We start from the raw sequence: 144,179 nt of genomic DNA, 5'->3' as shown, positions 1-144,179 counted from the left end.
GATGATGAAGTTGATAGACTCTGCTAATAGTAACGTTTTGCCTGATTGGATTCCATTTTCATTCAAACCCCGTTTGCATTATCCAAATTAAGAAAATAGATTGCCGGATACAAGAAAACTTTTGCAGATTGCAAACGGAGAAAACTACTAAACAATAAAATTAGGGAAAATTGAAACTGATTCAAATTGCAGAAAACAAAGGTGTGGCAGCAGCTCGTCAATAAAGAATTCTTCCGAACAGATTTTTACAGGGACCTAGGGGTGTTCATGAAAATTGAAAAATCGAGAAAACTAAATCGTAAAATGCGGTTAACCAAACGATCAGTCCAGTTTTGATTTAAAATTTTTGAAAAATCGGTTGAGTTTTCGATTAACCTACAAAAAAACCAGTGGTTAATCGAATATATGTCACATATTTTCTATATTATATATAAATATATATTTATATTATATTTAGGATAAAATATAAAATCCCCCCTTGAGGTTTCTGATAATCGACAAAAACCTCCCCTCCGTTAATGAATCAGAAAATTACATTTTTGTCCTTATAGATCATCTAAGCTATTTGCAAAATACCAGTTCTACCCTAAACCATAACATTAATAATTGCAAGCAACATAGTGGTTGTGTTCGGAATAGTTGTTGGCCGCTTTCTTCACCAAAGTTCGTTTTCTCCACAAGAGTTCATTTTCTTCTTCACGAGAGTTCGTTTTCTTCGTCCTTTTTCACTATAGTTCGTTTTCATCTTGCAGTGGTTGTGTTCGGAATAGTTCGTTGTCTTCTTCACTGTAAGTGGGTGATAATGGAGTGATATAGATCGACGCTTAGGAAACATTGGACGGTCGCTTAGGAAGAAAACAGGGTCAGGTCCGATCCGACCACAGATTCCAAAAAAATAGTGTAGTAATTGAGTTGAGGTTGCGATTGAGGCCATCAGAACAGAAGATGAGATTTGGGAATGGTAAATTACAGAAACCTAATCGGTTGGAAATTGTGCAATCTGATTGGTTGGAAATTACAAAAACCTAATCGGTAATCCCCGCTTTCTGAACCACTGGTAAATCATTGGTAAATCAATCCTGCATGAGAACCTTAAATCAACATTTCTGACGATAATAGAAGGAAGATAGACCAAGATTGCCAAAATGACAATGATTTACCACTGTCAGAACCTTCAATCAACATTGCCAAAATGACAATGTAAATCAATCCTTCTATTATCGTCAGAAATGATTTACTAGTGGTTCATCGTCAGAAATATTGGTCTGTGTTCATTGTCTTCCTTCTATTATCAGAACCAGAACCACTGGTAATTCATTACATTCATTGTTCTACCACAACCACTAGTAAATCATTGGTAAATTAGAACCAGAACCACTTTCAGTTGTGCTCCCTGAGATTCGTTCTCCTGTTGTGAAGAAGGGAGGATTTTGCACTTCCCGGAATACCCGAAGTTCGTTCCTTCTCCAATGAGACCGAAGCAGAGTTCGTTCGTTCGTTCTCCAATGGGACCGAAGGCAGAGTCTAGCCCAAGTCATTTTCTTCTTCACGAGAATCATTCCACTTCCCGAAATATTTGCTTCCTGGTTCGTTCTCCTGTTGCCCCTTTTCCTTTCATTTCTTACCCATTCTTCATGAACCAGGATAATAAGAGAGGGAAAGGGTATTTTAGTAAACATGGATACACAATAACTCGTATAGGGGTAAAATGGGTATTTTGAAAAATTTATCATCGATTTAACATTTTTCGTCTGATTCATTAACGGAAGGGAGTTTTTTGTCAATTTCTTTGAAAATAGAGGAGAGGATTTTGTTAAAGTTAAACTAGTGGGGAGGTTTTTATGATTGTCAAAAACCTTAGGGGAGGTTTTTGTATTTTACCCTTATATTTATAATGATCTATTTATAAATATATTATATATCATTTATTATTTATAATATAATTTTAAAATATATTTATATAATATATATTATAAATATAAAACATAAAAAAACCGAAGAATCGAACCAGTCAAAAATCAAAACCGACGGACCGGTTAACTAGTGGTACTAGTTCGGTTTCGATTTGGAGAAATGGAAAAATTGGTACCACCGGTTCAATTTACAAAAAAAGGCCAAAACATGTAATTTGTGCCATTTTTACAATGGGTATTGTAAAGAAAATTAGATAACATCTGTTAACGTTTTTAGATTACGTTGACAGTTTTCGAAAGTTTGACTACTGCAATCACACCTTTTGAAGTTCAGATACTAACTTGACATTATTAGAGGTGTAAAATGGGTTGTGCCAAGCCTGGTACGATCGAGCGGGTTGTGCTGAGCTTGGGGTTTTAGGTCTACAGGCTAGCATGTGCCGGCATGGCCCATATATATTTTATATATATTTATGTAATATTATATAAATTATAATTATATAATAATATATTAATAAAATAAATATTTTTTTTATTTTATTGTACTAATTTATTTAATATTGTATATATAAGTAATTTTATACATCAAAATTCATATAAAATTAAAATTTTAAATATTTTATTAATTTTTATAAATAAATAATTTTGGCCCGTTGCACGGCCCAATCTGACCCAAGACTTGACCCATGGCACGGCACGACACAACACGAGCCTGGGTCGTGCGACCCCCAAGCTATGCCAAGGGGGAGCACGGCCCATAGACCAGCATGGCACAGCCCGCACTTTGCACGGGACGCCCACGAGCGTTCCCGTTTTACACCTTTAGACACTACTCCTAAAATTCAGGTATTAAAAGTGAAATTTTTCTTATTTTATATATTTTTATTTGACTTGACCATTTGACAAGTTATATGTCAGATCAGGTATTAACGTTCAAAGCATTTAAAATCTGGAACCTGAAAATCAATCTGCATCGATCAATGGTCGATACACACCAATACATTTCTGTATTTGGAAACTTATGGACAAGGCAACCCAAAGGGGATGTTGGATGCATTCACATTGCTCATTGTCTACAGAGGTAATAATATAGGTACGTTTGATTTAGTGGACCATGCCGATAGAAACTGCTTTTATGCTGCTGCAAATATAACCTTCTGGGCTAAGGATTTAAACTATGGAAGAATCTGAGGCAATTTTATTAAAGGGACAAAATGGGATCACCGACTGGAATCTAAATCAATTGTTGGGAAAAGGCCTTCAAATGATGAAGTTTATTCTGCGAAAATAGGCATTCCCACTTGAGTTATGTTGTGACTTAATCAATTACTTGGTTGTAATAAGCTAATAAAACCCAAACTGAAATATATTACACGACAAACGTCGAAAATAATTTGGCCCCTACCTGGTCGGAAGAATGCATGTGACAAAAATATCTTAATATATGAATTTTAAGGAAATTGTCTAAAACTCATCATGACTTTTCAGTATTTCTCTTAAACTCATCATAACTTTACAAAATATGAAGGAAACCCATGTTAATAAGTCGATCTTAAATAGACTAATGGATGTTGGTAGATTACTATTTTACCCTTTGTTCTATTGTAAATAGAAAACCTATATATATATATATATATATATATATAACAAAGCATTCAGGAAATTTTCTCCTTTTTTTTGAATTTTTTTTTTTTATTCCATGTCATTTTTTAAACAACCAACGAGATGTACTTTCCTAATAACCTAAATAATCTCTTCTCCTAAAATTTCTCCTATACTACCTCCACCACTATCGCCCACTTTCTCCAAAATTATCTCTAATTTGTATTTATCTTCTAAATTATCTCTAATTCCTATTTATCTTCTAAATTATCTAATTCCAATTTATCTCCAAAGTTATCTCTAATTTAGTAGGGAGTTTCTCTCCTAAATTATCTTTAATTCCTATTTATCCTCTCCCCTAATTTTTATCTATATCTATCTAAAGAAAGTTTGGATTCAAAAAATTAAGAATTATTTAAATATTCTAATAAAGTTACATAATAACTTCAAAATATTTATTAAAAACACAAAAGATAATAACTTTATAATTTTACAAAATATATCATGAAATTATGTACTAACAATTTAAATTATGTTTTTTCTAGATTATCAATTTAAATGTTTTTCAAATATATAATAATATGAAATATATTTAAATAAATAAAATTAAAATAACAAAAAAATAAATATTTTTTAGATTATTTAAATGTTTAAATAACTAAATATTTATCATAACTAGATTTTAAATAGTTAAAATAACAAAATTATGTAATAAATTTAAAAAAATTCTTCAAAATAGAAAAATGATTATAACATAATATTCAAATTAATAATAACTTAATATATTATAAAATTATGTAATTTATATATATATATATATATATATATATATATATATATATTAAAACAAGGATCTAGAAATTTTCTCCTTTTTTGAATTTTTTATTTTTTTATTCCATGTCATTTTTTAAACAACCAATGAGATGCACTTTCCCAATAACCTAAATAATCTCTTCTCCTAAAATTACTCCTAAACTACCTCCCACACTATCCCCTACTTTCTCCAAAATTATCTTTAATTCTTATTTATCTTCTAAATTATCCTTGATTCATATTTATCTCCAAAATTATCTATTCTTATTTATCCTTTCCCCTACTTTTTATCTATCTATATAGATATATTAAAACAAGGAAGTCTAGAAAAACTAAATAATCTATTTCTCCTAAACAACCCCCCTATCCCTAACTTTCTCCTAAGTTATCTCTAATTTAGTACAGAGTCCCTCCTAAATTATCTCTAATAATTCTTACTTATCTTCTCCCCTACTTTTTATTTGCATCTATCTAAAGAAAGTTTGAATTAAAAAAAATAAGAATTATTTAAATATTCTAACAAAATTTATAATAAGTTTAAAATATTTATTTAAAATTCAAAAAAAAATTAGAATCAATTTGATAATATTCATATTATTAATAATTATATATTTTTACAACATTCCTTACAAAATTATGTACAAACAAAATAAATTATGATTTTCTAGATTATTCAATCTAAATGTTATTCAAATAAAAAAAACTTAACATTAAAAATGAAATATTATTTAAATATTTCAATAACTAAATATCTTGAATAACAAAATACTAAAATTAATATTTAAAATCATTAAATAATATCTTTTAAATAGTTACTAAATAACTTTCAACTATAGTAAATAGATTAAGATTTTAAATATTTAGTTAAATAATGAAACATTTAACTTAACTAGATTTTAAATAGTTAAAATAAAAAAATATATATGTATTAATAATACTATAATTTTATGGATTATTAAATTCAACAAGTAATTAATAATTTAAATTTTAAATAATGATTTTATTTTTATAAATAAATAATATTGTAAATAACTAATTTATTTATACCAATTAATAGTTCTAGAAAATAACTATTGAAAAAATTAATGTTTATTGATAATAATTTTAAAAACTTAAGCTACATTTATATATACTAAAATTAATATTCATTGTGTTTTAATAATTATTTATTGTTTTTTGTGATAAATATATTTTCAATATGTATATATAAATCTATTTTTACTTTGTTATTTAATAGAAAATTTTAATAATTATTATTGTTTAGCTTTTTAAATTTAATTTATTGTGTTTTTCTTCAATAAATTTTTAATAATTATTGGATATTAAACTATAGTTCACGGGTTGTTCGGTTCAATTGTAGGTTGTTTGGCCAACCAAATCGACCTGGTCAGGTTGGGGAGTTGGTCACTCAGGTTATATCGATTTGGGTCAATTTTCAGTTTGATCGGTTGGTTCAAAAGATTTAAACTTAAAAAATTAAGTTTAGAGTTTAAAAAAGTTACAATGACATTATTAAAAATATATTTTAGCCTAATAAATATTTTAATTTTCCCACTTTCTCGTATTAAAAAATATATTTAAAATATAAAATATTAATATATATCTTTGGTCGAGTCATTCGATTTTAGTTAGTTTACACATGGAGAAAATGAAACAGATCCAACCGAATTGGGTTGGGAAATTGTTGAACCAAAGCCAATTGGAAATATTAGAAATCAGGTCTGTTAATTCCATTAGTTTGATTAAGAATGGCAACAGGGTAGGGCGGGGACGAGGAGCCTCCCCCTATCCCCATGCCCGTGAGAATCCCCATCCCCATCCCTGCTAGCGGGGACAAAGTTATCCCCATTCCCGTCTCCACAGGGATCCCCACACACCGCGATTCTTTATAATGTCAACAATTATGTTTTTGTCTTATATTTTATTTAAAAAATAAAAATAAAATATTTAAAATTTACAATTCTATTAGAAAAGATTCAAACATACTCAACCATATTTTTAAAAATATTAACGTATAGACGTATGTGTACATATATATACATATATAAATGTATGCATATATATACACGTATATTAGCAGGGATCCTATGGGCAGGGATCGAAGTCCTCGCAAGGCAGGGAGTGCTCTCCGTCCCTGCCAACGGGGATGAAAATTTCCCCATCCCTACCCCATTCAGGGCAGATACCCAATGGGGATTGGGGAAATAGGAAAAATTGCCATCCCTATGTTTGACAAACAACATTATCTAAAATCATTTATTGATATTTTTGTATTGTAAAAAATTATTAAAAGTAGCATATAAAATATAAATGATTATTAATTATTATATAAAACAATTTTATATTATTACATATTTCTATTGTTTATTTTAACTAATCAAATCCTATGCATCACACGGGTCCCCTTTGTTAAAAAACAACAAAAATATTTCAATCTTAAAAAAATTCTACCCATTTTACTATATTTAAATAAAAAAGGGAGCTTCAAATAAAGAAAAAGAACGCTTTTGATTCAAACCAAACTCATGTCCATATCTAATTGCATAGCACAACTTTCACTTTACCCCTTTTTATTTCAAATGCAACAAGAACTGAAATCAAGAAAAGATTTATGGTCAAGAAGAGGACACGTGACACTGTACGACCCAACATCCACTTCTATCAGATGTCAGTTAGAACTAAGGTGTACTAAACAAAAATTAGACTGACAAAATATGTTTAATAAGTCTGGCATGTCATTTAGGTCATAAAAATTGGACTCACGCTAACATATACAACTTCTATCAATGAACACTAACAGATGGTTGTTTTGTAAAACAAAAAGTCATGGAATTCCGTGGACGTTTTGAAAAATTATGGTGGGGATATTGGTGGGTTTAAGAGAAATGCTGGGGTCTAGGTATGAAAAATACTTTTTTCTTTTTTTAAGAGGTGGTCGGACACATTAATCCGACCATAGAAGGAGCGAAATAAAGCCTGTCAAATGCCGCAATTATGATGACATCATATCTTTTCAGGAAAATCAGTTTTATCTTGACAATAAGGCTCATTTGAAAAATACTTGAGAGGTGAAGTTATGCAAAAAGGAGAGTTGTTGCTGCATTCTAGACAACATGAATTGTTCTCTCTTTTTTTTTATCAGTAAACATGAATTGTTCTCATTTCACAGTTCACACATTACCCTACCTACTAGCCTCCTAGCCATTAGAAGAAAATTCATGTTGGGAGTCTTGGGACTAAATGAATCCAAGTTTTAGATGCAGACGAAAAAAAAAACAGATCCAACTTAGTCTTTCTAGAGCAATTATCCACAAACTAATTCAGTATTACTATTCTGACAGAAAAGCAAAACGTTTAAAATATGGAACATTTAATTAAAACTATTAATGAATATTTTACACAACATGCTTTCGGCCCCCGGAGACAATAAAGAAGAAAGAAAGGGAAAAATTAAGGGACCCTTGCACCTAGTTGGATTCCCTTATTTTCTGTGAACTACCATCGTCAATAATAGTGATCAGGTACCAAATATATGTCTGTGAACAGGGGCTATGTCAAAAGACCTAACTACTTCCATCCATGGTTTTTCAATGACCAAGATGGAATTTTCAGATAAATGTGAAATAAACAAAACAGGGTCCCTGAAAGCAACAAAATCAAAATTCCTTCTAGCATTAAGTTTAAGATCTACAGCAGATTTCTCCCGTTTCCGCTTTGCTTTTACTTTACTGGGAGAATCTACTAACTTCTGTGAAAAATCCAAGCCATTGCTCAAGCCAATATCACCATCTAAATCTACTGGCATCCCAAAGTCGATCAAGCACATTGCCCTACAAGTAAAAATCAAAGTCAGCAAAAACAATACTCAGTAAAAATACTTTGGAAACTTTAACTCTATCGAGACCTACAAGAAAATAACACTTCCAGGCTTGAAATACTAATGTTGTTATAAAGTATGGTACAGAAGATAACACCATTTTTTATGGGAAACGGTACCTTTCTTTAAAAATAATAAATAAAGATTACAACTGCCACCATCCAAAGGCAGAATGGAGAACTCTTTGACAAACACTGTCTCATAAACAGGCCCAAAACAACTCTTGCATATTGACTCCTTGCTTTGCTAAAGCATCAGCCATACCATTTACTGATCTTCATGCCCAATTAAACCTCACCCCAGCGTCTTGACCAATTAAACCTCACAACACCATTATCAATGTCCAAAACCCATTGTGCATGTATAGCATGTAAAAGTTGTCCATTTTTTTCTTAGCTTTCATATCTTTTATTTTTACCCCCCTCCCCCCAATTATAGGCTGTTGTCCACTTTCTGGCGACTCAAGTTGGAATTGAACCAGCAATAATGCAATCTTACAGTTGACATGAATATTTCTATCAAGTCAGCATGCTGAACTTGATAGTCCTCTCTTCACACAAACTTCCCAGGGTCAAATAAGTGTTATCAGTTCTTTTGACAGCAATAACCTTCTCTATCCAGTTATGCAAAGATACATATGTCGGGGCAAAACCAGAAAATCAACTATGTGACTACAAACACAAAATATCTTGCATTCCCTATTGATTTTGAAGGCACAATTAGCGATTCTAGCTTATTTGCTTTCCTTGGGCTGCATTTGGCATTCCTTATTTTAAGGATGTATTTCCTTTTGCAGTTAAAATGCCCCTATGAACACTGAGTTTTTAACTGTAAAAAGGAGACAAGTCCTTAAAATAAGGAATGCCAAAATGCAGCCTTAGTCTATCAACTTAATAATATTAGAGAGCTGATCCCAAAAAAAAAAACTTAATTGTATTATTACAGATGCCAAAGCAAAACTAAGGCAAGATTCACAACAAAATGATGGTGACAGCTATGGGTGAGACGATTCATGGTTCCCATGACATTATTTTTTAATTTCCAGTTTGGTCAAGCAAGAAATCTGCATCTCCACTGAAGAGTGCCTCATCAGGCAGGTCACAAGTCCGATAAGTGATTGTAAGTTGAGATTGAAGTCCCCGTTCCTACAAGCTTATCTTAGCCGGCTAGGCCACATTTGGTTCAGATTTTTGTTTTTGTTCTGCTATTTCCATCCCCATTCCTACAGGCTTATCAGTCAGCTAGGCCATATTTGGTTCAGATTCTCATTCTGCCATTTCCTTCCTAAAAGTTCTATTTCTAGATGAAAAAGTTGTCAGAAATGGTAGGAACAAAACAGGGAATAGTATTTTGTTCATTTTCTCATGAAATGAAAGCTCTCTCAAAAAGACAAAAGAATGAGTCATCTGTTTCATTTGAGAAAAACATATGATACTAATAATATATAATCTTATATTATATAATGTGTTTTTAGTATAACATTTATATATTTTCTATAATATATTATACTACAATAAGATAATATTAGATATGGCAAATGCTATGGTGCAGTTTCTCCACTGTAGTCACACACTCTTAAGTGCCCTGCTATTGTTGTACAAGGAACTATATAATATTTTTTTATTTTCTAAGATTATATGAATAAAATAAGACATTAGACTAAATTATTTATTTTATGGGTTTATGTACTAGTTTTTTTATTATGTTCTTATTTGTTAGTGTTAAATCAACACTCATTGGTGTTTGCTGTCTTGAACCCTTGAAAACTTCAAAACGTGAACTAAGCAAATAAAAAAATTTTGAAATTTTGTCCAATCAACACATTCTTCTTCCTTACCCTAGAATTTAGGTGTTTATTTAAAAAAAATAAAAAGAAATCTGCTTGTCAATGCCTAGGCACCCCACTGTTGCCTAGCCTCACTTGGACAATCATTAATATCATCCAAGCTTTATCTAAAACTATAACAGGTCTGCTACATGAATCCTGTTTCACCATTCCATTCTGTTTAATGCCACATTCATTGTTAAATTGTGGGCACTTGAACATTTTATTACTATTTCAACCCAAGTCCTTTTAATATATAGCATAATTATATCACCTCGTTATTTTAAGGAACCTAGGAGTAGCTCCAATAAGCGATAAAACGAGCGAAGTAAACCAATATGTTTTGATCACTTCAAAACAAGACCATCTAATGTACCAAAAGAAATGCTCTGTTACAAGTTTAGGGGCTAAAAGAATTAGGATCAGATTAAAAAACAATGGGTTAAAGTAATAAGAAATGATTAGAAGGGTCCATAACTTAATAATGGATTTTTTTGAGAATAATGGATATGACACAGAACAGAGTGGAATGGTGAAATGGGATTCATTTAATCAATCCATATGGTTGGGGATATCGTTTTTGAAAAGCTTTGAGGTGAAGCATTGAGGCACAAGCCAGTCAAGCCTCAAGGTAAATCAGAAGCAAAAACACCTAGCCTCAAGCACCTTAATGCTGTAATAAGAGGGCTATTGCCTAGCCTCACTGCCTTGTACCTCAAATTGGTGAGGCATACACCCCATCAAAAATTAAAAAAGAAAAAAAAAGTTAAACCGTATTAGTTATAGTACTCCAAAATTTCAAAGCATGATTTTAAGCAGTGTGCATCAAATTGGTATTACAACAACTGTGGACTCCCCCACTAACAGAGATTGGCTTCCTCATGTTCTCTCTCTAAGGTTTCTTTTACAGATTGATGATGACCAATGTGTAACGTGTGGGACAGCAGGGGAATCTGCCAATTACCTGCTTGTCCGTTGCAAAGTGCCCAGTGCAATTCGGGAGGTGTTCAAAGGTTTCATTGGGGTGAGTGGTTGTCTTCAGCCACTCTGGAACCTCTGTTGCAGAGATAGAATAAGATTAATCCAAGAAAGGGAAAGTGGTCTGGAACAAATGAACAGAGACTCCTTTGTATCAAAATGGAGGAAATAGGTGTCAACTAGCAGTAGAAACCGAACACCATCCCATGGGAGACTTCCAATCAGGAAGTCTATGGAATAATTGGATAGCAAACACACCAATGTTCAGGCATCAATAACCAAGTACTTGATGAAAAACTTACGAGTTTTTGAAAACAAGCATTCTGAAATAGACTCTGTAAAAAGCAAGTTAAATGTTCTTTGCTAAGCATTAAAACTCCTTTTTCAGGGGGGTCAGCCTAGTAATTTTTTTAGGCTGGATCCTTGTTTTCTTAATTTTGTTCTTTTGCTTTCATTTTGTATATTCCCATTGTACAGCATCTCTGTGTACATGAGCTAGTTGTAATTTCTGCTTTAGTTAATCAAAGATATTACCTCATCTGTTTCAAGAGAGAGAGAGAGAGAGAGAGAACGAGATGAGCAGCGTAATAATTTGTTTGAATTTTGAAGTGTTCATGCAAATTAAGAAAATTTTCAACATGTTGAAGCAGTGAATCCTGAAAATGTGATTCTTAATTTTAGTGCCGCAGATTTCTTCATACCTACACTTCTTACTTACATCAAGCTTATTGTTCATGAACTGGATAAATTAATAATTCCTCCTTCAAAAGTCAAGGATGAGTTTTTTTTTGAACTAGGGAAGAAAGATGCGAATATGGAAGCAAAGAAAGAAATGGAAGACAAGAGGTATGATGGTAACTTGCAGAATGCATTGTCAACAAGAAAATAAGCAAATTATTTAACCAGTCGAACCTTGTTTAATTTGGCTGAAATTTGATGGCATTAAAAATTAAAATACAGTTTTAGTACTAAAATACTGCAGACTTTCAGCTTAGTTTGACACGAGGAATTGCCTCGATTTAAGACTTCAAGATGACTGATATTTGGATTCTGAAAGTTGTAGTCAAAGTCCTACTCAACAGGTTGACCAGTAGACCACATTAGCATTTATAGTATTTTCTATCATAGCTATTTACAGCAATTGTCTACATTACTACTTATAATAAAAAAACCTTGCTACTTTTAGTAATTTCTGGTTTCTTATATTTAGTAGAACTAGAGAGTTTGTGTCCTAGTTTGCAAGGGTAGTTTCTACATTCTGCTTGGAGTTTAAATACACGGACTAAGAGTCCAAATATGAGTTGTAAGTTGCTACTTTGGTCTATGAAAGAGTGTCAAGAAGCCTTGTAGAGAACAAACCATTCTATTATACCTTTTTGTCCATTATTAAGGATCAAGTAAAGAATTCCTTTTCCTATTTTTACATAGCTAGCAGCTATAGAGTTATTATTGCTTCTTCTTTTTTTATCTTCTTTATTAGCTTTTAATGCTTGTGGCAGAAGCCTATATTGTTGCATGGTAGAAATGTCTTGCTTCATGAATCTCATCAGATTGTATGTTCAGAACTTGTTGCCTGTCAAGATATTTCCTTTATACCTTACAGAAATAACACCTGCACCTTTGATCACATATTCTGATGGACAACGAATATAAATAAAGATTCTATATAATTTAACATACTAATAATGCTCCAGAAAAAATTTATCAAAAAAAATAATACTCCAGAAAAACCAAATGCAACATTTCAACCAAAATTTTGAAAAAAAAAAAAAGCAAGGGAGGCGGAGTTCACCTGGTACTGTAGATAATCACAGAAGTTGAACTCAAAGAGGGCGGAAAGGAGAGGCCAATAACCTCTCCTGGAAATTCCTGAAATCTTCTTGGTAAAACAAACGTGTGGCGCCTTGACCATTCCCCTAGCTGTTTGGCCTCTACATCAAATGCATAAACTTGATTTGAAGAGGTGGTTAGAATTAGCACGTTACTATTCCTGGGAGGAAATCCACCAGCTGTGACAGAAGCCCCATCCAATCTGGATATGAACCAGTGCTGCCTGCTTAACAGAACTTGGGCATATTAGGTCATGACAAAGCTGAAGAGAAAAAGAATTATTAAACTAAATATATCATGATTCTGATACACAAAAGCTAAAGTTACAGGTCAAACATTAAATGTCAACTCATATGAAGAAGTAACCATGAATTTTACAACATATACATGAATTCCTAATTTCGCAATTTGTTACAAGTTGAAGGGGAATGAAGGGCTAGGGGCAGACCAAAAAGGATATGGTTAGAAAGAAATGAGTTAAGTGCTCATAATTTAACAATGGATGTGGCATTAAATAGAAATTACAGAACAGAATGATGAAAAAGGATTCATGAAGCCAACCCCATATTGTTGGGATAAGGCTTAGATGATGATAAACACATTTCTAATCATGGATGGCAGAATATAGATTAAGGTGGTTCTTTCCGACTTAGACACTGCATGGCCAAACTGCCATCAATGACAAGTCCTCCAGGCTCCAATGACATTTGAGTTTTAGACAGATTTGATTCAACGTTCCCATTATATTTTTATTTGATGCTTTAAATTCATCATGTTTATCACAATAAAATAGTGATAATAACTATTAACCTACTCCACGTTGTCAACGGTACAATTATATTCCTAGTCAATGATCCTTCTACAGATGAGGGTGCTATATACTCGTATTCAAGTTTTTATTGGTAACTGTCTATAATTTATTGATAATTAATAAAAGAATTTGAATGTATAAAGATTTCTTCCAGGCACCCCCATATCGTTGGTAACCTATTACTTCACCCCTTGTTACATATATGCTGTCATGTAAAACCCTAGGAATCAGTCCCTAGTAGTCACCCCCAAAAACTGTTCATTCCTGCCTACCCCAAGTTAATACAACTTGAAGTCTTACCCCATTGCTAGCTGTCTTCTCTCATCACATGTCTGTACTACCATGATCCTGGGTTATTTTGTGTGATCCAGTGCACAACTTCATAAATAAATGTCATTTTTATATCAGACTTTCAAGAAAAAGCACAGCTTCTCAAAGTACATGCATATATGCAACCATAAATTAGAAATTTAGGTAACCAAGCTCAAATTCCATTACTTGTACCTCTAGGTACAACAGAAAATGGATACTGTCTCCCATGGTAAATAGATACATGTACCTCAAAAAAAATCTGTTATTGGAAAACCATACATAATTCTTTTTTTTCTTGATAAATAACCATGCATAATTCTTGGATGACAATCGCATTTACCCAACATCCAAACTATGGCTGCCTTCTGCAAATTGGGTTGCAATTTGAAGAATTTCAATTACACCAGGCGCATGTCAGGGTTTTAAAAACACAAGGGCATTTTACGCCAAAGCTGTGCACCTTATCAAAGCAAGGAGCAAAATGCTAAAAAATCAATAAGATTCCAAAAAATCAAAATGCACAAAATTAAAAATACTAAACATAATACTAATTAAAAATATAAACTTAAATTTTAAAATAAGTATTTTAGAAAACCTATTATTTCAAATTAAAATACATAAACGTAACATGTAAAACATATTTAAAATGAAAGCTTAAAAATAAAATCAACCAGAACATACAAAACATGTTCAAGCATGTAAAACTCTCACTATTTTTTTTCCCAATTTCATTACTTCAAATAGCTAACGTGATGCTAAACATTATGCATTCCCAATTTCGTTACTTTTTTTTAGAAAAGGTGAAGTATAATCATATTAATCAACGGTCCTTTGTACAAAGAGACTGTACAACACAAAAGCAAAAGGACCTCAAAAAAAGGCCACCTTCAAATTTTCATTACTTCAAAAGACTTTATAATTTTTTTATCAATAAAAAGACTTTATAATTTTAATTGTCTTTTAAAAATATATTTTATTAGGATGAATAAATGAACATTAGCAAATAGGGTTTTTACAGATCTTCAGTTAGAGCTAATATGGAATTGCTTGGGCTTGCCTCGAGGGGCAAGTGCCTGGGCTGAAGCGCAAGGTGACCTATGCAAGGCACATACCCTAAAATGAGCCTTGCCTATATGCCTAGGCACACCTTTAAATCACTAGCTCACGTTAGGTTTCAGGCTCATTGAAAAATTAATTAATTTCCGACCAAACCTGGTCTAAATTGCACCATAATCCTTACTTCATGGGAAGATAACTTGTGATGAGTAACCAGCATACATTTATGAGGCTTCATGCAGTAAGAGAAGTGAAGATATTCTGTTCCCAGTGATGCCAAAAATGAGGTTACAAGGAAGAACCTTGTCTTTGTTTGATTACTATCAACATATAAACAACGGAACAAAGGAGAAATTCATTAAAATCATAACTTTCTCTTTGACGTCCTTTTATACATTTGTTTAGGATCATCAAAAGCAAAACCTAGACATGAGAATATGGTTAAAATACTTGAAAAGCAAAATATATCACCTTTGTGTCTCTAGATTGAAGATGTATATATCTCCAAAGCAGTTAATGGCAGCGAGCCATTGCCCATCTGAACTGGTAAACATTCTTGTTATGGGAGGCTCACTAGGTGGCAAATCCTCACCATCTTCCTTGCGGCAAGGTGTAAACGTGTGCAAAAGTTCAGTGGTTACCACATCCACAACCTGTGTCACCAGTAAAATATGAAGCCAACAAACTACTTATCCACAATAAAGTCACACAAATAGCACTGTCACATAAGTCTTGAATAGAGACAAATATATGATTTGGGCGATCTATGACTTCCTATTATGAATTGAACAGTAGTAACCATAAACAAGGGTCATCAAGTCTTATAGGTATATGTATGAGTACGTATATACATACATATAAATATAAATAAATATGGCAGTGGGGCATATCATTCTGTTAAATTTCCTTGTGCAAGTATCAGTTCAGTGTAATTATCCGACCTATAGCATTCTTTTGAACTATTGCTATAGAGAAATTCTATCAGTTAGATGGTTGCCATATACTAATTAGACCAACCTTTGACCAAAAAGCCTCACAGGCAAAACCTACCAAGGGAAAGGTTCCTAACCACAGAACTACTGCTAGTTCCCAAGTAATGGAAATTACAATATCAAACCGTAACCATATATATACCCCCAAAAATATGTGTTCTATACTTCTATGACAATTAGGTATCACTTAAAATAAATTAGATTCAAGCATGACCAAAGAAATGCAAAACAAAAGAGAAGGAAAGCAGGAAGTAACAACCAAGACAGATGGACTCTTACATATATCTTTCTATCATGGCCTGCTATCATCAAACGAGAAGAATCAGAACTGAAAAGCATGCAATGAGCAAATGGGAGTTGTCGAGGTAGTTGCCTTTTATTGACTGCCCATGCACTCTTTCCACTTTCACACCTTTTCAGTTCAAATAGACTAGGTTTTGCATGGTCAGAATAAGCAAATAACACCCCCGTATTTGAGATGGTGCTGCAAATAATCTTCCGAGATGCCTTACTTTTAACTCGAGCCAGCAAGTCAGTGGTTGCAAGCCCTCGAGAACCCTTGCTAGGATTTGCACCACTCTTTACATGAACATACAAAATATCCAACCAGCTTGAGCACTGGATTAGAATCAAAGGAGATCCACTGAGTAGAGTATTAAGCACTAACTGAATCGACACTCTCTGAGGTGCAGGGCAGATATCATGTGGAGAGAACTTGGTGAACTCCTTGGCAGAGTAAGCAAAGAGCTTTGTGTCATCACCAGCTGAGATAAGCATGGGTACTCCCAGATGGGCCCATTTTCGGTAACTGAAATCAGTGGGCTTATCTCGACCACGAATCCTTCTTACCTTTTCACCGGGCAGTGGATCTACGAAGATGAGAAAGCAATTAGAAAAACTTCAAAAGACTACTTAAAAAAGGACTCTTACAACAATCAGTTCATTCCAAAACACTCAAAACAATTGCTGGCGGACAAACCTTCTTTGCTAATAGGTACCGCCACAGTCAAGGCCCTCACATCATGGGTATGAGCTCTTAGATAACTAACATAGACCCATTTCTTTCTTACTTCAGTAGAGGACTTCTCATTACCAGATCCAACTGAGTCAGCAGAGAGCTTATATAGAATTACCTATAACAGATAATGCCCAAATAGAAATTACTTTTACAGCACTAACCTGAGAAATGTAATAGTTAAGAAATATTCATATTGCAAGTAAATATCAGCAAAACATTTGAAGCATTGATCTGTTCATTCATAGAATATGATCATGGTATACAGCATACAAGCCCCACTTATTTCAGATTTGAGCATCCTAGAAAGTGCGCCAGCTTTTTCACCAGATAGTGAACAACTGGATAACTTTAACCATAACTACAACAGAACCAAGGTTATTGTAAAGCAATAGGTAACTCAATACAAAGAACCATCAGCTCAGCCAGACAAACCAGTAGAAGCAACCAGATTTATTTTCATCTAATTACACAAAAAAAAAACTGATACTGTATTCAACCTTTCAATACTCTTTCACTTGGTCAACTCATTAAATCTACAATGATCCTATTATAAGCCAATGTCAAAAATTGAATTTTTGTAGAAGGTTTCTGATCTATATAGCAAATTATAACTTTCTAGTGATGGATAATATACTGAGAAACATGGGTCAATTCCAATTTGAAGAAACATGAACAAAAGAGACCATATATGGAAGAGGAAAAGTTTCTTTTTCTTCATATACAATATCCCTACCCAACCTTTCATAATCTAGTGTGAAAATGTCTTGGATGCCTATGTTAGTTTTGCTTGACAAAACAAACTAGCTTGACAAACCCAAACAAACCTACTAGTTAGTTATTTTGCCATAATGTGCAATGTTTCACTTAAAGATGCAAAAACCCTCAAAAAAGACAAAAACAACAGAAAAATGCACTTATGTTTCCAAAAATTGCAAAACAAAAGCATAGAAATTTGACTCAATGTACAAAATGATTTTTCTAGTGATGGACAATATCTAACCTGAAGCATATAATAACAGCATAAAGTCATACTTACACTAATCAATATTTTTAATAAATAAAAAATATATATTTCATTAAATTGATTAATACTTGCACTGATCAATATTCACATGACCCACAATAGCAATTGCAGACACTTTGAAACTAATATTGTATACTGTTTGCAAGCAGCACAAGATGCAGAAAAAATAGAAGTGTTAATGTTGTTTTGGTTTTCGCAATACTTTGTGTACATCAAATATTTAAATAAAAAGACTTATTTTTTGATAAGTAAATAAAAAGACTTATTTTATAAGATATTATTTGTATTTTGATGTTAAGAGGTGTGAAACCATTCTGCTTGGATCAAGATGGTCCAAACAAAAGACAGAACAATTAACCATATATCTAAAAATAAAAGAACTTTTTTGGATGGAAGAAATGGACTTGGAATAGAATTGCATTCCTGCCTCATTTCTGTGAAATCCAAGTGAACACTCCCACTAGTAATGTCAAATTCTGCTAAAGCATGCAAATTGAGAGCTACAAAACCACATTCTTCCGATTTCCACTCTGGTGCAGAAACAGACACAAGGGATGGAATTTGGAGACTTGAGGAATTGACCCCTCATTTCCACCACCAATTTTAGTTCTACCTTGATCCGAACACAACCTGACAATTGTCAAGGATAATTAAAAATGTATAGCATCTTTTAAAGTTCAATTGATATATATAGTTGCCGTGAAAAACTTTAATAACACATTCACAGGTATGAAATTCTAAGAAGTTCTTCAGTAGATACGCTAGAAATAAACATGATCTCATGGTTCCAATGCAATATATTTTTCCTATATGTTTCAAATAATAATTTGAAAGCTTTACAATTTTCAAGAATTTGCATTAAAAATACAAATGAAAATATACACCAATCCAACATATTAGGAAGTAGGAACATAGAACACATCAGCAGACAAATATCATCATGTATGAGTCAAAAGTTACCTAACTCATTACCTGAGAAAATAATAAGAAAAGAAAAATGGATGAGAAAAAAAACAAACAGTTGCCAATTTCCTTAGATTAAATAAAATAATATGTTCATGACCCAAGTTACTCTGCAACTGCACCTTTGGTTAATGAACCACAGAAATCCAGATCATAACAAAATGGTCTAAACAGAATGGCAGCCCTTTCAGTCATCCAGATAGAGATGATAACTTTTCTGGTTGCTAGCTCAGAATTATATATAATGCAAAATAGATACCAACACTTGATGCAATTTATATCAATTCTCATGCTACTAGATATATCTTAACATGGCTAGTTCATGGCATCAAAAGCACAATGTACAGATCAACTCCCAAGGCTGAGAACACATCCCAGACAATAAAATACCAAATTACCCTCAGCCCCCTCCTCAAGATTTCTCCTATTGATTATCTCAAAAAATTAAAAAAAAAGGATCTAACATATGAGCATGTCATCATAAAACCGTATAATAAACCCCCGCACCTAGCCAATCTTGTGCAGAAATACTTTTTTTGGATCTATCATGCGTGCATGCATGAATAAATACAATATACATAACACTAGTTTCACAAAGTAATAAATATCAAGCTACCACCCAAGTTCTACATTCTAAGGGCATCCATCAGTGAGTCGGTGATTTCCCTCTTTGTTATTTCTTATGCCCTGTATTACCCATGTAATATCCAAAGTTCCAAACTCCAATTCAGACTCTTAGTCAACAATATGATAATACTAATTGAATTCCAGCCTTTGGCCTTATTAGTTCAAACAACCAAAAATAGTCATAATATGTCTCACAGGGGGTTGATAGCATGATCAGAAACAGCCTTTTTTGGTAATTATGATCAAAAGCAGCTTAATTACATCATTTGTACAACAAGAATAACAAACACAGAACTAAGCTTCTTCTGGATACAAATACATCCACAAATTTTTCTTATGTATAAACTGCCTATAACAAAAAGGGAATGAGTTGTATTGCTAAAACCTATAAGTAACCTTAGTTATAAATACCTGGCCATCAGAACCAGCAGAGAACACCCTGTTATGCCTAGGAACTGTTGCCAAAGCATTGACATCCCCCTTATGGAAAGAGTGAGCCTGCAATAGAGTTCCATGTTGACTGTCCCAAAACTGGACACTACCAGTACTGTCAGCACTAACTAGGGTCCCACACCTGAAACCATCAGTTCAATAGTCAGCAACAGTTTACCTTATTTTATTCAGGTTCCTGCCTAAAAACAAAATAAGAGAAAGGAAATATTCCATTAAGTCACTTATGACAGGAATAACATTCATCCTTTCTACCTTAAGGCAAGTAATGACCATACACAAAGCTCATGTCCACCACCCAAGCCTCCAAGTCCAACTGTTATCCTATAAACCTCATGAGCTAATGTGGCATCCCAGCACCTAATAAACCTGTCAATGACAATATGGGCAAGCAATTTGTCAAAATATCCTTGAAAATGAGAAATAACAACTCAATGCATATATACCATATTGAAAGCTGAGAAAGGTATATCCAACATTACAACTTCACCAAACCCATCATCTAATAATATCAATATGTGGAAACTGGCCCAAGGCAATAAGCAGTTAGATTATAACTTGCTTAAACAGTAAGCATCAGCAAATCTAACATACCCATCACTACTCCCTGAGAATATTAGTTTTGCATCAATGCTCCAAGCAACACTTAAAACACGCCCTGTCAACAAAAAGTCAGGAGAAGGCCTCGAAGTAAGTAGTCTCAAATACAATAAACATCAACCAACAACAATCAATGTGAGTGTAGAGCAAGAGGTCAAGATATCTCACCACTAACCCTAGGCATTGTTCTACTATAAGTTAATTCATCTGAATCAGAAACAATGTATATCCGTACACAACCATCATCACATCCAATGGCTATGCGTGGATCTTTAGCAGATGGTTGCAAATGAAGCTCAACGGAGTCAGAATCTTCATCACTTTCACTGGTTTCATCATTGTCAACAGTTCCATCTTCATCATTTGCATATCCATTAATTGCATGTTGAGAATCATATTGTCTAGAATGTGAATCATCAGGTTCAACAGCTATCTGCCAGATCGATACTCCAATAGAATCTAGCACTGTCTGCATAAACAGGGTGGTAAGAAATATTCCAACTTTTCATTGGATAGTCAACCAGAAGGACAACTAGAAGCACAGAACTTTTAAATTGTGAAGCATCCAGAACAAACCATACATGCACCACCCAAATAAAAAGCAGGTTATTATAGGAGGGGAGATAAGGTGAGTGGGGGGTGAGGGGTTGAGGAAGATAAGTCCAGAGGGTTTCGATTATATGTGGACATTAACCTCAATAGAATCCATTGCATACACAAAACAATAGAACGATGGTAGTGTTTGAGCCACTAGCTTCAACAAGAAAGATATAGACACAGGTACGAAATGGAGTTACCCATAAAACCTACCATGATTCACCAACAATGGACATAGCTTTTTGTACCAGCATTGCTTTATAACCATATATAGCTTGTGTAGTTTTTGTAATATTTTCAAGAGGGGTATGCCCCCAACCATGTAATGCTAAGTGTTATGTAACTTGGAATGTTCGAGAAACTATTTTTAGCCATCACTGCAACTTTTTATGGGCAATTGTGTAACTTGAAATGTTTGAGAAACTAAAGAAAACGAAAGCAAAATAACCAGAGCAAAAAATTGCAAATAGTGTAAGAACAAATAAACAGTATACCCTCTGCTTCAAGTCGAAAAGATCCCACTCCGAAATTGATCCATCAATACTTGATGACAGCAACCGACCAGAAGGCAAACGTTTTGAATTCGAACGGCACCAAACTAGGGAAGATATTCTGGAGTTAGGGTCTCCATGGATTGTCTAGGCATTAAAAGGAAGCAACTCAGAATCACCAAGCAAATAAGTCAAATGAGTACTGAAGAGGAAACGAATATGAAAATAAATACCAGCTGACAGTGCCAACCAACAGAACCGGGGGAGACGAGCCAAATCTCAAGAGAGCCATCTTCGCGAGCTGCAGCGACCTGGGAGTCGTCGACACTTGTGGCGAGAGCTACGACGGGAGATGGTTTCCACTCGATGGAACTGCTGCTCCTGTAAACCTCCAGCATTTCCGCAAAGCAAGAGCGAGCCCTAGAAATATCCTCTTCGCAACCTACTAAAACTCATCACCATCACCTCCGACACGATTCGAGCACCAGTCCAGCCCTTATCGCGTTTCGTTTCTGTCTATGTGTCCATCTGTGTCGCGACCGTTTCGATTGAGTTGGAGGCCGGCAGAAGAGAAGGCTACCGCGAAAGGTGAGGGCTTTAGGGGTTTAAACGCGGCGATTGCAGGGTTTTGTGCTTTAGGGCGAGTGTTCCTTCTCCTTTCTTCTAATTTTATTTCTTTTTTTTTTTTAGGGTGGGGCCGCAGGGGGAGTGTATGGAAGGGAAACTGCATGAAATCGTATTTAGGATCTAGGGCTTATAACTTACCGCGTGTCATAAATTGGATTCTCGAACCCATGGAATAGCTCTGCCCAATGGGAGAGATGGGGAACCTACGGCCATACCATGCTCCCAAAGATTAACATGCATGCTGTTTGGTTGGTTGGTTCTATTGCCCTAAACCGCGCCAGTTCATCCCTTTGGTGCTTATTCAAAAATACTATTTGATAAAATATTTATCAAATAAACATTTGTCTTGATTTATTTATGTAAAGCCAACTGTTGGGGAAGAGATCAAATTCAGTCCTCATACGACCGTATTACACTATCCTAATAGTCTTTTACAATATTTTCGTGCTTGTATGCTTTTTTCACGTAGAGATTCTTGGTGCAAAGTTGCAAATAGACCTGTTCATGGGTTGGATAATTCGATAGGCCAGTTCAGCGCCTATATTTTTGGGTTTGGACAAGATTTTAGGGTTATGGGTTTGGGCTTTCTCAAATAAACCCGGCCCAAGCCTGAATCGGCCCGGTACTATTACATATAATAGAAATATAAATTATTTACATATAATAAATATATAATATGTATTTATTTATTACATTATTATCAAATATTAATTTACTACTCCGAAAAAATATGAATTAATGTATTAATTTTTTTAAAATTATTACCAAATTAATATAATACCAATTTATTAAGTTACATCAAACATAGGACATTTTATGAGCATAATAGGTTTCAGGCTTGGGCCTAAACATTTTTTATTGATAAAGAGGCAAAGTCTAGCCAAACCTGGCCAATGAATAGATCTAGTTGCAAGGGACTATGAGGCATGATCATGTGATGACTTAATCTTATTTCATTGGGGAAGCTTATTTTAATGTTTCACCTAACACCTATGCATTTATTTAATGTGTTTAGCTTATATGGTGTCCAATTGCATAGTTGTTAAACAACAAGGAAAAAAATGTTTATCAAATACTTTTATTGCCTTTTATGGTAAATCACGTACAAATATGCTTTTTCAATAAATGACCATAGTATCAAACATTACCTTGGTTAAAAATTTATGAGATAAACGTAGGGCTGTTCATAAGAACACCCAACCCGACCAAACCAATCAACCCGAGTTGGTCGGGTTTTCATTAGCACTGGTCGATTTCGGGTTGGGCAAATTTATAAATTGATATATCAGATCGGTTTTGATTTTCACACAAGAAAATCGAAACCGACCCGAACGAAACCAAACTAGTCTTCCTACTTATTATAATTAATTGATTTTATTCTTTACCTTAATTAAATTCAGATTTATCTTGGATTCTTAAACAACAACTAATTCAGATTTACATGAAGATTTATCTTGGACTCTAAATTGAATTCAGGTGGCTGAAATGATGGTCAAATAAATTTCCTTATAGTTATAGGCTTCTTTGTCCTTTTTGTACATGAGCAAAACCAAAATCGATCCAACCCGACTCAAACCGACCAGGTCGGTTTCCACCTCAGGTAACCCGACCAGGTCGGGTCAGTTGGGAAAACCCCAATAAACCAACCCAACCCGACTCGTGAACACTCCTAGATAAACGTTTGCCTCGGTTTGTATGAGAGTCAACCGTTAGGGAGAGCTTCATTTTAATGTTTCTCCCAACACACAAACATTTATTTAGGGGTCCTTTAGCAAGTCTTTTATTTAAATATATTTTGGAAGATTTGACAATCAAAAGACAATGTAAACTTTTGCATCAAGATTTGAATAGCTTGAAAACTGTTTGGTTAAGCCGGAGTCTTTTTGGGTTGCGGTTTTCGACGAAAAGACCAAAACGCGGGCTGTCAGATTTCTACAAAGCCGATACCCCGTGCTAAAAGACACACCAAACAAGGCCTTAACGTTTAGCTTATGTTGCACCTAATGGCATCTAATGGCGCATATATGTCAAACAACAACAACAAACATTTATCAATTACTTTTTTCATTTTTTAAGAAAAATCATATACAAAATATATCTTCAATGAATAGCCACACTACCAAACATCACCACGATCAATTGAAAACCATCTCATTCTTTCATTATTTTTAGACTTTTGTCTAATAGTTTATTGACCTAAGCGATCAAATAATTTGAACAAAATTTTGACCATGCTTTTGATTTTATATAAAGCCCGCTATAGTTTTTTAGGGTCTGTTTGGTTTGTGGACAATATCGGAATCAGGATCCTCGATAATCAAAATTGGAATCACTTATCCTTGATGCTTGTTTGCTTTAGTCAATAATCAGAAACAAATTCTGATTACTGTTGTTGTTTCCTTCATTTGGAGTTTGAATAAAAAATCAATTGAAATTTTACAATTTTGTGTTAGTTTAATTATTATTTTACTAATATTTTATGAATATATAATTATTGTTTCGTTAGTACTTTGTTATTATTAATTTATAGTATTTGATAATTAATATCTTAGTATTTATTGTTAATTTCTTAATATATTGTTATTTTATTATTGCTTTAATTATATTGTATTAATATTTTTATTTATACATTTGTTGTTATCATTACTTAACAATTGATTTCTTTGTTTATTATTAATGTATTATCAGTATTATTAATAATTTAATAATATTAGGATTTCGGGGGATTTTGTCATGAGTTTTACTTCTTTAAAGAGTGTAATGGGAATCCCATTCCATAGGGGGGAGCCTCGAATGGTCGTTCCCCTATATGGGAAAATCACATTCCAACCAAATAAACGATTGAAATCGGAATGGGCAATTTCAAGCACCTATTACACGGAACTAAACCAACCCTTTATTTTCTTATATATATATATAAAACTTTGAATTGGTATGGTCACCAATCCGTACAATTAAACCTTTGAACCATTAGACTTGGTTTGCAATTTGCATGATAGTTTAAAAATTAATTTAAAACAACAAAATATAAATTAAAAAGGAAACATCCCATCCGATAATGTTATGGACTTTCTTTTTTCTCTTAGGTCCTCTTCGTTTTGAAAGTTATTTATCTGGGTAAATGCAATTACCTGGGTAAGTTTTTATGGGAAACACTTACCCAGGTAAATTCATTTACCCATATTCTTTTATTTATCTGGTAAATAATGTAATGACCATTTTAGTCATAAAAATCCATTATTAAAATGGGCATTTTTGTCCCATTAAAGTGTTAGCGACGTGGGAAAGTTATTTACCCACCTAGGAAAATAAACTTTCCTTGGTTCCCACATTAATCTGAAAAATGGGCATGGGATTTTTTGTCAATGGGGACCAAAATCCCATTGACCAACTTTCCCCCTCTCTCAAAATCCCAAAAAAGAGTGCCCCTTCATTTTTTTCTATAGTTTAACTCTTTCTTTCTTGTACACTCTTTGCATGGCTGAAACTCTTCTACCCTATTCTCCAACTCTACTCTCTTTAGAGGCTCAACCCCTTGGTTGTAGCAACTTTAAATGTCAATGAAAAAACAAGAACTTGTGACTACTAGGGCGCCATCTTGACAACAAATAGTGAATTAATGCAACAATAACGACAACAATGAACAAAACCAACTACCAGTGGGAGTTCAGATATGCCCCCACAAAGGGGCACCCCACAACGTTCCACATCACACCCCCACCATGTATTGGGAATATCTCCCAATTATGACATCATCGATTTTGGTACTATCATCGGGAGATGTTCCCAATACACGGCGGGGATGTGATGTGGGACATTGTGGGGCACCGCCTTGTGGGGCAAAGATGTGAACTCCTACAGTGGCAAGTTGTTGCAATGACAACCTTATAAGTATTTTCTACTTTTTTTTTCTCATATTTAAGGGTGTTTAGGGTCTAGTTCAATGTGGTTTAGAGAAAATCTCAGACCAAACCAATAAATTATGGATTAATAAATTTCCAAACCAAACCAAACCATTTTGGCATGAAAACCAACCCAAACTGTTTTATTATGGTTTGGTGCACTTTCTGGTATGGTTTGGGGAACTTTGGGCCATTATTTTATTATAGAATAAAAGGTTTAGTATATATTTATAATTTTATACACTTGGTTTAGATATATTACATTATATCATTTATTTATGTAATTATATTATATATAATTTCGGCTTATGATTTGGTTCAGTGTATAAACTCCATGAAACCAAACCAAAGCCGCAAATCACAATTTAGGAAAATATGAAACCGAACCAAACAGTTTTTATACAATGGAACACCCATACTCATATTTCTCATCCACTTGTATATTTGCTCAGTGCTTTTAAACTTGAATATTAACATTTTTTTTTGAATGCTCTATCATTCATGCTATTTTTAATGTTGCCCCTACTTTTTCTTTCAAATAAATACAACTTTTATGACCATTTGTTGATTTGTCCTTCATGTGGTTGATTAGTTGAAACTTGAAACGAGAATAATTTTTGAAGAGTTTTTAATTGCAACTTTTAAGTTTGACATCTAATCCGTTACAATTTATTTTATTTTTTCAAAATTTTGCTTATTTTTTGCATTTATTTCATATTTTATCTAATTTTTTAACATATTTTTAATATTTTACATTTTCGTTAATTAATTTAAGATAGTTTCAGGTCAAACCATTTGACCCATACAATTGAACCACTGACCTGAAAAAATAAAGGCAAAATAAGTTATGTTTTTGAGTCAAATTTTTAAACATTGGTTTCAAGTTGTTATTTAATTAATAGTCTTAATTTTGTGGTCCATTGTATGGTGGGTCCTCGTCGTCTGAATGTAAGGATCTTGGAAGTTTTATGTCCGTACTTTACCCTGTCCATGTTAAGAACATAGGGTAAACAAGGCCAACTGTTAAACCAAAAACTAGACGATCAAATTATTCCAAGTATGAGTTTTATGCCAAAAATCAAGAAAAAATAGTTGTTATATTGTAAGAGCATGGACATGCTAAACACAACCATTAAACATGGAATGGATGTGTAAAACAATCATATTAGTCGGCTCAAAGTAGAGATTTCAATGAGTCATAATTCATATTAACTTGACTTGACCTGACCCTATATTAGGGTCAAGTTTATTCAGGTGTAGGAGTGCAACTTGAGTGGGCCCAATTCGAGCCCACTCTGACCCATCCTGAGCTTTTACATGGTTTGGGCCTGAGTTTTGGGGTTGTGGGTAGGCATGAGCCAGAAATATCACGCTTGATCTAGACTTAGGTTGAGGCCTTGGGTAGTTTAACCCAAACCCAAGCCCAACCCAACCCAAGTCAAGCTCACTCAAACAAATACATATATACATATATTATATATATATATATATAATATAATATAATATGTATGTGTGCATTTGTAAATGAAAATTGTAGATATTTTCAATTAATTTTAAACTTAAATTAGGCCATGAAACCCAATAAAAGATGACTACATGAAAATATATACATAAATTCTTTCAAACTTGTCCAATCTCGACTAAGCCTGACTCGACCTAAACCCAACACAAGTCGTGTTGTATTAAGCTTAGGATGATAAACTTGGACTTTTCCTCGGGCTAGGCCAGACACAAGTCCAATGTTTGCACCTTTAGGTAGGGGTGGATTCAAGCCGAGTTGAGCCGAATATCTGGTCATTCGAACTCGACTCTCTAATAGACTATCAGGCTTGAGCTCGAGTTCAAACTCGATTCAAACTAGAAACTTGAGTCTGAATTCGGCTTGAGTCAAAAGTCCAGAAGTTCGAGCTCAGTTCGGCTTGAGCTCAAATGTGAATTAAATGTTTTATACATATAAAGATTATTATTATTATATATAAAAAATTTAAATTATATATATTTATTATTTTTATATGTATATATATTAATAACACAATATAACTCCTTAGTCCAAAATATCCATTGGACTTAGAGGGTGTTTGGTTTGTGGGTGTTTATTGAAAAAAATGTTGTCGTATCAGCGCCACTAGACCTGTTCACAGGTTGGGTCTGGCCAAGCTTTGCCTTTACATTAATAGAACATGCTCAAGCTCAAGCCCGAGCCTGGCCTGACCATCAGGCCTAGGTCTTGAGCCTGAATCCAGCACTCATATAAAGCCTGAAGTCCGGGTCTGAGCTTGAGCCTGGTTAGAAATTTGGAAAAATATTTTTTTTTACTTTTTAATTCAATTAAAAACTAATTTATTTATATTAAAAGACCTCAAAACCTAAAAAAAAAACTAATGATCTCATTATTACTTGAAAAATGAGAAGAACAATAAAGAAAAAAATATTATATATATATATATGTTTTTTATTATATAAAATATATATTTTATTAGATATAATACAATATTAAGTCGGGCTCGGGCTCAAGTCAGGCTTTTTTTTAGAAAGCCCAAGCCCGAGCCCACGGGCCTGAAATCCTGTCCAAACCTGACTTAGACTGGGCTGGGTTGAGCTGGCCCATTAACAGGTCTAAGTGTCTCATTGACGTTGGTGTTTATTATGAATAAAACCATTGTTTGGTTTCACCGTTTATCAAATAAACACTAAAAATCATAAAAATGGATTTTCGTGCACCAAGCATTTGGGGAAACACCAAATTCTTGTTTCCCCCAACACCCAAACATTTATTGAAATGAAATGCTTACATGGTACACTTATATGGGGTGTTAATCTAAGGTGGAAAGTAAAAAACTTTTAGACCATTGCCCAACCAAATAACAAAAGCAATGAATGCTTAAAGCAAAGTTGTACAAATAAACGTTTAAAGCAATAAATGACCCATCAATAAACCCACAAAACCAAACATATACTTAGTCGTCTTTAAGAGCATTAGCGCACTCCTCACCATTATTATTCTATCTCAAGAAAGATCCAATTATTCCTCACTTAATTTTTTTTTGTTTATAAACAATCTCAATGCCCTTGATTATTAGATTTGACGACTTTACTTTTTAGTTCCAACTTCATTACTCTACCAACTTCTAGAAACCAAATTAGACAAGAGCTTCACCACCACTTTACATTAAATACAAGCTTAAAGGTGATTTTGAAACAAGTGGAAGATATTGTAATACCGTAAATGGGATTACTATAAACTTTCATTAATTATTGGAATGATAAAATGAATTTTGTAAAATAAAAATAAAAATAATTCTCTAAAAGCATCCCAAACACCCCTTTAGCTCTCTCTCTTCCATAACCCTATTGACAACGGGATTTAGGCCTTGTTTGATGATTAAGTGGTTGTTAAATTAGAAGTACTTATTTTAAGAATCAATTAAGGTTGTTTGATAACTTATTTTCCAAACCACTTATTATGTTTTTAAGTACTTATAGGGGTGAGGATGTTTGGTAAGCTACTTTCCCCATAAGTGCTTATATTGACACAAATGACAACTTTAGCCCTCACTTCAATCATACATATATACAATGCTTTCACATTATGCTATACATTTTAATTGAGAGTCCACGTAGACCCCAATTCATGACAACTAAGAGCCCACATGGACCCACACATGAATTGTCATGTGCACCCAATTAATAATAATAATAATAATAAAAACAACAACAACAACAACAACAACAACAACAATAATAATAATAATAATAATAATAATAATAATAATAATAATAATAATAATAATAAGCTCCCATCTAGACTCTCGTACTAGATTGTATAAGAAAACCAGAATCTCAACTCGAGCAAACTCTCTACTAGGGCACATTTTGGGGCCTCCTCCATAGGGAATAAACGTATAGGGAACTAAGATGTCTCTCTCAAACCTCAGTGGATTGAACTTCTTTGGATTTGGAAAATATTCTGCTTCCCTATGTGTTGAAGTTGCACTCCAGCAAACCTGAAGAATCCAAGTGATTACAATTTACAAACGATTCATAGATCAATTGTTTGTGATTCTCTCATCCATCTATTATTAGAGCTTACCTTCCAATCTTTGGGGATTGAAAATCCATCATACGTGAAGTCTACTATGGTCTTCCTAAAATCTCCTTGAATTGGAGGTGTAAGTTTGCGTACTTCATTCACCACGTTCAAAGAATATGTCATCTTCTGGATGTCATCCTTGTTCAGTGGTTCTCCAGGTCTCCTCTGCAACTCTATTTCCCTTTGCTCTGCTAAACAACAATTCAATGTTAGACCCAATACAGATACCCAAGAAATCCAATGCTCTACTAAGAGACAAATTACAAAAGAACATATTTGCGAGGACTCACCGGTAGCAGTAGGGCATCTCAGCCAAGTATTTGATCAGCATCATCACGGTAGAACTACTGGTGTCGTGCCTGACATTAGTATAACACTGTCTGCAATCTCCTCATCGTTCAATATCTTCCCGTTCTCGTCTCTCCCCTTCATCAAATGCGAGATCAGATCCTTCGATGATGACTCACTCATCGTCTCACTCCTCTGCTTGCTTTCAATCACCTTGATCAACCCTCGACGTAAATTGGCCATGGACTTCACCGCCTTGTAGTGCCTTGTGACCGAAAAAAATATATGGGAAGCTGAAACACGCCTCTGAGCAACACGTTGAACTCTTCCAGAAGGTGGGATTGTCGACTGGGGTCGCCCATGCTCGCCACATCGCAGGCGATGGCGAAGGCGTACTTCTTGATCAACGAGAAGGCCTTCACCTCCTTTTTCCCTATCCAATCATCTCTGAAGCACTCTCTGCACATCCTGTCGAACCTCTCCACGAGCTGGTACATCATCTCTTGGTTCATAAAAGATGTGATCAACTTTCGGGTATGGATCGCCTTCTCGTAGGGAGATGTAAAGAAGGCGTCGACAAACAACTTCTTCAAAGAAGGGGGCCACCATGTCACAGAGAAGGTACACAGTGGTTTATCGAGTTCTCGTGTTAGCGGAGAGATAGAGACAAGGAGAGAGAGGGAGAGAAAAAATGAGAGAATGAGTGCGGAGGTATTTTAGGTATTACAATAAAATATTAGGGACTAGTTCGTCCCATTTTTTTGGAGAAGTACTTCTTCAATAAGTGCTAAAAAAAAACAACTTGAAGTCACTTTTTTAAAGAAATACTTATTTAAAAAAAGTACTTGTTCCTCACTTTTTTACCAAACACACAAAATCACTTAATGTGTGGTCCTAGCTCTTGAAAGAAGTACTTCTTATAAGTGTTCTCAAACAGGGGCTTAATCACAAATTCCACTACAACGAGTTAAAGTATTTACCAACTATAGTGATGTTTGGTACTATATGTTAGAGCCACATAAAGGATTCAAAAGTCATTGATTGGCCGTTTTTTGAGAAATCGACAAATCACTCAAAAAATCAATTATATAAAGTGTTGGATTTTGAAGCTATACATCATGAGTCTAGATTTTTTTTACCAACAATACTTTCTCACAAGATACCATTGCCACACACGGGAAATATTTAAGTTGTCATTTGAACTTGGCTCATGAAAAAAGGTCTCCATGAACCTTGATTGATGACCCTACCCTGATGTTGTTATTCCCTATTTCAATTACTCACCCAATTTCTCTACCTATTTCGGTGACCATAATATAACATCTTGATATTTTAGTGAGAACTGAAATATTTACCAATGACCAAGCATGCTTGTGTAAGAGTACAAATATGTAGAACACTATCATTAGGCATGAATAGACATGTGAAGCAAGCATCTTGGCCCCATTTGGATCGTGGGAATAGGGGTTTGGAATTGGAATTGGCTATTCCGATTCCAACTGTTTGGTTGGATAGAATTGCAATTCCATTCTCATTCCCTCCACCTCCCTTGGGAATGAAATTCCATTGCTGCTAATTTTAAATCCCATTACCATTCTTTGTCTGAACCAAACAGACTATGGGAATGGACAATTCCAATTATGACTGTGAACCAAATGGACCCTCAATTTCTTTATATCTTAAGCTATGTTTGGTTGCAATGCAAATAAGTTTGCACTGATGCAAAACCATGGCAATGCAAATAATTTGAGTGTAAGTTCTGATAGATTTTTGTGTCAAATTTTAGCTTATTTTGTTTAACTGTAGTACAAATGAAGCAAATTAAGATACAAAGCAAAATAAAGTAAAACTTTAAACAAATTTAAACAAGAATTTGCATTATTTTTATTTGTACTCCCATACTTTTATACTAGTGTAAATAAAATTGCACTGCAACCAAACACAGCCTTAGGCTTAATTTGGAATAATACAAATACATATATGTATAATGCAAAACCTTGTATTTTGTATGTATTTAATTATATATATTTGTATCTGTATTATTTCCAAACTAAGCCTTGAGTGTGAAATGGAGTCACTAACAACAATAGGTAACCAAGCATATTTAAGATGCACGTGAGATTGGAAAAAGCATGTGACATATTACTGCGTTCCCACACAATCCCCCTCATTCCCACAATCACGACTTTGTTGCAACCTTTGTAAAAGCACTTAAATAAAAACAAAATAATGAATAAATAATCCCATAAGATTCCAATGCAACTATAAACAAGGGATCAAATCCCATATACATACCAAAAACATCAGAAAACTATTAGTCCAGAAACCTTAGCTCATAATATCCATGCTTGCCCCTAGTTATGGGTGGATTTTGAGCAAGGGAAAATTGGTCGAAAAAATTATTATTATTTATCTTGTGCTTTATATTTTTGTTATAAATTTAAAAACATAATTGAATTGACCAAATGGTCGAACTTGGTCATTTAATATGCAAATAAGAAAAAAAAAAACCTTCAAAAGTTTCAACCTGAAAATGGTAAAAATATAAGGTAATTTGTAGCGTGTGGCTCATTGTTGGGTCAGGTAGGTTGACGGGTCTTTGTCAATGTCAATGGATTTTACTTACTACCATGTTTGATGTTAACCCAAACTAGATTGCCAATGGGCGGTGATTGGAATGTTTTGACCATTTGGATAAAAAATCACAAGGTTAATCTTGTATATTAAAAGAAATATTCTAATAAACTATAAGTCCAACATCATAGTTCTAGAATTCCAACTTAAATATATCATATGGTTTCAAAACCTACTTAATTACACATGTGAGTGGTCTACTTGACACAAATATGCCTTATATCATTAAATTTTTGTCTTACCCCATCTTCTTATTCTTCGTCTTCTTTGTTCCTTAGCCAGTGGGTAGAGTTGTGAAAAAACGTTCCCCAAAAGGAAAAAATAGGAAAATCAACCCCAAATAGACAAAAAAAAAAGATTTAAGAATGAATTAGCGGGGACCCGTGCGATGCAAAGGATTTATTAAGCGAAAGTTAAATAATAGAAAGGGTCGTTTACTAAAATACCTCTTATAGTTTTATGGATTTACTAAAATATACCATATAGTTAGCATTTTACTAAAACACCACTTATAACTTGCAATGGATTTAATCAATCTTCCATTACATGACAATGAAAAATGATAGTGTTGACGCTAATGCTCATTTAAATAAATTTAATCAAAATAAAAAAAAATAAAAATACCATTTTTGCTCTTAATAAGACACGGGCAACCGCTCTATTGGCTATATTTGGTCAATTTTGTTTTATATACAAAAAAAAAGTGGTAAGGGTATTTTTGGAAGAAAAAATCATGGGTCTAATGGCAAAACAAACACTCCTTAATGAAAGGTTGATTAAATAAATAAGTTGTAAAATATATTGGATATTTTAATGAAAACTATAAGGAATCATATTCCTCGTCCCCGACCTCGATTTTGAAATTAACCCCCATCCCTGATCCCTGACGGGGATGGGTTCCCCGTGGGGACCCGAATCCCCAAAATGTTTTCAGATAATAGTATTTTTTTTAAATAAAAATTTTAAATTATAAATAATATTTTAAATATGTTTTGATATATATATATATATATATATAATATAAATAATATAATTAGTATATTTAATATAAATAACATTATATATATAATCGGGGTCAGGCCTTGACCGGGGATTCCTATTAATCTCCGTCCCCGTTCCTCTCTACCAAAACAATCCCCACTCTCGGCCCCATCGGGTCAAGGAAGTCGGGTCCCCGTCAAGGATGGGGAAAATTGTAATCCCTAAAGGTGTGTTATAGTAGATGACCCTAATAGAAACACATAAGAGTATACAATTATTTTATATTTTCAACTTTTTAAATAATTAATTTATTCATATTTTATATACTACTTTTAATATTTTTTTATAATACAAAATAACAATAATGAATTTCAGTTAGGTTTATTCATCAAACTGATGAAACCAACCAATCCGATCAGCTCGACTTGATTTGCTCGATTTTCTAGTATTTTAGGTCGGCTTTGGTTAAAAAATTTCTCAATTCGACCAATTTGGATCAGTTTCACTTTGACCATTTGTAAACTGATCAAAATCGAACAACCTAACCATGGATATATAGTAATATTTTATATTTTAAATATAATTTTTAATATGGAAAAGTGGGAAATTTCCCATATTTCTTTGTCTAAAATGTTTTATATCATAAATCTGATTTTTAAATTTACTTTTTAATAATTGCACTATAATTTTTAAAATTAAATTTAATTTTTAGGTTTAAATCTTTTGAACCAACTGACCAAAGCAAAGATTGACCCAAACCGATACAACTTGAGTGGGTTGGATTTCACAAAAGGTCAATTGGTTCTAGCTGACCAACTCCCCAACCTAACCAAGTCAATTTAGTTGACCCAAACCGAACTGAACAAAGTCATGAACACTCATAATTTTAGCTAAATTAATAGTCTCATCTCTGATAAATAATTAATAATAGTTTAATCTCCAATAATTATTGAAAATTTATAGCAAAAATACACAATTATTGAAAATATATTGATAATTAAAAAATATATACAAAAAAAACAATAAGTACTAAAAATATATTAACTTAGTCAATAAATAGTATGATCTCAAATAATAATTTAATATATCATAAAAATTAATCAATAGGTTATACCAAAAATATAATAAATACAATAAGTATAATAAATTAAATTTAAAATTTTCAATAATAGTAGTTTAATCTCCAATAATTATTAAAATTTTTCTGTTAAATAGCAAAACAAAATACATTTATACATAATCATTGAAAATACATTTATCACAAAAAATAATAAATAATTACTGAAATGCAATAAATATTAATTTTAGTATATATAATTATATAATAAATATAGATTAAAAGCTTCAAATTATTATAAATAAATATTACTTTTGAAAGTTATTTTCTCGAATTATTACTTAATATAATTGAAATTAGTTATTTATAATGTTATGTAAAAATATTAAATTATTATTAATTTCAATATTATGTTATAATTATTTTTCTAATTTTCAGGATATTTTTTTTAAATTATTACATAATTTCTTTATTTTAACTATTTAAAATCTAGTTATGTTAAATATTTTGTTATTTAAAATATTTATTTATTTAAATACATAAATAATATGTAAATTATTTAAACTTTAAAATATTAATTATTTATTGAATTTAGTTATCCATAATCATAATTTATAATATTATTACATAATTTCATTATTAATTTTGTAATATATTAAATTATTATTAATTTCAATATTATGTTATAAAAATTTTTCAACTTTGAAGAATTTCTTTTAAATTTATTAAATAAATTTGTTATTTTAAATATTTAAAATCTACTTATGATAAATATTTAGTTATTTAAATATTTAAATAATCTATAAAATATTTAAAATCTTTTGTTATTTGAATTTTATTTATTTAAAGCTATTACATATTATTAAATATTTAAAAAACATTTAAATTGATAGTCTAGAAAAACATAATTTAAATTGTTAACACATAATTTAGTGATATATTTTGTAAAAATATAAAATTATTTTTATTATGTTTTTAATTAATATTTTAAAGTTATTGTATAATTTTGTTAGAATATTTAAATAATTTTTTATTTTTTTAATCTAAACTTTCTTTAGATAGATATAGATAAAAAGTAGGGGAGAGGATAAATAGAAATTACAGATAATTTAGGAGATAAATCTCTACTAAATTAGATATAACTTTGTAGATAAATAGGAATTAGAGATAATTCTAGAGAAAGTAGGGGATAGTGGGGGAGGTAATTTAGTAGAAATTTTTGGAGAAGAGATTATTTAGGTTATTTGGAAAGTGCATCTCATTGGTTGTCTTGAAAATGACATGGAAAGTGCATCTCATAGTTTGTGTGAGGTTGTGATGGGTTGGGAGTTGGGATGAGAGTAGGAGAGGCCGAGTGTAAGCTCGTAGTGGACGCCGATGTTTGGGTTCTCATTGGGAATTTCTCTAGTCAACAGAGAAGGGTAAGTATCACTAATTCCTCACGAGTCTTGACTATATGCATGTCCAGAAAACAGATTTGAAGCCAATGGTTCCATACTTCCATTTCTTCGTGAGAAAGACGAAGTGATGAGAGGGAGAGAGAGTGATGGGCAAAATAGTATTTTTAATTCTTCCGTAAATGGACATTGATGGTAAGAAAGATTTAGTCAATTGTAAGGTACTTTAAGACAACACTAGAACAATAGGGGCATAGTTAATCAGTTTCCTAAACATTATTTTATAAATTTATTTAATAACATGAACACGAGAGAGAGAGATGCATTAAAGAGGGAGGGTATAGATCATAACTGATGAATCAATTTTTGGCTAAGTATCTCGCCATTTGGTCTGCTTCCAAGTGACCGATGATTCAGAGGCCGAAGTGGAGAACTTTTGCTGGATGAGGACCTGGATGCCGAGTTGACCAGGCCGAGCTAGGGGCAGATTAGGTGCCGAGCTGGGCAGGTTAGGTGCCGAACTGACTGGGCTGAGCTGGGTAGGTTAGGTGCCGAACTGACTGGGCCGAGCTGGGCAGGTTAGGTGCCGAACTAATTGGGTCGAGCTGGGCAGGTTAGGTGCCGAGCTAACCAGACCACCGAGCTGGATTGATTGTTGAGCTTCGTAATTCTTTAGAGACCTGCAAGGAATCAATGTCAGAGGATCTGGGGTGGCTAACCGACGAGGTCGCTCCGATGATTAAGTCAGTACTCTCATAGTAGACTGCGAACTAAAAATCACAAAAGTATGAGAGCTAGAATATGCTTACTTGCCCCCTCCATGTCATTGGGGTTGGTGCCTTTATATAGGCATTGTTTGGTGTGGGCTTCACGCACCATATCCGAGATTTCCAAGAGGTCGCCTAAGTGGTCCGAGATTCCCGGAGGCAACCGCCATGCACGTTGACCTGTTCGTGGGTCGGGCCGGGCCGGGCTCGGGTTGGGCTTTTACTCTCCATTAATAGAAATATGTTAGGCCCGAGCCCGAGCCCGGCCCGACCTAATAAAAAAAATTAGAAAATTTCCCTATTCAATAATCAATATAAATCGGAATTTATTTACATTAAAAAAATATATAAATCCAAAATTTATTTATATTAAAAAAATAATATAAAGAAGGGAAAGAGGATGTGGAGAAGAAGAATTCGATTGGAAAAAGAAGGGAAGGAGGTGAAAAAAAGAGGGGTATTCAACTAGGGTTTTTAGGTTTAGTTATAGGCCGGGCCGGGCTATTTTGGCAAATCCTGAGCCTAGCTCGAATTTATTGCGGGTCGGGCTTTTTGGCCTGAGGTTAAGCCCGCGGGCCTATATACCTGTTCAAGCCCGTCCGGGGGTCGGGCCGGCCCGTCGAGCCACCCAGCCCATGAATAGGTCTACTTCCAAGGATCGTGGGAGTGTTGGGATATGCATGCCAAATTTGTTGGCGAGCCCGTCTCGTAGGTCGTCAGGTCGACGCCTGTGCCAGGTCGCCAAGTCGGCGCCTGTGCCAAGTCGCCAAGTCGGCGCCTGTGCCAGGTTGCCAGCTGGGACACCATCATCTTAGCTAAGACAAGTTGTTGCCTAAGTGGTTCCGGATGTCACCTAGTTGTTCCGAGATGCCACGTGTCATAATGTCATTGGAGGGCCAAATCCACCCTCATCAATAACCTTGCATCATTGAATAAACACCAGGTCTCAAGAAAGGTCTTTGAATCTATAAAAGAAAGGGGCCCGGATGTAGTAGGCAGGTTAGATAAGTAGAATGAGTGAGCACGTAATAGCTGTGTAACAGGTAATGCACCTTTCATCCAAACATTTTTGCTCCATTAGATAGAAATTATCCATTATTTTATATCTTTGTCAAAATAATTAAAAATAAAAACAATATAAAAGGAAAACCTAAACGTGTTGGTTTAGGTCGTGAAGTCCTCATCACTACCAAAGAAGAGATGAGCGAAGGATCCACTGGATTAGTTGGCCAAAGCTTTGTCTTGTAAAGGCAGTTGGTGGGATGGGTTTCGGAGACCTGAGAGCTTTCAACTGGGCACTTTTGGGCAAGCTTGCCTGTAGATTAATCCATAGTAAAAACGCACTATGGAGACGGCTGCTTGCAGCCTTATACCATCTAAATAGGCCTTTGATTGAAGTGGGTAACCAAACTAATTCCTCTTGGTTATGGCAAAGTCTAATATATGGGTTGTCTTTTTCTCAAGAAAGGCCTTATTTAGAGAATCGGTACAGGTGCGGATGTGAATATTTGGGAGGATCCTTGCCTTGGCTCCCTCACTCAATCGAGTTTAAAATACACTCCCCACGGCCCCCGGACTGCCAGTACACTAAGGTTCAAGATCTCATGCTTCAAAATCCTCGTCGCTGGAACCTAATAGTTCTCACAAGACTATTCAACCAAGAAGATGTTAAAGGCATTATGTCTATTCCACTGGGCTCAATTGATGAAGAGGACTCTCTAATTTGGCATTTCTCAGGTGATGGGAAATGCACTGTAAAAGCTGGCTACAAAGTAGCTTATCGATATCTATTGGAAGGTTCAAATCCTAGGCTTGCTCCACAGGCCCCATGGAAGAAGATTTGGAAGCTTCGGATCCCGCTCAAAATTAGAAACTTCATCTGGAGAGTCTGCTGGCAAGCAATTGGAGTCAACTCCGCTCTGTTTCAAATGAAATTGAACATAAGCCCGGAATGTCAGAGGTGTGGAGAAACCGAGGATGCCCAACACCTCCTTCTCTACTGCCCCTATGCGCGAGCTGTGTGGATCCACTCCCTGCTAGCATTAAGATCTGATCAGATTAATAGTAACCACATTTCGGAGTGGATAACTACTTGGTTTGACAGTAGAAGCTACCTAGAAGGAGATTTTGCAGACTGGGCAGCCCTCCAATCAATTATATGTTGGCAAGAAATGATTACTGTTTCAAAGGAATATATAGAAGCCTAGTGGTAGTGGTTCAGAAAAGTTTAGCCATGTGGGGTGAGCTCTGTCCCCAGGTTGCAGCCTCTCAACCTACAGATCCACAAGTGAACCACGTTACAGACTGTGGCTGGAAGCCCCTCCTTCAAATTGGATTAAGATAAATTGTAATGCAAGTTTTGATAATACCTCGGGTTGGGCTGGTTTAGTTTGTGTTGTTAGAAGTAACACTGGTTAGTGTTGAGTGCTAAAGGGGAAAGAGTAAGATGCCAGTCAAATCTAGATGCAGAAGCCAGAGCAATAAGACTTGGCTGCCACGAAACTCTTAAGTGCTGGAGTTTCGTCAAGAACATCTGGTCAGACTCACTGTCGGCAATCCATTATATTTTAAACAAGCAAAATCCGGAGTTCTCTCCCCTCAAGAACATCTGGTCAGATATCAGTAGCCTTGCAGGGCATTTCTCCACTCTGAATTTTCAGCACTGTGCGGCTATTTTGCCTGAAAATTACTTTATGGTGACCAGCCATTTCTCATTGTGGTTCGGCCCATTTGAACATCTCTGTTTTGAAAATCTATATCGTTCTTGATCCTTTCTGTAGGTGCAAATAAAGTTTTCTCTTTTTACCAAAAAAAAAAAAAAAACTCCCGCCATGGCTGCTCACGGTAGGATCTCAATCAAATGCCATTTTTTTTCTTTTTCCCGAAGCTCAAGCGGAATCTATTCGATAATGTTTCCATTCGTTGAAATTGGTTATCTTGTGAAATTTCGTATTGGGTGAGCGTGAGGTATAAATGAATTACTGAACTGCTCCGTGGACTCAGACTGTTGAAACTATGATGCTTGATTCCGCAACCGCCGATTCCGACTGTCGAACCCTTGTTCTATATTTATGAGATGACGACAGCGTTTTGCAAAAATTATTGGTTGAACCGTTTGATCCGGACGTTGAACCGTTGATCCGTGATCCGGAGGAAAAAAAACAGTTCCGTTTCCGAATTCCGAGTCGTTTTTAAAACATCAATGAAAAGTTAGAAATTTCCAACGCCTTTTTTCAGTTCTGACCGTTTTTAGATACGAGTCGTCGACTCCATGTAAACCCTGCTCTGTTTTTCTTCGATGACCGGAAAAAGTGAAAAAATGCGCGAGAGATATCAATTAGCGATGTTTTAGTGTTTCGAGCTCATATTCGATCACTTTCATGGCGAAATCCGAGAGTTCGAAGCTCAATTCGGGAACCCTAACTCCGTTCATGCATAATTCGGCGAACGACCAGGATATTGATCCGCACTCATGTTCTCTCGAGAAATTTAAACTCTACGAAACCCGTCAAGTAATGATTTTTGAATTTCATCATTTTTTTGCTTATTTCTACTGCGTGCTTATGTTTTTTTTGGAAATTCTGGTGATGTGGTTTTTGGTTTGAGCAGAGGTTTTATCTCATTGGGAGCGACCGGAACAAACGATTCTTCCGGGTTTTGAAGATAGACAGATGTGAGCCTTCAGAACTCAATATCAGTGAGGATCCGGTTGTCTACTCACAGCAGGAAGTTAAAAGCTTGCTCCAACGCATCAGCGAAGGCAACCGTGCCACTGGAGGCCTCACATTTGTTGCCAAGGTCTTTGGGATTGCAGGTGATACTTTATTTTTTCCTAACGCCTCACGCTCTTGTGAAAATATAATTTTTGTTATTGCCATCTGAACATATTATTTTTTTTCCTTTTCTCCTCTATTTTAGGTTGCATTAAATTCTTGGAATCGTATTATCTGATTCTTGTCACAAAGCGTCGGCAAATTGGCAGTGTATGTGGGCACGCAATTTATAGCATAGATGAGAGCCAGTTAATTACTATTCCTCATGTATCAATCCAGACTGATTTAGCACATTCCAAAACTGAGCTAAGGTATTCCACCATTTCTTGGTCCAACTATTTTTGTTGTTGTCATTATTTTTATTACTGCTTTACGTGCTTATAGTTTCTCATTCTATTTTGAGGTTTGGGGATCCACTAATAATGCGCCTTTATATAAAAAAGAGGAACTCCGACTGGGGCTGGATCTGCTCTGGACAGCTTGTTATACACAATGCTCTCTACATGCAATCTAATCTGGACATATGCCAATGCTCATGTGTTAGCCTGTGAACAGAAGTAGAGGGCTTGGTTAATTAATTCTTTTAATTTCATAATCCCTGAGAAAAAGTTATGGGGAAACCTTAATAGACTGAAAAAAGGTTACACCAAACTCTTCATTAATTCAAGCTTTATTAGAGAATGTCTCTTGAAAATGTTAAGAAAAAGTGACAAAGATGGACAGATCATCAAAGAAAAAAAGTTCTCCCTTGAAGAGGTCATGGGAGATGGTACTACAACAATCATGAGTAACATTTTTAGAGGAGATTTAGCCAAAAAAAAAAAGAAAAAATTGTAGAAGAGAATGCAGAAGAAAGAAAACATGAAAAATAGAAGTTAATGGTTGGAGTGATGGGCAAATTTTTGTTTTTCATAACAAAATAAAATTTATTAAATAAAAAAGAAGATACGAAGAAATGTTATAAGAAATCACCCAAAAGAAAGACAACCAAAATTAAAACAGCCAACACAAATAACTCAATGGCTAATAAAAACCACCTACAGAAAGGACATAGCAAGACCCACTCCAACATCACACACAACCTCAATCCAGATCTAAAAACCCAACGGGATAAAGCTCCAAATCCAAGAAATTGTTTCATTTCCATGGCACCATCTGACTCAGGAAGCAAATAATAAGCATCTATCTACATTATCCACATGATTCTTCATCTCCAGCTCCCTGAACATCCTGCCATTGTGTTCATTTATTGTTTCCTATAATGACTTGATACTATTACCAGATTCATCACCTGAGCTTTAGATGCTTGAATCATGATGCTGGGTTCCTTTGTGAAGTAGCTGGCTTTGTCCCCCCCAATAGTAATTAAACCAAAATAAAAAAAACCAAAATTGGATCCATTGCATTAAGTGAAGTGTGTGCTCATGATGAACTGCTATGATGGGGAATAACTCTTCACTGCATGTTTGGTTATGTCCTGCTGAAATTGACAGACATGACTGCATAGTAAAACATTTTAGTCATTAGGTTTATATTAGTTTGCAATTCATGCTTATCTCCATCTTATTTTGTCTATGCTGTTGCCATAGCTGTCTGCAGCCAGAGTGGGCAGTGAAGGGAGGGGGTGATCGGAGAGAGAGAAATTACATTTGATTAGGTATTTATTCTTTTTCTGTTCAAATTTCCAAAATTAGAAATTAGTTTAGAGGAGGCTTAATGCCTCTACTCATGTTTGCACAATCCCTGCCACCACAGGAGTTGCAGAAGTCCAGAATCATGATCTGTTTGTATGTACAGATTTGAACCCCTCTAAATGTTTGCCTTATTTTTTTGATAGCAAAACAAAATTTTGTTCACGGGAACAAAAATGAGTACAACTGAATTAAGCAGTCAGGTAACACCTTGTTACAACTTAGTTATAAATACTCAAAGGTACAATAATTGGATTTTCAATAGTTTCGCAAAACCTATATCCAAACCCTGTTCTGCTTGTTTGAGAAAAATATGGTCAAACCAGCCATAACCACTTTTCCTATATCAGTCATGATTCTTTCAATCCTCCTAGGTTTGTTTGTTTGTTTGTTTTGGATCAGCAATCCTCCTATGTATGTTTTGACACAATCTCCCACTTCTCTCCTTCCATATTCCCCAACATATTGCAAAAGGGATACAACTCCAACTGATTTTGGTTTCCTTGTATCCTTGGCAACTTGGGAAAAATCGATCATTGGGTCGGATGTACTGCATTTTCAAAAGAGATAATAGAAATGCCATATGAAGTCAATCACTTTACACGGCATGAATAGATGTTCCGGATTCTCTTCTTCTTAAAGACACATTTAACATCCAGTTGCTGTGCTCAATCCTTTACTACTTAAATGATCTTCTATCAATATGTTGTCCTTGGCGACTAACCATGTGAATGCATCTACCTTTGGGGGATTAGCATTGCCCCATATTCCTTTAATGGATGAAGTTTCCATCTGATTCCTTGCAATTCCATCTTAATAAGATTTGACTAAGAACCTCCTATTCTTACATTCCTTCCACCACAATTCATTTCTCTCTGTGGTAGAGACCTTCACCTCCTCTAGTTTACTCAACAATATGAGACATCTTCCATTTCCCTATTGAGTAAAGGTCTCCTAAGCTTCAGACACCATACTAACTGCTTTCCTCTCAGCTTATTGTATTGATTGATCTCAATATTATGTGTACTCAGCCTATATAGACTTGGGACAAAGATCAAATAGCTTCCTCACTCCACAGAAATCATCTTCCCAGTTCTGATTCTAGAACCATCACCCAACATAAAACCTTGTTAAACTCTTGAAACATTGATGAAATGACATAATGCCCCTCCGTAGATATGCTCCATATGAAGATGACACCTCCCTAAGGTCCCACTCAAATCTAACCACTCCATATCTAAATTTCTTTCCACTCCCCTCTCCATCCTAAAGGAAAAATCTCTTTGGAGTTTCTCCATCCTATCTGCCATTGAAGCTGGAAATTTTAAGAGGATAAATAATATATGGGCAGATTAGACAAAACATTTTTAATTAATGTAATTCTTCTCACAAAGGACAAGTATCTTCCCTTCCAGCCTGCCAACCTTTTATCAATTCTCTCCATTTTTTTGTTAATAAAATAGAATTTATTAAAATAAAAGAAATACATACAAGGAAGGTGACCAGTGGTCACCCAAGAGAAAGAAAAACACAAACTTGAAATCCACCCCCTCAACATCATAAGTCACATTACTCACCCAACCAAACAAGCGGTTAAATGCCAATGCCACCTTCCCCACCAAAGAAGAACAGAACCGAACCAACAAACAAAAACACAAGAACAAAGACATGCCCCACCATCCAACTAGACAGTAATAACAATCAATTAAAAACCACCCACCCAAGTAGATGTTGCTGATGCCTTAGTCCCAAACTCCCAATTGGCAGCCCCAAATAGGTGAAAGGGAATTCCCCAACTCTGCAATAAAGAGAGACAACATAATCTTTCAGCAAATCATCCTCCAACTCCCACTCCTATTGTTACACTTTTCTTTATGTTGACCATTAATTCTGTTAACAGCTCAAAACTATTCAAAATAGCCCTCAAATTCAGAACCTGTTCAACCACATCAAGGAAAATGAGAGTGCTGTCTGCATATTGAAGATGAGATTTCAATGGCCACAATGATTTAAAAGGCGTGCCTAGGCGCACAGGCGAGGCGCATTTTAGGGTATGTGCCTCACCCAGGTCCTAGACGCACCCCTTTCAAAAGGTGCACCTTGTTCGCTCACTCACTGAAGCTCTGAGAACCCCCTATTTGCTAATTTTGTTCATTTATTCATTCCAATAAAATATCTTCTTAAAAGGCAATTAAAGTTATAAAATATTATTTTTTATGTGAGAAATGAGAATTTAAGACCCTAACATGGACTTGTTTGGGCTTGCCTCGAGGGACATGGTACAAAGGCGACTCATAGAATCAAGAATGCAATACGTTTTACATCACATTAGCTACTTGAAGCAATGCAATTGAGGAAAAAAGAGATTGTGGGTTTTACATGCTTGAAAATGCTTTATATGTTTGCTTTTATTTTTAAATTTTCATTTGAATACACTTTACATGTTATGTTTATGTATTTTAATTTTAGATAATAGGTTTTTTAAGCAAACATTTATTTTAAAATTTAACTTTATATTTTTTATTAACATCATGTTTAATATTTTTGATTTTTTGCATTTTCTAAAAATTTTGGCATTTTTTGAATTTTTTGACATTTTTTTTTGTAATTTTGCGCCTTGCTTCAAAAAGGCTCGCGCCTCACCTTGCGCCTTAGGCGCAAATTGGCCCTTGTGCTTTTAAAACACTGAATGGCCATTTGAACCCACCTTAAAGCCACAAATCAATTGAAGCAACTCAGGTAGAAGAAGAGATGAGAAGACTGAAGAGAGGTTTCAGGAATATGGGTGGCAGCATAGCTTCTGTCTAGACCTAATTGATATTTAAATGAGAGTTTAGAATGTTATAGAACTATAGAAGTACAATAATGTTAACTTTCTGAATAAAGTTAACTTTTTTCTCAAAAAAAAATAGAAGTACAATAATGCACCTCATAGGCGGGTAGAACATAAAAGATTTAAAACATATAATGGCCCAGGTCCATTTAGATTCAATACGACAATTCCTCTCAAGTTGAGCATGGATATCTATCATGCTCAGCTTGCCCAGCAACTGAGGGAATCTTGTCTTAGGTGATCTTTTGGTGAAGACATTGGCTAGCTACTTTCCAAAAGGCAAGTTGGGGATGCATAAATCTGCTGAGATGATTCTTTCCTGAACAAAGTGTCTATCTTGTACATCATCTCATTTTCTTTTTTTGATTTCAATACAATCAGTTAACCTTTCTCTCTCAAAAAAGTTTCTATCAATGTCAATGTGTTTGGTCCTATCATACTGAACAGGATTATTTGCTATGTTATAGTAACTTGATTGTCACAGTAAAGCTTTGAGGGACTATCAACATGAATTTCCAATTCCTTTAACAGAATTCAATCCACAACAATTCAGCCACACAATGAGCCATTGCTCTATACTTTGCTTCAGCACTAGATTTAGCCACGACTGTTTGTTTCTACTCTTCTAGGTGAACAAATTTCCACCAATAAATGTGCAATATCTAGCTGTAGTCCTTTTGTCCCTTGCAGACCCTGCCTAGTCAGCATCAAAATGTGCTCTAACTGCTAACTTGTCATGTTTATTAAACAATAAACCCTTTCCTAGACATGTCTTGAGACAGCTTGGATTCCTTTCAAGTTTCAACAACTTCCATGTGAGAAATTTTGGGAGCATGCATAAACAGGCATACAATATGCACACTGTAAGGCAATGGATGATATATGGTCTGTAGGGTTTTGGAAACTGAAGGTGGGAATGGTAAATTCCGCCCTGCTAAAGTAGAGAGAGGAAGCAGGTCTCTTTTCTGTCTGAACAAATGTCCCTGATTATTAATGAAGTATGTCTTTATTATCTTTACTTATTTGCCTGCTCCTTACATAGTACCTGTTTTATCAATGTAACTTAAGTAAGGGTAGATGAGGCACTTCACTTATATATTTTTTTGATAAGTAAAAAAGAAAAACGATTACAGCCAATGACAGTGTTGAGAGAACACCTCCAACGGAACAGAAAACCAACAAGCTTCCTAAACCCAAGCAAAATCCCTAGATGACTAACACCCCAAACAACCCGAGATAAAACAAGAAAAAACCAACAGACAGAACAGAAAACGAACAAGCTTCCTAAACCCAAGAAAAATCCCTAGACAATTAACACCCCAAACAACCCGAGTTAAAACAACAAAAAACCAATAATAAATGCCGAAAGAAACAGCAAGAACCCGGGAACCAACAAATAGCATCCACGGACCTCCAAACCTCACCCTCTTGCTTGCATCGAAAACCATATCTTCCATCACTCTTCATCAACGATATCTGTCTCCGTTCCTTCATTTTCCTCCCAAATACCATCCCCTTCCCCAGCTGCTCTTCCCTTGTTATTTTCCTGTCTTATATTTTGTTCAAATTGTTCTATTGCCTTCTCACCACCACCTCTCCTCCCCAAAAGAAAAAGGCCAAGATATTTCCCAACTGCCACCTGTCTATCTACCAATTTATCAATATCGGCTCTTCCCTTTTCATATCGTTAACACCCTTGGAGTTGGCTTTCTTCCCTCCTATCTCTCTCTCCCCCTCTCTGCTCTCCTCTCCAATCACTTCCTTGGCACTTCCTTTTCTCTCATCCTTTCCCCCACTGTCAATAGGCTTCTCCTTCATTATCTCCTTCCCTTCCTCCAAACTTCTCCCAGAAGACTCTGTCCTATTCCTTTCCTCCCTCTCCCTTGTGAATGCTCCCTCATCTTGATTAACTGACTTGATACCCTGAGGCTTCTTGCCTGCATCAATTTCTATACAAATTGCGTCAATGCTATTTGCCTGATATTTCTGAAGTCTTGTAGTAGCCTTTGATCCGTTCCTTTTGTAGATTCTCTTAAATCTACAACAAGGACCATCCCTGATCAACCCTACCTTGAGAAGATGAAAAACCTTGGTTACATGAACAATCTGCCTGCTACTGGAACCTCTCGATTTTTTCCAAGCTGCTTTGTGTTTCTCAGAGTTAGTCAACTTCTGATCAGTTTCGACTCTTCTCCTGCCTAAGTCCATCCCCAGCTTTCCTATCAAAATTGTAGACCACAATCCTTCTTCTTTGTCCTCCCTCTTAGAGTTCTTGACATTTGTCACTTCCCCCGCTTCCTGTGTCCTTTCCTTGCTATCAAAGCTGCATGAGAAAACCTTGCTCTTTGATGGAATTCCTCCCTTATCAGAATTTTCTCCCATTTCAGCTGTTTCCTCCATTCTAACACCCTCCTTAATCCCATCTGAAGATTTGAAAGTTTCTTTCTCAGATTTTTCGACAGAATCCTTGACAGTAGCTCTCTCTTGAATTCCGCCTTCTTCAGAAACCCAAGGAAGAGCATGAATAGCTGTCTCCATTAACCTTGTTTCAACCTCTGGACGATCGTAGACCCTCGATTTTTCTGATCCCACAAATTTCGTAATCACCCACTCCCAAACCTCCTTCTTCCTCTTTCTATGGGTGTTGTAAGTTCTCAAATTATTTTATTTGAAAACTTTTACCTTCTTTGTCCTCAGGTACAGAGCTGTGTTCTTTCTCACCCTTTCTTCTCCCTTGAATGACCATCCCCGAATAGGAGTCCTCTCTTGTCTCCCACTATTCAGGTGAATATCATGAACAGCCTTCGAAGAAGACGAAAATAAATCTGTCTTATGGTCTATAGGACTTAACACACTAAAGAGGGGCAGATATGCAATTCTTCATTCTTTATAAGTTCAATATAAATTAACCTTGGTTGACTGGGAGAGATTATTATTCTATTCTCTCCAGTTGGCAGCTTTTCCCCCTTCGTACAACTGTTTTCATCTCTCTCTCTCTCTCTGCTTATATATCTACATAACCTGCTGGGTCTCTGTTTGCTCACTTGGATTTTTGAAAAGTTCAAAAGTTGCAATCGTGCCATTATTCCTCTCTGCCTAGTTTTCAGGTGGCCAAATATTATCTGTTTTACATAGTTTTGGTGTCAATAGATGGATTATTGAGTTATCTATCCAATGAGACCAATACCTTGTAAGTCTTATGTATTTTAACTGTCATCATCATCATCATCCAAGCTATATCCCAACTATATGGGGTTGGCTACATGAATCCTGTTTTGCCATTCAGTCTGCTACAGGATTTCAGTATTTCTATTCTCTTGGGCTCTCTTGGAGTTTATTTATTTATCTTTTCTGGTTTGTTTAGCTCTAGTAGAACTATTAATGGGTTATTGGTCATGTAATGCTCAAACAAAATAAAAAAAAGAAAGAAAAACAAGGACAGGTTATTTGTTATCTTTTAGGAGTTGGTCCTTATTGGAGTCCCTATGGATTACCTATAGGTTTGTTTTAGTTCTAAACTCTAAAACAATTGGAAATTGTTTTGGGTCAATTTCCCTAGTTGAGTTTGGAGTTTGTAAAGGAAGATCCAAGCCCTTATGTCTATAAATAAATTCATTGTAATTGTAATTAGAAAAGTTGATTTTATAAATAAAAGTTCGGTTTAGTGAATTCTGGTTCTAGCCTGGCTTTTCTATCGTTTTCTTCTTCTTTTTCACTTATTTCTTCTCTAAGTGACTTATGTCTTTGTTTTTTATTTGGGACAATGTCTTTGTTGTCTGCTTTAATTGGAAGAATTTTTTTCTTTCTTTTTCTTTTTTATCAGTTGATGAGTGGAATTTTTTTTCTCTTTTTTCCTTGTCCCTTTTTAATTCTTTAGTGGACAGCAAACTGTCTACTTGTTTGTCAAGCTATATTCTTGATCATTAATAAGTAGCCATCTCCTATACTTGAATATCTGTCTAATTTTGCTGGATATAGTCAAACACATTTCTTTCCTTGTTTGTAGGTATAAGAAGCTCCTGTCCAGTGTGGAATTGACCAAAGACTTTTTCTATAGTTATACATATCCCATAATGCGAAGCCTACAGAAAAATGTCACAGCAGTGGGTGAGGAAAGGATGCCATATGATAACATATTTGTATGGAATGCATTTCTAACACAAGCAATTCGTTCTAGATGTAATAACACTCAATGGACTATTGCACTGGTCCATGGACATTTTAAACAGGTACTCATCTTTTTGCTCCATCTCAGTTCTCCATTATCGGATGAATCCTCTGCTTGTGCATTATCATAGAAAGTATGCAGCATTGGTTTTCAAGTATGAATGGTTTTGGATCTTCTTTCTGGATCAGGAATACTTGTTACATGTTTATTCCTTAATCCAAAATAGCTTTTAGCTGGTTTGGTTATTGCCACAATTAGGTATTTTCATTGCCTATTTCATTCTTGTTATTGTTTATTTTGTAGCCTTTTCTTAATTTTGACTTCGTGAGCAAATGATAATAAGTTGAGGCACTTGGCTTAGGTTGACTCAACCTAGCTTTGTTCTAACACTTGGGGTTCACTACGTGAATCCTTCTACACTGTTTAAACTTAAGTCCAGTTGATATTTTCTGTTAAAGTCATAAATCTCCAAGTCCTTTTGAAGAGGGATTGCAGAAGAACGCAAAAGGAACCCTTAAACTTTTTGGAATTGGCCCATCCTTCTATTCTAGGTTCACTCCTTGATGTGAGTGTCTATGGACTTCTGATTGGACTCATAAAGGAGATCCATCTGACTGGTAAAATGGGCTTTCCAGTTGACCTGTAAAGCAAGTACACCGAGTAGGCCATATGAATAGAGAGACAATGAATATAGCTATCAGTTTAGTGGGATGATGTGGTGGTTTTCATCAAATACCAATAGTTTCAATGCATTGTATGATACTATAACACTGGTAAAATGCATTAGCATATAATGAAAATTTGCTTTTTGTGTTTCATATTCATTGCCTTTTATGAGGCCAACAAGGAGACCCTCTTTCTCCTTTTTTGTGTACCTTGGTTGTAGAAGTGTTGTGGAGGCTAATCTCTAGAGCAGATTCTAGGAATCTAATTAGGGGGTGGAGAGTTGGGAGGGAGAATGTACCACTTACTTGTAGTTTGCAGATGATACAATTCTTTTCTATAAAGGTGGGGATATTGATTGGATTAGGAACTTGAAACTCACTATACAACTTTTTGAGCAAATGTCAAATCTTAAAGTAAATTTCGAGAAAAGTTGTATAGTGGGGGTTAATTTGGGGCAAGGGGAGATACTAGAGTTTGCTGATATTTTGGAGTGTATAGTGTCCAACTGGCCCTTAAGTTACCTTAGCCTGCCTTTGGGAGATAATCCACAAAGAGGGGGCTTTTGGACCCCAGTAGTGGAGAGATTTGAGAAGAGACTTGCCTCATGGAAGAAAAATTATCTTTCTCTTAGAGGGAGAATTACCCTAATAAGGTTTGCGTTAGCTAACATGCCTGTTTACTTTTTGTTGGTATTTAAGATCCCGATAGGAGTGGCTAGTAAGCTAGAAAAATTAATGAGAGATTTCCTTTGGGAACCATGGGAAGAGAAAAAGGACCACAGGAAGAGGAATTTGGGAACATAAGGAAGAGGAATTTGGCTCTATTAGGGAAATGGTTGTGGGGGTTCTCACTATGAAAAGAAAAGTTGTGGGTTAAGGTAGTGGGAAGTATTCACGGGCTTGTAGAGAATGGATGGGACTTTGGCATTCTGGCAAGGGCTACAAGGGCATCTCCATGGAAAGCAATACAAGCTATTTTGCCTCAGTTTTCTCCCTAGATCAGGTATGACTTGCATTTTGGCCACCTTATCAAATTCCGGGAACAAGTTTGGGTTGGGGGATTCCCCTTTAAAAGAACATTTTCCGACTCTCTTTGCTATCTCTACCTTCAAGAATGAACCAATATCTACCTTCCTTGTACCATCTAACTCTACCTCCGGGTTTGGTTGGAATTTAGGACTGACAAGAGATATCAGGGACACAGAATTGGATAGTACCTTATCCCTTGTTTCAATCCTTAATGGGATTTTCCTGGAGCCATCAAAGGCAGACAATAGAATTTGGACCCTCTCTCCCCCGGGTACCTTTACTTGTGCATCTTTCTTTAGAGCCATAACACAGTTTCTATTGGCTTGTCTTTCCCTGTTAAAGAGGTGTTGTGTAAACCTATTCCTCCAAAGGTGAGAAGTTTCTGTTGGGAGGCTTTTTGAGAAAGAGTTAATACAGGAGATTTGCTTCAAAGAAGAAGACCCAATAGATGTTTGTCTCCTCATTGGTGTGTCTTCTACAAAGCTGCTGGTGAGTCTGGGTTTCACTTACTAATTTCCTATCAATTTGCAAATTCTATTTGGGAATGGTTTACTTCTTTGTTTGGGTGCAGGTGGAACTCTCCAACGAATGTGCAAAGCTTGTTTACCTCCTTTCCTTCTAACCAGCCAACAAAAAGGGCAAAGATAATATGGAGATGTGTTAGGGCTGCAGTGTGTTGGCCTATATGGGAAGAAAGGAACTTAAGGATCCTCTCAGAGAAGGAGAGAACTGTGGAAGCAGTGATAAAAGTGATTCATGTAAGGGTAACTCATTGGCTGAAGACTTTGGACCTATTTGCAGAAATTTCAGTAGATGACCTGCTTAGGAACTGGAAGGAAATTGCAGATTCAGTTTCAGCTAGGAAGGTCTGAAGCTCTTACTGGACCCCCCACCTCTTGGTTTTTTCAAACTGAATTTTGACGGCAGCAGCATGGGCAATCCAGGGCCCTCCGGTATTGGGGGAGTCATGAGGGATGAAAAAGGGAATGCGCTAGCCATGTTTTCTGGGCCAATTGGAATAGGAAACTCTTTGAGAGCTGAGATTTTAGCAGCTCTGGAAGGGATTCAAAGGGCTAAGGATTTGCACATAAACAAGCTGATCATAGAAGGAGACTGAGACTGTAATAAACTAGTTAAAAGAAGACAACTCAAGATTATGGAGCTACAGCAATGAAAAGAGAAAATTTAAATGGTTGACCAAAGACATGGAAGTCCAATGCACATGGATAAAGAGAAGTGCAAACTCTTTCAGTCTTTTGCAGATGGCTTAGCTAGACAAGGGGTGAATAGGTGTTCTGTTTTTTGGGCTCAGCTATAATTGTTTTTATTTTTTGGGTGTCTAGTGACAGTTATGGGGAGTTAAGCTATTTTAGCTCTCTTTCTATGTATTTTCAGTCTTTAATCATTTAATGAAATCTCTGTTATTGATAAAAAAAATCAGTAGAAAACAAAATATTGGTTAAAATTCTGAGATTGCATATTTTTCGTTTTCTTTTTCTTTTTGAGTTTGTAACTGCAGTGTAACATTATACCGTTGCTTGGTGTAATGGTAAAACCTTGGGATGGCAAGTTTGAGAGTATGGATTTGAGTCTGAGAATGACCACTTTGTGAAAAAAGAAAAAAATGCGAAGGGTTAGGTTTATATCGAGTCCACCCCTCCTAATATTGTGCATGGTCTTTTAATTGCAGCATGATTTCAGCACAAGGGGGTTGCCCTGTTTCCATCCAAGCAACAGACATTATTTCTTTTTTGTTTTATGTATTATGATTGTGTATATGCTTATCAAAAATATATTATGATTGCATATATCCTTCTATGGTTAAAGTCCTTTTTATCTTGCTACAGATTTTTTGACTTCACTACTTTTTCAGCTTAACAAATAAGTTATGCTAATTATTTAATTTACAAATATAAATAAATGTTTGAAGAATTTGATTCCAAGTGAAATTGGATCTCTATATGTTTGAAATTATTTACTCATTGTAATTATTGTTACTGATTGTTCGGATTACTATTATTGCTTGATTGCAAGGTGTTGAACATACTCTGAACTAGGTGTAAGATCTTACAACTATTTTAAGGGTCATGAACTTTTTTGTTTATGGCAGGTAAAACTATCAATTTTTGGGAGGGAATTCAGTGTTTCTCTCATTTCTAGACGTTCTCGGCATTTTGCAGGAACGCGGTATGTTGTGGTGCAAGTAACTTTGGGTGGCTGATATGTTACATCTTCTGTTTTAGTCTTTTTCTTGATAGTAAAGATTTAAATTCATTATTCATTAAAAGAAAAGTGAAAGTACAAGAAAAGGTGACAAGTAATCATCAGAGAGATAGTTGTCAAGGTGCTTAGGTGATTCTAAGCGACAGTGGAGTTCCTAGTTGACTGGGTGATAGGATTTTGCAAAAAAAAAAAAAAATTTCAGGTTAGTTCCCTAACTTTATGTTACAAATTATCATGCATATAAATTGAAAAATAGCAATGCTGTTCACTAAATAATTTGAATTTGCTTTCAGATCATAGTATCTAAAAGACAATGACATTTTTAATCAATTAATTTCAAATTTTCAAACATGACTCTATCATAATAAGTATTTTGATTGATTGCATGTTAAAAATTATTAGCTACTAAAGAAGGTTATGATTTTATGCTAATAAAAAACTTTTAAGAGAGTAATGAAAAAGGAAAAAGAATAAGGGGCAAAGCTCTTTTTCTATTTAACATGAAGGAGTATTGAAAAAACCTCTTTATCCTTCTCTTTTTTAATTCCTTTTCTCTTCTTAAAAACATTGGGTCTTTTATGTTTTAATGGTAAAACCCTTAAACAAAGTATAAGCAGTATACATAATATACACATATATCTATATTTATAAAAGAGTATATTATAGGATGTATTAACACACATAATAATAAGATGTGGCCATAGCAATAATATTACAATAAGGTGCTTGTCTTGTGCCTAATGGCTATATAAACCATGGCATTGAGGCAAGGTGTCCCAGCCAAGGGTGCCTAGTTGCCTGGGTGATGCTTAAGCGGACATCTAGTGATGCCTTGACAACTATGTTCGGAGAAGAAAAACAAATCATCCATTCACCCCTTGATAATAGACACCCAATATAATCATTTTATAAATCTCAAATGGCAAAGACAGGAACTGTGACTGAAACATCCACTAAGCATCATCTCTACAACAAATCAACAATTAACCACATTGTAGTTCATCCAATCGAGTACACAGTCACAACCCTGCACTCCTGATCATCTCATATGAAAACACCAACCACCCCTTCTCACAATATTGGTTGCTACAAGAAACTGTTGTTTGGGGATATAGGGACACCATCAAAAAAGTCAAATGGCTTATGAGATGTCAGTTAGCTTTCAGTGGGTTAGTAGATCGGCAAATGCTTTGGCAGATTCTTTAGCTAAACAAGGGGCTTCAAGGGATTCTCTGTTTTTGGCTATTTTGTAACCGTAATCTGAAAAGAGTTGGGTTTGGAACCACCTTTAAGGGGAGGTTACACTTCATGCCTCCTCTTAGGGTGCTTCATGCTTGTACTATTTCTATCTCTATTTAATAAAATACCATTCGTTCATAAAAAATATTGGTTGCTACAAAACCTTCAACTCCACTGTTTAAACTAAAATTATTAATTTTTAAATCTCATCTTCCCCTTCACCACACGCCACTAAACTTTCAGAAATTCTTCTATCCCAACCCACACCACTGAAGACACATTTCTTGGACTCAACAAAAACACTAGTTTGGTAGCTCCTTTCCCTTCTGTCTTCAATTTCTAACAATATTTTCCTTGTGAAATCTTCTCCTAAAAAGAATAGGCCTAACTTTTTGCTTACTAGTAATTCTTTTTCAGTTACCAACTTTATGTCCATTCACTTCTGACAACACCTTTTTTTGATAGTAAATTATAAAAGAAAAGAAACTTTTTAAATAATGAAAACTTCTGAATTACAGTAGATGGAAGGAGTGATGAGGTAGCACACAGACCCCAAGTCTAGTAAAACATTAACAAAAACACAAACTAAAGCTTTTAATTAATATGAGATTCTGAAAATGACTCCTATATAGACCAGAAAGCAGATGTGGAATTGTTACATTGAGCATTTGCAAATTCTGGGTGTACTAAGGGGCCATTTGATATTTTTCCTATGCTATTCATTAGTATAAGTGTCTTGATATTTTTAGTATGCTATTCATTTTCATTTTTCATGAAATACAGCTATTTGAAACGGGGTGTGAATGACCGGGGCAGGGTTGCAAATGATGTTGAGACTGAACAGATAGTCCTTGATGAAGAAGCTGGGTCATGCAAGGGAAAAATGAGTTCTGTAGTTCAAATGCGTGGTTCAATTCCACTTTTCTGGTCTCAAGAAGCTTCTAGATTCAGTCCTAAGCCTGATATAATCTGTATGGTCATCCAGATGATGCCATTTTTTTTTTCATTTTTCAATGCTCATTTTCTTTGTTGTTAGATCTAGCTGGAGCTCATAACTGCTGGATGCTTGTTTTCTTTTTTGGTTCCAGTGCAAAGATATGATCCTACATACCAGGCAACCAAGTTGCATTTTGAAGACCTGGCAAAGAGATATGGAAATCCAATTATTGTACTTAATTTAATTAAGGTATGTTCCTGGATTCGTCTAAAGATGCCCCTAAGTTTTGAGACTGTTGCTTGCACATAGAGAAGTAATGTCTTTCATATCCCCTTCCCCTTCATTTTAGCTCTTCAGTTTTGTGTGTGTATTTCCACTTCATTTCCTACTTGTTTTGGTTATACTGAGTTACTGGACTTAAAAGCATAACCTAATAGTTGTGATACAATTTATCGTCCATCTGTGCTATGCATCTAGTACTAGTTGGATTTTCTCTTATTTGCAAAAAATTCTATATAGAACTATGTTTCCTTCTAAGTATATGTCTCCTCAAGCTAATTGTAATATGACTTTCTGTATTTTTAATCTAGATCAATATGCCATTTATTGATCTAAATAGAACAGAATCGTGAAACAGGATTCGTGTAGCTGACCCCATATAGTTGGAATAAGGCTTAGATTATGATGATGATGATCAATATGCTATTTATTGCATTCTGTAAAGCTCGATGCTACATTTCCTTATGTTTTTGTGTTGTATTGAGTCTATTGATTCTATGACCATACTGTTTGTTTATAATTCTCTTCTAACCATGCACATAACATTAGCCCCCACAAGTTGAAAAAGTGGTATATTTCTTGTCTTTGATGGTTCGAAGCAGCACAATTGTATATGTGCTACATACATCTAGTTGTTGATTTAGGTCTGTGAAGAAGAGAGAGTAGAGAAGAGGTGTAGAATATATTGGGAGCAAAAGAATGCTATATGTGAAAACATTTCAGTGCATCTAGAAATACATATATGCATATTTGTTTTTTTTTCTCCCTACATATAACTTGACGGGACAGATATGGGGTACTGCAACTTTCAAATCTGGTGGTGGGTTTTCTAGGTCGAAGGAAGGTAATTTGGGTGGTTAATAATGAAGAATAAAGATGGAGATGCAAGTCTAATGAAGATCAAGCTGGAAATAGTATTCAAGCAAGGAAGCATGGTAGAAATAAGTTTAGGGAAGAACTCTTGCTGTTATAACCATGGTTCGCAATTTCGATACAGATGGACATTTCACCATGTAGAGTTGGAAATATTTTGGAGATATTTCCCTAATTTCACTAAGATATTTGGAAAATCTAAATAATTAGGAAAGTTTTCTAAAAATGTGGGATTATTTAATAAACTTTCAAGAAATCATTAGAAGAAATATAATTGCACATTTAAGGCTCAAAAAACCACAACAAAAAACTGTATAAATCAAATATGCGAAAATTATGAGAGTGTAATAGGTATCTTTCTCTTTGTCTCCCTTTTGGTCTTTAGCCACCTTCTCTTTCATAAATATGCAAGTTACTTGCCATTTTGACTTTTGTCTTTATTGCTACTATATATTTTGATTAGATTGAGAATGTTCTTTTATATTTATATGCATTTTCCTTTTTCTTTTGAATTATAGTTACTTGGTAAGTAAATCATATCAAAATGGTAAGCCATTATGATGATTTAATGAAATATTGAAAAGTTTTTAATAATATTCTAAAATTTTAAACCTTAAATATGTAGTCTATGAAGAAAGGATTAAAGAGTGGAATAAAGAAGAATTTGGAAGATTGGAGTAGAAAGGAAGAATCGTTGAAAGGAAAGAGGAGCTAGATCAAAAGGAGGCCATAAAAGAATGTAATCAGGAGGATAGAACAGAGAGGTGGAGCCTAAAAGTAGAGCTAGAAAGGATCCTTAGGAAGGAAGAAATCTCTTAGAGACAAAAATCAAGATGTAAATGGCTCTTGGAAGGAGATGGTAATACAATTTTTTTCTTCACTCTTTGGCAAATGGAAGAAGAAGAAAAAATCTAATTATCAGCATTGAGATTGAAGGTCGGGTGATAGACAGGGAGGAGGAAATTGCTAAATGTCTTGTGGATCACTTTAAATCAAATTTTGCCACCGTAGGTGACAGCCACCTAAACTTGGAAGATTTGGATTGGATTAGAGTGCCTGAAACCCAAGCTGCGTTTCTTGAAAGGAATTTCATTGTAGAGGAGGTCCGTGAAGCAGTTTTCTCAATGGAGAGAGATAAAGCTCTAGGTCCTGATGGCTTTTCTATAGCTTTTTATCAAGATTGTTGGCAGATCCTAGAAGCTGACTTGATGGAGGTGTTTTTTGAGTTCCATTGCAATGGGAAAATCTCACTAGGCACGAATGCTACCTTCCTTGCTCTAGTGTCCAAAAGGAGAGAGGCGGAAACCCCAAAGGATTTTTGGCCCATAAAATCATTGCTAAAGTTTTGGCAGGAAGATTGAAATCTATGTTACCTTTGGTAATCTCCCAAAGCCAAGGAGCCTTTGTAGAGGGGAGACAAACAATAGACCAAATCCTTGTGGCAAATGAGCATGTGGCTGAAAAGAAAAAACAAGGAGGGAGAGGCCTAATTTGTAAGCTAGATCTAGAAAAGGCCTATGATATGGTGGATTGGTCCTTATTTCTAATTCTTTTGGAAAAGTTTGGGTTGGGCAAGAGGTTGTGGAATTGGATTAAAGGATGTATTCGCTCAATACACTTCTTGGTTTTGGTAAATGGAGTCGCTAAGGATTTCTTCCTAGCAAAAAGAGGATTAAGGCAGGGAGACCCCATTTCTCCCTTTTTACCTTTGTGGCTGAAGTGCTAAGCAAAATGATTGTTAAGGCTGATCTAAATAATTTGCTTAGAGGATGGAGAGTGGACTTGTTCATTGGTCGGGTAGCCCGATGGCCCGACCCACACCCCGGTCGGGCTTGGTCATGTAATTAGGCCCGCGGGCCTGACCTCGGACCTAACACAGTAAGCCCGACTATGTTTTGGGCTGGGCTCGGGATTTGTCAAAAAAGCCCGACCCGACTCAGCATTATATATTTTATAAAATATATAATATGTATTTTATATATTATATAATATATATAAATAATATAATATTTATTGAAATATATATATTTATAATTTAATATATACATTTTTTATTCTTTTCTTTATAATTTTTCTCTCTCTCTCTCTCTCTCTCTCTATTCAGCCGCTTCAGCAGTAGTAACAGTATGGGCTAAATTTTGGGCTCGGGCCCAAGCCCGGTCTTCGGGCTTTTTATGAGGGCCGGGCTCGGGCCTTAAAAAAATCTGTTAATATAGAGTGAAAGCCTGGCTCGAGCCTGGCCCGATTTGGCCCATGAACAGGTCTAATGGAGAGTTGGTAGGGAGGAGGTTGTTGTCACTCACTTGCAATTTGTAGACGACTTAATCATCTTTTGTGAGGACTGTAGTGAATCCAATGTGAAGAACTTAAAACTTCTAGTTGCTGGTTTCCAAAGTGTATCAATATTGAAAGTGTATTGGGGAAAGAGTTGTGTGGTAGGATTAATATGGGAGAACAAGATATTCAGGAGGTGGCAGATATACTAGGTTGCGAGATTAGGAGTTGGCCCCTAGAGTATCTTGGTATGCCATTGGGGGGTAACCCTAGGTTAGAAGGATTTTGGAAACCTGTAATAGAAAGGTTCACAAAAAAAGTTAGCTTTTTGGAAGAGGAGTTACATTTCTATGGGAGGAAGAATTACTCTGATTAGATCCACCTTAGCCAACTTGTCTACCTACTTCCTTTCCACCTTTAGAATACTAGTTAGGATTGCAAAGAACTTGGAGAAAACTATGAGAGATTTCTTTTGGGAACCGGAGGATGAAAGAAGAGATCATCTTATAAAATGGGAATAGGTATGAAACCCTAAAGAATCAGGAGGACTTGGAATTGGGAATCTAACAAAGAGAAATACAACTCTACTAGGAAAATGGCTTTGGAGATTTTGATTAGAAAGCATTCATGGTATGACAGAAAATGGCTAGGATGCAACTTTGGCAACTCATAATTCTTCAAGATTCCCCTAGAAAGAAATAATAGAGGTATTGCCAACTTTTCTTAGTTTCACTCGGTTTGATGTGGGCAATGGGGAAAAGGTCCTATTTCGGGAAGATCTTTGGGTTGGGGATCTATCACATTACTCTTCTCTTTATCCAATTACAAGGCTGAACCCATTTCAAAATTTGGTTTATCAATGGAACTTGGTATAAATTGGGATTTTGGGTTTAGGAGAGGTTTGAGAGATTCTGAGCTTGATTCCCTTGTCCTCTTACTATCAAAGCTGGAAAATGTTTTCTTGGACCCTAACTCTCTAGATGGAAGAATTTGGTTCTCTTCACCTGATGGCCCTTTGTCTTGTGCTTCATTCTTTAACCTTCTTGTCTTGTCAAAGCCTATGGGGGAAACCTTCTTGGTTAAAGAAATCTGGTGTAAACCTATCCCTCCTAAAGTACAAGCTTTGTATTGGGAAGTGCTCCTTGGGAAGATCAACACCTGTGACTTGCTACAAAAAAGAAGGCCAAACAAATGCCTTTCTCCTCATAAGTGTATCCTTTCTCGTCATGAGTGTATCCTTTTGTGTCATGTATATGGAAATAGGCTTCTTCTCTCATTGGTTGCAAATGGAATACTCCACAGGATGTGGTAGGCCTATTCAATTCCAGTTTCTTAAGTCAACAAAAGAAGAGAGGAAGAGTTATGTGGACAGCAAGAGCAGCACTGATCTGGACTGTATGGGAAGAAAGAAACCATAGAATTTTTAATGAGAAGAGGAAATCAAAGGAGGAACTGTTTGAAGCTGTAACAGTAAGAACAACACATTGGGTAAAAACTTTGGATTTCTTTCGAGAATTCTCAACAAATGACATAATAAGATGGTTTGGAAAGTGTAAGAATGGTTTGGAAACCTCCATCTTTTAATAAACTGAAGCTCAACTTTCTTTGATGGTAGCTCATTGGGTAATCCAGGAAGGGCAGGAACAAGAGGTATTTTTAGAAACCATGAAGGAGTGGTGGTGGCATTATTTTCAGGTCCAATTGGTTTTGGAGGTTCAGTACAAGATAAAGTGATGGTTCTCTTACATGGATTAAGGCTTTCTGTACAAGTTGGAGTAAGGGAATTGGAAGTGGAAGGAGATTCTCAGTTAGTCATATCTTGGTCCAAGAATATCAGATCAGCTCCATGGAAATACAGACATGCTTTTAGGGAGATCGACACCTTGGCAAAGAGATTCAATTCCACTTTTGGGTGGATAAGAAGGTCTGCAAATGGAATGGCAGATGTATTGGCATTATGAACAGCCTTTGATAATTTTTTAATCCACAATCATATACCAGATAGGTGGATCCAAAAGAACTTTCTGGTATAAAATGCAATAAACATTATGAACAGTTGTTGAATTATAAATATAAAAAAATGATAATTTGCTTTCAAGGGAACCTAGTCAAGCATCTCCACTTTAATTGCTTAATCCATGTATGCAGAATATAATAGTTTGAGCCTAATCTGTAATGCCATATTTATTTGGAGCCTGATCAATGATTAAACAATGCAGACTGTTGAGAAAAGGCCTCGAGAGATGATGTTACGTCGTGAATTTGCAAATGCAGTTGGTTATTTAAATCAGATTCTCTCAGAAGAGAATCATCTGAAATTTATACACTGGGATTTTCACAAGTTTGCCAAGAGGTAAGCATGTGCACGGTTTTTCTTGTCATGATACATGGTGATCGTGTTTTTTTTTTTTTTTTCTATTTGCTAATTATCCTGTTTCCTTTTGGTTCTTAAAGCAAGTCTGCCAATGTTTTGGCTGTTTTGGGTGCTGTGGCAAGTGAAGCCCTTGACCTGACGGGTTTCTATTATAGTGGAAAGCCCGTCAATGTTAAATGTAGAGCAACCCAGCTCACAAGAACAAGCACGGCAAGGTATTTAGCTCTTCATTTAATTAATCCACATATGCATAAATGTGTACTAATAATAGGGTTGCAAATTTCTGTCAAACCTGTAGCACAAATTCTTTGATATAAATGACTGACCTTGAATTCCAGCATAATAAGGAAGCTGTAATTTTGATTTACTGGGAACTAAATGTGTTTTATACAATTTCTGTCAAACCTGTAGCACAAATTCTTTGATATAAATGACTGACCTTGAATTCCAGCATAATAAGGAAGCTGTAATTTTGATTTACTGGGAACTAAATGTGTTTTACTACAATTTTCTTCCTTCAGCAATATCCTACAGTGCCTGATAAATTGTCAGAATTCATTTAACTATATCAGAATTTCCCAACCTTATTTGATATTCAACCTGATGAAGCTAGCATACTATCCATGGTCCATTTAGGTTTCTCATTTATAAAGTCTCTTGCAGCATGAGTGCAAGTTTACTTAATTTTACATTGATGGCAGCTATTTTCCATGGTTGCCTGTTTATGCTGCATTGATTTATTATATTTTATGTAGTGTGACCAAGTATTCATGTTAGACTTGTTGGTTATCTGGTATGTACTGTCAAGTGGAGGTCGAGGTAGGTTGCCTAGTGGTTTATTGGGTGGATGAGGCTGGGAGAAGTGGTTCCTCGGGAGTTAGTGTGATATCAAGGAAGCTAGTTCCTTGTCTCAAGAGTGACCACTTCATTTTACTGGAAATCAGGACCAGCCAATTCTGTGGCTGACAATCTAGCTAGGGTAGGGGATGGCTGTGGTAAGCTATATTTGAGAATCAGTTATGCTGGTATAGGGCTGAGTTGCTTTGGTATTTTATGGGTCTTTAGTTGTTAATTTTATCAATAGTAGTCTGTTATTAGGGGTGTTTAGGATTTACATTCTTGGGGATTTCTAGTTCCTATTTCCTGAGCTTTTCCTGTTGATGATTAATAAAATTCTGTAACTGCACAAAATATGTGGTGGCTTACAGCTATTTGCTGCATCTGAATGTCATTTTGTCTATTCTTGTTATTCTCAAAGCTTGTTGGGTCCCTTCTTAACCTTCAACTATATACAAATTAGGAGGTAAGAACCAAAAAAGAAATAAAAATTTTTGGCGCTAGACTAGGTTATTATGTTTTTTTAACTGTGCAATGCCATGTTGTCAGGTGACTGGAAATTAAACCGTTTTGATTACATGGTAATGGATTGGATGGGTCGTGGGTTGATCCAGTGATCTGTAACATCATGCCTAAATATATAATTAAGCCACCTAATTTGCATTTTAAATTAAATTAGATAATATTTTATTATGGGGTGATGGGGGCACACTTTGATGTATTTTTTGACCTGGCCCTCTCAACCTCTGGGATGCCAACTTTGTAAATTTCTATTTTTCCTTGTATAAAATTGTTTATTGCTTATCAAAAAAAACCTTAGAAATAATAGCCATATAAATATTACAGAAAACACAAGTGTTTACAAGTTGGTATGCACTTAGTGGTTTGTATATCAACTTCATTTAAATGGATGGCCCAAGCGGATCATTGAGAACTAGACAGTTCATTAAAAATTATCCTGTTTCATTAAGGGTTTTCAAAAACTCAGGAACCAGTTTATTTAAAAATCAGAATTCTGACTGGGTCCCAACTGTCTGGTCTGGTTTCGAGTCTGACAGGTCTGGTGCAACCATAACATCTGAACTGGTTAAAATTAGGGTTGTTCATGGGTTGGTTCGGTTCGGTTTGGTTTTATTTAATTTTGCCAACTGAACCGAAACTTTTGGGTTGGTCTTAAGGCCAACTGGAACCGACCGGTCATATGCAAAAACTGAGTTACATACGTTATTTAAATCGACTTCGGTTTAATCGGTTTGACTTAAACCGAACCGAAATCAACTTTTGCAACTTTTAATGCAGTCATAGCTGTGTAGTCTGAGCTGTCTATAGGCCTATTTATAGACCTGTCGTTACACTTAAACCCTAATCAAATTGTACCGTCTAGAAACCTACCTGTAGACTTAAACATTTAAACCAAAATCAAATTATAACCTCCACTTATAGACATACACGTGGCTGGCTGTAATGTCAAGAGAACCATCCCAAACACAATTCGATATAGTGTAAGGTTTCAAACTTTGCAGCCTTTTTAACTATTTTGTCTTTTTCACTTTTTGTAGGGTAATGATTATAACTTAATAGAGTCTTAGAGATGTCAGTTGAGTGGCTGTTACAAGTCAAATAATAGAGGTAAGGCTTTATGCTTTACAAGTCAAATAATAAAGGAAAGGCTTTATGCCATTGTATGTATGTATGTATGATAGTCGGGTCGGTTTTAATTCATATTTTAAATTCATTACCCGCAACTGAATTGAATAGTCGGATTTTGACATTTTTCTAACCAAGATCGAATGACTTCAAAAACCGACCATCTTGGGTCAAGTCGGCCCGGTTTAATCGGGTTGGTCGGTTTATACAATTGCGTGAACAGCCCTAGTTAAAATCACCAACAGAGCATGAGTACTTGTGCTTTTTCCACGATTAAGATTGCAAAATGCAAATTTTGGGGGTAAATTTCTTATGATTCCTAAAAGGAATTTCATGATATGAAGGTGAGTGCGAAAAATTTGTTTATACAAGTTCAAAATAATGAATAAGAAAAATTGAAACAATAAAAAAAGAAGAAAGTTGAGATTGAACACCTTGTTCAATCAACAGATCAAATGGAAAGCCTTTTGAGTAAGAGTGCAACTCTTGGGTTAGGAAATTGTTTTTTTTTTTTGAGAAAATGTAAAGTACACTTCTATTAATATTGCAAACCAAAGCATGGATAAAATGCAAAATTTGATTGATGGACAGATGTCTTAAAACAGAAGGTTTTAAAATGAGTAGGACTAAAGCAGTATATATGCAATGTAACAAGGCCAATATCCTATTTTGGTCCCAGCTATCTGGGGTCTTGAGAGAGTGGACTAGATACAGATCTAAGCCTCTGCATTTTTTATTCTCATGAAGTGTTCACTCTCATACCCAAATCTGTGGTCTTGCCTGTTGTCTTGTGCCTTTGGTGGTATAAGGTCTTTGTGCTTTTCTTGTGCCTTGCGCTTTTAAAATGTTGTTTTCATCTCTTACAGAGATCCTTCTCTAGGTGACCTCAGAGCAAATTCTGGTGATGTTGCGAGGCTTGGAAGTAGTAATGAGGCACTGAACTCCTTGATTAAAGACAGGGAGTCTGAGATTAATCAACAATCCAAGAAAGATGGTCAAAATGGCATGGCACCATGTTTTCAAAGTGGAGTTTTACGCACCAACTGCATTGACTGCTTGGATCGTACAAATGTAGCTCAGTATGCATATGGCTTAGCAGCTTTAGGCAGACAACTCCATGCTATGGGTTTGACAGATATGCCTAAGGTTGATCCTGATAGTAGCATAGCTGCAGCTCTCATGGATATGTATCAGAGCATGGGTGATGCTCTTGCCCAGCAATATGGAGGCTCTGCAGCTCACAACACTGTATGATCTTTCTGTACATAGATCTGTTGATGGGTTGTTTATTTTGGAATTTGGATTTATTTGTTATATTCATTTTAGTTTCTTGGTACATTGCCTTATTATTACCTGGATACTCTTGATGTCATTGAATATTTGGATGTTGTTATCAGCAACACTGTGACATGATTCTCAGGTTTTCCCAGAGAGGCAAGGCAAATGGAAGGCTACTACCCAGTCTAGGGAGTTTCTTAAATCTATAAAACGATATTACAGCAATGCCTACACGGATGGTGAAAAGCAAGACGCAATAAATCTGTACTTATTCCTTGGTTTTCTTTTAGATTCAAGGAATTTATCCTTATTCCATAGTGATCCTCTTATTTATTTTCTTTGCATGCTCTTCTAAATGCAGACATAAATTTATTTAATCACCATAATTGGACAATAGTTTTCAAAATCACCATCATTAGGCTCTTCAATTTCTTTTTTATAAGGATTGCCAGTTTCAGTTTGTTGGTATTTAGTAAGGATTAAGACTTCTCTTTTTTACACATTTTGCTATCAATTTTTCTTAGGTTAGTTGTTGGTTTTACCAGATTTTTGGGTTATTTTCAACCCCAGGAAGGAAAGCCTGCTCTCTGGGAATTGGATTCTGACTATTATCTCCATGTTTCTGGGATTGGAGATGAACCTGTTTTGGATCAAAGGTATAAGTCAGATAGTTACTTATTCAAAGTTATTTTGATATATAATTCTATATAGACACATTAGGGTTTTCATCTAAAAATTCTTGCTATTCCTTGATTTCTATTGCCTCTGTCTTTTACAGCTCAGAAGCAGATGCTAAACCTGTGAAAGGAACTACTCTTGCACCAATTCCAGCTTGCAGAGAAGACTTCTTGCGGATGAAATTGACATCATTTGATAAGCTAATAGAGAGAACATGTAGCTCAATAAAGAATGTAAGACTTTGCAGTGAACCAGACCAAAAAGTAGGCGGTGGAGCAGGAAACTCTGGCATGGCACCTGATGCAGCGTAATTTCCTAGACAAAGCAATTAATTTCAGTTACCATGCATGTTCTTAATCTGGAAATCTCGTGCACTATTTCTCTTATTATGTTGGAGAGTGCTATTTTATCTTTGAATTACTTAATATAAATCCTGGGAATTGGCTGTTCAATATGGTACAATTGTTGGTCTTCTTTAAATATGGACAAACATCTTAGTGCTAAATTGCTAATTGTCTTTCATATACATGATAACAAATCAATCTTTAGTGGTGAGGTGAAATAGAGCATTATGTTCTAATGCTTGACAACATTTTAGACACCGAAAGAATGCTTTATAATGTTCCTGAAAATTTTATACATCTTATGCAGTGAAATACAACTTAAAAGTCCAAATTGGCTCTTTGGCCAGAGAAAATTTGAAGATAGTGGTTCTGCTACCAAAGTTGCTGGACAAGATATTGCAAATGGTGGATCCCAAGATGGGACAAATGCTAACTGTTTCCGTGACCTAAATTGGTTGTCTCCTATTGGTGAAGACTCTGAGGAGGATGTCTTCCAAAGGTAATTCTTTTGAGCTCTTCCTCATTCTTTACTAGAGAAAGGGATTTTTTTTTTTTTGCATTTGGTTTGAAAGAGGAGAAAAAGGGAATTTGAAACCACAAAACTTCCACCATGGAAAAGAAAGCAGGGTAAATAACAAAAATAACATTTTTACTGAAGAAAGAGATTTTCTTTAGCATTTGGTTGTAGAGAAGATGAGGTAAAAAAGCAAGGAAAATACAAGGAATCATCAAAATTTCTGCATTTTTTTTTTTGCTCATGTGGTCCTATTGAGTGATTGCTTTTGTTGGTGCTGTTGCTTCCAAATGCTATGATTGCTTAGGTGGCATTAAATTGTAGGTCAACTTCAATTGAGAGGATAAATTTAGGGTCCATTTGGTTCGCGGACAGGATTGGAACCAGAACCCCTAGGAATCAAACCGGAATCACCTATTCCTGACAATTGTTTGGTTTATTTGGGAATTGGAATCGAATTCCAATTGTTGCTGTTTGGTTCATTTGGAGTTGGAATCGGAATCAACTGAATTTTCAGTTTTGTATTAGTCTATTTGTTATTTTATTATTAATTTATTAATATTTATGAATAAATAATTATTATTTTATTAGTGCTTTGTTATTATTATTTAATAATTAACATCTTAGTATTTATCATTAATTTATGAATACTTTATTATTATATTTATTATTATTTTGTTAATATTCTATTTTTTGTTTTGTTATTTTAAAATTAATTTATTATTATTTAATAATTAATATGTTAGTATTTTGTTATTACTTTAATTATATTATTTTAATATTTTATTTGTAATTAATTATTATTAATTTATTAATATTTTATGAATATATAATTTTTATTTTATTAGTATTTAATAATTAATATCTTAGTATTTATCATTAATTTGTGAATATTTTATTAATAGATTATTATTTTATTATTACTTAAACAATAATATTATTATTATATTTATTAATAACTTATTATTTTATCATTAATTTATTAGTTTTCTATTATTTTTGTTTTATTATTTTAAAGTTAATTTATTATTATGTAATGATTAATATGTTAGTATTTTATTTTCAATTTAATTATATTATATTAATAATTTTTTGTGCAGCTAAACTTCAGTTGCAGGAACAGGAAAGCGTTGGGTTCGCTTATAGGGGAGGTGGAGACAAGTGGAGTTTCGGAGGAGAAGAATAGGGAAGGCGATAGTGAAGTTGAAGAAAGAGTTTTTGAGGTATCCTTGGAAGGATAGGGTGTAGGAGCAAGGTAATATGGAGATTGAGAAGTTGGTCGAGAAGGATGCCAAGGTTGGAAAATCCTTTCAATAAGCTAGCTGATTTGCATCTCTACTTGGGATAATAAATTATTTTTTCCCTTGTGTTACTAACGACAAGTGATCGACGATGAGAGATCGTTGACGATGAGGAACCGAAGGAGCCACGGGTTGAAGGATAGACAACCTCTCAGAGGCAACTGGAATTGGAAGAAGGGATGGGCAAACGATCACTGTAGTCAAGGTGTTCAAAGTTCCCCTGTTCATGGTGTAGGATAGACGAACTAGAAAAAGAAGAGGGGAACTTATGCAGAAGCTGTCAGCAGTTCTGCTTGGCCGTTGGAGGAAGAAGCGGAGGTTAGAGCTCGCAAGGATGGCCTTTATGTGACCGCCGGAGGTTTAGATAATGGCTGAAGAGTGGATTTTTTGAAGGCATGTCTAGTGGGGATGGAGATCTCTTCCAAATCCTTAGAAGATCTGAAAGTTTGGGCTCTTCAAAAGTGGGATCCTTCGGGAGGGTTGAGATTGCGAAGGTTACCGAATGCAAGGATTCTTTTTATATTCGCATCTGAAGAAGAAGCAAAGAGGATTTGGAAGTCAGGGAGCAGAAACGTAGACGATGAACTCCTACGACTAGTCCCTTGGGATATGGCAGACCTCTGTTGGGATGAAGAGGCAAGGAAAACCTTATGGATGCAAATCTTTGGCTTACCCCTACACCTCTGGAACTCTAAGTTTGTTGAGAAAATAGGAGACATGTGTGGACGGTATGTTGAGACAGGCAACTCACCGCGCGCCAATGATTGACGGGGGTGACGTGGCGCCTTTCCAAAGGATTGGCTTGGGGGAATCCTCTTCGGTCGTGGAGAGGCGGGCACTTGGTGGGCTTGAGTCGAGGGTGTCTCAGTGGGATTTTCAAATTTCAAACAAGGAGGTTTTAGAGGCTTTGATGTCCAGATGCTTCGAGAGATTAAGACAGATGGACTTTGGGAAGGAGATCTTGGGACAAGTGGCATGGTTGACGGTGAGATCTATTGATTTCCAAGATGAGCCTTGCATGGTGGAAGGGGGACACTCACAAGACAGTTGCATGTGCGAACCATTGGGTATTATCTCCACATCGTCAGATGGAACCAGGTGCCAAGCTATCCATTTTTTGACTTGACTCGACCCCAAGCCGAGTCTGGTTGGTTCATTGAAAGCCTTACCAGTGAGTCTCCCTCGTCCTCTTCACAGGGAGAAGTCGTTGTGGCCCTTGACTCATGCAAACTTTAGGAAAGAAGAAAACTACCCGTGTCCATTTCTCCGTTTATCAGTGCGCCCGATCATTGTGAGGGAGATTTCCAAGAATAAGAGCTTGTGCCAGAAATTGAGCCTCGCTATGGGGACCCGACAGAGCCTAGGATGGAGTTGGCTGTTCAATCTAGAGGAGGGGACCTGGAGGTTTTAGAAGTTTCACCTACCACGACCCCTTTGGCTTCCTTATGAGCAGGGGAATGGCCAACGGTAGGGGAAACTTCTGCCATTTCAGTAGGTATTATAGGGTTGGGGGTGAGCTTGCAGAAGGGAACCCTCCTATGGAAGAGCCTTCCACTTGGGTTCTATCGAAATTCTTAGAGGTGGGAGCTTTTCTGGGTGTGTCCTTAAAGGGTATGGAAGAACTGACTAAGACCTACCTAATGGAGGTGGAGAGGAGAGCCTTGGAAGAGAGAGGAAGAAAGGGTAGAAAAACAGAGAGGGAACTTTTCAGACTTGTGCGGGGTCTAAATGATTCAGCAGGGACAGGGAACAGGGGTGGGAAGGTAGGAAGAAGGGGAAGGGAGTGAAGGAGGAAAGTGCCGGGGCCAGTTCTGTTCAGTTCTGCTTTTCTATTGTAAAATGTTAATAATGAAACTGTTATCTTGGAATATTAGAGGTTTAAGCTCAAGGCGTAGAAGTGTAGTGGCTGGCTCTCTTATAAGGGGGTGGAATCCTGATATTCTTTGCCTACAGGAAACAAAAATGGAAGCAATTGAGCCTCAAACAATAAGAAATGTTTGGGGGAAAAAGGATTGTAATTGGGAAGTATTGCCCAGCTGTTGGGACTGCAGGTGGTGTGGTGGTGATCTGGGATGTGAATAAAGTGGAGGCAAAAGGCAAGAAGGTGGGGCAGTTTTCGTTTCAGTATGGTTTCAGGTATTGGAGGATGGATGGGAGTTTGTTATTTCAGCTGTGTATGGCCCGAATGATAATAGTATAAGGGCAGCTTTCTGGGCAGAGCTCAGTGCAGTCAAAGAGGAATGGACAAACCTTGGGCGGTAGGGGGAGATTTTACCACTATCCGGTTTTCTCATGAGAAAAGAGGAAATGGAAGACCAGGTAGGGGCTTAAGAAGCTTTGCCGAGTTTATGGGAAGGTGGGAATTGGTGGACCTACCTCTCTTGGGAGCCAAGTATACTTGGACAAACATCCAGGAGGAGGCTACTTTAGTCAAGTTAGACCGGTTTGTGGTTTCTATGGAGTGGGTAGATAGGTTTCCCAACTTATCTCTCGAAGCCTTACCAAGGCCTTTATCTGACCATGCACCCATCTGTTTAGACTGTAGTGGCTTACAATCAAAGCCATCTCCCTTCAAATTTGAAAATGCATGGCTTGAAGAAGAGGGTTTTGTAGATCTTTTAAGAAGTTGGTGGGAAGAAATTCATGTGGTGAGCATAAAGCTAAAGACCTTGAAAGAGAGGATCAGAACTTGGAAAAAGGAGGCCCTCAACTTGGCAGATCAGAGAAAAAAGAGCTGTTTGGAGGTAATTGCAGAACTTGATAAGGCTGAGGAAGAAAGACATCTCTCTCAAGAGGAGAGGAGGAGCAAAACTGGACCTTGACAAACTCGCTTTCCAAGAGGAGATGAGATGGAGGCAACGTTTCAAATGGCTTTGGTTGAAGGAGGGAGATCAGAACACAAAGTTCTTTAATAAGATGGCTAGTGCAAGAAGACGAGAAAATGCCATTAAAAGTTTGTTTTTAAAAAGACATATCGTGAGCTACTATGAGAATTTGTATGAAGAAGTGTGGACAGTCAGACCCAAGCTTGATGATTGTTGTTTGATGGTTTGTCAGAAGATCAGGCGAGTGCTATAGAAAGGGAATTCACGGAAGAGGAAGTTTGGGGGGCAATCGTGGAAATGGAAGGGGACAAGTCGCCGGGGCTGGATGGCTTCACTATGGCCTTTTTTAAGCGGTGCTGGGGTTTCTTGAAGAGGGAGATTATGAAGGTTTTCAAGGAGTTTCACGAGTCAGCAGACCTTGAAAGAAGCTTAAACTCAACTTTCATCACCCTCATACCAAAAAAAAGAAAGGAGCAGAAGAGCTAAGGATTTTAGATCAATCAGTTTGATTGGGAGTGTGTATAAAAAAATAGCAAAGGTGTTGGCTAGGAGGCTTAAACCTATCATGGGAAGCATCATTGTGGACGCTCAAGGAGCCTTTGTGGAAGGAAGATTGATGGTAGATGGGGTTTTAGTTGCAAATGAGCTGATTGACTCAAGGCTCCGAAGCGGGAGGGCTGGGCTCTTATGTAAAGTGGACTTTGAAAAAGCTTACGATCATGTTAATTGTCATTTCCTAGATTACGTGTTGTGTAGAATGAATTTTGGCTCCAAGGGGAGGAATTGGATGAAGGTATGCCCCACCACCCCAACTTTCTTCTCTATATTAGTTAATGGTATGTCTTGTGGGAGATTCTTGAGTTCAAGAGGTTTAAGGCAAGGGGATCCCCTATCTCCTTTCCTGTTCATTTGTGTGACAGAAGCTCTCAACAGATTGGTGAATAGGGCTGTTTCAGGGGGTTTCATTGAGGGTTTCTTGGTTGGGGAGGGAGAGGTGAAGGTCCGTTACTTCAGTATGCTGATGTGCGAAGCCTCCCGGGAACAGCTTGATTTTGTAATGGCCCTCCTCAGGTGGTTCAAGATTGTATCAGGCTTGCGTGTCAACCTACATAAGAGTGAACTGGTTGCTGTGGGACAGGTGCAGGAGATTGAAAGGTGGGCGGAGGAGTGGGGTTACAAAGTGGGGAAGCTCCCACTGAAATATCTGGGAATGCCTCTAGGTGCAAAATGCATATCAAAGTCAGTTTGGGAGCCCATTTTCGAAAGAATAGACAAAAGGCTGGCTTTGTGGAAAGCAAAATATCTCTCATATGGTGGCAAACTCACTTTGCTGAAAAGTGTCCTATCCTCTCCCAACTCACTTGCTGTTGGCTTTTCTAATTCCAGCTGGCGTGGAAAATCTAATAGAAAAGAAAATGAGACAATTCTTGTGGGGAGGTTGGAGAGGCGAAAATAATAAATTCCACATCTCTATTATGAATTGAGAGATGTGTGGCTGCAATTCACGACGGGTAGAAAAAGTGAGTAGGAAATTTGGGCTCCCGAGCCTAGAGTCTCCAGTCCATGTTCAAATGTTGCAGACAACCGGGTCACCTTTTCTTGATGAGTATGGGCCCAGGTCCAGATAACCCAGTGTTCACAGTAACAACCCAGGACCAGTAACATCACGAGGTCCATATGGCTCTTTAACAACTTTTGGGGGATTTTGCTGATGTGTTCAAGGAACCCTAGGGGATACCACCATCTAGACAAAGTGATCACAGGATCCCCATTATCCTGGGAGATCCACCCACAAATGTTAGAAACCTGATACCTGAATTCATTGTTTGGGTCATTTGGTAAGCAACGACATGGTCTTAGCCGACCTAGAAATAGTGACTGCTATCAAGTCTTGCCCATAGCCCATGACTATTAAAAGCCTAAGATGATTCCTAGGCATGTCTCTAGGTGATTCACAAGAGGGTATAACAGATGATAGACCCATTAACCTAACTCTTGCACAAAGATTCCTTTGTCTGGAGTCTGGACTGACATGGCCCAGTCCACATTTGATCAATTGAAGCACTCTCTCTCCAGCCCTCCCCAAACTCGCTTTACCAGATTTTAATAAAACCTTTATTCTTTAGTTTGATGCTTGAGGGGGTGGCCTAAGTGCTGTTGTTATGCAAGAGGGCCAGCCAATAGCACACTTCAGCAAAGCCCTCAGTGGACAATCCTTATATAAATCCACATATGAAAGGGAATTAATGGCAATTTCTTCTTGCAGCCTAGAAATGGAGTTCCTACTAATTGGGTCATAAATTTATTATCCATACAGATCAACAAAGTCTAAAACATTTGCTTGAACAACAAGTCCATACAAATGCTCAACTTAAACGGGCCTACAAACTCGTGGGGTTTGATTTTGTGATTGAATATAAGTCGGGTACTTCCAACAGAGCAGCATATACCCTGTCACACATGCATAAAATCTCTTTTCTTTTTTTCCTCTCCCAGTTCTCCCTTATCTTCGCATGTCAGTTTATCTTTTGCAGTTTTCCCTGTTTTTTTCTAGAATGGTATTTGTTGCATTATCCAATGATTTTCTTTATGATCAGTTCTGCATAATCCAATAATAGGCTGTAAAAACAACATGCTAATTTCTTTTTCTTGTCAGGTATCTTGCAATGACCTCAGTTGACGAAGCCAATGGTTGGTACGGTGGAAACCTTTTAGGTGATCAAGATGAAAGCAGCGAAATATACAAGCATTATGCCGAGTTGTGTCAGGTAAACAATCCAATCTTTCATTTGGTGATACTATATAATTTTTTCTTGATTCATTTTGTTTTCATGGTGAATTTGTTTAATTTTACTTATTTTTGTTTACTAGAGTTTTTTCCTTTTAATTCAAAATTTTTACTCTCAATTGTCCTAAAGACTTGGTGACATTTTGATTACTATGGTAGTCTTCTCTTCATGTATTTATGACTTTAAAACTCTTATTTTTAAATTTGTACATGGGATTGGGCAAGCTAGCCAGGTTGTTTAAGCAAGAAGTCTAAAAGGCTGAGAAATCAACCATGTGGCAAATTAATTAGTTTGGAGCTGAAAAGCTTATAAACAGTCTCCCTTTTCGTGTCCCTTTGAATTTAAAATTTCTAGAGTCAACTCTCTCAAAGACATAGTTGTTGCATTTGTTTCCTTTTCCTTCACCACTAATACTCAGTTCTCATAATTTTTTTTTTTTGTTATCCTTTTCTAATTTCTCGGAACAGTTCTCATAGAAATCCATTAATGCACATTGTGTGCATATAATCTTTATGCATGGACTTTCTTACCTTATCTTTGTGGTCATTCATTTATTTGACTTTTTATTCTTCAGGGCCCTGCAATGGAACCCTTTGATCACGATCATGATAAAGAGAAATACTATGAGGATCTTCTTTCCATGAATGGCATAGATGGTGCAGATGATGCAGCCATTGAAGCAGAGATGGAAGCTGCTCTTAAAGAGTACAATCAAATTGGTGCAGACCTCGGAATTTTCCCGACCACATGTAAATACATTGCCGAAGATCCAAGCAGATTGACAAGATGGATCATTGGAGAAGAAAAAGTGCAAGGGAACACGACTTAATCGAATCCCTTACCATCTACTATTTATTTCCTTTTTTTTGTCCTAATTGAAATTTTCCTTGTGTACCATTATTTCAGTGTACACAGGGAAGAGGAAATTGGTCCACTGCGAACTGCTTTCTGTAAAAACGAACTGCTGTTTGAACTGTGTAATTTCTACTGTACAGTTGTATTTTAAAAATTACCCATTAACTATCTTATGGGGAAAATTTTCTTACGTTCGTTTTTCAACAAATTTTCTAATATTTCTAATTAAGGGGGTGTTTGGTACAGTGTTAACCATTTCTTTTTGGGTGGATCAATAAATTTGTGTAGGAGAGATTGTTCTACTTGAAACGTTTTTGAGTTGGTCAATACATATTGTTATTTCTATTTACAACTTTAAATTTGATGTTTTTCACAAATTCAGTTTTCTAACTGAAATACATTTATATAACGTGACAACGTTTTTTTTTCACAAATTTGTATTGATCAACCAAGCCCATAGGCCCATTGCATCTACCCACCCTGAGTTTGTTTTCGGTGAGTTTAATACAAGTCGGTTTAAATGATTGAACCATTGTAAAGTGAAAATGCATGAAAATATTTATATGGATTTTATCAATGTTGTCTTTATATCGATTATCAATGTAAAACTCTACCGTGAGTGGAATTGACATCGATTTTCAATATAAAATCACATTCAAAACAAACACTGCCAAATACAGATCAGGAGTGGAGTTTTACACCTATCTGTATTTACACCGAAAACAAACACAGCCTTGGGGAATTAATAAGTGAATTCTGGGGTGGAGTGGATTGTGAAAAGTCCTTAATTATAACCATTGAAATGCATTTAAAGAGGTTACCATTAGTGGTGGGTCCAAATTCTGTGTTGTACAGGTGGCAAGTGATAAGAGGACCCAAACCCATGTATGGATCTGCAGAAAACCCCTGGTTAAGATTCCAGAGCTTGCAATAGGGTTGTTCACAAAGAGAACCAAACTCATCAAACCAGCCCGACTTGACTCAACCTGGTTAGTGTTTTAAGTTTGTCGGTGAAATATAAAGGGTAAATTGCAAATTTTGGCCTAGTCTTACTTTGATAATCAAATTTCAAAATATGCCAATTCAATACCTGAACTTTTAAAACGTTCTAATTTAGTCCCAAATTAAATTTGGCTACAGGTTAAAGCCGACTGCAACATATATACATGACCACCATCCTTTTCAGTTCGATAAAACCTGTAATCGTACTAGTGGCACCATTAACTAGCCCATCCAAAAGAGCAATGTTGTTGATCAACATTACCCTTTAATCCAGTTCTCCAACAAGGAAAAGGAAAAGATGGATCCACTAAAGTGGGGAAAAAAGAAAAATCGAAGAGAATGATTTAATCCAATAAATTTATTGGCCAAAAAAGAACCATGAAAACCTGTAAGGGAAGTCATGCTTTCAAAAGCATTATCTGCACTTGAACCATGAAAACCATTCCAACTAAGATCGAGATGCTCAAGGTGGCTAAGATTAAACAACCAGAGACAGAAGAAATGTGGAATTAATATAGTTGGACAGTAAGAGATGTGAGATTGGCATGCAACAGAGGAGGCAGCAGGAGAAATTGACAAGCAGTTAAGTGTAATTCTAGAAGGGAATAAGCATATTAAATTATTAATTGCATGCAACCAGCCCCATTTACATGAGAAAGATAGTTGTCAGAGAGGTCTAGGAACCAGAGAGAAGATAGAGTAGAGAGCCAATCCAGTTTGTTAAAAGTTACTCTAAAGGATACCACTAAAATCGAGGTATTGCAAGTTTGAGAGGTTTCCAATAAGATGAGGTGGAACCATCCCTTGGAAATATGTTCAGGTTAAGATATGTCAACTATACGTTTCAGGGAGCCAAGGAAACTGGGGACACTAGTTCCTCTAAAGTCGTTGCCGCAGGTCCAAATAATTCAAATGTTTCAATTCAAGTAAGGAAGGATTATCTCATCAGTCACCATTCCTATAAATGCTTTTATAAAAGTAATTTTATAAAAGTATTTTTATAAAAGTACTTTCATAAAAGTATTTTTATAAAGGTATTTATATAAAAGTGTTTAAGTACTTCCATAAAAGTTCTTTTGTAACAATGTTTTCGTATAAAAGTATTTTTATAAAAGTGTTTTTGTAAAAATGCTTTTATAAAAGTGTTACTGTAAAAGTACTTTCATAAAAACACTTTGTGAAAGTACTTTTGTAAAAATATTTTCATAAAAGTGCTTTCATAAAAGTACTTTCATAAAAATGATTTTATGCCAGCTTAAGTTCTGATCAATTTAAATTTGGACAAGGATTTGACCTCATGATCAGATTATTAGAAATTTGGTTTAGGTCCAAATAATTAGTGAGTGTAATTGCATTATGATTGGGACTTGGGATGGAAAAAAAAGCAAAACATTATTAAACTCTGCATCTATTCCCTGACTTATTAGAAATTTACCGCCACAAATAGGTGGTTCTTATGGAGGATTATTGCAATCCAATACTTAGAAAATGAGAATTAGAAAGGAAAAGCAATTCATCAGTCAGCAAGACTCACCAGTCACCATCTATTGACTTTACTTATACCATGGGCTAGGGCAGTAAAGACAATGGGTATTGAAGAGAAGACCGGTGCATGTATGTATGACTAGCTATGACCTTACAATCCCTTCATTATAATGAAATAATTTATCTGATAACAGATATTATTAGTTCAGTTTATCAAACACTTTAATTGAAAATTTTCTTATTTTATTTCTTAGGTTCATACCATGGTTTTTAAAACCGACCTGGAGACCGAATTGGTCAGGAGTTTATTTATCGGGTTGAATGGTCCGACCATTCAAACTGAATGCTTGGCCCATTTTGACAAAAAAATATAAAAAATTTAAGAGATAAAAAACAGTTAAAACCATTCGAATGGTTAACCACCCGGTTCAGTAGTTTATTGACCAAAATCAACAGTTTTGGGGGAAAATCCGATTTTTGGAAGAAAACAGAGCTGGTCACTCCCGGTTTTTCTGGTCTGATTATCTGGTCCGGTCCGGTTTTGAAAATCATAATTCATACGCTCCAAACAAGCTTCTAATAGGTCATCTCTAAGTTTAATGCTTCCTTTGTTTTTGGGTATGGTTTTCGTGCAAAAGACTTCATTTTTACGAATGTTTTTTTTTTTTTTTGAGGTAATTAATTCTTCCCCCCTAAAATCAAAAGAAAAACAATAAGATTTAACTATTTACATGTAAGAAAAACAAATATATATAGTATAAGCACAGTGTCCTAAATTTGCAATTGGATACTCTACATGCAAGAAACTCTTTTCTGCAAGTGTTAGTAACACTTAAATCATCCCACTCACGCATCTACACCTCTAGGATACTCTAGTTTTAAATATTTTATAGATTATTTAAATATTTAAATAACTAGATATTTATCATAATTAGATTTTAAATAGTTAAAATAATGAAATTATGTAATAAATTAAAAAAATTCTTTAAAGCAGAAAAATAATTATAACATAATATTGAAATTAATAATAAAATTATGTAATAATAGTATAAATTATGATTTTATAGATAATTAAATTCAATAAATAATTAATATTTTAAAATTTAAATATTTTACATATTATTTAAGTATTTAAATAACTAAATATTTTAAATTACAATATTTAAAATAAATTAATTTTAAATAGTTAAAATAAAGAAATAATGTAATAAATTTAAAATAACCTGAAAAGTAGAAAAATAATTATAACATAATATTGAAATTAATAATAATTTAATATTTTTACATAATATTGTAAATAACTAATTTCACTTATATTAAGTAATGATTCAAGAAAATAACTTTCAAAAAAATTAATATTTATTAATAATAAATTTAAACTTTTAATATATATTTATTATATAATTATATATACTAATATTAATATTTATTGTATTTCAGTAATTATTTATTGTTTTTTGTGATAGATGCATTTTCAATAATTATGTATAAATTTACTTTTTTTTTATTTAATAGTAAACTTTCAATAATTATTGGAGATTAAACTACTATTATTGAAAATTTTAAATTTTGTTTATTGTACTTATTGTATTTTTTTTATAACTTATTGATTAATATTTATTAGAGATTAAACTGTTATTTGAGATTATAATATTTATTGACTAATTTAATATATTTTTAGTACTTATTGTATTTTTTATTATCAATATATTTTCAATAATTCTGTATTTTCACTATAAATTTTCAATAATTATTGGTGATTAAACTATTATTATTTATTAGAGATGAGACTATTAATTTTGTTGAAATTATGAGTTGGTTCGGTTTGGTCGTAGGTTGTTTGGCCAGCCAATTGACCTGGTCAGGTTGGGGAGTTGGTCAGCTAAAATCGACTGACCATTTGTGAAAACCGACCCACTTAGGTTGTATTGGTTTGGGTTGATTTTTTGGTTTGGTCAGTTGGTTCAAAAGATTTAAACTTAAAAAATAAATTTTAATTTTAAAAATTACAGTGCAATTATTAAAAACTAGATTTAAAAATTAAATTTATGATATAAAACATTTTAGACTAAGAAATATGGGAAATTTTTCACTTTTCCATATTAAAATTTATATTTAAAATATAAAATATTAATATATATCAACGGTCAGGTCATTCGATTTTTGTTAGTTTACAAATGGCGAAAGCGAAAACGATCCAACTTGGTCAAGTTAGGAAATTTTTAAACTAAACTCAACCTAAAAATACTAGAAAACCGACCAACTCAAGTCGAGTTAATCAGGTTGGTTAGTTTCACCAATTTGACAAAGAAACCTAACTGAAATTAATTATTGTTATTTTTGTATTATAAAAAAATTATTAAAAGTAGTATATAAAAATTGAATAATTATTAATTATTGAAAAAGTTTAAAATATAAAATAATTGCATACTCTTATGTGTTTCTATTAGGGTCATTTACTAGAACACACCTTATAGTCTTACATATTTACTTAAACCTACCTTATAGTTTTCATTTTACTAAAATATCCCATATATTTTTCAACTTATTTACTTAATCAACCTTTCATTAAGGAGTGTTTGTTTTTCCATTACTCCCATGATTTTTTATTCCAAAAATACCCTTAACACTTTTTGTACAAAAAACAAAATTGACCAAATATAGCCAATAGAGTGGTTGTTTGTGTCTTATTAGGGGCAAAAATGATATTTTATTTTTATTTTCTGTTGATTAAATTTATTTAAATGAACATTAGGGTCAACCCTGCCATTTTCCACTACCATCTAATGGAAGATTGGTTAAATTCATTGCAAATTATAAGTGGTGTTTTAGTAAAATACAAACTATAGGATAGATTTTAGTAAATCCATAAAACTATAGGGGGTGTTTTAATAAATGACCATTTTTATTATTTATCTTTCAATTAACAAATACTGTGCATCGCATGGGTCCCAACTAGTAACTTTTAAATCAATGATACTTCATTGCTTAAGATCCTTTCGTTTTTTGGTAGCTTATGTGGGTAAATGCACTCATGTTTTCGTGCATGAGAATACACATCTCGTTCCTCACCTAGGCAACTACTTGGGTAAATGAAGCAAATTAATTTAGTGTAATTTAACTAATTAATTTAACTTAATTGATTAAATATGATAAATTAATTAATAATTAATTTAATCAAATACATTAATTACTGAAATCATATATGACATGCACTAAGACATTTTACCAAACTGGGGTGGGGGGAAGGAGGGAGAGAGGGCGGGGTGTGGTTGGAGATAGAAAGAGAGTGAGAGGAGAGACAATGTTTTAAAATATTAGTTTGTTTTTTTTTCCATGGAATTCAATTGAAATATTAAAGAGATGTAGATGAAAAGGCCTGGCTTTGTCCAAAAATTCTAGGCTTGGTCCAAAGCTTTGTGTTTAGACTTAGTTTGGGCCTGGCCCTACAAATTTTTAGCCCAAGCTTTGGCTCAATACTTTAGCTTAGTCTGAGCTCACATTTGGCTCACAAATTTCCAAGTCAAGCTTGGGCCTGACCATCCTAAGCCTGGCCTAACTCAAAAATTTCAAAGCTTGGGCATAGGTTTTTTGTTCAAGCTTGGCCCCGAGCTTGAGTGTGCAGTAGGTCCACAAGTTTCCAAGTTGGTTTTGTTTCTAATACTACAATCCCAATTCGGGGCTTGCCTAGATGGAACATGATTAGAAAACTTAATTAATTAATTGAAAAAATATATTAAAAATATTTATTATCTTGTAAATAATATTAAAAATTCATAAAGAGAGTGGTTGAAGATAAATGAAAACTTGAAAATAAAGATAAATGAAAAATAAAAAATGGTGTTATAGTGGAAGTGGAGAGAGATATAAGGCTATCAATGGATCAGGTCTAGGTAGAACTAGAACCAATCCAACAAGAATTACTAAGGACCCAAAATCAAACTGGACCCGATAGGGTCTGTAAATTTAGACACAAAACTCAACCGATCAATTCTCGGGACAATCAAGTTGACCTAATGGACCCAATTGCAATTAACCTATTGAAAAATATTGTATATAATATTAATTTATTTAATATATTATACATTTAATACATACACACACAATATATTATACATATTATACGTTTAATATATATATTTATATATATATATATGGGTCTGAATCAATTCGAGAGTAAGTGGAACCAATTCTAACTCGATAATAATTGGGACAATATATCAAGAACCAAAACTGACTCAATTAGTTTGGGTCCAACCTGATCCATTGAAGTAATAAATGAAAATTAAAAAAAGTAATAACAATTTTGTAGCAATATTAAAATTGAGTAACAAATCAAGGTTATACACACAACAAAAAAAAGAGATTAATCATTATTTTTTTATAGCATTTTTGTAATTACATGAAAATTTAATGTTATATGAAGAACTAAAAAAGACAATGATTACTTTTCAATGGCACTTTTGTAATTAGTAAAAAACCACAAGGTGTCAAATATTGACACTTTTGTAATTAGTAAAAAACTCAAAGCAACTAATAATGACATTCTTATAATTAGTAAATGCTCATGAATATCCACATGCACCACTAGTGTCAAAATAGTAGAATATTTCACACGAGCTCATATAGCCTTTGCATGCTGAGATTCCATTTGAAGCAAAATGGGTATGAAAGGAGCACCCATTTTACTTCAAATAGAATCTTAGCATGCGAAGCTGGTATGAGCTGTGAAATATTCTACTGTTTTGGCACCGATAGTGCATGTGGATGTTCATAAGCATTTACTAATTACAAGACTCACCCCCAAATCTTTTTAAATGGCGTGGTTCAAAAATTTATACATTTGATGGTTACCTGTAATTTACGATATTTTAAACTTGATTTTGATTCTTATATTTGAACATAAAGACACCCCAAAATCTATGTAAAATTGTAAATAACATTTTGATGGGTTAAAAAACTTGATATATGTTGTATGATATGCATTGATACATTGTGATACTTTGAATAAGGCTCCAAGGAATCTCTTGTTGAATATTTTGTGAATTATATTTTTTATGATTTAAAAAAAAGTAATTTTTAAATAAAAAATGAATTTAACCTACTCAATGGCATCTCATCCATTTCTTAATTTGACCAAAGTAACTCCAAGGGGCTTGCTCATGGTAACCATCTCTCTCCTTTTCTACCCCAAAAATATGTTACATAGTTCCTACCATTTTATCTATTTTTATTGATCAGAGCTTATGTAGACCATAGCACACATTACAAGAATAAGAAGGAAATGAAGTGCATTGATTTGGCTGTCCATTGTTATCTTCAAATCCAACTATTAAATTGAATCATCTAATAGCTGCATAGATCTAAATATTGATCACGATCATCCATTGTTATGTGCGCATACTCATAAAAGATAAGGCTGCAACTTGGGCTGATTTAACCTAATTCTAGTTTAAAAAAGTTGAATTGAGTTGAAGTTTGGATTAGGACTAGGGTTGAAAAGTATGAACTCAATTTAACTTGGGGTTGGGTTAGGATTGAGGCATTGACCAATCCGATACCATCCAAAACTGATTTACCTTCATATTTATATGTACAAATATTATGTAATTAAACAAATATTTATGTATGCATTTATGTATATATGTATATATATATGCATATATTCATGCATTTATATAAGTAATTTTTGCTAGTATATATTTATGCATTTATATATGTATTGTATGTCACAAAATTTAAGCTTAAAGGCATAATTTTTCTAAAACATGATAAGTATGTTGTTTTACAAGTAATAATGCTAAAATTCAATTAACTTAACCCTTAATTGAGAATAGGAAATAAGAACATTTAACAAAAGGAAGTAGAAAAGCTAGTCAGATCAACCTAAACCCAATCCAATCCAAGTCTTAGGGTTGTGGTTTAACAGCTCAGGTTAGCTTAGATTGACCTCAATCCGACCTGAACCAGCCTGACTTAATACTAAATGGGCTAGTGTCCTCCCTCACCACTTGCATCACCTGAACTTTATGTTGCTTTTGTAAAACTTAAAAACCTAAACCTAAATTATTAATCGTTTGGGCCTTCTAACAAAATAACCAGGGGGGTACCTAATTAGTCATCTATTTTACCTACAGCTGGACCCACTTAAGTTGAATTAATCTAAATCATAAAAAATAACATATAATTCAAACATTTGTGCTTATACTGTTTACAAAGTTGACTTGCAATGAAATGTAAATGTACTATATATGTTTAAAAAAATCAGTTGACATGATGATTTGCGACCACAGTACGTAATGGCAGATATATATTTTTTGTTTTTGGCCCACAGTAATAGCAGATATAATGCAAATTCCTCCGACAAATACAATTTATATATAAGAATATATCCTCCGACAAGCGGCAGGAAGGCCGGCCATGGGGACATGGAATAAATGTTGTTCCTCTATTAATCTAATAATGCTTGTATTCCTTACACATGAGTTCAGTAAAAGAAATGGAGCACTTTTAAACTCGAGTTGCATAGTTTTGGTGTTCGGAATGGTCGAGGATAATAAAGTAATTTCGTTTTTGGGTTTTGAAGGTTAGTTGAAGGCTTTGGGATTTGGAGAGGTCGTTGTTGAAGTCGAGGTGGAATAGACCCCGAGTACGGTAGAAGCTGAGGGTAGATGGCCGAAGTGCTGCAAGGCAGGAACTCGTCAAAGGCCCTAGGTGAGAATTCAAAGCAGAGTCTCCGACGATCAAGTTAGTACAAGGTATAAAGGGAGAGTATCAGGACAAGATCCTGGTAGATAGTTCTAGACTAAAGTCACAATAGCAGTTATTACAATAACCATTATGACAATAGCTATAGGTCTTGAGTTTTTGTAACCCCTTTACCTGGAGTGGGGGGTACCCCTATTTATACTTGAACTGTCCGGAGATAGGTGGAGATGAACGCTTGAGATGAGAGTCGTACCCTTGCAACAGATTTGGTAGGGTCATGTGGGCGCATCGCAATTGATTCCCTATGATGGGGGCAGGGTAACCCTTGCTGTAGTGAATCTCGTTCCCTGATCTGACACTCATGGGCTGGGCCAAATAGGCTGGGTTGGGTCACCCCACATCACATATAAAGAGAGAGAGAGAGAGAGAGAGAGACAAGCACTTATCAAATTGAAGAAAGGTCTCCATTATCACTTTAGTGGAGTGTCGTCTTGGGTGGGCGAAGATTGTTGTGCATGGCTTGGAGTTGGAGGCGACAACACAACAGGTCGTCATGTTGTGAATTAAGCTCAACTTCCATGGATCCGAATTGTCTGGTGAGGTAAATCCCTTCCTACTCGATTTAAGACACTTGAATTACCTGGATCTGAGCGGCCACACTTTTCTAGGTGAAATCCCAAGTTGAGGTACCTTAATCTCTCGTCTTCACTCTTCTCTGGAGTCGTCGAGCCCATCCGATTCGATTATATAGACAACTGGGTGGAAGTCAGGTCACTGTCTTTTTGTGGTGGGCTATCTAGGAACGTTAGGAATGGATATGAGCCACCCAAGCCTTTTATGGTGGCAACTGGGTGACTTGGTCTTTGAAAAATTTATAAACCCATTTCAACTATTGATAAGGTGTGTGTGTAAGGGCAAAATAGGGATTTTGAAAGGATAACATGATGATAAATATTAAACGGTTCTTAATTAACATATTTATTAATTAGGGTATGTTTAATTCGATGGGTCAAAGAAAAAATGAAAAAGGTGATCCGACCTGCCGGATTCGAACCAGCGACCTAAGGATGGCTAAAGGTCATTATTCCCACTACAGTCCTCCGCTCTACCAACTGAGCTAAGGTCGGATTGTGGCTGCTGGGATTCGAGCCCAGGTCTCCACGGCCACAACGTGGAATTCTCACCACTAAACTACAGCCACAAGTTGAGACAATCTTTTATTAAAATAGAGAAGAGCTTAAATCCTGTTGCATGCCTCCAAAGTGATGCGCTCCATTTTGATTTTGATCAGGAGACGTGTATCGCATAGAATTTTATATAGGTAAATTCTACTCAGCATTCCTGAAGACCGAACTTATAGAACTCGATTGGTATTGGTAATGTCTTTATGGTATTAGATCAAACCGTTTTAAAACAGAAGGTGAAAGATTGTGGGAACCGTTAAGACTTTCAACCAGTAACAACTAACAACAATAGGAGAGAACAATTAACAACAGAAAACGTGCATATTTGCATGACTATTAATTGGGCTTTCCCCTTCACCCCCAGCGCCAATGGTCAGTGGCCTGTTGCCTGTTGGGGAAGATAAATTGGGCTATAAATGGATCAACAAATTGGACTATAAATGGATCAGATTAAATCATATCAAGGACACCAACCCAATAACTGCATGGGCAAACAAATAAATATCAACAAGAGATTTGACGAGGCCTGGGAATGGATTAACTGGAGACAAAAACATACACACCCGGCTGAACTATATGTCAGTGTTCACTCTGGAACCCAACTGTATTAAACACTAACGTGTTCAACAAGAATAGGTAATTCAGCCAGATGTGTATGATTTTGTCTCCAGGTAATCCGGACTGACAGAGCCTGGGTCAATGGAGAATGGGTGAAACTATTCATTGAGAGTTGGGCACTTCAATGTTGAAGGATCAGATCCAGTACATCAATTGGAAGAACAACTACAGCAAGAAACAACGTGAGAGGCATAACAAGAAATTGAGAAGCAGATGGAGCTATGTCGGAGCAGATGGCTTCTCTATGAGCTGACCTCATACTTGCTTGATATACTAGCCTCCTAAGATCAATCAACTAATCTCACCGTCCAAATAATGGATCGAGATTTCAACTAATCTTGTCCATTAATTTAAATGAAATCACAAATTATTGTATCAAACCCATTAAAGTGATCTACTAAGATCAATGGATTAAATGAAATATTGGAACAAGATTTGGATGGTTGAAGTTAGTTTATTTTATTTAATACATTACTTCCACTTATATTTATAAGAAATTTTGGCCATTTATTTAAGGGTAAATTTCTTAAACTACTCTTATGATTTAGTTAATTGATTAATTCTATTCCTATTGTTTACATATTGTTTCAGAGTATTCCTAAGTTTTTTGATAATTGACTAAATCATTTTTGCCATTAATGTTTGTTGACCGAAAGATAAAAAAAGATTATTTTACCCATTATTCTCCAAATTTTCAAAATGAAATATTAACACCAGTCAAGCGAAAATGATGAATTCCTGTGTCATTTTTGGCAAGTGTTTGTGATAATAAATGGAGCTTCCGTCATTCCCCATTAAATTAACACCCATGAAAGGAGACTTTCTAGAATATCATTAGCAATCCCTCTCTATTAGCAGAATACTAGACTCTCGCAGACGATGCACTTCTTTTAACTCAAAAAGCAAAAACAAACGTACTCAATTAAGCGCATAGGGCCGGGATCTTTAAGAGCAATAGAGGCCCACAGAATTACAGCATTGAAGTCGTCGAAAGGAAAAAATTTCAATTAGAGAAAACCTAGAAAGCTTTACAAAATCTTGCTCATAAAGGCTTTAATCAAAGAAACCCCAGAAAGCTTTACAAAATCTTGCTAAAAAAACGCTTCAATCAAAGAAAAACCAGAAAACTTTACTGATGAGGAATGCCCAGAATTTGATTTGACTCAAATTTAAGAGCAGAAACGTTGAGGATTCGATTAAAGGTTGGGGATGATATTGTTGGAATTTGGAAGCTAAGTATATGTTTGGCAGTAGATCTGTTGATGTGTGAATAGAAGCACCGTTTTCTGCCTTTATTTATTTATTTAATTTTATTTTTTTATGTTTGGAAACGTTGTTGCTAGGTAGAATGTTTTTTGGAGCAACAGCAATATTTTCTGTTTGGTACCAATGTTCCAGGAAACGTTTTCAGCACTGGTGCCCATTATCCGGTGCCACCTTATGTCCATGTTGGTAGCAATAAGCTGCAGCTCCAGGAAATGCTAAATTCAGTGTTGCTCCAAGCTATGCCTTCCCGATTTCTAAGATATGATTTGGAACACTATTTTTTATGAAAAAATGGTTCCAAACAAATACCCGTTTTTTGGAATACCATTTTTTCCAATGTGACAACGGCAACACGATACCAAACAGACACTAAATGTTTATTCTAAATTCGTTTGGGGAAGGAAGAGCACGTGGTTTTATACAACAAGAGAACCTAGAATATTGCCCCTCCCTTTCTCTCTCCATCTGGTTCATTTCTGATTCCTTTCCTTTTCTATAATTTTGCATGCCAACTTTTCTTATTCCTCTCCTCATCTTATTCGGCCAAAGGGGTGACAAGGGGGACTGTGTCCACCATCTTGGGCAGAAGAACAACAGGCAGAGACGAAGGAAGTGGGGATTTGTGAGGTGGAGACGAAGGAAGATGATGATCTCCTAATTTTCTTCATCAGTAAAGCTTTCTCTGTTTTCTCTTGAAATCTTGCGCTTGAGCTCGGATTTTCTTTCTGGATTTCCTTGAATTTGGATATTTCACCTTATTTTCTCTGTCCAGTTTCCCTGGAAATCATGAGAGATCTGGTGACGGTCTCAACGGTAATAACGTATGAATGGGAGTGCATAGAAATTTTTTTCATTGTCTCTAGTTTGCGGGTGTTGCACCGGTGAGCTTCCGAAGGCAAGATACTCAACGGGGTTGCATTGGTGACGGTGCTGCAGTTGAGAAATCAATACTCTGGAGCAGAAATTGGAATAAAAAAAAAGCTCTTGTTGAGAAGATGACGATTTAGGTATTTTAAAAAATATATTAGTCACATGTAATGTCACGAAAAGTTAAGAGAAATGGAGGTTTTAGACAATTGTTAAAAAACTTAGGTACTCAAAGACAATATGTAAACAGTAAAGGTGAATTAGTCAATTAGTTAAATCATAAGGGTAGTTTAAAAAATTTGTCATTTACTTAATTGGTCAAGATTTTTGAAATATTGAAAAAAAAATTGCTTTAATAGCCCAAATTAATTTAAATTTTGATGCACCACTTAAATGGTTGATATCAATTCAATGATAATATTAAGGGGGCGTTCTTTTTTTGGATTTTGATAGGGGAAATCTGGTCAATGGGATTTTGGTTCCCATTGACCAAGAACCTCATGTTCATTTTTCAAATTAATGTGGGGACCAGGGAAAGTTTATTTTCCTGGGTACCCATCTCCTAGGTGGGTAAATAACTTTCTCACTTGGGGGAAAATTTCCAATACTTGAATGGGATAAAAATGCCCATTTTAATAATGATTTTTTATGGTTAAAATGGTCATTTCCTTTTTTACTTGGGAAATAAAAGAACATGAGTGAATACACTTACTTGGGTAAGTGTTTCCCAGGAAAAACTTACTCAAGTAATTGCATTTACCTGGGTAAGTAACTTACCGAAAAAACTAACGGGGCCTAATAGATCACTTGTGGAAATGTGTATTTTGCACAAAACTATATCCATGGGGACTTTGATAGATGGGATCCTCAAAAATAATGGTAAGCATTAATTTAGAGTTGATCCACTAAAAAGATTGTTTGGATATGGCCTCTAAGGTATCAAGCAAAAAAAAAAAAAAAAAGAAATGAGTTCGAACAATGTTGCTGCTAATAAATCGAACTATCCAATAAATTAGTTCATTGTAATGAGGGGGTTGTAAGGTTATAGTCATACATGGATTGGTTTTAAGAAAGCCCCACAAGAATTTATTGGTTTTGAATAAATTTTTATATTGGTCTGTGAAGGTCGGTTTTAGGATTAGTTCTCCGGTCTTGGTGGTTTTGGGGTCAGTTTTTTTTTTTAAACATATTTTTTAAAAACTTGATTTTTAATAAATATAATAAAAGTTATAGTATGTATATTGATTAAATTGACTAATTTAATATGTATATTATCTTTTTAAAGTCAAAATGTAGATTATCGTAAAATATTAATATATGCTTCAAAACTTATCATTATAATTTAAACTTTGTAAATATTACCTATTACGTTACTTGTAATATACATTCGAATATTAAAATGAAAATAAATGATTAAATCACTTAAGTGATTCAATGGTCAAGTAAAACCATGACCTTTGTAACTATGAGTGCTTACGTTTAAATCTTTACATCTTCAAAATTATTTTAGGGTTTATTTCAAGACAAATTGATTCCCCTTTTGTGATTCTTGATTGGCCACTACTTCTATAATAGGGGTTGATTGGTTAAGTTTTTCTCATATCATCATCTAACCCAATTAAATAGATAATAAAATTTGTGTTATTATGATAATTCCCCTATCTTTTCCCGATCTCTTAAATCTAGTAATGCCTTGCATCTCTGTTCTTCCTCAATAGGCAATAGGCTAGTAAACCGAAAAGTATTATGATAAAGGAACCAACTACTCAAAAACATCAAGCATACATGGTAAGCCCCTCCTAGAAGGGCTAGCAATTTATAAGCTACAGCTACTTCAGTTCTAATTTATGATAGACTTACTAGAAACTTGTTTGGACTTTAAGAGATGTGGTTTTGAAGAAGACCCAAAGGGAATTTTTTGGTTTTGAAATAATTTTACATTGACCCGAAACTAACAACATTAATTAATGATTTTATGAGTTCGCATCTGATGATCCCACCAACCATCCCAACAAGCCACTACGGCCGCATATCAAGAACATCTTGGGATCAGACCGAATCTCTTTTTATGTCTTCTGATATACCATTATTTATTCCTTGGGATCATGGCTTGCGCCTCTGGTCCTCCCCAGTAGGCTGGTAACAACCCAACGTATCGTGCGGGTTCAGGTGAATTGAGATGACGTGTTCCTAACATTTACGAAAGTTAAGTATTTGGTAGTTGGAACTCATTCCGACATTGATAGACTTGACCTATTAGAAGATTGAAGTATATGAACTTTAAGCTGTGTTTGGTTGCAATGTAATTTTAATGCATAAAAGTAAAAGAATGTAAGTTTTGGTTTCATTTTGTTTTGGGTTTTACTTTATTCTTTTTAGGCTCAGTTTGAAAGTAGTACAAATGCAAATATGTACAGGGTTAATACATACAAAATAATATAAAATATAAGGTTTTACACTCTACATATTTGCATTTGTACTCCTTCCAAACTCAGCCTTAGGTCTTATTTTACTTCATTTTTACTGCAATCAAATAAAATAAGAAGATAAAACTTAGAACAAAAAATAAATCAAAGTTTGCACTGCAACAAGACGCAGGCTTAAAAAATAAAGTTAGAAATAATTTCAAATAACGTTATTAATAAACTGAACCATCCAATAAATTAGTTCATTATAATGAGGGGGTTGTAAGGTTATAATCAATCATACATGGACTAATTTTAAAGAAGGCTATGTTTGGTTTGAAGGTAGAGAAAAGAAGGGAAACATAGGAAACCTATGCAAGGTTTGTAAAGGTTTCCCTTTATTTCCCTTCCTTTCCCTACTTTTTCCTTCAAACCAAACACAACTTAAAGGAATTTTTTAGTTTTCAAGAAATTTTTACATTTGAGTAAAATCTTTATTTGTTCACTTCTATTAATTAACTTTACTTATTCCTTTTATTGTTATTTAAGAGAAATGGGGTTCACAATTAGTGAACAGGGTGGAAAGCTTTCGAAGTAATGAACCAAAAATTATGTTTATTATACATTTCTTCCCTGAAATGAAGGACTTGCATTTAATTAATATTCTAGAGCTAATGTATCTTTTAAGATTTTGGTAAATGTGTATGTGCATTGCATATGACAATTTTAGATAATAATAATTGTAATAACAATAATATTATCATAGATGTGACTAAATTTTTTATTTTCTTTTATAATATTTTATGTTTATATTTAATTTTAAATTTTCATTATTTAATTATGTCACTAATTTTTTGTATTATATGCTGAATGTATAATATCAGGATATCTCCTAATTATCCTATAAAATTTTCTGCCTTTTTTATAGATTTCAGTATTTCTATCTATTTTTTTATTTTTTATTATTTAATTGTGACAACATGGATTAACCAAGACTATTGAATTCTTCACCCATTCCTAGAATGGAAAATATTTCCTTTACAATACAAATTTAAAATTTGTATTCCATTTCCACCATCAATAAATTTAATTGTTATTTATCACATTTATTTTCTTTAATATGATGGCTTTATGATATTACAAATGTGCCAAATTCTCTACTAATATTTTTTATTTTTTTAATTTTTATTGTTCAATTATAATAGCATGGGTTGACCCATTTGGTTTTAAATCTTTTCTTTTATTACATCATTAATAAAAATAATTCTTGTTTACCACACTTTTCTTTATTTTTAATATGAATTAATATATAATATAAGTGATCTGTCTAAAATTTTCTATTGTATGTATTTTTATATTTTTCTATTCTTTTTTAAATATTATGTAACTATGACATCACGGGTTGATAACCCACCACTTAGGAAGGAAAATGGTTTCATTTATTGATCAATTTTCAAAATTTCATCCTATTTTCATAATTAATAAAAATGCTTTTTATTTATCATACCTATTTTTGTTTAATATGACAATATATAATATTAAATGTGTGCCTAAATTTTCTAATTTTTCTATTCATTTTTTTTTTGAGAAAGGTAAAGTATATAAATAAAGAAGAAAAAAAGATACAAAGGTATAAGAAAATCTGGTTTAGTTTTTTTATATTTATGTATTTTTATCTATTTTTCAATTTTTAGTATTAATTATGGCATCATGGATCGATTCACCTATTTTGACCCAAATGGTAGAACTACTCACTTGCCACTTAGAAAAACCAGTTTAGTTTTTAATTGATTTTAACAATATAAATTTTATACTATTAATATCAGTGTTCATAAATTAATTAATTAGTGAAATTTAATGATGATAGATATAAATACATTAAATATAGTATTCAATGAGAGAGAGAATGGGGAGTTAATGACTTAAATATGAGGCTTAATGAGAGAATGAAATGCACTAAAGAGTAATATCTAAATTATAATTTCTGTCTTCTCAATGGAGAGTAACTAAATTCAAAAAGAGGGATATTTTAATCCAAAAAAAAAAATTCAAAAACCACAGAGAGGTATTCACACTTTTTATAGTAGTATAGATATAGAATATTACTTTTAGAAAATGAAATATATTTCATTATTTTGTATTCTGTGGTGATCCAGATATTGGCATCATTCAAGGGTACCTAACCATCCACATGGAAGGCCTTCTAACCTATTTGCTAGAAAAAAAAAATTGAAAATTAACTGAAAGTTAAAACATAAAGTGGAGTTAGTAGGGCTGCAGATCAGAGGGATTAGATTAATACGGATATATTTACATCCTAATTTGATGCATTAATATTTTTGAATCCAAATCTTATCTATCGTGTATAGACTAGATTGGGATGGGAAATTAAATCTGGATAATGTCACTAATAAAAATGAACTAAAAAACATTGAAAACAAATTTAGGGTTGAATTGGCTTACAGTTAGAATCAGAATCAGAATTGAAATCAAAATTTATCAGAATCGGAATCAGAATGGGCCATTTCCATAATTTGTTTGGTTTAAATAGGAATCGAAAAGAAAATTAAAATCAGCTGGAATTGAATTTCAATACCAAGGGAGGGAAGGGAATGGCCGTTCCACCCAACCAAACTGCTAGAATCGAAATGGCCCATTCTAATTTTGATTCTATACCCTATTCATTCCCGAAAAACACATGGATCCTTATTACTGATGCAAAGAAAGCATGCATGTGTACAGCACACCTGAAACTAGTAACAAACTAAGGGACTGGTTGATAACGACTGAAGTTGCTGAAATGAAAATTCAGAGCAAACAAACAATTAAATAATAATTAAAATTTTCAGGGGTATATATATATATATATATATATATATATATATATATATATATATATATATATCCAACTTCTGTTTCACCCATTACGCAACTTCATTAGAAACTTATTTTCTGAAACACAAAGCAATAAACTCCATCCAGCGTCTTGAGCTGTTATCAAACAGCCCCTAAATGCAAATCCACGATAAATTGAGAGCAAACAAGTGCAGCAGGTACTGACACGTACGCCATTATCTTCAGAAAAAATCAGTAGATATATGTCATGTTTTAATTTGTGACCATAGTCACAGCAGATGTCAGCTTGACTATTAATCTAGATATAAGAATATCATCATCTTGTGAATCATTCATGCAACCCAACGCCAACGCCATGGGGACATGGAAAAGTTGCTGGTTCTCAATTCTGATAATGCTTGTATTCCTAACAGACGAGTTTAGTAAAAGCAAAGGAGTACTTCCAAACTCGAGTTGCTTAAGGAGAGAGCGACAAGCACTTATCAAATTCAAGAAAGGTCTCCATTATCACTTAAGCGGAGTGTCGTCTTGGGTGGGCGAAGATTGTTGTGCATGGTTTGGAGTTGGATGCGATAACACTACAGGTCATGTTTTGAAGCTCAACCTTCATAGCTCCGAACTGTCTGGTGAGGTAAATCCCTTCCTACTCGATCTAAAACACTTGAATTACCTGGATCTAAGCGGTAACACTTTCCTAGGTGAAATCCCAAGTTTCTTGGGTTCCATGAAAAATTTGAGGTACCTTAATCTCTCCTCTTCACTCTTCTCTGGAGTCGTTCCTCGTCATCTTGGAAACCTCTCAAGCTTAAAACAGCTTGATCTTGGAGGAAATCCAAACCTTATCATTGATAACCTACAGTGGCTTTCTCATCTGTCTTCCCTGCAACACTTGGATTTGTCTACAGCTATGTTCCAGAGGGTGAGTGGTTGGTTATATATAATCAACATGCTTCCTTCACTTTCAAAGTTATTCTTATCTGATTGTCACCTTGGCGACATCCCCATTCCTCTTCTGCATGTGAATTTAACATCACTAAGAGTTCTTGATCTTAGTGGAAATGGATTCAATTCCACAGTTCCTCGTTGGTTGTTAAATCTTACCGACCTTGAGCAACTTGACCTAAGTGAAAATGAGTTCAAAGGCGAGATACCAAGTACTTTGCAGGAGCTCTCCAACTTTCTTCCTTCTCTTTCAGAGTTATTCTTATCTGATTCGGGACTACTTGCTGCCAACATCCCGAGTCCGACTGCACACCACATCAACTTCACATCGCTTGCAGTTCTTGATCTTAGTGGGAATGGATTCAATTCCACGATTCCTCGTTGGTTGTTCAATCTTACCAACCTTGAACAAACTGACCTAAGTAGGAATGAATTCAAAGGCGAGATACCAAGTACGTTGCAGGAGCTGTCCAATTCTCTTCCTTCTCTTTCAGAAGTATTCTTATCTGAGTGTGGACTTGCTGCTAGCATCCTCATTCCTCCTCTCCATGTCAACCTCACATCGCTTGTGGTCCTTGATCTTAGTCGGAATGGATTCAATTCCATAATTCCTGCTTGGTTGTTTGATCTTACCAACCTTGAACAACTCGACTTAAGTGAAAATGGCTTTGAAGGAAAGGTACCGAGTACATTGAAGGACCTCTGCAACTTGCGCAAATTAGATTTATCACAAAATAGACTTAGGGGAGAGATATTTGAATTTCTGGGGCCTTCCTTGGAGTACATATACCTTTCTTTCAACTCATTTTCTGGACAAATCCCTGCATCACTTGAATTATTCTCATCCCTGAAATCATTAGATCTTTATTCTAATAATTTTAGTGGAACTGTTCCGAAAAGCCTTGGCCAACTCTCAGAACTGGAAATTTTGGATATCTCAAATAACTCTTTGAATGGCGTCTTATCTGAACTTCATTTTACTAATCTCGTGAAGTTAAAAGTGCTAGCTATCTCCTCTAATTCGTTGAAATTGAATGTGAGCTTGGAATGGTCTCCCCCTTTCCAGTTGCAATCCATTAGAATGGCATCATGCAAATTGGGGCCAGGGTTCCCTTTGTGGCTTCAAACACAAAAGATCCTCTTTGTTCTTGACATGTCCAACACGAACATCTCAGGTACCATCCCTGACTGGTTCCCTAGCATAGCTGATACTATCTGGTACCTTGATCTCTCCAACAACTTGATTTCTGGACATATTCCCTCAAGCATGGGCTATTTTCTTCCTGAGATGCTGTTCTTAATTCTTTCTGATAACCGGATCACAGGTAGCATACCCGTGTCATTTTGCAAAGCCAGAAAGTTGATGTTTCTTGATCTCTCAAACAACCAGCTATCTGGACAGCTTCTTCAGTGTTGGGAGAATTTCGATTACTTGTTTATGTTGGATTTGGCAAGTAACAATCTATCTGGACAAATTTCAAGTTCAATGGGTTCTCTACATGGTCTCGTGTCTTTACATTTGAGCAAGAACAATTTTTGCGAAGAGATCCCATTTGCTTTGAACAATTTAACAAAATTGATTATTCTTGATCTTGGTGAGAATGAATTATCTGGGAGAATCCCTCCATGGATGGGCAAGAACCTAACAAATCTACATATTCTCAGACTTGGGTCAAATAATTTTCATGGTGGTATTCCTCCACAACTCTGTCAAGTAGAGCATCTACAAATATTAGACCTTGCACACAATAATCTATCTGGAACCATCCCTCGTTGTTTTGGCAATCTTACTGCCATGGTTTTGAATCCGAATACCACAAAAGATATTTTAAATCTCGACTTTGGTAATCTGCATGTTGTCATGGATGGAGCCTTTCACTGGAATCAAAGAAACCTGGATGATAGACTACTTAAATTCAGCTACGACGAGAAGATCGATGTCTCTACAAAAGGAAGACAACTTGAGTATACCAAGACACTTTCGCTTCTAACTAGCTTGGACCTCTCAAACAATAACTTGGGTGGAGAGATACCAGAAGAACTAACAAATCTTCATGGACTGCAGAGTTTGAATTTATCAGAAAACCATTTGATCGGAAGGATTCCAAAGAACATCGACAGATTAACAAGTTTGGAATCTCTTGATTTATCGAGAAACCAACTCTCCGGTGGAATCCCTCCAAACGTGTCTGCTTTACACTTCCTTGGTCGCCTGAACTTATCCTTCAACAACCTGTCCGGCCCAATTCCACTGACCGGTCAGCTCGAAACCCTTGACGACTCATCCATTTACATGGGCAACCCCGACTTATGTGGAGCTCCAACCGGAAGGAGATGCACAGGACTTGATTTGGTTAATAATGGTACAGAACTGGTTGGTAGCCCAAGTGGAAAAGGAGATGATGATGAAGATGAAGCACTGTGGTTCTACATCGGCTTGGCTGCAGGGTTTGTAGTTGGGTTTCTGGGAGTTTGTATTAATTTGTTGTTGAATAAATCTTGGAGGAATGCGTGGTTTAGGTTTTGTGTTACCGTTGGAAAGTAATTAAGTTCTAGTGGCAGCTGTAGCCTGTAGCAGTAAAAAGAGCTTGGTTGAAGAAGTCATATGCAGAAATCATGTTGGAGGGAGTGAAGTGTATGAGTACTGTTTGTGTGCCAAGTTGGAGAATTATGTCTATGTCATTGTAATATATTGTCGTCACTTTTGGGTTGTGTATGTGAATAATCAAACTTTGTTTTTTAATTTCCTTTTCCTTGTATGGAATATTGAAATTAATCCTTATATGACCGAATAATGTACATTTTTTTCAATAATCAATCAATCCTAGTCATCCAAGTAGTTCAGGTGATTGTTTATACCGTATCCTTGTTGGTACAATAGGAATTGATTAATTGTAGGTGCAATGTGATGTACGGAATTGTTAAGCAAAAGTTAAATAATATAAATACATAAGAGTTTATAATTATTTTATATTTTAATTTTTAAATAATTAATAATTATTTGTGTGTTAAATGTTATTTTAATAATTTGTTCATCAAACTCATGAAACTGATTTAATTCGATCTGAGTTGGTCAATTTCTAGTATTTCTAGTTGGATTTGGTTCAACAATTTTTCAATCCGACAAAGTCTTGGCGGAGTGCATGGTTTAATAGGTTTAAACCATGCATTCCGCCAAGTGCTCTCTCTCTCACCTCGTAAAATAAAGGAGTGTGTCTCTTGCCTGTTTTTTGTGTACGAACAATCAAAGTTTTTTTTTTTTGAATTTTCTTTTTCTTATCGAGCAATGTTTTCAAAACAACCTGAAACCTAAACCGTTTTAGCCACCGGTTTTTGGTTAGTGGTTTAATCATTTTTGGGTGGTGGGTTAGCAATTTGGGTCAAATGGGCTAATTGATGACATGATAGTTAAATAATAAATTAAAAAAAAAATAAAAATGTACAAACGAAATAAGAAAAAAAATTGAATAATAAATGATGGGTCAATGATCCAAATTTTCAAATCAACTTATGATGTCATAATTGAATAATAAATATTTAGAAAAGATAGAATATAAAAAATATAAAAATACAAAATTTTGTCAAAAACATTTGGAAACATTTCTAATGTTATATATTCATCATATTAAATAAAAATAATTGTTAAAATAAAAATTACTTTTATTAATGATGAAAGTGGAATGCAAAATTTAATAAAATGCTCCAAGAAAACAAATTAATAAAATGCTAATAATAATAATAATAATAATAATAATAATAATAATAAGGGTAAAATACCAAAACCTCCCCTGGAGTTTCTGACAATCATAAAAACCTCCCCTATAGTTTCACTTTAGCAAAAGCCTCCCCTTTATTTTTGAAAAAATTGACAAATACCTCCCATCAATGACTAGGACGGAAAACGTTAAATCAATCATCTTTTTTTAAATACCTATTTTACCCTTTTATGAATTAATGTACACATATTTTTACTAAAATACCCCTATCTATATATTATACTCTTTGCCCTCAAGAGGAATGAACCCAGGAAGAGACGAATCCAGGAAGAACAAACTCAGTTTCCCCTTCTCCACTACCTCCAAATATCACAAATCTATCATCGCCAATGATTGTGGTAGTATGACTCTCATGAGGGAAAGGTGGGGTCCCTTCACATTTGGGTTGGGTCCATTCTAAGATCCAATATATGAAGGTCATTTATCTTCTTGGAGCCGTTGGTACCCCCTAAAACTATGTTGTCTCTTGTACCAGGCTGTTGACCTGTAGTTACAAGGGTGCTCCATGACATTGTTTCAAGATCAAGCATGAGAACATCACTGAAATGCAGCCCTTCACAACAACCTTGAAATAGGTAGAAGGAAAAAATAGTAGAAGAAATAAGAATGTAGAGTGCAAATGGAAGGTGAACTTTTAGTTCTTGGAAAGGAGATCTTGATTTTCTTTGTTCCATAAGGATCCTAACTAGGTAATTTTCTAGAAAAAATAAACCACAGTTGTCGTCCGATGAGTGGGAGATGACTATAGGCATCAAGAATGTGGTCGTACTTTGATGGTTTGCGGATGATAGTAATAGTAAAATCAAAAAATTATGACAGAGAAAACTGAATAGAGCTAAATGGATCGAGAGAAAAAATGAAGTTGTATTCTGATGTTTTTCTCTGATTAATCGAAGCAGTACAGAGGGGGATATATATAGAAGATGGAGTCAGTTGAAAGTGAACCGATGTACATGAACGAAGACTCATTAACTCACCTAGGGAGAGGTATCGGCAGACTTTGGAACTAAATTACTTTGGAAGATACAACGGCTTGTATCGAAATGGAACAAACATTGAAAATAGACTTAGCTTTACTGTTATTCGAGGTGACTGAATCACCGACTTATGGAAATGTTAAACAACATTTAATATACTTTTTTGTTGGAGCTTGAGGAGCTTGGGTTGAACATACTTTTCTACAAAGGTTTCCAAAATGTGGTTGTATTGGCCGTGTAGAGAGTGTTCAGGAGTGGTGGTGGGTGGTGGGGTTGGCGAGGGTGTAGATGGGTCAGGGTGGTTCGAGGGGAGGAGACGTTGCTATTGTTGGGTTTTCTATTGCTGTTGTTGTTGCAGCTTGAGTTGTTTCTCCTTGAAGACTTCCCACCACTTGCCAAGGCGCTTGGCAGTGCGACCGAGGACTTCGGAGGTGATTTTCTTCCACTTGTTGTCATACTTGGCTTGGAGAGAGATGATGAGGTTCCGGTCCAGGGGTTTGCCCATGCGTTGAGAGATGAGCTGCCATTCCTTTGGTCCATATTATTTAACGTAGGTGCAGAGGAGTGTGTCTTCTCTGGGTTGCCAACATTGCCTCTCCTTCGTCTCCTAACCAACATATCTTCTGTTGCTGCAGCTTTTTCTCTTTTGAAGAAGACGAAGATAATAAAAAATGAAAAAGATCCGACCTGCCGGATTCGAATCAGCGACCTAAGGATGGCTAAAGGTCATTCCCACTACAGTCCTCCGCTCTACCAACTGAGCTAAGGTCGGACTGTGGCTGCTGGGATTCGAGCCCAGGTCTCCACGGCCACAACGTGGAATTCTCACCACTAAACTACAGCCACAAGTTGAGACAATCTTTTATTATTATATAGAAGAGCATAAATCCTGTCGCATCCCTCCAAACTGATGCGCACCATTTTGATTTTGATCAGGAGACGTGTATCGCATAGAACTTTATACAAGGTGTGATGGCAGGAGAGGTTTTAACTACATAGATTTTACTCACTCAGCATTCCTGAAGGCTAATGAGTCAAAACCCCACTTTGACTAAAAAAATTCTTTATGTATTCCATTTGTGAGGGAAAAGATTACATGGACGTTGAGTTGATAAAACAAGAATCTTAGGCCTTGTTTGGTTTGCTCTTTTAGTAGGTCTCATTTTTTTTAATTCTTACTTATGGGTAAGAATAAATAACATTAGAGCATTTGGTTATAAAATACTTGCCATGGGCTTCATTTATTTTCATAAAAAAAATCAATTCATAGCATAAAAATCGAGATAGCCTGTAATGTGAAAAATAATCATTCCCCATCTTGCTCATTTTTCATTCTTTAAAGAAATTCTATGCCAACAATGAGGTGGGTCTATAAACCACCACCATTGGAAAATTGTTGTGGAAACTTATGCCAACAAGCATTGACTGTCAGTCATCCATTGGTAAGCATCTATACCGACAATGAGGAACATATGACACTTGCTAGTTTAAAAAGAATTCATTTTTTAGGAAAAAAATGTTTAGTTCATAGCAATATTTTCTCATACTACCCATTTTTATCCATTCTTATCTATTGTAGAATTTCATCTTGGATAAAAATGAGAAAGAATGAAAGTTGAACCAAACATGGCCTTAGTTACTATATCACATTGGCCGAGTCCCCTCTCTCACTTTTTCTGTACTAGTTAAAAAAAATACAAATCATTTTTCTGTTGGGTAAAAGAACCTAACTTTTGACATCTTAGTAGTTGTTTTTTTAATGAAGATACATAATGGGTAGCCCATCCCCCTCCCCAACCTTGATGGCAGTAGAATTTGATCCCAAGTCTTTTTTTTCCTATGAGTCATCCTACCAACTAACTATGGTTTTCAAAATCGAACCAGACTGGATAGTCGGACCGGAAAAACCAGAAACCGATCATTTAATTGGTTTCGTTTTCCCCCAAACCCATTTTTTCTTCCAAAACCGTTGATTTTGGTCAACAAATCACTGAACCGGCCGATTAATCGTTCGAACCGTTTTAATCGTTTTCCAATTTTTTTAATTTTTTTATTAGAACGGGCCAGCCGTTTGGGTCGAACGATTGGACCATTTGAACTGGTAACCTGACACCTGACCGGTTCGATCATCGATTCATTTTTAAAAACCATGCAACTAACCACTGTCAGTTCGCACTAGATTTAAGTTAGTGCCTTCAAAAATAAAAATAAAAAAAAAAGTTTCGGCTTTTTCAAATTATCCAAAGCATTAACACAGAGAATATAAGCAGCTCTTCTTCCCTATCCTTTAAAATTTGTGGAGGTTCGCATGTTTATGCTCTAACATGATCAAATCAAAGATAACCTTAAATTTTAATTAATTTTGGATGAGTTTCCAAATATCTTCGTTGGCTTCATGGGCCCACAACAGGGGTAGCCCGTTCCCTACCCATAACCCTCAATCTTGGTGGCAAAAGGGGATTTAATCCCAGGTCTTCGCTACAAATAGCTAGAAAATCCATCAATTAAGCCACAATCGATTGGTAATGTCTTTGTGGTATTATGAAAAAATTAATCAATTTTGAAAAGATCAAATCGTTTTAAAACAAAAGTGAAAGGTTGTAGAAAGTATGTGGTATTGAACTCTTGTGTGAAAATATGATTCTAAAAGTGGGTAGGCAACACAAGAATCATCAGCGCACGCCCATTGATATAAGATAAGAATATTGAATTTGGTTGGAATAAGCTAATATCCAGTCCATTGATATAAGATAAGAATATAGGTGTCAATGGACCAGATTTGGGTTGAAACCAATCTAAATTAAAATGAATTTGAACAAATTGGATGGTCTGAACATTGAATTGGTGGACCGATCCAAGATGATCCAAATATTCATTGGATTGGATTGGACCTAGTCCATTTGTAATGGACTCACATTGGACTGGATCGGATTGGACCAAATCCAGTCCAATTGACACCCCTAGGGAAGACAAATTGGGCTATAAATAGATCAGACTAAATCAGACCAAGGACCCCCACCCAATAACTGCATGGGCAAACAAACAAATAAATGGGTTGGAAAAAAAATCAAGAAGAGACTTGACAAAGCCCATACGCCTGTGCTTTTCAGAGAGAGTTGGGCCTGGCACTTAAATGTTGAAGGATCAGATCCAACTGTGTAAAAGAAAATTTCCTTTTCAACCCTTTTGAAGTCATGGAATAAATAGTCGTTTGGCCAAAGGAAATTAAGAGAGCTAGTGCACCAATTGGAAGAACAACCAGAGCAAGAAACAATGTGAGAGGCATAACAAGAAATTGAGAAGCAGATGGCTTCTCTATGAGTTGACCTCATACTTGGTTGTCTGAACCAGATTTCAGAATCAGACTAATTACCGAGCTAGCTGGTTTGAATGAACTAAGCCCGAGTGCCAACTGCCAAGTAGATTACCCTAGTGTTTTTAAGAGCTCTTGTACAAATGATTTTTTGTTTCTACAATTTGTGCACTCCTTTAAATAACATCACTCTTTCTATAATAAAACGTTAAATTTTAAAAGTTGTAGAAATCACGCTCATGAGATGAAACAATCAAACTAATGGAGAAACATCTAGAGAGAGAGAGAGCACAACATAACATACCAAGGTTCTTAAATATCAACACAGGCCCATACGCCCATCGGCCTGTGCTTTTATTTATTTTTTTCAAAATCGGTTCAGAGGGGTTGGTTTAAGTCCTGGTTACCCTCTGAACCATGGTCTGATCCGATACAGTCCTTGTAGGGACATATCGAGAAGCTCCTGGTATGATACATATCGATACTTTGAACCTTGCAACATACGTATATAACACAAAGAGAGACGTAAAACATAAAAGAAAACAACCAAATACTAGGGGACTGTTTGAAAACTCTCCCACCTGTTTCTATTCTTTTAGAAATTCCATTACTAGAACAAGAATTTTATTTCTTGCTCTTGGAGAATAGTACAAGTATTGGGCAATTTGTTCTTTGAGAGCGGATTTTGTTCTACATAAATAAAAACAACGTTTGGATAATGAAACTATTTCTTAACATCAGTTCTACGAATCCGTTCACATTAAGTCTAAAATTAACAAAAAAAAAAACGTATCACGTGGCAGGAGGACATGAAATTTAAAAGAACGTTCTGCATCAGTGGAGGAGAGGGACGAGCGCAAGGATTGTCCTGCAATGGCGACAACAAATTTTGGGTGATAATGACCTCCATTCCTGATAGCAGATTGAAATCATCCCATGCGTAGCAACTCTTCAAGGTGGAGGAAACTAAGATTGGACCTTTATGATGGGTTGAATGACGACAATGGCTGCTGATGACCTGTTGATGGCCAACAACCAATACTCAATGGCTGTTGAACATATGAAACCAATGATGGACGACAGCTGAGACTCAACGGCTGGTACTGACTTGCTACTCGTTCTTAAGCAGCCTCTCCGACTTAGCTTTGGCGATCCCTTTTACTGTTTTTTCGGAGTTATACAGGGCTGTTATATAGGGTTTGAGTTTATATTTTTTGCACGAAATGACAATAGCATCCCTTCTCTCACGTGGGGACATTTCACTCGTGTTATTAGACATGGATGTTGTGGGAACTGCACGTTCCCATAGAACGTGTTCTTTGAGAACGTCAATTTGTCACTTCTAAAGGGATTCGACTATGATATGGGCAAGATATGATATCTGAAAAACTTCTAACCAGTCAACTGGAATCATAAACGTGGTAGTTAATCAGGGTCCGGATGTAGCAAACACGCTAGGTGAGCAAATTAAGTAAGCACCTAATAGTGTGTTGACATTTGGCCCAGCTAAAGCGCCTTGCATCCAAACTCCAAACGTTTTGTTCTTCTGTTAGTTATTATTTATTATTTTAATATTTGTGTTAAAAATAAAAAAAGGAAAACCTGTCCCATTAATGCATCGGTCTCTCCATCTCCAATTTATTTATTATTTTAATATTTGTGTCAGAAATAAAAAACAAAAAATCAAAAAGGAAAACCTGTCCCATTAATGCACCGGTCTCTCCATCTCCAACCTTCTGCCATTTAGGGTTCTTCCACACCTCTGGACCTTCAGCGCCACTGCAACTCGTTACTTGGGGCAGCAGTTCTTCAAGTCCTCACCTGCGATTTCATCTCAAGAAACCCATTCATCCAACCTCAAGAAACCTATTCATCCAATCTCTAGCCATTGTATTCCTCATTCGCGGGTTCTGAACTTCTCCCACCTCTGCACCTTCAACTGGTTGGTTGGGGCAGCAGTTCTTGAAGCCCTCACCTACGATTTCATCTCAAGAAACCCATCCATCAAATCTCAGGTGACTATAATCTATCATCTCTATATATGCTTTACGGTTTCAATTTATCTCCCACTTTCATTTCTTTAGGGATTTGTATAAACAACATGGGATTTCAAACAAAACGCAAATTCCTGATTTTCTGGAATGGTTTTGTTGGATTTTTGTGGGATTTTATCTTTGTAACCATAAGTTCAATACATGATATATTGATTGGAAAAATGCAGATTATGTTACTAATCATTCGTGGTATGGATCGACCCTCCCCATCTTGTTGCAAAGGTACTGGTGGGAGATCATCTATGACGTATGTTCTTTACCACTTTTTTTTCTTTTAGTTGAAACTTAGTGATTTAATCCCTTTTAATTTGGTTGGGCAGTAGTTCTTGAAGCCCTCACCTGCGATTTCATCTCAAGAAACCCATTCGTCCAATCTCAAGAAACCTATTCATCTAATCTCTAGCCATCTGAAATGAATTGTTTGCTTTCCCAAATAGCAAATAGAGCTTTACATTTTAAGAATGCTTACAAGGTTGTTATGGAGACTACAGAAAAGCTTTTAAAAAAAGTGACAGAATGTTCGAAAACTCGTATCAATTCATGATATCTAGTGTAGGTAAAAAGTGGAAAAAGGTGTTTCCTCTAGCGAAGTTATCTATGTCATTTAAATTTTAAACTTTAATAATTAAGTCTTAGATCTTTTAGTTGTATTTGAATGCAGGAATTGAAGGGCAAAGAGATAAAGGAATACAAGAGATACTTGGACAATTCTTTTCTATGAAATCTGATTGCATATAATTGTACAAAAGCCTTGCAATTCTCTTTTGGAAGCATGGCTATGATTTTTGATATAGTTTTTTTCTATACATGCTAAGCACATATTTTATAGTTTCTTTTATTGGTAATTTTTTTTTATAGTTTCTTTGGTTAATAATATCATTGTAACCAAGGAAGTAATTATCTTTTGCTTAGCATATTTTTATTGATTTTTTCTTTTGTTTAGTTGGGATATGAATTGGGTATTGGCCTTTCATTCGATACTAATTCAAGCTTGAAATTTGGAATTTGTAGCCTTTCAATGAGCCTAGTGTGTTTGGGGAAGCTTTTTCTTGCTACTATATATGCAAAATTTATGAAATTTTTCTTTATTTTTGCACCAAAAGGTAACACTTAATTTGAGGGATTTATTTTGGTTGGGTAGAATTGGAATTTGACTCCAATTCTTGGTGGAATGACATTCCCCCATTCCCTCCCCCCTCCCTAGGGAAGAAGAATCCCCTACTAGCTTATTTCAATTCAGGTGGGGGAATATACCAATTTCAATTTCGATTATGATTATGATCCAAATGGACCCATAGTTCTTAACTCTCATAAAATAAAATTGTTACATTCCAAGTTGTTATCGTTGAGGCTGTGCTTAGTTTGAAAGAACCGAAATTTGAGGGAAATTTTTAAAGAAATTTCACAAAATTTGTTAAAAACTCTACTTTAACATGTCCATCTTTTATTTTCTAGCAAATCAAACATAGCCTAATAAATTGACATAGAGTATGCAACTTAGGAGTCAAAAGAGTTACAATTAGGGTTCAAGTTGCCCATTTGGTATTGACAAATTACTAATTTCCATTACATTTAGTAATACAATCCCATAATTTTTTTGGTAATCCAATCCCGGCCATAAATTTCATATGAACACAACAAGAAGAAAAAAAAAACTTCAAATAATTTGATGTCCCAAATATAACTTAGCCATATCTTTACATAACTAATAATGCTCATTCTGAAGTCTATTGTTTTAGCCATACCGCCAATAAAATAACAATACTATAATAAGTATAATGCATTTGACATGTTATTAATTTCAATCTATCCTCCAAGAGGGAAACTTGCTTCTCAAAACATTCCATACTACTATTCTCTTATAGTGATACATGCTCTTCGAACTACTCCAAAACTTTGCTTTTTGCATCCAACCATCTTCCAAGTAGTAAATTTGTATGCATATGCTAATTCAGACATGTCTTAAAAATTGTATAGGATGCACCAATCAAAAATTACATCTACTGCTGATACAAAAGGCAAAAAAAATATAAAAATTAGGTATTAGATAGAATGCAATTAGCATGAAAATGAAAAGCATATTGAGGAGATTTTTTACTAGCCTTGTGTTGCATGTTCTTGTAATATATTCCTACAAGAGTTAAGAGAAGAAAATAAATTCAAGAAAAAACTGGATGGACAAATTTCCAACATCTTAACGTTGTTGGTAGCAAATAAAGTTCACAAAGAAACAAGTTGATTCTAAAAAAAAAAAAACAAGTTGCAGAAACCATAATCTAGGCTAATCATTCTCACAAGTCATCCCAATCAATTGTTTAAATTGTTTTGTTCTATCTATGGACATGTTTTAAAGTTGTTTGTACTAGAGCATTTAACCAAATAGTGCTAGCTCTTGGAAATGGATTCCAAGAGCTACTAGTTTTGCACCAACAACTAAGAAACAAAGATAGCCCTTTTTAATGATTAACCAAGTGATACCCCAACTCAATTCTAATCCAAGTACACCTATATCCTACAATACAAATTGAAGTTGCAAGGGAAAAATGCTGTACATAGAAAAAAGTTACAAAGAACAAAGATTTGTATTAGTTACTTTTAACTAATAAGTTTTAATAATTAACAAAAGCATGATTACTAGTGATGAGGACCATTGTAGATGATTCCAGACCAAACTAGTTAATAAGTATGTTAAATCCAATCTTACCAAGCTGTTGAACAACATAACGCCCATCTTTATAGGACTCTTCCAACCAAATTAAAAGGGATTAAATCACTAAGTTTCAACTAAAAGAAAAAAAAGTGGTAAAGAACATACGTCATAGATGATCTCCCACCATTACCTTTGCAACAAGATGGGGAGGGTCCATCCATACCGCGAATGATCAGTAACATAATCTACATTTCCAATCAATATATCATGGTTTGAACTTATGGTTACAGAGATAAAATCCCACAAAAATCCGACAAAACCATTCCAGAAAATCAGAAATTTGCGTTTTGTTTGAAATCCCATATTGTTTATGCAAATCCCTAAAGAAATGAAAGTGGGAGATAAATTGAAACCGTAAAGCATATATAGCGATGATAGACTATAGTCACTTGAGATTTGATGGATGGGTTTCTTGAGATGAAATCGCAGGTGAGGACTTGAAGAACTGCTGCCCCAAGTAACCAGTTGCAATGGCGCTGAATGTACAGAGGTGTGGAAGAACCCTAAATGGCAAAAGGTTGGAGATGGAGAGACCGACGCATTAATGTGACAGGTTTTCCTTTTTGGTTATTTTATTTTTTATTTTTAACACAAATATTAAAAGAATAAATAAATTGGAGATAGAGAGACCGACGCATTAATGGGACAGGTTTTCCTTTTTGGTTTTTGGTTTTTTTATTTTTAACACAAATATTAAAATAATAAATAATAACTAACGGAAGAACAAAACGTTTGGAGTTTGGATGCAAGGTGCTTTAGCTGGGCCAAATGTCAGCACGCTATTAAGTGCTTACTTAATGTGCTCACCTAGCGTGCTTACTACATCCGGACCCAGCTAATCAGGGGTTATTTATCAAAATTCATAGGTGGGTTTTGATTGATCAAAACTCTTCCCATACCATATCTTTTCCACATCATAGGTTTTCCCCTTCCAAAGAGTGCATTCTTTGGGTGTTGTTCTCATGTGGGAATGACTCATTTCTTTTGTTTTGTTGTTTTTTTTTTTTTGCCAAACACATTTTTGTTCTGCAAAAACACAGAAAACAATAGAAACACTCTCACAAAATGTTGCCAAACAGGGCCTAGGAGAACGAAGCGATACTTGAGTGCACCTTATTCTCCATCTTCGCTTCTGCATATTTTCTTCAGCTTAGCCCCATATACTGCCACTGCTACTACAACTTTGTTGCAGATTTTGTCAAGAAAATGGAAGTATGCATACCCCCAAGACTTGTTGAAAAACAACACACCATAAACTCCCAAAAACCCAACTACAAATCCTGGTGCAATTCCAGCATAAAACCAAAGCATTTTGTCCTCTTCTCCTGCTCAATTTCCACTAACAATTGGCATTGGAACATTTGTTGGAGGTAAATCACCATCTTCTACTATGCAGCTCTTGAGTGGAGGTCCACATAATCCTGGGAATTGGACCAAAAAGGTTGTTGAAGGACAAGTTGAGGTGACTTAGAAAGGTCAAAGTAGACATGCTTGTAGGAATTGGACCAGAAATCTGGTTTCTCGAAAAATCCAGAGATTCTGTGGTATTTTTCCTGTCAAATTGTTTCTTGATACATTTAAACTTCGTATCCATGAAGATTTGTTAGCTCTTCTGGGATCCCTCCGACTAAAATGTTGCTAGAGATGTCCAAGCTGGTTACGAGCTGAAGTGTCTTGGTATACAAGAGTTCTATTCCTTTTGTAGTCACAGCCAATTTGTCTTCATGCCTATAAAACATCGGCGCTAGCTGAGAATTATCAGTATAATAGTCCCAGGGAATATGATCAAGCATGCTCATGGAATGATGGAATCATCATCCCTAGTTTCATTCAACAAAACCATGGCACTAAGAATATTGACTAAACAAGGAGGAATGGTTCCCAACAGATTATTTTGTGAAAGATCTATTACTTGTAGAAGTTGAAGGTGGCAAAGTCGTGGTGGAATGTATCCGTGAAATATTTTTGATCGAAGACTGAGAAACTTCAGCTGTGAATGGTTCCTTCAATTCCTATCCATGGAGGGATTGTCCCAGAGAATTTGTTCTCACCAAGATCAAGAGTCTCTAAACGGTATGAATTCTTCAAAGCAGAAGGAAACTCCCCGGAGAAATTGTTTATGCTTAAATGTAATGAGGTGAGGATATATAGAGAACTTATCCAACTTGGAATCTGTCCAAATAGTTTGTTACTCGACAAATCTGGTTTCCAAAAATAATGAAAATTGACATCCCGACACTGAGGGAGCTCTCCAAGGAAATGATTGTTTGAGAGACAAAGAAATATCAGTTCCTGCACTTTGCAAATTGTTGAGGGTATTTTACCAGTCAATCTGTTATCTGAAAGATCCAAGATCCACAAGTTGGGGATTGTATAACCAATACTTGAGGGAATGTGTCCTGAAAGCAAATTTTTTGAGAGATTGATGTGGGAAGCACGACAGGAGAGGTTCTGAAAACAATTGGAGATATTGCCTGATAAGCCTGTGTTAGAAACATCTATATATGAAAAATTCCTTTGCTTTTGGAGCCACAGAGGAAATCCAGGCCCCAGTTTGCAAGATGGCATTATAATAACAATGAGTTGAAAAGGAGAAACCCACGTGAAACTGAATTTGAGGACGTGTCTAAATATCTCATTCTTGAGAGCTTATTTAAGTGAATTTAAGATATGAAACCATCCAAGGAATTATTAGATATATCAAACACTTGTAGTCTTGAAAGTTGGCCAAGAGAAATGGGGATTGGGCCAGAAGATGAGTTTGAATAAAGAATAATGCGTTCAAGATTCTTATACTCTCCTAAATGTTCCGGCAAGTAGTGCCCAGTAAAGTTGTTCCCTCCGAGATTCAAAGTCTGTAATTTAGACCCATGAATGCAATAATGGGAGGAATTTTCCAAGAACCCAGATATTTCTCCCCTAAATTTATTTTTTGACAAATCTAAACTGCTCAAGTTGCAGAGCATACTCAATGGCTTGGTATCTCACCTTCAAACTCATTATGACTTAAATCAAGATCTATAAGGGAATGCTTTCAAAAGCATTATCTGTAATTGAACCATGAACACGATTCCGACCCAGATCAAGATTTACAAGGTGGCTAAGATTAAACAACCGGAGATGAATTGTGGAACTAAATTGGTTCTCACTGAGATCAAGGACAGTCAGAGATGCGAAATTGACATGCAACTGGGGAAGTTGGCAATATTTTAAGTGTAATTCTCGAAGAGAAGGAAGCATGTTAATCGCATGAAACCACCCACTTAACTGAGAAACACTATTCCCAGAGAGGTCCAGAAACAACAGAGAAAACAGAGTAGACAGCCAATCCAGTTCATCAAACCTTACTCCTGAAAGAAAACTGAAATCGAGGTGCTGCAGGTTTGAGAGGTTAACCAGTTGAGGTGGAACCTTCCCTTGGAAACTTGCATCAGAGAGGTTAAGATACGTCAACTGTTTCAGGGAGCCAGCCAAGGAAACTGTGGATATGAGTTGCACTAAAGTCGTTTCTGCTCAGGTCCAAATAATTCAAATGTTTCAATCTAAGTAACGAAGGATTTAACTCACCACCCAGGAATGCGTCGAAATAATCATCAACGTTGTCATCGCTTAAGTAAACAGCGTTTCGAAGATGGAGCTTGAGGACGTGACCATTGCTTTTGCTGCACTCAACTCCCTTCCATGCACAGCAATCATGGCCCACCCAAGATGAGAGACAGTTCGATGGATTTGTAAGACTTAGTCTGAACTCGAGGAGAGCTCGACGCGCTCACTCTCGATGCAACTCGCGTTTGGGAATCCAGAAATACTACTCAACCCTTTTGCCAGTAGAAGCAGAAACAAGTGAAACAGAGTAACCATACGGCCATTGGATGATGTGACCATAGTTTTTTCTTGGTGAGAAGCAAAACTTAGTTTTCACAATGCAAATTGGTTCTGTAAAGGAGTATTAAAAGGACTTATAGACTCATAATCAACCCACTAGTCATGCACAGTCTTTTTTTTTTCTTTCTTGGATTTTATTGTAGTAATTGCAGATTATGGTTGGGATGGAAAAGAATGGTTTCCATCAATCTCGACTTATTAGAAATTTCCCACCAGAAATGGGTGGTTGTAATGGGGATTATTGCAATCCAAAACTTAGAAAATGGGAAGCAAGGAAAAGGAACTCATCAGTCAGCAAGATCTCACCAGTCACCATCTTTTGACTTGTTCTGATTCTATATTAGTACAGCGAATGCACCTTTAAGAGAAAACTAGGCCATGTATGAGTTTAATTTTACAACCCCTTTCATTATAATGAACTCATTTATCTAATATAGTTCAGTTTATCAAAACACATTAACTGAAATTATTTCTTATTCTTAGGGTCCATACTTTCCAAACAAGCTTCTAATACATCTGAAAATTTAATGCTTCCTGGTAAGCTTGTATTGAAAACATCTATAATTGAGAAGTCTATATAAGAAATCCAATCCAGGCCCCAGTTTATACGATGGGATGGAAAGATGCCCAAGAGAAATAGGGCGACTAGGAATCTTATATTCTCTCCTAACTGCTCTGGCAAGTGTACAATAAATTGTACAAGTTGCAGAGCATACTCAATGACCTTGGTACCATGCCTCCAAGCTCACCAAGTGTAACTAAAATCAAGATCTACAAGGGAAGTCATGCTTTCAAAAGCACTATCTGAAATTTAACCATAAAAATAATAATTCCAACAGACAGAGATGTACTAAAGGTGGCTAAGTATATGTTTGGCATCGATGCTGCAGATATAGCACCGTTCTGCTGATGTATGGGTTGGAAGCACCGTTTTTTTAAGAAAATGATATCTTTTTTTTTGTTTGGAAATGTTGCTGTCAGGTAGGACGTTTCCTGAAACAACAACACCTTCTATTTGGTACTAGTGCTCCATATCTGTTTTTAGCACTGAAAGTTGTACCATTATAGAAAATCCACATCACTATCACATCATGTTCTCGTTGGCAACAAGAAGCTCCAATATGAAAAAACATCAAATTCGACATTGCTCCAAAGTCCAAACCACGCCTTATTGATTTCCAAAACATGACTTAGAACACCATTTTTTTTTATGAAAAAACAGTTCCAAATATATTGACATTTCCTGGAACACCGTTTTTTCCAACATGGCGCTGATGTGTCAAATAGACACAAAGACAAAAGGTGGCTAAGGTTGAAATTGAAGTTAGGATTTCAACATAGCATTCGTCTTACTGCTGCACTATATCAACAAATGTGATATAATGCCTGGTTAACGTCTCTCCTTTTATGGTCAAATTGTTCGAGGCCAAATACTGAAATACTTTGTGCATGACTTTGAACGTGGGTAGATGCTCTAGTTAGCAGTTAGCACATAATGTTTAGAAATGTTCTTCCAACTCCCTTTGCCATAGTACTCCAAACCCATAAGAAAAAGCCCACAAAAAAAAGAAAAAAAAAATTATGTAGAAATATGAATTTGAGAAAAAAACTAATAAATTAACAAGGCAAATTAGGATCCTACTAGCAACCATAGAGATGTTATTTTGTCATTCAATAATAAAATATTATTAAATGCATATATCCAAAATATATCTAGGTGATATGAGCAAAATTTAAGTGTCATATGTCAAAGTAAGATTTAATCACATGGAATACATTAATCAATGGGAGAACTAAAGACCACAAAGAAAACTTTCCTGAATGTTATGTCATGTATGTTTACACCTTATTATAGTAACTGGATGGATCATAATGTCCCTGAATTTCCAGTCTCATGACGATTACCCACTGGACCTTTACACGCCTATCTATGGCCTGGCTTCAACCAGATCAAAAACAGTATTATTGCTTTTACTTCATAAAATTCAAATCGAGTTAAAAATAACTCTGCCCAGTGCCCAAGTAATTAATAGTTATAACACATTAAATATATTAAACTAAAAGATCCCCTCAATGTATCAAAATTCTTTTATGTGAGAGAAAGAATGCAAAAATTTTCTCCTCCATGTTCTAGGGTTCTTGATCGGACATCATTCCTGCTACCCATAGTTGGGGCATAAAACACCATCGTGGATGCAAATGGCAAAATCTTCTACTGCTCTATGGATTTAATCCTTGAAGACTCTCCAACGGCTTCTTCCATTCTTGCATACCAGTCACCAATGCGAGTGTTCTCCACCATATCTCTACCAGACTTCAAGTATCTGATGGGTCTTAGAACTCCAAACACGGCAAGATCTGCTAAATTAGGCTTGGAGCCACCTGTAGACATGAAGAATGTGCAGAGGTTAACTAGGTTGGGATTAAAACAAGGAGTTTGGTGTGGATATCCTACTGATTAAGTAAGATGAGGTTAAGTTACAGACCAAGAAAATCCCGACCATCTAGAGCATCCACCCATGTTTCAGCGGCTTCGTACAATGCTGCACGTTCATCAGTTATGTTATATTTCTTCTTCAGATTCTTGGAGACAAAGTACATAGCTGCAGCTCCAGCATATTTCACTGATAGCCTCTCTGTAAAGCTGAAATTTCCTGCATTTTAGCAGATAATTTTTAAATGACATGTAAGACTAACAGATTAGCATTTCCAAAACTTTACGAGGCATATATTTCTTCCCATAAATGTAGGGTAAGAATCATTCTTTGATCAAATTAGTCGATTAAATATGATTTCATCGGTGTAGGAAGATCTTGCATATTGCATATACGCATTATCTGTTTAAAGGTAGGTTACATTATCTTACATATTGCATCGATGTAGGAAGGTCTTACATATGACTTCATCTCTGTGCTACTTTGTTATGATGCATGTTAAAGCTACAGGAACAACAATGCTTTAGAAACATTTCTTTTCTGTAAGACTTTGTGACGGAATCTTGGGCAGTTAAAATACAACATGACTAGAAAAACTATAAAGAATGCCTTTGTCGACCAAGGGTTGGCTTGAATAGTTGACAAAATGAGATAATGTTGTCTGAGATGGTTTGGACGTGCACATCAGAGACCAATGACCATAACAAATTGAAGGCTTTACAAGGACAAAGAAATCATGTGCAATGTAGTAGTGGGAGACATAAGGACACAAGTAAACAAAAGACAGCCATAAATAGAGGGAAATGTAAATCAGATTTCATGTAATTGACCACAAAAGGTTGCAAAAAGCGCAATCAATTTAAGGCAAAGAAGAGAAAGGAAAGAGAACTAGGCAAAGAAAATCCGATCTAAAAGAACTAACAAAGTACAATTGATTGCAAACATTGCTGCCACAATATTCTCTTAAGTTGATGCCATGATAATTTAGGCAACACCATCCCTTGTGTTTTAGCTCGTCTTTCCTTTGGTCAATTAATCCCTTGTTAACCATTTAATTCATTGAATTAATCCATTGATTCTTTTCCTTTATTTGATTTGCTTGTCTTTCCTTTTGTTTCTTATATTTCATGGTGCTTGTTAGCTTGATCCTTTGATTAGTTTTTGGTTGATTTTTTTTACAAAATATATTACTGAGGTGATAATCCTAAGGATAATTGCTTGAATAATCTTACTAAAATGAGCCAAGGTGGATGTGTGTGCACATATTGACAGTTTTTTTCTTAAACAAAAAGCACAAGGCCTTAGATTGAGTGAACAGCCAACTGCCCCACCATACATAACAGCTCTCCCTAGAAAGAGAAAATAGAGGATGTGGAGTAAAAAGGAGTGAGGTTGACAGAGGATTGAACACCACCCACAAATCATAAAAAGCAACTAAAAAGAAAAATATATGTAGACCTTTCTTCAAAAGTTTAAAAAAAAGAAAGAAAAAGTGAAAAACTGTCCTCTAGATATAATGCTCCTCCTTACACCTGATGGTGCTAGCAATGAAACCTTAGCCTCAATACACTAAAGCTATGTTTGGTTTTAAGGAAAAAGTAGGGAAAGGAAGGGAAAGGTAGGGAAACCTTTACAAACCTCGTATAAGTTTCCTCACTTTTCCCTACCTTTTCCTTCAAACCAAACATAGTCTAAAGAAAAGAAGATGTTCATGAATGAAACATGTAGATGAATTTTTCTTATGATATCAAACAACGCTCATGTTCCCTTTCAACTATTACCATCCTGTCTAGGATGAATCTAATAGCACCATTTAGATTCCAAATGTGTGAACAAGATTCTCCTGAAAAGAGCACAGAGAGATGGCCTTTTTTGGACTAACACCCACCATAGTTAAGTTTTAGTCTCTGCCTTGCTCCAAAAGTCTGGCCTTTGATCAAATGCTGATTTCCCAAAGCCTACAGCTCCTATAAAAGAGGCTATACCCCCTCCTCCCACTTAATCATCTTTTGCTTAATACCCGCATCTTCATCTTTATTCTTCTCTACCTATATCAGTCATGATACGTGACTTAGGAGAACTCACCCCTAAAAGCTAGCTGTTAGAGGGAGGGAACCAAGCACATATATACCCCACAACAGCATCCCATTCTACCAATGTGGGATGCCTCACATTAGCATCCCATACTACCAACATAAGACAACTGGATCGTAACATCCCACCACGCTTCCACAGTCCCGGCGCTCACGCAGGCTGGCTTTGCACTAGTCCACCTAGTCCCGGCTGAACAGTGCAATACCGACGTCACCGTCATCCTTCTCAAACCCAAGGACACCTTATACTCACTTGAGACTTGAGATAGCCAATCATGTTCTATAAGCCTAGGGCTATCAGATTTGTCTATCTATTCCAATTAGCATAGCGGACCATGAACGATCTATTCTGAGATTAAAAAATTCTAGGCCTTTATTCTGGCATTCTGCATATTAATGCTGCTAGGGTACAAATTAAGGTTAATCTGCAAAAGACCCTCATTATGATTCTAAGAAGGTTTGGATCAAAATGGGAAAATGAGGGGGTCTGCCAAATTACAAATATCTATGGTCCTCCAGAAAATAGCCAAAGAAGTGAGCTCTGGGAAGATTTAGCAAGCTCTATAGGGCATCTTGATTGTCCTTGGGCTATTGGAGGGGATTTTAATGTGACTTTGTCGTCTGAAGAAAAAAACACGAGGGGAAGAAGAACAAGGGCAATGAACATGTTTGCTAACTTTCTAAACAGATTTAAATTAATGGACTTGCCGCTGGTGGGTGCTAATTTCACATGGACAAACAATCAGGAATCTACTACGTTGGTTAGATTGGACAGGTTTCTGGTTTCTTCTGATTGGGATGAGTTGTTTCCCTCCTTTAAGCAAGTTGCTCTTCCTAGACCTGTCTCAGATCATAGCCCCATCCAGTTAATTTGTGGCTCCATAGAGAAAATCAAGGTCCCTTCCAGATTTGAAAATGCATGGTTGGAGGATGAGGGTTTCCTGCCTTTGCTGAACAAATTCTGGAATGAGTGTCAAGTGAATGGCTCTAGCTCCCACATCCTAGCCAAAAAAATTGGGGATAATTAAAGAAAAAAATCAGAATTTGGAAGCTGGAGAATAGTTTGTCCTTGGAGACTGAAAAAAGGGCTTGTCTCAAGTGTGATTGAAGAGGTGGATAGAGCTGAAGAAGTTGGTCAGATTTCTCAAGAGCAAAGGCTGAAAAGATGTCAAGCCAAGGTGACATTTGATAAACTAGCTGTTAAAGATGAAATTAGGTGGAGACAGAGAGCTAAATCTACTTGGCTCAAGGTGGGGGATAATAATAGTGGCTTCTTTCATAAAATGGCCAATGCTCGAAATAGAGTTGAGGAGATCAGCAAGTTAGAGTGTGAGGGTAGAATTGGTGAACCGGTTGCTGAAATTAAAGCCTTGGCCTCTGCTTTTTATAAGAAGTTGTATAAAGAGCCCTGGCCGGTTAGATCTCTCCCTGTTCACACCCACTTCAAAAGGCTCTCTGATGAGCAGAAAGCTTATCTTGAAGGTCCTTTCACTAAGATGGACGTTAAAGAAGCAATTAATAAGATGGAGGCAGAGAAATCTCCTGGGCCGGATGGTTTGACAAGCCTGTTCTATGTGGAAGTGTTGGGAGTTCACCAAACAAGATGTGCTAAATGTGTTCTAGACTTTCCATAGTAGTGCCTCCTTGCAGAGAAGTCTAAATGCCACATTTATTTCTCTCATTCCCAAAGTGGTTGGGGCAGTTAACATCAAGGACTTTAGACCTATTAGTCCTCTCAATAGCTTTTACAAGATTTTGGCTAAAGTTCTGGCTGAGAGGATGAAAAAGGTCCTGTCTAGTGTGATATCCGAAAATCAAAGTGCCTTTTTCCTGGGAGACAGATGTTAGGACAGTGTGCTTATTGCAAATGAGCTCATTGACTATAGGAGAAGAACTAGGACACCAGGCCCGATTTGCAAATTGGATATTGAGAAAGCTTATGACCATGTGAATTGGAGATGTCTGGATTTTGTACTTGCAAGAATGAATTTTGGGCAAAAATAGAGGAACTGGATGAAAGTTTGTGTTACTTCCCCTAAGTTTTCAGTTTTGGTCAATGGACAAGTTACAAGCTTCTTTGAGAGCTCGAGGGGTATTAGACAAGGGGACCCTCTTTCTCCCTTGCTCTTTATATGTCTTATGGAGGTGCTGTTTCAGTTTAGTAAGGTGGTTGTTTCTGATGGTCAGTGAGAGGGTTTTGAAATCAACACGGGCGGGGGAGGTGCACATGTTACAGTTCACAGATGATACTTTGTGTTTTATTGATGCTTCACAGGATCAATCGGAGAGTATGCTTGGGATCCTATGATGGTTTGAAGTGGTATCTGGACTCAAAGTAAACTTGGGGAATAGTGTTCTACTTCCAGTGGGCCAAGTTGACTGTTTGGATGAGTTGGCATAGGTCCTTGCCTGCCACGTGGATCATCTTCCTGGGAAGTATTTAGGGCTCCCTCTTGGGGCCAAGTGTACCTCGAGTGCTATCTGGGATCTAGTGGTAGAAAGGGTGGAAAGGAAACTAGCATCCTGGAAAGCTAAGTATCTTTCCTCAGGGGGTAGAGTTACTCTCCTAAAAAGTACTCTTTCAAACCTTCCCACTTATTTCTTATCTCTCTTTCCCATCCCTTCTAAAATAGCAAGGAAGTTGGAGTCCCTTCAGAGGAATTTTCTGTGGAGAGATTGGGAGGAAGAAAGAAAAATCCATCTAGTTAAGTGGGATCAGGTTTGCCTCCCCGTGGAGGATGGAGGCTTGGGAATAAGGAAGTTGAAGGTTTTTAACTCTTCTCTTCTCAGAAAATGGCTTTGGAGGTTTGGTGTTGAGAGGACTGCCTGGTGGAGGACCCTAATTGCATCTAAATATGGGGTGGACTGGGGTAATTGGAAATCCTTGGATCCTTTTCAGAGCTGGGGTTGCTCCCTTTGGAAATGAATCATGAAATACTTTCCGGTTTTCTCTGATGGCCTAGCTCTCAAGATTGGTAGGGGAGATAGGTTGAAGTTTTGGAAGGACTCCTGGTGCTTAGATATTCCCCTGGCTGAAGCTTATCCTCTACTTTTTCAATGTGCCAACAGCCCTGAAGTCTCAGTTGCTGATTCTTATGAGGTGGTTGGGGAATCAATCTCCTGGTGCCCCCTCTTCAGACGAAACCTTTTTGATTGGGAGATGGATCAGCTGTTGGATCTTCTACAACTGTTACGGCAATCTATTTCGGTTAATTTGAAGGATGAATGGAGGTGGAGATGGAGTGGTGATGGTGTTTTTACTGTTAAATCTTTAGCTTCAAAACTGAGTAGATCAAACACATCTGATTTCCCAAGTAAGCAGGTGTGGAACACTGTCAGCCCATCTAAACATAATTTTCTGGTTTGGGTGATGACTCTAAATAAGTGCTTGTCAAGAACTAATTTGGTTAGGAGAGGGGTTCAGGTTTGAGATCTTAATTGTGGCCTCTGTGGGCTCTTGCCAGAGACAGCTGATCACCCGGGCATCCGCTGTTCGATCTCCGCAAGAGTTTGGGAGCACTTTCTCAAGGCGGCTGGTCTGTTGGGTCATGCCTGGCTCTGTCAAGGATCTTTTATACTGCTGGAAATTACCTGGCTTGAAGAGGAAGGGTAATCTGATCTGGAGAACCATCCCTGTGGCTGTTTTGGTGACCTTATGGACTGAAAGAAACAACAGGATTTTCTGCAACAAAGTGAGAAATCTAATGGACTTAATTCAGACCACTGTCTAAACTTGCTTCTTGGTTGTCCGTCTCCCCTGAGTTTAAATCTCAGAATCTATTTCATCTGCTTTGTACTCAGTCTATTTGGAGTCTGTAATTTGCCCTCTTACAGTGTGGGGCTCCAGGAAGTAGTTTTGACTTTTTCATTTTTCATCAATAAAATTTTTTAACTTACCTTCTAAAAAAATCGTTTGGCAATAGACTGGTGGGTGGCGAGTGTCAGATGTTTCTTACCGAAGGAGGGGGAGATTTACTCACCGGAGGAAGTCTGGCTTGAAGTCTTTACTCTGCCTTTGCTGCTATTGTGTCCTAGCGTGATGAAGGGGATTGGAAACTAGTGTGTGGGTTTCCTAGGTACAAATGATTCTGCAGAGGAGCTAAAAATGTGTGAATGGGTTCATATTAAGGTAAGAGGTGGGGGAGTGATTCTGGAAAAGGTAGAGATTGTGGTGAGAGAGGCTTCGTTCTGGGTTTGAATCTGGCAAGAGAGAAGGCCAACAGTGGAGACGAAGAGATTGGTAAAGAGGAGGGTAGGGAATAAGGACTTAGGAGGAGTTGGACTGGGTTTAGAAGCAAGCAAAAGTGTAAAACAATGGTGATCAAAGAGGAGGTGGAGGAGAGCAACAACTTGGGGAGATTGCCAAAGAGGAAGGAGACAAACAGCCAGCAACCCATAAAAGAGACGGGTCCTAAGGAGCCTCGGTTGGGCACTTATGCCAAGACTAGAAAACAGCAGGTCTCTCCTAACCGTCCGATCGCCTCTAATGTTAACAGTCAAATTGGGAGTGAGGTTCAAATTTTAAATCCTCAACAAGGTCAGGCGAGAATATTGAAGGTGGCTTTAAACGAAGTTCTTATGGAATATCTAAAGGATTTGAACTTGTTTTCAGCTAGAGAGGGTCTAAAGTTTGGTTGTCAAATGGAAGAGAGGTCTAGAGATGCCAATTTGATCCGTCCTCGTGGGGTCCCGCTCTGCTCCGCCACAGTCGGGCAGGTTTTTTGACTACTTATCGGAGTTCAGGGAAACCCGAAACTATAGGGATCAAAGACGGGGGGGATGGTATTTGTCCACCCCGCCCAACATATATATTAATATATGTTATATCATATTATAATATTATATTTTATATTTTATTTTATTCTATTATATAATATAATATAATATAAAGTAGTTCTAGATAGATTTAAAAAAATAAAAAATAAATTTATAAGTATACAAGTAGGAATGGCCGGGGTGAGGCAGGGCAGAGCAAACTTGGGGATCCCCGTTCCCTACGGGGATGGGGATGGAGTTAGAATTTCTTGCCTTGCTGGGGTTCAAGGCGAGGCATTTGTGTTCGGGGTCAAGGACGGGGCAAGCAAAACTCGGCCCCGCCCCGCCCCGTTGCCATTCCCAGAGAGGTCGTTGGGAGAAAATTAAAGGGTTTTCCAAGGAGGGGAAGCAAGGGGAGGAGAGGTAAATGTGTGTATTCGAATCGGAGAAAAATTACCAATCAAACTGGTCAATGGGATTCAAGCCCAACCACTATGTAATCCATTTAGGGTGGACCGAGTAAGGGGTGGCCCCTAACCTTTATTTGGTCCAGATTGGCTAAGTGAACCAGACCAAAAAGTTAACAAAGGAAGGGGTGGAAGGTTCAAGTAGGGAGATCATTCAATAGAAAAAGCCCTCGCTGGAGAGATGCCATAGAAGAGGATGAACAAGAACAGAACTCTACTAGTGGCGTTGATTCCAATAGAGGCAAAGCCAACTAAGGTTATCCCTTTGGAAATGGTGGAAAATCTGGAAGAGATTGTATGAACGACACAACTTTCAGGGGAAGGAACTCAAAATCAGGTGTGTAAGCTCTTTTAGGATGAGGAGGGTTTTAGAAGTAAGAAGGAAGTGCTAGAGTTGGCTTCGTCGGAGGTGGAAAGTAGAGGGGGGTGTAGTGGGAAAGGGAGAGGTGTCAAGTCATCTTCCGCTTGGGTGACTTCAAAATTATTGGGTTTGGGTTAATTTCTAGGTATGGACGAGGAAACAATTAGATACCTTGAAGGTATAGAGAAGAGGCAATTGGAAGAGAAAGGGAAACTGAATGCTAAAAGGGGTAGGAGCTTGTCTAGGAAAAGCAAAGGCATGATGAGGCTGTCATGGGGTTTAAATGAGAAGGCTGAAAAGGGGGAGGGTTCATCGAGGGGAGAAGGAAAAAAGGTGTAGGAGTTGGAAGGAAGGGGAAGGGGTGAAGTTGTAGTTGTTCCTTGAGTGTTTGGAAGGGAGATGAAATTGAAATTGTGGAATGTGAGGGGTTTAGGGTCTAGAAGGAGGTTGGTAGTTCATGATTTGCTCAAAAGATGGAATTCAGATGTGTTGCTAGTCCAGGAAACCAAATTAGAAGTGGTGGAGGTTGCAGTGATCAGGAGTGTCTGGGGGCAAGGGCAAGTAAGATGGGTTAGCAAACTGGTGAGGGGAAGTGCAGGGGGTTGTTAACTTTGGGGGATAAATTTAAGTGTAAGCTTATTTCTTCTCATGTTGGTGGTTTTGGAGATAGAGGGGGGTACATTGTGTCAATTTACAAATGTTTATGGTCCAACAAGAAAGTGAAGCAAGGGAGAGGCCTTGGGATCTGTAGAGAAAACTGATGTGGGCCCCACGGCTGTGGTCCCCACCCCGTTCGTAGGACAGCATGTGCAACTATTATTAGTCATGTCAGTGTTAGTTGATAATCAGCTTGTTATTTCAGTGTGTTATTTATTTCAGTCTTTTATTTGTTTTTTTCTTGCCATGTAAGTATTAAGGCAGTCCTGTCCTTTCCCTTATGTACTGAACATAACCTATAAATATTAAGAGAGTGGTGGCGGCAGATTGATTGAATCTGTTCCTCCTTTCAAACCTTTGTGTACTTCTGGTTCTTCTCCTCTTTTCCTCCTTCTCCTACTTTTCTTCTACCTTTCCTAAATCTGAAATCTGTTAGGATTCAAGGCTGATTGTAGTCTTGATCGACTACTTGGTATCAGAGCCAAGATTAGGGCTTCTCATGTGAGTTTGATCCAGCCGACCACATGAGAATTGCCTAGGGCTGGAAGAATAGAGAAAAAGCTCTCTTCGGCTGATTTTTGGAGGTTATCTACAGCAGCAGTCCAAAGATTGGATCGAATCTTTGATAACCAAGAAGAATCAGAGGAAGAGAAAAGGATCAAGATCAGTCCTTGATCAGTACTAAGGCGGTGATCAGAATTTCAGAGGATTTCTGTTCAAGATCAGTTTATTTCAGGCAACGTTGGAAGGTGGCGATCAGAATTCTCTGGGTAAGTTTTATTTTTTGTTTCTCTTGAGATTGCTATCAATCAAGATAGGTTGGACCTATCTAGGAGGAGCGGCCGAACTCTCCTATTTTCTTGGAAAGTGTTCGTTTTAGGGTTTTCTCTCAGAGGTGATCTGTTTTTAGGGTTTGACATCAACCCTACGGCAAGACCTAACTGTTGGGCCAAACTCTCCTATTTTCTTGGAAAGTGCTCGTTTTAGGGTTTGCTCTCAAAACCCTAATTCTGTTTCAGCAGTACAGATTGCTCTCTAAGTTGGTTTCAGACCTGTTTCTTGGCTTTGAGTTTTTTTGGGGGGTGAGAACTTGTACGGACTACATATACTGTGATTGCCGATTGGTTTCAGATCAGACCTGCACTGGTTTCATACTGATTTCTGATTGTGATCGACTGTTCAAGTGCTGTTTTCTATTGTAATAACCCTAATAGTTCTTAACTACTGATTCTTGACCAAGAATGGAGTTTAAAATCAGGGAGAAGGTGTTTTTGGGAACAGCGGTCATGGTAGTACATCTGAGACTGGGTTTCAGATTACAACTGTGAGATTTGACGGGTCCAATTACTTGGAATGGACCCAATCAGCCATGATGGATATTGGGGTAAGGGGAAAACTTAGCTACCTCTTGGGAGATGTGAAAGAACCTTCCAAGGAGGATCCAATGTATACCAAGTGGGTTCAAGAGAACTACTTGGTTATGACATGGCTATGCAACTCTATGCAGCCACATATCAACCGAAATTACTTGTGGGCAAAGACAGCCAAAGAGATATGGGATGTCATGAAAGAGACCTATTCCCAACCCCTTAACGTTGCCAGAGCCTATGAACTGAAGTGTGAAATGAATAGTCTTAAACAAGGAGAGAAACCAGTATCTGTCTACTTCTCTACCTTGAAATCCCTGTGGCATGAAATTGACCATCTAGAAACTCTTGAGTGGGAAAGTCCCAAAGATGCACAGACTTATAGAAAGCAAGTCGAGACCAATAGGGTGTTTGAATTTCTGGCTGGCCTGAATACAGATTATGACATTATGAGGCAACAGATACTGACCAGAGATAGTGTGACCCTCTCTCAAGCATACTCCCTGGTGCATAGTGAAGAGACCAGGAGGAAAGTTATGATGCAACATCAGCCTTTTTCCCCAGCCCTGGCAGCTGTTAAACCTAAGTCAGGAGGTGATACAGAAAGGGACAGGAAGAAGGAAGATAAACGGGATCTGGTATGTGAACATTGCAAGAAACCCAAGCATACGAAAGATACTTGTTGGAAGCTGCACCCTCATTTAGTCCCAGCAAAACTAAGAAATAAGAAGGGTAATGCTCATGTGGCTGTGAATAATTTTACATCCTCGTCAGGCACAAAAGGCACACCCCTAGAGACCTTAGCCGTTGTTCGGGCTGCCCTTATACAGTTGGAAAAGGAAGTTGGGAGTTTAGCTTAGTCATCTCAGTCACCATCAGCCCCTGCCACATCTGCATTTGCTCATTCAAGTACTCGAGCCTCAGCTTACCATACTTCGGCTCCAAGTAATACTAAACACTGTTGGGTAATAGACTCAGGTGCATCCGACCATATGACTAGCTTGCCATCGTTGTTCACTACATATCACTTATCATCTGGTAGAGATAAAGTATCCATTGCTGATGGCTCTCTTGTTCCCATTTCTGGCAAGGGTGACATCAAGTTATCTAATACTATCTCTTTATCCTCAGTCTTGCATGTTCCTAAACTTGATACTAATCTGCTTTCAGTCAGTAGTATTACCAAACATATGAATTGTTCAGTAACTTTTTTCCCTGTCTGATGTGTTTTTCAGGACTTGGAGACGAGGAAGGTGATTGGGACTGGCCGTGAGACGAATGGGATCTATCTGCTCGGAGAGAGTTCTCATTGGAAAGAGCTAGTGGATAAGAAGTCCTTTGTTTCTCAGTTTGTGAGTCCGGTTATGCTTTGGCATAATCGATTAGGTCATTTATCTTTCCGGTCTTTGAAGTGTCTGTTTCCTACTTTATTTGAGTCTGTTGAGATGTGAGAGTTGTGAGCTTGCCAAACATTGTAGAACATCTTATTCTTTGAGTAATAAAAGAAGTAATAATTCTTTTGATATTGTGCAAACTGATGTTTGGGGGCCATATCACATCCCTTCTATGGGTGGGTAAAGATATTTTTTGTTGTTTGTTGATGACCATACCCGTTTTTCTTGGGTCTATCTTATGCGTTCTCGAGATGAGGTTCCCACTCTGACCCAAAACTTTCATCAGATGATTCTAACCCAGTTTGGGGTCAAAATCAAAGTCCTCAGATCTGATAATGCAAAGGAATACTTTGCTAAGCCTTTGACCTCTTACCTACTTAATCATGGGGTTATTCACCAGAGCACTTGTCCTCATACACCACGGCAGAATGGGGTTGCCAAGAAGAAGAATAGGCACATCTTGGAGGTGGCTAAAAGCATTATGTTTACCTCCAATGTACCTATTTGTTTCTGGGGTGATGCTATCCTCACGGCAGTATATCTCATTAATCGGGTTCCTTCTCGGGTCCTTGATATGAAACCTCCTTTTACCCTTCTATACCCAGACGAGGAGTTGTTTACTGTTCCTCTTAAAACCTTTGGTTGTACTTGTTTCGTTCAGCTTCTCGAGCCCTCTCATTCCAAGTTTGACCCTAAGGCCTCCAAATGCATTTTTCTCGGTTATGCACAAACTCAAAAGGGTTATTGCTGCTATGATCCTGTTTCAGGGAGGAAATTTGTCTCGATGGATGTCACCTGATTTGAGGAGACACCCTATTATCCTAGGGTTTCTCCACAGGGGGAGCGCAGTGAGAGTGGGGTTAACACATCTGAGGTTGTTCCTTTACCCATTCCATTGAGTGATGAAGGTTGTAATGGTGAGGGTGGTCAGAGAGATCAAGAGTTGAAAGTCTATCACAGGCGATGCAGGCAGGTTGATCCCGGTCATCAGCAGTCCAGGCCAGCTCCAGTTCCTTCTGCGGCTCCAGATCCAGGTATTACAGTCCCAGGGCCCACTGAGATACCTTCCACTGTTGCTACTTCCCTTCCTACGGATGACCTTGACCTTCCTATTGCCGTCCGCAAAGGGAAACGGCATTGCACCACATCTACAGCTCACTGCATTTCCCAATTTCTATCCTATGATCGTCTATCTCCCTCTTACAGGTCCTATCTCACTTCCATTGCCGATATCCCTATCCCCAGAATTGTGCAAGAAGCCTTATCAGTTCCAAAGTGAAAAGATGCAATGAAAGTTGAAATGGATGCCCTATAGAAAAATAACACTTGGCAGCTAGTTGATCTACCCAAAAGAAAGAAACCAATTGGATGTAGATGGGTATTTACTGTGAAGCATAATGCTGATGGCTCCATTGAAAGGTACAAAGTCCGGTTGGTTGCGAAGGGGTTCACTCAGACTTATGGTATAGACTACATGGAGACCTTTGCCCCAGTAGCCAAGATGACCACCATCCGAGTTCTATTAGCCCTTGCAGCAAGTTATTCTTGGCCCATGTTCCAGATGGATGTTAAAAATGCTTTTCTGAATGGAGACTTACAGGAAGAGGTCTACATGCAATTGCCTCCTGGATTCTATGATACAGAGACAGGTAAGAAGGTTTGCCGACTGAATAAGGCATTGTATGGATTAAAGCAGTTCCCTAGAGCTTGGTTTGATAGATTCAGACTAGCCCTTAGAAAATTTGGTTATGTACAGGCCCAGTCAGATCATACACTGTTCATTAAAAGGGTGGACTCTTCTTTGACCCTGCTTGCTGTATATGTGGATGATATTGTAGTGACAGGGAATAATAGTAGTGAGATTGAGTCCCTCAAACAACTCCTTCATCAAGAGTTTGAGGTGAAAGATCTTGGTGCACTGCGGTACTTTTTGGGTATTGAGGTTGCTAGATCTAAACAGGGAATCTTTATCTCTCAGAGAAAATATGTTCTAGATTTGTTGGCGGAAACTGGAAAGTTAGGTGTCAAGCCTGCCGATACACCCATTGAACAGAATCACAAGATTAGTACAGAGGGTGGGGAGCCTCTTGAAGACAAAGTTATGTTCCAACGGTTGGTTGGAAAGCTCCTGTATCTCTACCTCACTCGGCCAGATATCAGTTATGTAGTCAGTGTTGTTAGCCAATACATGCATTCCCCTAGAACTACTCATCTTCTTGCAACAGAGAGAATATTGGCATACTTGAAGAGATGCCCAGGTAGAGGTATACTGTTCAAGAACAATAATCACATGAAGGTGGCGGTCTATACGGATGTTGATTGGGGTGGGAGTGCTGATGACAGGAGGTCTACCTCTAGATATTGTGCCCTTGTGGGAGGTAACCTTGTCTCTTGGAGGAGTAAGAAACAAAGTGTTGTTTCCCGCTCTAGTGCCGAAGCTGAATACAGGTCAATGGCTAACGGAGTGGATGAAATCCTATGGCTCAAATCACTACTTGAAGAGTTGATTATGAGAAGCCCTTGATGCTGTATTGTGATAATCAGGCGGTTATTAATATAGCCCACAATCCGGTGCAACATGACAGAACTAAGCATATCGAAGTTGATCGACATTTTGTCCGAGAGAGGGTCTCATCACAGGAAGTGTGTCTCCCGTATATCACCTCTAACATGTAGCTCGCAGATCTCCTCACCAAGGTTGTACCAAGGAAGAAGTTAGAGGCAGACCTATTCAAGTTGGGAATGACAAATATCTATTCCTAACTTGAGGGGGAGTGTAGAGAAAACTGATGTGAGCCCCACGGCTGTGGTCCCCACCCCGTTTGTAGGATAGCATGTGCAACTATTATTAGTCATGTCAGTGTTAGTTGATAATCAACTTGTTATTTCAGTGTGTTATTTATTTCAGTCTTTTATTTGTTTTTTATTCTTGCCATGTAAGTATTAAGGGCAGTCCTGTCCTTTCCCTTATGTACTGAACATAACCTATAAATATTAAGAGAGTGGTGGCGGCAGATTGATTGAATCTGTTCCTCCTTTCAAACCTTTGTGTACTTCTGGTTCTTCTCCTCTTTTCCTCCTACTTTTCTTCTACCTTTCCTAAATCTGAAATCTGTTAGGATTCAAGGCTGATTGTAGTTTTGATCGACTACTGGATCATTTGGCAAAAGCTAGAGGTTATTTCACTCTTCCTTGGATGATAGGGGGGACCTTAACGTTGTCAGATTTTTGGAAGAGAGATATGGAGGAGGTAGGAGATCCAGAGATATGAGGCAGTTTGCTGATTTTGTGAGTCAATTTGAGCTCATAGATTTATACCTGACGGGGGAACAATTTATGTGGACAAAGAATCAAGAAAACCTAGTGTTGGTGAAGCTAGACATATTCCTGATCTCCACGTGGTGGGAGGATCTTTTCTGAATCTGAGACAAGTGGCTCTCCCTAGGCCTGTTTTAGATCACACTCTCATCCAACTAATTTGTAGGAATCAGGTGAGCAGAAAAAACGCCATTTAAAATGGAAAACACCTGGTTTGAACTTTGAAGAAGAAGATTTAATTCATTTTTAAATGTCTAGCGGTCTGAAGCTCAGGTGGAAGGGACAAGTTCTTTCATTCTAGCGAAGAAGTTGGGTGTTGTCAAGGAAGCTTTGAAGTCTTAGAAGGTGGAGAAGTTAGGTAGCTCAGATTCAGAAAAGAGAGAGTGCTTAGAGACAATTAAGGAGGTGGATCTGGCTGGAGACCTATTACAGAAGAAGAGAGGAGAATAAGATGAGTTAAAATGGAACAAAGGGCAAAAGTGAAGTGGTTTAAGGCAGGGAACAAAAACTCAAGATTTTTCCATAAGATGGCCAGTGCAAGGAATAGAGTAAACTCTATCGGTAGGCTAGAGCATGACTCTATGGTGGGAAAACAATGGCTTGAGATGAAAAGCATTGCTACTAGATTTTTCTCTGACTTGTTCAAGGAGGTTTGGGTAAAAAGGCCTTTGTCAATTGGTATAAATTTCAAAAGATTATCAAAGAGATTTAGAAGCTCCTTTCTCTAAGAGGAAATCTGGCAGGTGGTAAAGAAGCTAGATACTGAAAAATCTCCGAGTCCGGATGGGCTCACCAATCTTTTCTATAAGAGCTGTTGGAAGGTGGTGAAAGAGGATATGCTGAAAGTCTTCCATCGAAATACCTCACTGGAGAGGAGTTTAAATGCAATCTTCATTTCCCTTATAACGAAATTAAAAGGGGCAACAAACATTAAGGATTTCAGGCTGATCAGTTTGTCCAACAGTTTTTATCAAATATTGGCTAAGGTGTTGGCCAAGAGGTTGAAAAAAGGTGCCTAGTAGTGTGATTGCTAAGAACCAATCTACATTTGTAATGGGTCGTCAAATGTTGGGTCTACATTTATGATCACCTTTGAATCTCCTTCAATCATCAACTTCCTAATCCCTGCCTCCCATACGTTTTGGACCCCAAATACAGCTGCCTTTAGTTCTGCACCCATGAAGTCCCCTTGCCCTATAGACCCAGAATACAAGACACCAATTTTCCTTCACCATTTGTTATTACACCTCCCATTACAGCAGCACCCGGATTGCCAATACAGCTCCCATCAAAATTCAATTTGAATAAACCATCCATTGGAGGTTTCCATTTTACCATATGTTTCTTCTTTGCTGAAGATGATGCAGGCATTGCACCCCACTATTGTTCACCTGCCTGATGGAGATCCTAACCAACTTCATCCTTCAGGTGGGGGATGTGGGGATTTGGGAGGGGTTTGAAGTGGTTCCTGGTGGAGAAAGAGTGCAGCTCCTTCAGTTCGTTGATAATGCTCTATGTTTTTTTTTTTTTGTGAGAAGAGGTAAAGTATTGATTCATTAAAAACAGAAAAAGGAAACCCATGGGAAATGTGGAGAACATTTCCAATGGATGTAGGGCATCTACTGGAAAGGAAGAGCAATTACTAGTGATGTAGGGCGTCCTAAGCTGGTTTGAAGTGGTGGCAGGTTTGAAGATCAATTGGAGTAAAAGTAGCCTAATTCCAGTGGGAAATGTGGAGAACATTGATGTTTTGCTTTGGCTAAGACACCTGCATGCCAAGTGAGTTTTCTACAAACTAAGTACCTGGGCCTCCATCTGGGGGCTAAATGTAGCTTGTCTCTGATCTAGGATCCAGTTCTGGAGTGTCTAGTAAAGAAGCTTGCTTCCTGGAAAGCTAAATACTTGTCCCTGGGTGGTAGGATCACCCTCTTAAAGAGTTCCCTCTCTAACCTGCCTTCCTTCTACTTGTCCCTCTTTCCAATCCCAGGGAAAGTGGTCCAAAAAATAGAAAAGTTGCGGAGCAATATTCTGTGGAAGGGTGGGGAGGAGGAAGAAGAAAAACAGCCTTTTGAGAAGAAAGGACTGTTTAAAGTTGCAAAAATTCAAAAGAAAGTAGCAGAAATCAGAGTTCAAGAGGAAAGAAGAAGAAGGTGGAGGCAACTTGGGTACAAAGAGAGAGATTTTCGAACATAATCTCTTCTCTTACTCCCTTAATTCTATTTCATTAAGTTAAACTTCAGTAATTTACAGAGAAGCCCCTAGTTGGGCAGAAAATTAAAAAGACATAACATAAAAAAGAATAAAGCCCAGATTAAGGCCCATTACAACAAAGAACATAAAAGATAAAAAAGGATAAATAGCCTATGGGCCATTCGGGCCATCTTCTCTACACTCCCCCTCAAGCTGAACATAGATGTCAATCATGCCAAGCTTGCTAGTATCATGTTGAAATTTAGCCTTGGGAATGCCCTTGGTGAGAGAATCAGCTAACTGTCCTTCAGAGGTGATGAAAGGTAGACACACTTCTCCAGAAGCCACTCTTTCTCGAATGAAGTGTCTGTCAACTTCAATATGCTTAGTTCTGTCATGTTGCACTGGGTACATGAAGAGCAGAAGGAAGAACCAAGGAGTCTGTAGCCTTGATGGTTCCCTTGCCAGAGATAGGGGCAAGAGAGCCATCGGCTAGGGTGATTTTGTCACGTCCAGGAAATAAATCATATGAAACAAACAAAGTAGAAAGGCTAGTCATATGATCAGAAACACCAGAATCAATAGTCCAAGGGATTCTACGATTACCTAAAATGGTTGCATGATTGGCAGAAGCCCATATACCTAAATGAGCAAATGCAGAAGAGGTTGAATTTCCTAAAGGGTTGGAAGAAGAGGTCACATCCTCTAGGTGACTGATTATCCTCCCAAACTTCTCATATTCTGCCTTCATAGCTGCTAACTGCTCACTAGCCGTCATCTCTTCAGTTTGGTATCTGTTACTATCTGTACCAGCAGCAACATTGGCACTCCCTGCCTTTATATTATCAGACTTCTTCTGAAACTGAAGTGGTAGGAGCTCAGGATGCAATTTCCAGCACTTGTCTTTAGTGTGTTTTGGTTTTTTACAGTACTCACAGATAATCTCTTTCTTCCCTGAGCTACTTGAAGTCCCTGCAACCCCCTTGGGTTTCACTCCCATATTAGCAAAGTGATCATTTAGACCAGCCCCTTGGACCTGGACACGTCTTTTGCTTTCTTCACTACTTGCCAAGGCATATGCTTGAGACAGTGAGACATTATCCTTGGATAAAATATTTTGCTTTGTAATGTCGTACTTTGAATTTAGTCCTGTCAAGAACTCAAACACCCTGTTTCTCTCAACTAGTTTTTTGTAGGTCTTGGCATCATTAGTGGTGTCCCAGGCTACAGCTTCTATCAAATCTATTTCTTGCCATAAAGACTTCAATGTTGAGAAGTATACAGCTAATGGTTTCTCCCCCTGTCTCAAATTCTTCACATCACTTCTCAACTTGTAAACCCTGGCCACATTATTTTTTTTTTATCAATAACATCAACTTCATTAAATTAAGAGAAGAGGGGGAAAATAATACAAAGGGAGATAAAATAACTTAGTTCCCCAAAAACAGAAAACACAGGGAATGCACTCCTCTTCACCCAGCTGTACTGAATCTCAATGTCCCTACCTAGCCATAAGAACTGTTTTTTCTCATTGTTAAAGTTCCACAAACCACTGTCCTCTGTCTTCAACCAATTAATCACCACCTTCGAGTCACCTTCCAGAATCAAACGACTAATATTTAAATCTTTTGCTCTTCGAATTCCTTCAAGCGCTGCAAGGATCTCAGCCCTAAGAGAGTCACCTTCTCCAATAGGGCCAGAGAATAAAGCAATAACAATCCCTTCCTCATTCCTGAAGACTCCTCCAATCCCAGAGGGCCCTGGATTCCTTACACTGCTGCCATCAAAATTCAGCTTTATAAAGCCCGAGGGGGGAGGGGACCAGAACGGACAAAGAGTCCTCTTGCATCTAGCAGTGAAAGCAATCTTTTTCCAGTTTCTTAGCAAGTCATCCGTAGGACAATCTGAAAACAACTCCAAAGATTTTAGCCAGTGGACCGCTCTTATAAGGATTCGATCTAACAAATTTTCCAAAGTTTTTTCCTTGTCAGAAAATGTGTGAGTTTCTTTCTTCCAACAAAGACCAGCAAACCGCTGCCCTAATACACCTCCACATAGTCTTCCCTCGCTTCTTAGGCCAACTGAAAAAAGAAGGAGAAAACAAACCTTGGACAGTCTCCGGAGGATACCAAGAACACCCAAAATGGGAGAAAACCCACTCCCAAACAGATTTAGCAACCTTACAAGAGACCATGAGGTGGTAGCCAGATTCCCCATCAGCTCTACAAAGAGCACATCTATTAGGAAGTAGACAATAGTTGGGTCTCTTTCTTTGGAGTAAGTCTAAAGTGTTGATTCTTTCCAGGAAAATTTCCCAACAAAAAAAAAACCCACCCGAGGAGGAATAGGTCTGCTCCAAATTTCCTTAACTGGAAAGGACAACCCCAGGGGGGTAGGAGGCTGAGTTAAGGTTTCAAAGAAAGAAGCACAAGAAAAGGTACCAGAGCTAGAAAGGGTCCAAAATCTGGTATCTTCCTTAGCAGGGTTTAGGAAGACACCCTCAAGGGAGGCTAACAGAGCTATCAGGCTATCCAAGTCCGTATCCCTAATTGCCCTACGCAGGCCAAGGTTCCAACCAAAGCCCGAAGTGGAAGCTGAAGAGACTAAGAAAGAAGAAATGGGTTCATTTTTCAAGTCTGAAAGAGCATACAAGGAAGGAAACTTGTCTTTCAGAGGAGAATCCCCGACCCAAAGATGTTCCCAGAAATTTATTCGGTTACCAGAGTTTAGACCATACCTGATCCAATGGGAGAAAACTGGAAGCAGATTGTGGATGGATTTCCAAGGAGAAGCAGCTGAAGCCCTTGCCAAGATTCCAGGATCCCAGCCATTGTAATCCAGCCCATGAATGCTAGCCACAATCTTAGTCCACAACTTATTCCTTTCCAGAGAGAACCTCCACAACCACTTCCCCAGAAGAGTCATGTTCCTTTTCTTGAAATTACCAATCCCAAGACCTCCTTGTGTTTTACACCTAGAGACCACCTCCCAACTCACCCTATGATCTCTCTTCTCCTCTCCAGGCTCCCAGAGAAAGTTCCTTATTAATTTTTCCAAAAGATTTGAAACCTTTGAGGGGATCTTAAACACTGACAGAAAGTAAACAGGAAGGTTAGCTAGGGTAGATCTAATGAGAGAGACTCTTCCACCTAAAGAAAGATAACTCCTCTTCCAGGCCGCTAGCCTCTTCTCAAACATCTCCACTACCGGAGCCCAAAAGCTAACACTCTTAGGATTATCTCCTAAAGGGAGGCCCAAATAAGTCAGGGGCCAATCCGTAATGGCACAACCTAGCTCATCTGCAGATTCCCTTAGGTCTCTTTCGTTCACATTCACTCCCGCCACACAACTCTTGTCAAAGTTTACCTTGAGGTTAGATATCTGCTCAAAAAGTTGTATTGTCAACTTTAGATTCCGGATCCAACTGAGGTTCCTCCTTCACAGAAAAGGATAGTATCATCTGCAAACTGTAGAAGAGTTAAGGGAACCTCCTCCCTTCCTACTCTCCACCCTCTTATCAGATTCCTCGAGTCTGCTCTATGGATCAATCGCCCAAACACATCAACAATAAGGGTGAAAAGAAAAGGGGAAAGAGGATCTCCTTGTCTTAGACCTCTCAACAACGGAAAGAAGTCAACCACAGTCCTGTTCACCAGGATAGAATAATGGCAAGTCCTAACACAGCCCCAGATCCACTTGCACCACCTGTCACCAAAACCAAAACTCATCAACACCTCCATCAAGAAAGACCAATCAACCAAGTCGAAAGCCTTCTCCAAATCCAATTTGCAAACCACTCCCTTCTTCTTTGACTTTCTAAAGCTCTCCAAGCTCTCATTTGCAATGACGATCTGATCGGTGATCTGTCTTCCCTCCACTAAAGCACTTTGGTTGGGTGCAATAATAGAGGGGAGCACCTTCTTTATCCTGAGAGACAGCACCTTTGCAATGATTTTGTACAAGCTAGTCACCAGACTAATAGGTCTAAAATATTTTGGTTGAGAAGCATCTTTCTTCTTTGAGACTAAGGCAATGAAAGTTGGGTTCAAGCCCGGGTTTATTACACCCCTCCTATGGAACTCCAAACCCTAGCCACATTTAATTTTTGGGAATAGGTTTCAGCAACACTATCCCAAATTTCCTTTGTTGAATTCATCCACAAATAGTGTTGACTAATTTGTGGTTGCATTGAGTTCACAAGCTATCCAATAACAGTATAATTTTCTTGCATCAACTTTTCATATGATGGATCATCTTTCGGAGGAGCCTTTTTGCTCCCGGAGATAAAACCCCATTTGCCTCTACTACAAATATGAATTTTTACTGATTGTGACCAAGCCAGATAATTAGTTCCATCCAACTTGACTATGGACACAACCAGTAGAGAGTCTACAAAGGCTGCTCCCGGAACCTGTCCAGATTCAGCAACATGCTTGTTTTCAAAGTCTGAGGAGTTCATCTTCTTAAATACTTCAAAATGACTTCAAACAACTTCGAATAACAACAAATGAAGACAGAACAAAAACTGTGTTGTGAGCCAACCTCTATGCAACCGTACCAGTAACCTGCGTCACACCCGGAAGCTGGGAGAAACAAAGAAAACTCAATCGCTCCTTGTAGACTTCACAAAACACCAATCCACTTGATTCGATCTTCAAGAAGAAGAATGAAAAGGCCTTCAGTCACTGAGCGCCCAGATCAAACTCCCTATGGGGCCCGCAATCAAATTTCTTCAGAAAATTAGGGTTTCGGGCAACAAACTTGAACCTGTCAAGAGGACGCCAAAACCAGTCCCCTTCTCTCCAGAAACCACTAACAACTGGACTGAAATAGGTTTCTTTGACTATTCATATGATTCAGTTCTCCATACACATTGTGTATGGGAAAAAAAGGTGAAAAAAGAGAGAAAAAACGAGCCTGCTCTGATACCAAGAAGAAAAACAGCCTTTTGAGAAGAAATGATTGTTTAGAAAGTTGCAAAAATTCAAAAGAAAATAGCAGAAATCAGAGTTCAAGAGGAGAGAAGAAGAAGAAGAAGTGGCGGCAACTTGGGTTCAGAGAAAGAGATTTTCGAACATAATCTCTTCTCTTATTCCCTTAATTCTATTTCATTAAGTTAAACTTTAGTAATTTACAGAGAAGCCCCTAGTTGGGTAGAAAATTAAAAAGACATAACATAAGAAAGAATAAAGCCTAGATTAAGGCCCATTACAGCAAAGAACATAAAAGATAAAAAAGGATAAACAGCCTATGGGCCATTCGGCCCATCTTCTCTACAGAGGAAAAAAGATCCATTTAGCTAATTGGGATCAGATTTGTGCTCCAAAGGATCAAGGACGCCTGGGGATCAAGAGGCTGAACCGTTGAAGATATTCAACAATGCTCTGTTGGGAAAATGGATTTGGAGGTTTGGGATGGAAAGAGGAAGGCGGTGCAGAGATAATAACTACTTCATCGTTGCCCTCTTTAGGTTGCTCATTGTGGAGGAAAATTATGAGCATATCCAAGTTTCAGCACAGGGCTTAGCCCTAAGTTGGGCAATGGTGAAAGGCTGGCCTTCTGGAAAGACCCTTGGTGCAGCAACTACCCTCTCTCAGAGTTGCTTCCACAGTTGTTTCAGATTGCTGAGTATCAAGATGCTGCCATGGCAGACTGCTACGAGTTTAATGGAAGGTCAGTAATCTGGTGCCCTTCATTTCGAACAAATTTTCAGGGATGGGAGATTAACTTGCTGAGATGCTTGAGCATGTCTCAGTCCAGGCTGTGGACACAAACAGCAAAGACAGTTGAAGCTGGAATTGGAATGCTGATGGACTTTTTTCAGTCAAAATTTTTGCTCTCATGCTTTCAGAGAGAAATCTTATTGATGTGCCTGCTTCCAGAATTTGGAATCCTATTTCTCCCTAAAGTAAATCTGTCTAGAAGAGGGGTGCAGGTCCCTAACCAGATGTATGTGTTGTGCAAGCAGGCTTTGGAGGAAATTAATCATCTGTTCCTCCATTGCTCTGTCACCTCCTGTCTCTGGTAGCACTATATCTCAGCACTGGGATTGACTTGGGTAATGCCTGGAACAGTGCTGGATCTTCTTTGGGGCTGGGAGGTTAAAGGACTCTAGAAGCTGGCTAGCAGTGTGTGGGTCTCTGTTCCAGCTGCTGTGATAAGTGCTATCTGGACTGAAAGAAATAGCAGGCTTTTCCAGAAGACTTTTAAGGAAGTGGATGATTTAGTATCTTTCTCTTTTGGGAAGCTGGTTTCCTGGGTGTTGGCTGCAAAGGAATTTCAGCAGTTTAACCTGGGGGTGCTGTTGAGGTTTTGGAGTTTGTTGGAGCTGTAATTTTTTCAGTTGTTGTTAGTGCTCGTCCAAGCTGTTTTCCTTGGGGGGCTTGTTGTACTCTATCTGTGTTTTAATAAAATTACATTACCTATTTCCAAAAAAAACTGTATAATTCACCAAAAAATTTTGAAAGTTTATATTCCATCCAGTGGGTTCAATTACCAAATCATGCAAGCTTACATTCACCAGTAATTTAAACTCCTTGGCATAGTGTTGGATAAAGCATCACATTAGGAATTAAAAAAAAAAAAAAACAGCCTAAGCACTTTTTTTCCTACAGAGTTCTATATTTATTTTTACCTCTTTTAACCTATGAGAAATGTTAGCAGGAACAAAGGGGGAAAATAAGAAATAGACAAAACCCTTTGCAGTATCTTCTGAAAAACAAGGGCTGTGATATGTTTCTTACCATTGCTTGTGATATAGTCAAAGGACTCAAGAGCCTCAGAAGTAGTCCTGTATATGTTTGGTGATAAGATATGCACCAAGTGATTATCCACCCACCTACATTATGGAAAGATGGATTATCAACCTCCCCGATGCAACACAAGGTAGGTTTTTTTATTAGATTTTAAATGATAAGCTTCAAGAAGAAGAAAGTAAAAAGACTAAAGACTTAAATTAGTCTCTCTTTTTCTTTTTGATCAGCAACTGAAAAGGACTTCACTAGATAAGAGAAAATATCATTACAACCAAGTGAGCCTCTAGTAGGCTAGCTTCACTAGCCTACCCAACAATTTGATGTTAATATCAAGTATGAAGAAGTAGAACCTAAAACATGCAACAAGTAATGGAGTATGTTTTCTTTCAGGAACAATGGAGTATATGCATCAAGAAAAAGCATTTAGAATATTAAAAGTCATAACAACTACCAATTCCCACCATGAACAGGACATACTGGAAATTGTAGGGATAGACTCTAGGCAGAAGAGTTGGATAAAACTATTAGCAACTGACACCCTGAAGAAACAAAAGAACCACACCTGCGCCACTTTCTCTCTTCATCATCAGAAAGAGAATCAACAGATTTGTCAGGATTAATCCTCTGGGCCAGTTTGTCAATTATATCTGCACAATCATCGATATCCAGTTTTGGATAACAAATAGTAACTCAAACTCAAATGTTTGGATATGCTCTTTACCGTGTCTGTCTGATTGTTGGAGAAATAAAATGCCTACTATCATATATATTTCTATCATGAGTTAAAGAACAGGAATTTGCTTGAGAAAGAAGTAATAGGAAAGGAAAAATACAAGACAAAACCTGATGAATCAACCAGCTGTTCGCCATCAACTGTCAATATTGGCACTTTCTTATAATCTGACCATTTTATCTCTTTTTTACTGAGGGGGTTCACTTCCACAACTTTGTATGGTATATGATGATAGTCTAGAAATGCTGAGAAAAAAAAAAAAAAAAAGTGGAAAAACATCACCAAGGAGATGACAAGCCAATCAACAAAAATAAATAATTAATTAATTAAAAGGAAATGACCTCCAAAGATGTTAAAGTAACAAAAGAAGAAAAAACAAGGACTAACCAAATAAATATATATCACAGCAAAGGGATTTCTTCAAAACCCTAAATTGGAATTTTTGGACCTGACATTATGTCTAAGATAAATATAAGATAAAAATAGAACTGCATACTAAAAATATAATAAGTTATTTAAGGAAATTTAGTAGTATTTGTATTTAGTAACAGCTCTGTAACCAGTCTTCTTTTAAATCAGATTCATTATTAACAGTCCAAACTAAACAACAGAATAAATAAGAAATTCTGTGAAGATCAAACCACTGAAATCCTTCACATTATTTATATTTATATCCCATAACTTATCTAATTACACTTCAACCAAACAGTTATAGATCATATTACCCAGAATACAATTTTTCTTTTTTTCTTTCTGAAGAAAAAGATAAAGTATTATATTAAAGATCAAAAACCAAAGTACATGAGATGATGTACAACAGCAAAGAAGGGATCTGCATAGATACCACACCAGCAAAGAACTTTCACTATACATAGAATTTATATGGACACCCATTTTTGCTAGCTCATCAGCTAATGAAATTAACTCCCTAGGAATCAAGTAAATTTTTGCAGTCATTGAACCCAAAATGCCTCTAGCCTCAGCCAGAAAGTGTGCCAGCCTCCAAGGACCCATCCTTCTTTTTTTTTTTTTTTTTGATCAATAAGGACCCATCCTTCTCGCCCAACTATTTTGTTGTGTTTGCAGAATCTGCTTCAATGATTAGGAAAGAAATGCCCAGGTTTTTGGTTAACCAGAATACAAAATTCACCATCTATTTATTGGTAATAGATGAGAAATCCTTCCCATTCCTTGTATTTATAGCCCCTACCTTCTCTAAGCGCACTTCAATCACTAACCTGAAGACAAGATACATCATATGCCTATTGGCAATAGATAAGTGTTATAGCGCCATTAATTCTACTGAGAAAATCCAATGCTCGAAATCATAGAACGTTATCACCAATCCAAAAAAAAATTATAAGAATTACTTAACATACAGAACCGGAAAAAAGTTAATCATAACTTTGTCCAATTATCTTATTTTTAATTTATACAACAATCTACCAATTCGACAAAATTTCTCCATTTAACTTCCAATAGATCCAAAGCAAACGCCTTCAAACACCAAAATTAAATCGAACTGAATAGTTGTTTGGGAAGGGTAGTTAGTCGAAGAAAAGAAGTATACCTTTGACCTTGTTGCAAAAAGGGCAAGCTTCGTACTGGTAAAGGACAACCTCCTTAGGGAGGAACTCAGGCGATAGTGGTTCTTTAGCGTATACCTCCGGTATGACTGCAGAAGCGGCTACGGAGAAGGAGATAGCTCCGGCGAGCCCCAAAGATACGGCTCGAGTGGATCGCCCGAGGCAGGCGGCTATGCTCTGCAAGAACCACCGCGAGGGACCAGCTGAGCTGCTACTACTGTTGTACAACGCCACCTGGAGAAGTCTGTTTTGGACGCCGGCGGTGGTGGAGGAGGCAGCAGCTAAGGACTCATGCGCTGTGAGCGTAGCTCGCCCCACTACGTAAGAGGACAGACTCTGAGCCCTTCTCATCGTGTCAAAATATCAACGGAGAAACCAAAATGAACAAGGCAGATCAACGCCCCCTTAAATCAGATTTTAGAGCTTAACAACCCTGAACAGATCAATTTATATCGGTTCCGATTTTTCGACTTCCTCGAACACCGATTTTAACCGGCACGAGTCACGAAATATCGCGTTACCATAAAACGACAGCCTTTCTTTCTCGTCGTTTGATAATAGGCTGAAGGCTTGCAACAACGTTATAAGACTCGACGGCTCACAAAACCGAAAAAGCCACAACGTCACGGATCATACGGTCTGACCGTTAGGTAAACTATAACTCAATGACTCGTGATGTCATAATTGAGGAGTTCAAATACAAATATTTACGGTGTAAATATTTGCAAACCTGTAATTGGTCCAAACCGATTTAGGCTCAAACCAATTCTATAGTAAATAATATATAATGGTTTTTTGTTTTCATAATTTTTTTTAAAGCCTAAAAGGGTAAATTTAATACACATTGTATAAGATAATTTTGGTTTCAACGGAGAAACCAAAACGAACAAGACGAGGCAGATCAACGCCCCCCTAAATCAGATTTTAGAGCTTAACAATCTAACAAATGAACAGACCAGTTTATATTGGTTCCGATTTCCCGACTTCCTCGAACACCGATTTTAACCGACACGAGTCACGAAATATCGCGTTACCATAAAATGACAGCCTTTCTTTCTTGTCGTTTGATAATAGGCTGAAGGCCTGCAGCAACGTTATAAGACTCGACGGGTCACAAAACCGAAAAAGCCACAACGTCACAGGTCATATGGTCCGACCGTTAGGTAAACTATAACTCAATGACTCATGATGTCATAATTGAGAAGTTCAAATACAAATATTTACGGTGTAAATATTTGCAAACCTGTAATTGGTCCAAACCGATTTAGGCTCAAACCAATTCTATAGTAAATAATATATAATGGTTTTTTGTTTTCATAATTTTTTTTAAAGCCTAAAAGGGTAAATTTAATACACATTGTATAAGATAATTTTGGTTTCAACGGAGAAACCAAAACGAACAAGACGAGGCAGATCAACGCCCCCCTAAATCAGATTTTAGAGCTTAACAATCTAACAAATGAACAGACCAGTTTATATTGGTTCCGATTTCCCGACTTCCTCGAACACCGATTTTAACCGACACGAGTCACGAAATATCGCGTTACCATAAAATGACAGCCTTTCTTTCTTGTCGTTTGATAATAGGCTGAAGGCCTGCAGCAACGTTATAAGACTCGACGGGTCACAAAACCGAAAAAGCCACAACGTCACAGGTCATATGGTCCGACCGTTAGGTAAACTATAACTCAATGACTCATGATGTCATAATTGAGAAGGAGTTTAAATACAAATATGTACGGTGTAAATATTTGCAAACTTGTAATTGGTCCAAACCGATTTAGGCTCAAACCAATTATATAGTAAATAATATATAATGGTTTTTTGTTTTTATAAATTTTTTTAAAGCCTAAAAGGGTAAAGTTAATACACATTGTATAATGGTTTTGGTTTCATCGGAGAAACCAAAACGAATAAGACGAGGCAGATCAACGCCCCCCTAAATCAGATTTTAGAGCTTAACAACCCAACAGATGAACATACCAGTTTATATTGGTTCCGATTTCCCGACTTCCTCGAACACCAATTTTAGCTGGCACGAGTCACGAAATATCGCGTTACCATAAAATGACAGCCTTTCTTTTCTTGCCGTTTGATAATAGGTTGAAGGCCTACAGCAACGTTATAAGACTCAACGGCTCACAAAACCGAAAAAGCCACAACGTCACGAGTCATACGATCCGACCGTTAGGTAAACTGTAACTCAATGACTTGTGATGTCATAATTGAGAAGGAGTTCAAATACAAATATGTACGGTGTAAATATTTGCGAACCTGTAATTGGTCCAAACCGGTTTAGGCTCAAACCAATTATATAGTAAATAATATATAATGGTTTTTTGTTTTTATAAATTTTTTTAAAGCCTAAAAGGATAAATTTAATACACATAAGATAATTTTGGTTAAAAACACTTTTTTTCTCAACATGTAAACTGTTTTACTATTTATTGTCATTTTTAATAAGGTTATATTATGAAAAATGAAGCTCCAAGTTATTATTATCATAGGTGACATCTATAATGGGTCCAATTTGGTCGGACCTGATAATTTCCCTTTAATATTTGGTTTGTTTTCGAGTCTATTCTATATAATTGGTTTTTTTATCAATTATTCTATATAATTGATCAATTTCAAGGCAAAACCTAGAATCTAGCTTATAGGGGTTGCTTCTAGTCTTTGGAACTAGAACCTACTCTATCAAGATTTGTTTTAAGGTCGATTTTGGCCTTGGTGGTTCTATGGTCTATCCCTTCTTTACCCTAAAAAAATGGAACATGTTCTTAAAATTAAAAAAAAAAAATCCATAACATTGAGAATCAAATTAGATAGCTATATATGCTGTTGAGTTTAATATAGTATTATATATTAAGTCATATTTTCTAACATTAAAAATTATAAATGTAACATAATTACATAATTACATAATCACAAATTGTATCATAATGTTGTTACTATCTATATATATTATTGATTAGAAATCGCAATCATAAAATGTTTAAACTTGATTTTCAATAACAATAACAATAAAAATAACAATGACAATAATAATAATAATAATAATCTAGTTCAAAACTTATCATTATAATTATTACTTTTTAAATATTACCTTTTGCATTACATATTATACACATTCAATTCAAACATTAAATTGATGAATATTATCAATTAGCTTGTGCCTTAGTGATCAAGTGAGACCATGATCTTTGTAAATATTAGTGATTGGGTTCAAATCTCCACATGCTCAAAGTATTTTGAGCTAGAGGCATGTTTGGTTCCAAGACCAATTAGGGCTGGTTTTCCAAGTCAATTCAAGTAGTATAAACTCCCCCAAACCTTGAAACTAGTTTGGGTGGGAGTTAATTCCAAGAATTTGAAACTAGACCACTAACAAATTGGATGGGGTCAATTCAAGGTTGGTTCCATTTGGTACTGAGTAGAGCATATTCCACTAGTAGAACCGATCTATTTAGTCACCCTTAGCTAAAACCAACGTTTTAAAAAATGACTCAGAAACAAAACTGTTCTATCCACCAGTTTTCAGGTCGATGATTCGACCATCCGATTCGAACGGATGACCCGTTCTGACAAACAAATTAAAAATGGTAAAAAACCGTTGAACAAGTCAATAGTTCAATCGCCCATGTCAACGGGTTATTGACTTTTTCAACAATTTTTTGCCAAAGACCAAATTTGGGGTAAAACGGAATCGGTTGCCTAAACGATTCCCGAGCCAAATGGTCCGACCATCCGGGTCAACGACGGTTCAAAAACCTTGGCTAAAACAACACATTCTAACTCAAATGAATTCATAGTTTTTTTTTGTTTTAACCATCTCCGGTGCATCTATTTCTACCCAAATTCCTAGAGCTGCTCCTTTTTGCACATACAAGTACTAGTTTGATGACTCCAAATTTAAACGTCAATAATACAACTACAAGGAGTTAATTCATTGCCAATTCACTTGATATCGAGTTGGTAACAATATCCCTCATAATGGGTTCAAACTATGAAAAAGCTAGGCAATATTTGCCATTGGTATCGTTTTCTAAGAAAACGGTGCCACGTAAACTTCATGTCACCAAAAGTCGTGCCGAAAGTAATGATGCATTGTTTGGTTCTATTTTTCCAAAAAATGAGGGCAAAACGATCACGCCTTGGAAATCGAGAAGATGTGGTCGAAGGCAACGACGAAGTAGGTATTTGGCATCAGTGCTGGGAACACCGCACTGTCCTCATAAAAACAATGTTGAACATGGATAAGTTGTAAGAAAACGGTACTTATTCTTTGTTTAGAAGCGGTGCTGCCATATAAACTGTTCTCACAAAAACAGTGTTGAGCATGGGTAAATTGTAAGAAAATGGTGTTTATTCTTTGTTTAGAAGCGGTGCTGCCATATAGGCTGTTTTATGGGAAAACAACACTAGTTTTGTTTGGTACCAGTGTTGTAGAACCATTTTTCAGCATTGATCATATTATCCAACATCCAAGATGATGCCATATTATTGCACAGTTGACAGCAATGAGCTGTTTTATGAGAAAATGCCAAATCTGGCATTGTTTCAGACCACACTTTCCCGATTTCCAAAACGTGATCTAAAGCAACGTTTTTTATGAAAAAACAGTACTAAATAAGGCGTTTTTTCTAAAGCATCGCTTTTTCTGATGTTACACCATTTTCTCAGAAAATGGCATCGATGCCAAACACCCACAAAATTAACATTTTCCCAAATTATTTAGCGTTGCTGCCAACAGTGACCTGATGTATCGATTACGTGGCACAACTTTGAATTGATATGGTGTGCACCACAATTGTTTCTCGACTGTTAAAAAAAATCCTAACACGGTTTGTTTTCTTCCCACTGCTATTGCCCTCCCAATCGGCAGCAGCAGATGTCGAACTCATCGCAGGAGGCCGGACTTCTTCGTTTTCAGCCGCCGGAGGTCAGGCTGCTGTGTTCAGACCATTTGTCTTCTCTTCGGAACCGCCTCACCCTATTTGTCTTCTTCGGAACCTCCACAGGTGTCTTCAAACGTTTTCTTGATTTTTTGTATTTATGAATTATCAGATCTT

General features: G+C 36.4%; 4 protein-coding genes, 1 long non-coding RNA gene, 4 other non-coding genes and 1 pseudogene across 11 annotated transcripts; 3 read left to right on the top strand and 7 right to left on the bottom strand.

The window, feature by feature from the left end:
- Positions 1-7,681: 7,681 nt before the first annotated feature.
- Positions 7,682-22,437, bottom strand: LOC104609684 (WD repeat-containing protein PCN). The gene is made up of 11 exons (XM_010276079.3): positions 22,013-22,437; positions 21,783-21,926; positions 20,860-21,160; positions 20,686-20,749; positions 20,347-20,460; positions 20,053-20,215; positions 16,989-17,142; positions 16,289-16,878; positions 15,489-15,670; positions 12,801-13,061; positions 7,682-8,158 (listed from the first exon to the last, which is right to left on the bottom strand). Exons 1-11 carry the CDS (start codon positions 22,175-22,177, stop codon positions 7,846-7,848), a joined length of 2,451 nt encoding a protein of 816 aa, XP_010274381.1. The 5' UTR covers positions 22,178-22,437; the 3' UTR covers positions 7,682-7,845.
- Positions 22,438-29,448: 7,011 nt separating this feature from the next.
- On the bottom strand, positions 29,449-32,099 carry LOC148801080 (beta-amyrin 28-monooxygenase-like; annotated as a pseudogene).
- An 8,645-nt stretch (positions 32,100-40,744) lies between these two features.
- Positions 40,745-75,138, top strand: ATSAC1 (Phosphoinositide phosphatase family protein). The gene is made up of 16 exons (XM_010275925.3): positions 40,745-41,034; positions 41,132-41,336; positions 41,441-41,606; positions 49,826-50,048; positions 53,792-53,868; positions 55,927-56,114; positions 56,232-56,329; positions 61,726-61,859; positions 61,961-62,095; positions 65,231-65,612; positions 65,785-65,906; positions 66,188-66,298; positions 66,421-66,627; positions 66,972-67,163; positions 73,961-74,072; positions 74,668-75,138. The coding sequence occupies exons 1-16, from the start codon at positions 40,903-40,905 to the stop codon at positions 74,920-74,922; spliced, it is 2,739 nt and encodes a 912-aa protein (XP_010274227.1). The 5' UTR covers positions 40,745-40,902; the 3' UTR covers positions 74,923-75,138.
- Positions 75,139-85,176: 10,038 nt separating this feature from the next.
- Positions 85,177-85,270, bottom strand: TRNAY-GUA (transfer RNA tyrosine (anticodon GUA)). Its single transcript has 2 exons — positions 85,234-85,270; positions 85,177-85,212 (listed from the first exon to the last, which is right to left on the bottom strand). It is a non-coding gene; the product is annotated as a tRNA-Tyr (tRNA).
- A 2-nt stretch (positions 85,271-85,272) lies between these two features.
- On the bottom strand, positions 85,273-85,344 carry TRNAH-GUG (transfer RNA histidin (anticodon GUG)). Its single transcript has one exon. It is a non-coding gene; the product is annotated as a tRNA-His (tRNA).
- An 8,350-nt stretch (positions 85,345-93,694) lies between these two features.
- On the top strand, positions 93,695-96,959 carry LOC104594698 (receptor-like protein EIX2). Its single transcript, XM_010255119.2, has one exon. The coding sequence runs from the start codon at positions 93,695-93,697 to the stop codon at positions 96,824-96,826; it is 3,132 nt and encodes a 1,043-aa protein (XP_010253421.1). The 3' UTR covers positions 96,827-96,959.
- A 2,756-nt stretch (positions 96,960-99,715) lies between these two features.
- TRNAY-GUA (transfer RNA tyrosine (anticodon GUA)) lies at positions 99,716-99,806 on the bottom strand. Its single transcript is given in 2 exon segments — positions 99,716-99,751; positions 99,770-99,806. It is a non-coding gene; the product is annotated as a tRNA-Tyr (tRNA).
- Positions 99,807-99,808: 2 nt separating this feature from the next.
- Positions 99,809-99,880, bottom strand: TRNAH-GUG (transfer RNA histidin (anticodon GUG)). The gene has a single exon. It is a non-coding gene; the product is annotated as a tRNA-His (tRNA).
- A 4,149-nt stretch (positions 99,881-104,029) lies between these two features.
- LOC104609494 (uncharacterized) lies at positions 104,030-109,652 on the top strand. Its single transcript, XR_737281.3, has 4 exons — positions 104,030-104,362; positions 104,569-104,648; positions 107,541-107,664; positions 108,191-109,652. It is a non-coding gene; the product is annotated as an uncharacterized LOC104609494 (long non-coding RNA).
- A 3,129-nt stretch (positions 109,653-112,781) lies between these two features.
- On the bottom strand, positions 112,782-139,508 carry LOC104609303 (uncharacterized). 3 transcript variants are annotated; one of them, XM_010275620.3, is made up of 6 exons: positions 139,092-139,506; positions 137,632-137,766; positions 137,351-137,435; positions 136,777-136,871; positions 113,483-113,650; positions 112,782-113,378 (listed from the first exon to the last, which is right to left on the bottom strand). In XM_010275620.3, exons 1-6 carry the CDS (start codon positions 139,456-139,458, stop codon positions 113,209-113,211), a joined length of 1,020 nt encoding a protein of 339 aa, XP_010273922.1. In that variant the 5' UTR covers positions 139,459-139,506; the 3' UTR covers positions 112,782-113,208. The 3 variants fall into 3 exon arrangements, with proteins under 3 accessions (XP_010273922.1, XP_010273989.1, XP_010274064.1); XM_010275687.3 differs by lacking the exon at positions 137,351-137,435 and having other exon boundaries at positions 137,622-137,766; positions 139,092-139,508; XM_010275762.3 differs by lacking the exons at positions 136,777-136,871; positions 137,351-137,435 and having other exon boundaries at positions 139,092-139,508.
- Positions 139,509-144,179: the final 4,671 nt, after the last annotated feature.

Source organism: Nelumbo nucifera, chromosome 3 (assembly GCF_055504915.1).
Source record: "Nelumbo nucifera cultivar China Antique chromosome 3, China Antique-T2T, whole genome shotgun sequence".
NCBI classification, from domain to species: domain Eukaryota; kingdom Viridiplantae; phylum Streptophyta; class Magnoliopsida; order Proteales; family Nelumbonaceae; genus Nelumbo; species Nelumbo nucifera.
The sequence above is the reverse complement of the archived record's forward strand: the minus strand, read 5'-3'. Positions and strand labels throughout refer to the sequence as shown.

Bases quoted from the DNA above. Each gene is read 5' to 3' on its own strand.
- ATSAC1 (XM_010275925.3), top strand. From the start codon at position 40,903: ATGGCGAAATCCGAGAGTTCGAAGCTCAATTCGGGAACCCTAACTCCG. The intron at 41,607-49,825 runs GTATTCCACCAT...CCTTGTTTGTAG, and splicing joins CATTCCAAAACTGAGCTAAG to GTATAAGAAGCTCCTGTCCA. The intron at 62,096-65,230 runs GTATTTAGCTCT...CATCTCTTACAG, and splicing joins ACAAGAACAAGCACGGCAAG to AGATCCTTCTCTAGGTGACC.
- LOC104594698 (XM_010255119.2), top strand. From the start codon at position 93,695: ATGGGGACATGGAAAAGTTGCTGGTTCTCAATTCTGATAATGCTTGTA.
- LOC104609303 (XM_010275620.3), bottom strand. From the start codon at position 139,458: ATGAGAAGGGCTCAGAGTCTGTCCTCTTACGTAGTGGGGCGAGCTACG. The intron at 137,436-137,631 runs GTTTTGTCTTGT...ATGATTGTGCAG, and splicing joins ACAGCTGGTTGATTCATCAG to ATATAATTGACAAACTGGCC. The intron at 113,379-113,482 runs GTCTGTAACTTA...TCATGTCTACAG, and splicing joins AGATGGTCGGGATTTTCTTG to GTGGCTCCAAGCCTAATTTA.
- LOC104609684 (XM_010276079.3), bottom strand. From the start codon at position 22,177: ATGCTGGAGGTTTACAGGAGCAGCAGTTCCATCGAGTGGAAACCATCT. The intron at 16,879-16,988 runs GTTTGTCCGCCA...TCATCTTCGTAG, and splicing joins GGTACCTATTAGCAAAGAAG to ATCCACTGCCCGGTGAAAAG. The intron at 15,671-16,288 runs GTAAGAGTCCAT...CTGGTGACACAG, and splicing joins GCCATGATAGAAAGATATAT to GTTGTGGATGTGGTAACCAC.